Source organism: Gorilla gorilla, chromosome Y, assembly GCF_029281585.2.
Source record: "Gorilla gorilla gorilla isolate KB3781 chromosome Y, NHGRI_mGorGor1-v2.1_pri, whole genome shotgun sequence".
In the NCBI taxonomy this organism is placed as follows: domain Eukaryota; kingdom Metazoa; phylum Chordata; class Mammalia; order Primates; family Hominidae; genus Gorilla; species Gorilla gorilla.
Window position 1 is genome coordinate 35,881,742 of NC_073248.2, and position 144,179 is coordinate 36,025,920.

A 144,179-nucleotide genomic window follows, 5' to 3' on the forward strand; every position below is an offset into this window, starting at 1 on the left:
GGAATGGAATGGAATGGAACGGAACGGAAGGGAACGGAACGGAACGGAACTGAATTTACCCGAGAATAACGGAATGTAATGGAATGGAATGAAATGGAACATAATATAATGGAGGGGAATGGAATGGAATGGAATGGAATCTACCCGAGTAGAACGGAGCGGAACGGAACGGAAAGGAACGGAACGGAACGGAACGCAATGACATCTACCCGAGTAGAACGGAATGGAATGGAATGGATTGGAATGGATTGAAATGGAATCTACCAGAGTAGAACGGAACTGAGTGACATGGAATGGAGTGGAATGGAATGAAATCTACCCGAGTAGAGCGGAACGGAATGGAACAGAACGGAACGGAATGGAATCTACCCGAGTAGAACGGAAGGGAATGGAATGGAATGGAATGGACCCGAGAAGAACGGAACGGAATGGAATGGAATGGAATGGAATGGAATGGAATGGATTGGAATGCAATGGAATGGAAAGGAATGGAATGTAATGGAATGGAATTTAATGGAATGGAATGGAACGGAATGGAATGGAATGGAATGGAATCTACCCAAGTGGAAAGGAATGGAATGGAATGGAATGGAATATAAAGGAATGGAATGGAATGGAATGGAATCTACCCAAGTAGAACTGAACGGAACGGACCGGAACGGAAGGGAACGGAACGGAATCTACAGGAGAAGAACGGAATGGAATGCAATGGAATGTAATGTAATGGAATGGAATGGAATGCAAAGGAATGGAATGGTATGGAATCTACCCGGGTTGAACAGAATCGAATTGAGTGGAATGGAATGGAATAGAATGGAATGGAATGGAGTGGAATCGAATGGAATCTACCCGACTAGAACGGAATGGAATGGAATGGAATGGAATGGAATGGAATGGAATGGAACGGAATGGTACAGAATGGAATGGAAAGGAATGGAATGGAACCTAACCGTGTAGAATGGTATAGAATGGAATGGAATGGAATGGAATTTACCCGAGTAGAACAGAATGGAATGCAATGGAATGGAATGGAATGGAAAGGAACGGTATGGAATAGAATGCAATGGAATGGAACGGAATGCAATGGAATGGAATCTATCCGAGTAGAATTTAATGTAATGGAATGGAATGGAATGGAACGGAAAGGCACGGAAGAGAACGGAACGGAACGGAACGGAACGCAATGGAATGGAATCCACCTGAGAAGAACGAAACGGAATGGAACGGAACACAATGGAATGGAAGGGAACGGAACGGATTGGAACGCAATGGAATGGAATGCAATGGAATGGAAACAACCCGAGTGGAAACGAATGGAATGGAATGGAATGGAATGGTATGGAATCTACCCGAGTTGAACAGAATGGAATGGAATGCAATGGAATGGAATCTACCCGACTAGAACGGAAAGGAATGGATTGGAATGGTATGGAATCTACCAGAGTAGAACGGAATGGAATGGAATGGAATGGAACCGAATGGAATGGAATGGAATGGAATGGAATGGAATGGAATGGAATGGAATGGAATGGAATGGAATGGAATGGAATGGAATGCAAAGGAATGGAAAGGTATGGAATCTACCCGGGACGAGCAGAATCGAATTGAGTGGAATGGAATGTAATGGAATGCAATGGAATGGAAAGGAATAGAATGGAATGGAGTGGAATGGAATCAAGTGGAATCTACCCGACTAGAAAGGATTGGAATGGAATGGAATGGTATGGAATCTACCCGAGTAGAATGGAATGGAATGGAATGGAATGGAATGGAATGGAATGGAATGGAATGGAACGGGATGGAACAGAATGGAATGGAATGGAATGGAATGGAATGCAACCTACCCGAGTAGAACGGAATGGAATGCAATGGAATGGAATGGAATGGAAAGGAACGGTATGGAATAGAATGGAATGGAATGGAACGGAATGCAATGGAATGGAATCTATCCGAGTAGTATGGAACGGAATGGAATGGAATGGAATGGAACAGAAAGGTACCAAAGAGAACGGAACGGAACGGAACGGAACTCAATGGAATGGAATCCACCCGAGAAGAACGGAACGTAACGGAACGGAACGCAATGGAATGGAATCCAACCGAAAAGAACGGAACGGAATGGAACGGAATGGAACGGAAAGGAACGGAACGGAACGGATTGGAACGCAATGGAATGGAATGCAATGGAATGGAAACTACCCGAGTAGAACGGAATGGAATGGAATGGAATGGAATGGTATGGAATCTACCCGAGTTGAATAGAATGGAATGGAATGGAATGGAATGGAATGGAATGGAATCTACACGACTAGAACGGAAAGGAATGAATTGGAATGGTATGGAATCTACCAGAGTAGAACGGAATGGAATGGAATGGAAAGGAATGGAACAGAATGGAATGGAATGGAATGGAATCTACCCGAGTAGAACGGAATGGAATGGAATGGAATGGAATGGAATGGAATGGAATGGAATCTACCCGAGTAGAATGGAACGGAACGGAACGGAACGGAACGGAATGGAAAGTACCCGATTAGAACGGAATGGAATGGAATGGAATTCAATGGAATCTCCACGAATACAACGGAATGGAATGGAATGGAATGGAATGGAATAGAATGGAATGCAATGGAATGGAATGGAATGCAAAGGAATGGAATGGAATGGAATCTACCCGAGTACAATGGAATGGAACGGATCGGAACGGAATGGAATCTACATGAGAAGAACGGAATGGAATGAAATGGAATGGAATGGAATGGAATGGAATGGAATGGAAAGGAATGGAATGGAATGTGCACATGTAGAATGTAATATATTGGAATGCAATGGAATGGAATGGAATGGAATGGAATGAAATGGAATGTAATGGAAGCTACCCGAGTAGAATAGAATGGAATGGAATGGAAAGGAATGGAATGTAATGTAACGGAAAGGAATGGAACGGAATAGAATCTACCTGAAAAGAACGGCACGGAACGGAACGGAACGGAACGGAACTGAATGTAATCTACCCGAGTAGAATGGAATGGAATCGAAAGGAACGGAATGGAATGGAATGGGATGGAATGGAATGGAATGGAATTGAATGGAATGCAATGGAATGGAATGGTATGGAATGGAATCTACTCGGGTAGAATGGAATGGAATGGAATGGAATGGAATGGAATGGAATGGAATGGAATGGAATCTACCCGACTAGAACGGAATGGAATGGATTGGAATGGTATGGAATCTACCAGAGTAGAACGGGATGGAATGGAATGGAATGGAATGGAATGGAATGGAATGGAATCTACCCAAGTGGAACGGAATGGAATGGAATGGAATGGAATATAATGGAATGGAATGGTATGGAATGGAATCTACCAAAGTAGAACTGAACGGAACGGAATGGAACGGAAGGGAACGGAATGGAATATACAGGAGAAGAACGGAATGGAATGCAATGGAATGGAATGGAATGGAATGGAATGTACCCGAGTAGAATGGAATGGATTGGAATGCAATGGAATGGAATGGTATGGAATGGAATCTACCCGAGTAGAATGGAACGGAACAGAACGGAACGGAACGGAATGGAATGTACCCGATTAGAAAGGAATGTAGTGGAACGGAATTCAATGGAATCTCCACGAATGCAACGGAATGGAATGGAAAGGGATGGAATGGAATAGAATGGAATGGAATGGAATGGAATGGAATGGAATGCAATGGAATGGAATGGAATGGAATCTACCCGAGTACAACGGAATGGAATGGATCGGAACGGAATGGAATCTTCATTAGAAGAACGGAATGGAATGAAATGGAATGGAATGGAATGGAATGGAATGGAGAGGAATGGAATGGAATGTGCACATGTAGAATGTAATATATTGGAATGCAATGGAATGGAATGGAATGGAATGGAATGAAATGGAATGTAATGGAATCTACCCGAGTAGAATAGAATGGAATGGAATGGAAAGGAATGCAATGTAATGTAATGGAATGGAATGGAACGGAATATAATCTACCTGAAGAGAACGGCACGAAACGGAACGGAACGGAACGGAACTGAATGTAATCTACCGGAGTAGAATGGAATGGAATCGTAAGGAACGGAACGGAATGGAATGGAATGGAATGGAATGCAATGGAATGGAATGGTATGGAATGGAATCTACTGGAGTAGAATGGAATGGAATGGAATGGAATGGAATGCAATGGAATGGATTGGAATGGTATGGAATCTACCAGAGTAGAACGGGAAGGAATGGAATGGAATGGAATGGAATGGAATGGAATGGAATGGAATGGAACAGAATGGAATAGAATGGAATGGAATGGAATGGAATCTACCCCTGTAGAACGGAATGGAATGGAATGCAATGGAATGGAATGGAATGAACTCGAGTAGAACAGAATGGAATGGAATGGAATGGAATGGAATGGAATGGAATGGAATGGAATGGAATGGAACGGAATGGAATGGAATGGAATTGAATGGAATGGAATGGAAAGGAATCAACCCGAGTAGAACGGAATGGAACAGAATGGAATGTACCCGATTAGAACGGAATGGAATGGAATGGAACGGAATGGAATGTAATGGAATGGAATTCAATGGAATCTCCACGAATACAACGGAATGGAATGGAATGGAATGGAATGGAATGGAATGGAATAGAATGGAATGGAATGGAATAGAAAAGAATGCAATGGAATGGAATGGAATGGAATCTACCCGATTACAACGGAATGGAACGGATCGGAACGGAATGGATTCTACATGAGAAGAACGGAATGGAATGAGATGGAATGCAATGGAATGTAGTGGAAAGGAATGCAATGGAATGTGCACATGTAGAATGGAATTTATTGGAATGCAATGGAATGGAATGGAATAGAATGAAATGGAATGTAATGGAATCTACCCGAGTAGAATAGAATGGAATGGAATGGAAAGGAATGGAATGGAATGTAATGGAATGGAATGGAAGGGAATAGAATCTACCTGAAAAGAATGGCACGGAACGGAATGGAACGGAACGGAACTGAATGTAATCTACCCGAGTAGAATGGAATGGAATCAAAAGGAATGGAACGGAACGGAACGGAATTTAATGGAATGCAATGGAATGGAAAGGAATGGAATGGAATGGAATCTACTCGAGTAGAATGGAATGGAATGGAATGGAATGGAAAGGAATGGAATGGAATGGAATGGAATGGAATCTACCCGACTAGAACGGAATGGAATGGATTGGAAAGGTATGGAATCTACCAGAGTAGAACGGGATGGAATGGAATGGAATGGAATGGAATGGAATGGAATGGAATGGAATGGAACAGAAGGGAATAGAATGGAATGGAATGGAATGGAAACTACCCCAGTAGAACGGAATGGAATGGAATGGAATGGAATGCAAATGAATGGAATGGTTTGGAATCTACCCGGGTTGAACAGAATGGAATTGAGTGGAATGGAATGGAATGGAATGCAATGGAATGGAAAGGAGTAGAATGGAATGGAATGGAATGGAATCGAATGGAATCTACCCGACTAGAACGGAATGGAATGGAATGGAATGGTATGTAATCTACCCGAGTAGAACGCAATGGAATGGAATGGAATGGAATGGAATGGAATGGAATGGAACCTACCCAAGTAGAATGGAATAGAATGGAATGGAATGGTATGGAATTTACACGAGTAGAACGGAATGGAATGCAATGGAATGGAATGGAATGGAAAGGAACGGTATGGAATAGAATGGAATGGAATGGAACGGAATGCAATGGAATGGAATCTATCCGAGTAGAATGGAATGGAATGGAATGGAATGGAATGGAATGGAATGGAACGGAAAGGCACGGAAGAGAATGGAACGGAACGGAACGGAACGCAATGGAATGGAATCCACCAGAGAAGAACGGATCGGAATGGAACGGAATGCAATGGAATGGAATCCAACCGAGAAGAACGGAAAGGAATGGAACGGAACGGAACGGAATGGAAGGGAACGGAACGGTTTGGAACGCAATGGAATGGAATGCAATGGAATGGAAACTACCCGAGTAGAAACGAATGGAATGGAATGGAATGGAATGGAATGGAATGGTATGGAATCTACCCGAGTTGAACAGAATGGAATGGAATGGAATGGAATGGAATCTACCCGACTAGAATGGAAAGGAATGGATTGGAATGGTATGGAATCTACCAGAGTAGAACGGAATGGAATGGAAAGGAATGGATTGGAATGGAATGGAATGGAATGGAATGGAATGGAATGGAATGGAATGGAATGGAATGGAATGGAATGCAAAGGAATGGAAAGGTATGGAATCTACCTGGGATGAACAGAATCGAATTGAGTGGAATGGAATGGAATGGAATGCAATGGAATGGAATGGAAAGGAATAGAATGGAATGGAATGGAAGGGAATCAAATGGAATCTACCCGACTAGAACGGAATGGAATGGAATGGAATGGTATGGAATATACCCGAGTAGAACGGAATGGAATGGAATGGAATGGAATGGAATGGAATGGAATGGAATGGAATGGAACGGGATGGAACAGAATGGAATGAAAAGGAATGGAATGGAATGGAATGGAATGGAATGGAACCTACCCGAGTAGAACGGAATGGAATGCAATGGAATGAAATGGAATGGAAAGGAACGGTATGGAATAGAATGGAATGGAATGGAACGGAATGCAATGGAATGGAATCTATCCGAGTAGAATGGAATGGAATGGAATGGAATGGAATGGAATGGAATGGAATGGTATGGAATCTACCCGAGTTGAATAGAATGGAATGGAATGGAATGGAATGGAATGGAATGGAATGGAATGGAATCTACCCGACTAGAACGGAAAGGAATGAATTGGAATGGTATGGAATCTACCAGAGTAGAACGGAACGGAATGGAATGTAATGGAATGGAATGGAACCGAATGGAATGGAATGGAATGGAATCTACCCGAGTAGAATGTAATGGAATGGAATGGAATGGAATGGAATGGAATGGAATGGAATGGAATGGAATGCAAAGGAATGGAATGGTATGGAATCTACCTGGGTTGAACAGAATCGAATTGAATGGAATGGACTGGAATGGAATGCAATGGAACGGAAAGAAATAGAATGGAATGGAATGGAATGGAATTGAATGGAATCTACCCGACTAGAACGGAATGGAATGGAATGGAATGGTATGGAATCTACCCGAGTAGAATGGAATGGAATGGAATGGAATGGAATGGAATGGAATGGAATGGAATGGAATGGAATGGAATGAAATGGAAAGGAATGCAAAGGAATGGAATGGTATGGAATCTACCCGGTTTGAACAGAATCGAATGGAATGGAATGGAATGGAACGGAGTGGAATCGAATGTAAAGGAAGGGAATGAAACGGAACGGAACGGAACGGAACCGAACGGAGTGGAGTCTACACGATTACAACAGAATGGAATCTAATAGAATGGAATGGAATGGAATGGAATGGAATGGAATGGAATGGAATGGAATGGAATGGAATGGAATGGAATGGAATGGAATCTATCTGAGTTGAACAAAATCGAATGGAATGGAATGGAATGGAATGGAATGGAATGGAATCTACCCGAGTAGAACGGAATGGAAAGGAATGGAACGGGATGGAATTTACCCGACTAGAACGGAATGGAATGCAATAGAATGGAATGGAATTGAATGGTATGGAATAGAATGGAATGGAATGGAATGCAATGGAATGGTATCTATCTGTGTAGAACGGAAAGGAATGGAATGGAATGGAATGTAACGGAAAGGTACGGAAGAGAACGGAATGGAATGGAATGGAACGCAATGGAATGGAATCCACCAGAGAAAAACGGAACGGAATGGGACGGAACGGAACGGAATGGAACGGAACGGAACGGAATGTACTTCAATGGAATGGAATGCAATGGAATGGAATCTTCCCGAGTAGAAAGGAATGGAATGGAATGGAATGAAATGGAATGGAATGGAATGGAATGGAATGGAATGGAATGGAACAGAATGGAATAGAATGGAATGGAATGGAAAGGAATCTACCCGAGTAGAACGGATTGGAATGGAATGGAATGGAATGCAAACGAATGGAATGGTATGGAATCTACCCGGGTTGAACAGAATCGAATTGAATGGAATGGAAAGGAATGGAATGGAATGGAACGGAAAGGAATAGATTGGAATGGAATGGAATGGAATCGAATGGAATCTACCCGACTAGAACGGAATAGAATGGAATGGAATGGTATGGAATCTACCCTAGTAGAACGGAATGGAATGGAATGGTATGGAATCTACCTGAGTTGACCTGAATCGAATGGAATGGAAAGGAACGGAATGGAATGGAATGGAACGGAATGGGATAGAATGGAACGGAATGGAATGGAATGGAATCCACCCGAGAAGAACGGAATGGAATTGTAAGTTATGGAATGGAATGGAATGGAATGGAATGGAATGGAATGGAATGGAATGGAATGGAATGGAATCTACCCGAGTAGAACGGAATGGAATGGAATGGAAGGCAAAGGAATGGAAGGGTATGGAATCTACCCGGGTTGAACAGAATGGAATGGAATGGAATGGAATGGAACGGAAAGGAACGGAACAGAATGGAATGGAATGAAATGGAATGGAATGGAATGGAATCTAACCGAGTAGAACGAAATGGAATGGAATGGCATGGTATGGAATCTACCGGAGTAGAATGCAATGGAATGGAACGTAACGGAATGGTACGGAACAGAATGGAACAGAACGGAACGGAACCCAATGGAATGGAATCCACCTGAGAAGAAAGGAACGGAGTGGAACGGAATGGAACGGAAAAACCAGAGTAGAACGAAATGGAATGGAATGGAACGTAACGGAATGGAATGGAATCCACCCAAGAAGAACGGAATTTAACGGAAGGGAATGGAACGGAGCAGAACAGAATGGAATATAATGGAATGGAATAGAATGGAATGGAATAGATTGGAATCTACCCAAGTAGAACAGAATGGAATGGAATGGAATGGAATTTAATCCACCTGAGAAGAACGGAATGGAACGGAATGGAATGGAATGGAATGGAATGGAATGGAATCCACAAGAGAAGAACGGAATGGAATGGAACGGAATGGAATGGAATGGAATGGAATGGAATGGAAAGGAACCGAACGGAATGGAATTGCATCTACCCGAGTAGAATGGAATGGAATGGAATGGAGTGGAATGGAATGGAATGGAATGCAATGGAATGGAATGGAATGAAATGGAATGGAATGGAATCTATCTGAGTTGAACAGAATCGAATGGAATGGAATGGAAGGGAATGTAATGGAATGGAATGGAATGGAATAGAATGGAATGGAATGGAATGGAATGGAATTGAATGGAACGGAACGGAACGGAACAGAACGGAATGGAATGGAATGGAATCCACCCGAGAAGAACGGAGTGGAATGGTACATTATGGAATGGAATGGAATAGAATGGAATGTACCCGAGTAGAACAGAATGGATTGGAATGGAATGGAATGGAACGGAATGGAATGTAAAGGAATGGAATGCAATGGAATCTCCATGAATAGAACGGAATGGAATGGAATGGAATGGAATGGAATGGAAAGGAATGGAATGAAATGCAATGGAATGGAATGGAATGGAATCCAACTGAGTACAACGGAACGGAACGGAACGGAACGGAATGGAATCTACACGTGAAGAACTGAATGGAATCAAATGGAATGGAATGGAATAGAATGGAATGGAATGGAATGGAATGGAATCTATCCGAGTGGAAAGGAATGGAATGGAATGGAGGGGAATGGAATGGAATGGAACGGAATAGAATGGATTCTACCCGAGTAAAGCTGAAAGGAATGGAATGGCATTGAATGGAATGGAATGGAATGGGATGGAATGGAATGGAATGGAATGGAATGGAATGGAATGGAATGGAATGAAATGTACCCGAGTAGAACGGAATGGAATGGAATGGAATGGAATGGAATGGAACGTAAAGGAATGGAATGGAATGGAATGGAATGGAATCTACAGGGGTAGAATGGAATCGAATGGAATGGAATGGAATCTACAGGAGCAGAATGAAATGGAAAGTAATGTAATGGAATGGAATGGAATGCAATGCAATGGAATGGAGTGGAATCTACCCGAGAAGTACGGAAGGGAATGGAACGGAACGGATAAAAATGGAATGGAACGGAAGGCAACGGAATCTACCCGAGTAGAATGGAATGGAATGGAATGGAATGGAATGGAATGGAATGGAATGGAACGGAACGGAAGGGAACGGAACGGAACGGAAGGGAATGTACCCGAGTAGAACGGAATGGAATGGAATGGAATGAAATGGAACATAATATAACGGAGGGGAATGGAATGGAATGGAATGGAATCTACCCGAGTAGAACGGAGCGGAACGGAACGGAAAGGAACGGAACGGAACGGAACGCAATGGAATCTAACAGAGTAGAACGGAATGGAATGGAATGGATTGGAATGGATTGAAATGGAATCTACCAGAGGAGAACGGAACTGAGTGGCATGGAATGGAGTGGAATGGAATGAAATCTACCCGAGTAGAACGGAACGGAATGGAACAGAACGGAACGGAATGGAATCTACCCGAGTAGAACGGAAGGGAATGGAATGGAAAGAATGGACCCGAGAAGAACGGAACAGAATGGAATGGAATGGATTGGAATGGAATGGATTGGAATGCAATGGAATGGAAAGGAATGGAATGGAATGGAATGGAATGGAATGGAATGGAATGGAATGGAATGGAATGGAATGGAATGGAACGGAATGGAATGGAATGGAATGGAATGGAATGGAATCTACCCAAGTGGAAAGGAATGGAATGGAATGGAATGGAATATAATGGAATGGAATGGAATGGAATGGAATGGAATCTACCCAAGTAGAACTGAACGGAACGGAACGGAACGGAAGGGAACGGAATGGAATCTACAGGAGAAGAACGGAATGGAATGCAATGGAATGGAATGGAATGGAATGGAATGGAATGTACCCGAGTAGAATGGAATGGATTGTAATGCAATCGAATGGAATGGTATCAAATGGAATCTACCCGAGTAGAATGGAATGAAATGCAATGGAACGGAATGGAAATGAATGGAATGGAACAGAATGGAATGGAATGGAATCTTCCCCAGTAGAACGGAGTGGAATGGAATGGAATGGAATGGAATGGAATGGAATGGAATCTACCCGAGTAGAATGGAACAGAACGGAACGGAACGGAACGGAATGGAATATACCCGATTAGAACGGAATGGAATGGAATGGAACGGAATGGAATGTAATGGAATCGAATTCAATGGAATCTCCACGAATACAATGGAATGGAAAGGAATGGAATGGAATGGGATAGAATGGAATTGAATGGAATGGAATGGAATGCAATGGAATGGAAAGGAATGGAATCTACCCGAGTACAACGGAATGGAACGGATCGGAACGGAATGGAATCTACATGAGAAGAATGGAATGGATTGAAATGGAATGGAAAGGAATGGAATGGAATGGAATGGAATGGAATGGAATGGAAAGGATTGGAATGGAATGTGCCCATGTAGAATGTAATTTATTGGAATGCAATGGAATGGAATGGAATGGAATGGAATGAAATGGAATGTAATGGTATCTACAAGAGTAGAATAGAATGGAATGGAATGGAAAAGAATGGAATTGAATGTAATGTAATGGAATGGAACGGAATAGAATCTACCCGAAAAGAACGGCACGGAAGGGAGCGGAACGGAACGGAACTGAATGTAATCTACCCAAGTAGAATGGAATGGAATCGAGAGGAATGGAACGGAACGGAATGGAATGGAATGGAATGCAATGGAATGGAATGGAATGGAATGGAATCTACTCGAGTAGAATGCAATGGAATGGAATGGAATGGAATGGAATGGAATGGAATCTACCCGACTAGAACGGAATGGAATGGATTGGAATGGTATGGAATCTACCAGAGTAGAACGGAATGGAATGGAATGGAATGGAATGGAATGGAATGGAATGGAATGGAATGGAACGGAATCTACCCCAGTAGAACGGAATGGAATGGAATGGAATGGAAAGCAAAGGAATGGAATGGAATGGAATCTACTCGGGTTGAACAGAATCGAATTGAGTGGCATGGAATGGAATGGAATGCAATGGAATGGAAGGGAATAGAATGGAATGGAATGGAATGGAATCGAATGTAATCTACCCAAATAGAACGGAATGGAAAGGAATGGAATGGTAAGGAATCTACCAGAGTAGAACGGAATGGAATGGAATGGAATGGAATGGAATGGAATGGAATGGAATGGAATGGAATGGAACGGAATAGAACAGAATGAAACGGAATGGAATGGAATGGAATGGAATGGAACCTACCCGAGTAGATCGGAATGGAATGGAATGGAATGGTATGGAATTTACACGAGTAGAACGGAATGGAATGCAATGGAATGGAATGGAATGGAAAGGAACGCTATGGAATAGAATGGTATGGAACGGAAAGGAATGCAGTGGAATGGAATATATCAGAGTAGAATGGAATGGAATGGAATGGAATGGAATGGAATGGAATGGAATGGAACGGAAATGTACGGAAGAGAACGGAACGGAACAGAACGGAACGCAATGTAATGGAATCCACCCGAGAAGAACGGAACGGAACGGAACGGAACGCAATGGAATGGAGTCCAACAGAGAAGAACGGAATGGAATGGAACGGAACGGAACGGAATGGAACGGAACGGAACGGATTGGAACGCGATGGAATGGAATGCAATGGAATGGAAACTACCCGAGTAGAACGGAATGGAATGGAATTGAATGGAATGGTATGGAATGGAATGGAATGGAATGGAATGGAATGGAATGGAATGGAATGGAATGGATTCAACCCGAGTAGAACGGAATGGAATGGAATGGAATGGAATCAAATGGAATCGAATGGAATCAAATGGAATGGAATGAACAGAATGGAATCAACCAGAGTAGAACGGAATGGATTGGACTGGAAAGAATGGAATCGAATGGAATCAATCCGAGTAGAATGGAATGGAATGGAATGGAATGGAATGAAATTCAGTGAAATAGAATGGAATTGAATCAACCCGTGTGGAACGGAATGGAACGGAACGTAAAGGAACGGAACGGAATGGAACGGAATCAACCCGAGCAGAACGGAACGGAATGGGACGGTACGGGACGGGACGGGAAGTGTTGACATGGGACAGAATGGAACGGAAACGAACGGCATGGAATCAACCCGAGTAGAATGGAATGGAATGGAATGGAATGGAAAGAACCCGAGTAAAACGGAATGCAATGGAATGGAATGGAATGGAATGGAATGGAATGGAATGGAATGGAATGGAATGGAATGGAATCGAATGGAGCGGAATGGAATGGAATAGAATGGAATGGAATGGTATGGAATGGAATGGAATGGAATGGAATGGAATGGAATGGAATCAACCCGACTAGTATGGAACGGAATGGAATGGAAAGGAATGGAATGGAATGGAATGGAATGGAATGGAATGGAATGGAATGGAATGGAATCGAATGGAATGGAATGGAATGGAATGGAATGGAATGGAATGGAATGGAACGGAATGGAATGGTATCGAATGGAATCGAATGGAATGGAATGGAACAGAACGGAACGTAACGGAACGGAACAGAACGGAACGGACTGGAATGGAATGAATCCGAGTAGAACGGAATGGAATGGAAGGGAATGGAATGGAATGGAATGGAATGGAATGGAATGGATTGGAATCGAATGGAATCGAATGGCATCGAATGGAATAGAATGTAATCAACCCGAATAGAACGGAACGGAACGGAACGGAACGGAACGGAATGGAACGGAACGGAACGGAACGGAATGGAATGGAATGGAATGGAATGGAATGAAATGATCAACCCGAGTAGAATGGAATGAAATGGAAAGGAGTTGAATGGAATGTAATGTAATGTAATGTAATGGAATGGAATCGAATGCAATGGAATGGAATGGAATGGAAAAGAATGGAATCAACCCGAGTAGAACGGAATGGAATGGAATGGAATGGAATGGAATGGAATGGAATGGAATGGAACGGAACGGAACGGAACGGAACGGAATGGAACGGAAAGAACACGAGTAGAACGGAATGGAATGGAAAGGAATGGAATGGAATGGAATGGAATGGAATGGAATAGAATGGAATGAACCCGAGTAGAACGGAATGGAATGGAATGGAACGGAATGGAATGGAATGAAATGGAATGGAATGGAATGGAATGGAATGGAATGGAATGGAATGGAATGATCAACCCGAGTAGAACGGAATGGAATGGAATGGAATGGATTGGAATGGAATGGAATGGAATGGAATGGAATGGAATGGAATGGAATAGAATGGAATCAACCTGAGTAGAACGGAATGGAATGGAATGGAATGCAATGGAATGGAATGGAATGGAATGGAATGGAATGGAATGGAATGGAATGGAATGGAGTGGAATGGAATGAACCCGAGAAGAACGGAATGAAATGGAATGGAATGGAATGGAATGGAACGGAATGGAATGGAATCGAATGGAATCGAATGGAATGGAATGGAAAAGAACGGAAGGTAACGGAACGGAACGGAACGGAACGGACTGGAATGGAATGAATCCGAGTAGAACGGAATGGAATGGATAGGAATGGAATGGAATGGAATGGAATGGAATGGAATGGAATCGAATGGAGCGGAATGGAATGGAATAGAATGGAATGGAATGGTATGGAATGGTATGGAATGGAATGGAATGGAATCAACCCGACTAGTATGGAACGGAATGGAATGGAATGGAATGGAATGGAATGGAATGGAATGGAATGGAATTCAATGGAATAGAATGGAATGGAATGGAATGGAATGGAATGGAATGGAATGGAAAGGAATGGAATGGAATCGAATGGAATGGAATGGAATGGAATGGAATGGAATGGAACGGAATGGAATGGAATCGAATGGAATCGAATGGAATGGAATGGAACAGAACGGAACGTAACGGAACGGAACAGAACGGAACGGACTGGAATGGAATGAATCCGAGTAGAACGGAATGGAATGGAAGGGAATGGAATGGAATGGAATGGAATGGAATGGAATGGAATGGAATGGAATGGATTGGAATCGAATGGAATCGAATGGCATCGAATGGAATAGAATGTAATCAACCCGAATAGAACGGAACGGAACGGAACGGAAAGGAACGGAATGGAACGGAACGGAACGGAACGGAATGGAATGGAATGGAATGGAATGGAATGAAATGATCAACCCGAGTAGAATGGAATGAAATGGAAAGGAGTTGAATGGAATGTAATTTAATGTAATGGAATGGAATGGAATCGAATGCAATGGAATGGAATGGAATGGAAAAGAATGGAATCAACCCGAGTAGAACGGAATGGAATGGAATGGAATGGAATGGAATGGAATGGAATGGAACGGAACGGAACGGAACGGAACGGAATGGAACGGAAAGAACACGAGTAGAACGGAATGGAATGGAATGGAATGGAATGGAATGGAATGGAATGGAATGGAATAGAATGGAATGAACCCGAGTAGAACGGAATGGAATGGAATGGAACGGAATGGAATGGAATGGAATGGAATGGAATGGAATGGAATGGAATGGAAAGAAATGGAATGGAATGATCAACCCAAGTAGAACGGAATGGAATGGAATGGAATGGATTGGAATGGAATGGAATGGAATGGAATGGAATTGAATGGAATGGAATAGAATGGAATCAACCCGAGTAGAACGGAATGGAATGGAATGGAATGGAATGGAATGGAATGGAATGGAATGGAATGGAATGAAATGGAATGCAATGGAGTGGAATGGAATGAACCCGAGAAGAACGGAATGGAATGGAATGGAATGGAATGGAATGGAACGGAATGGTATGGAATCGAATGGAATCGAATGGAATGGAATGGAAAAGAACGGAAGGTAACGGAACGGAACGGAACGGAACGGACTGGAATGGAATGAATCCGAGTAGAACGGAATGGAATGGATAGGAATGGAATGGAATGGAATGGAATGGAATGGAATGGAATGGAATGGAATGGAATCGAATGGAATGGAATGGAACGGAACATAACGGAATGGAATGGAATGGAATCGAATGGAATGGAATGGAACGGAACAGAACGGAATGGAATGGAATGGAATAGAATGGAATCAACCCGAGTAGAACAGAACGGAACGGAACGGAACAGAACGGAACGGAATGGAATGGAATGGAATGGAATCAACCCGAGTAGAACGGAATGGAATGGAATGGAATGGAATGGAATGGAATGGATTGGAATGGAATGGAATGGAATCGAATGGAGTGGAATGGAATGGAATGGAACGGAATAGAATGGAATCAACCAGAGTAGAACGGAATGGAATGGAATGGAATGGAATGGAATGGAATGGAATGGAATGGAATCGAATAGAATGGAATGGAAAGAACCCGAGTAGAACGGAATGGAATGGAATGAAATGGAATGGAATGGAATGGAAAGAAATGGAATGGAATGGAATGGAATGGAACCTACCCGAGTAGAACGGAATGGAATGCAATGGAATGGAATGGAATGGAACAGAAAGGTACGAAAGAGAATGGAACGGAACGGAACGGAACACAATGGAATGGAATCCAACCGAAAAGAACGGAACGGAATGGAACGGAACGGAACGGAATGGAACGGAACGGAACGGATTGGAATGCAATGGAATGGAATGCAATGGAATGGAAACTACCCGAGTAGAACGGAATGAAATGGAATGGAATGGAATGGAATGGAATGGAATGGTATGGAATCTACCCGAGTTGAATAGAATGGAGTGGAATGGAATGGAATGGAATGGAATCTTCCCAACTAGAACGGAAAGGAATGAATTGGAATAGTATGGAATCTACCAGAGTAGAAAGGAATGGAATGGAATGGAATGGAACAGAATGGAATGGAATGGAATGGAATCTACCCGAGTAGAACGGAATGGAATGGAATGGAATGGAATGGAATGGAATGGAATGGAATGGAATGGAATGGAATGGAATGGAATGGAATGGAATCGAATGGAATGGAATGGAATGGAATGGAATGGAACGGAGTGGAATGGAATCGAATGGAATCGAATGGAATGGAATGGAACAGAACGGAACGTAACGGAACGGAACAGAACGGAACGGACTGGAATGGAATGAATCCGAGTAGAACGGAATGGAATGGAAGGGAATGGAATGGAATGGAATGGAATGGAATGGAATGGAATGGATCGGAATCGAATGGAATCGAATGGCATCGAATGGAATAGAATGTAATCAACCCGAATAGAACGGACCGGAACGGAACGGAACGGAACGGAATGGAACGGAACGGAATGGAACCGAATGGAATGGAATGGAATGGAATGGAATGAAATGATCAACCCGAGTAGAATGGAATGAAATGGAAAGGAGTTGAATGTAATGTAATGTAATGGAATGGAATGGAATGGAATCGAATGCAATGGAATGGAATGGAATGGAAAAGAATGGAATCAACCCGAGTAGAACGGAATGGAATGGAATGGAATGGAATGGAATGGAATGGAATGGAACGGAACGGAACGGAACGGAACGGAATGGAACGGAAAGAACACGAGTAGAACGGAATGGAATGGAATGGAATGGAATGGAATGGAATGGAATGGAATGGAATGGAATGGAATAGAATGGAATGAACCCGAGTAGAACGGAATGGAATGGAATGGAACGGAATGGAATGGAATGGAATGGAATGGAATGGAATGGAATGGAATGGAATGGAATGGAATGGAATGGAATGATCAACCCGAGTAGAACGGAAAGGAATGGAATGGAATGGATTGGAATGGAATGGAATGGAATGGAATGGAATGGAATGGAATGGAATAGAATGGAATCAACCCGAGTAGAACGGAATGGAATGGAATGGAATGGAATGGAATGGAATGGAATGGAATGGAATGGAATGGAATGGAGTGGAATGGAATGAACCCGAGAAGAACGGAATGGAATGGAATGGAATGGAATGGAATGGAACGGAATGGAATGGAATCGAATGGAATCGAATGGAATGGAATGGAAAAGAACGGAAGGTAACGGAACGGAACGGAATGGAAAGGACTGGAATGGAATGAATCCGAGTAGAACGGAATGGAATGGATAGGAATGGAATGGAATGGAATGGAATGGAATGGAATGGAATGGAATGGAATGGAATCGAATGGAATGGAATGGAACGGAACAGAACGGAATGGAATGGAATGGAATCGAATGGAATGGAATGGAACGGAACAGAACGGAATGGAATGGAATGGAATAGAATGGAATCAACCCGAGTTGAACGGAACGGAACGGAACGGAACAGAACGGAACGGAATGGAATGGAATGGAATGGAATCAACCCGAGTAGAACGGAATGGAATGGAATGGAATGGAATGGAATGGATTGGAACGGAATGGAATGGAATCGAATGGAGTGGAATGGAATGGAATGGAACGGAATAGAATGGAATCAACCAGAGTAGAACGGAATGGAATGGAATGTAATGGAATGGAATGGAATCGAATAGAATGGAATGGAAAGAACCCGAGTAGAACGGAATGGAATGGAATGAAATGGAATGGAATGGAATGGAATGGAATGGAATGGAATGCAATGGAATGGAATGGAATGGAATCAACCCGAGTAGAACGGAATGGAATGGAATGGATTGGAACGGAATGGAATGGAATGGAATGGAATGGAATGGAATGGAATGGAATGGAATAGAATGGAATCAACCCGAGTAGAACGGAATGGAATGGAATGGAATGGAATGGAATGGAATGGAATGGAATGGAATGAACCCGAGAAGAATGGAACGGAATGGAATGGAATGGAATGGAATGGAATGGAATGGAAAGGAATGGAATCAACCCGAGTAGAATGGAATGCATTGGAATGGAATGGAATGGAATGGAATGGAATGGAATCAACCCGAGTAGAATGGAATGGATTGGAATGGAATGGAATGGAATGGAATGGAATGGAATCAACCCGAGTAGAACGGAATGGAATGGAGTGGAATAGAATGGAATGCAATGGAATGGAATGGAATCGAATGGAATGGAATGGAAAGAACCCGAGTAGAACGGAATGGAATGGAATGAAATGGAATGGAATGGAATGGAATGGAATGGAATGGAATGGAATGGAATGGAATGGAATGGAATGGAATGGAATGGAATGATCAACCCGAGTAGAACGGGATGCAATGGAATGGAATGGAATGGAATGGAATGGAATGGAATGGAATGGAATGGAATGGAATGGAATGGAATAGAATGGAATAAACCCGAGTAGAACGGAATGGAATGGAATAGAATGGAATGGTATGGAATGGAATGGAATGGAATGGAATGGAATGGAATGGAATGGAATGGAATGGAAAGGAATGGAATCAACACGAGTAGAATGGAATGGATTGGAATGGAATGGAATGGAATGGAATGGAATGGAATGGAATGGAATGGAATGGAATGTAATGGAATCAACCCGAGTAGAACGGAATGGTATGGAATGGAATAGAATGGAATGGAATGGAATGGAATGGAATGGAATGGAATGGAATGGAATGGAATGGAAAGGAATGGAATGGAATGGAATAGAATGGAATCAACCCGAGTAGAACGGAATGGAATGGAATGGAATGGAATGGAGAGGAATGGAATGGAATGGAATGGAAGCAACCCGAGTAGAATGGAATGGATTGGAATGGAATGGAATGGAATGGAATGGAATGGAATGGAATCGAATGGAATCGAATGGAATCGAATGGAATGGAATGGAACAGAATGGAATCAATCTGAGTAGAACGGAATGGAATGGAATGGAACGGAATGGAACAGAACGGAACGGAATGGAATGGAACGGATCGGAACGTAATGGAATGGAATGAACCCGAGTAGAACGGAATGGAATGGAATGGAATGGAATGGAATGGAATGGAATGGAATGGAATGGAGTGGAATGGAATGGAATGGAATGGTATCGAATGGAATCGTATGGAATCGAATGGAAGAGAATGGAGTCAACCCTAGTAGAACGGAACGGAACTGAACAGAACGGAACGGAATGGAATGGAATGGAATGGAATGGAATGGAATGGAATGGAATGATCAACCCGAGTAAAATGGAATGGAATGGAATGATCAACCCGAGTGGAATGGAATGGAATGGAATGGAATGATCAACCCGAGTAGAATGGAATGGAATGGAGTGATCAACCCGAGTGGAATGGCATGGAATGGAATCAACCCGATTAGAACGGAATGGAATGGAATGGAATAGAATGGAACGCAATGGAATGGAATGGAATCGAATGGAATGGAATGGAAAGAACCCGAGTAGAACGGAATGGAATGGAATGAAATGGAATGGAATGGAATGGAATGGAATGGAATGGAGTGGAATGGAATGGAATGGAATGGAATGGAATGGAATCAACCCGAGTAGAACGGAATGGAATGGAATGGAATGGAATGGAATGGAATGGAATGGAATGGAATGATCAACCCGCGTAGAACGGGATTCAATGGAATGGAATGGAATGGAATGGAATGGAATGGAATGGAATGGAATGGAATGGAATGGAATAGAATGGAATCAACCCGAGTAGAACGGAATGGAATGGAATGGAATGGAATGGAATGGAATGGAATGGAATGGAATGGAATGGAATGGAATGGAAAGGAATGGAATCAACACGAGTAGAATGGAATGGATTGGAATGGAATGGAATGGAATGGAATGGAATGGAATGGAATGGAATGGAATCAACCCGAGTAGAACGGAATGGTATGGAATGGAATAGAATGTAATGGAATGGAATGGAATGGAATGGAATGGAATGGGATGGAATGGAAAGGAATGGAATGGAATGGAATAGAATGGAATCAACCCGAGTAGAACGGAATGGAATGGAATGGAATGGAATGGAGAGGAATGGAATGGAATGGAATGGAATGGAATGATCAACCCGAGTAGAACGGGATGGAATGGAATGGAATGGAATGGAATCGAATGGAATGGAATGGAATGGAATGGAATAGAATGGAATCAACCCGAGTAGAACGGAATGGAATGGAATGGAATGGAATGGAATGGAATGGAATGGAATGGAATGGAATGGAATGGAATGGAATGGAATGGAAAGGAATGGAATCAACCCGAGTAGAATGGAATGGATTGGAATGGAATGGAAAGGAATGGAATGGAATGGAATGGAATGGAATCAACCCGAGAAGAAAGGAATGGAATGGAATGGAATAGAATGGAATGGAATGGAATGGAATGGGATGGAAAGGAATGGAATGGAATGGAAAGGAATGGAATGGAATGGAATAGAATGGAATCAATCCGAGTAGAACGGAATGGAAAGGAATGGAATGGAATGGAGTGGAATGGAATGGAATGGAATGGAATGGAATGGAATCAACCCGAGTAGAATGGAATGGATTGGAATGGAATGGAACGGAATGGAATGGAATGGAATGGAATGGAATGGAACGGAATGGAATGGAATCGAATGGAATCGAATGGAATGGAATGGAAAAGAACGGAAGGTAACGGAACGGAACGGAACGGAACGGACTGGAATGGAATGAATCCGAGTAGAACGGAATGGAATGGATAGGAATGGAATGGAATGGAATGGAATGGAATGGAATGGAATGGAATGGAATGGAATGGAATCGAATGGAATGGAATGGAACGGAACATAACGGAATGGAATGGAATGGAATCGAATGGAATGGAATGGAACGGAACAGAACGGAATGGAATGGAATGGAATAGAATGGAATCAACCCGAGTAGAACAGAACGGAACGGAACGGAACAGAACGGAACGGAATGGAATGGAATGGAATGGAATCAACCCGAGTAGAACGGAATGGAATGGAATGGAATGGAATGGAATGGAATGGATTGGAATGGAATGGAATGGAATCGAATGGAGTGGAATGGAATGGAATGGAACGGAATAGAATGGAATCAACCAGAGTAGAACGGAATGGAATGGAATGGAATGGAATGGAATGGAATGGAATGGAATCGAATAGAATGGAATGGAAAGAACCCGAGTAGAACGGAATGGAATGGAATGAAATGGAATGGAATGGAATGGAAAGAAATGGAATGGAATGGAATGGAATGGAACCTACCCGAGTAGAACGGAATGGAATGCAATGGAATGGAATGGAATGGAACAGAAAGGTACGAAAGAGAATGGAACGGAACGGAACGGAACACAATGGAATGGAATCCAACCGAAAAGAACGGAACGGAATGGAACGGAACGGAACGGAATGGAACGGAACGGAACGGATTGGAATGCAATGGAATGGAATGCAATGGAATGGAAACTACCCGAGTAGAACGGAATGAAATGGAATGGAATGGAATGGAATGGAATGGAATGGTATGGAATCTACCCGAGTTGAATAGAATGGAGTGGAATGGAATGGAATGGAATGGAATCTTCCCAACTAGAACGGAAAGGAATGAATTGGAATAGTATGGAATCTACCAGAGTAGAAAGGAATGGAATGGAATGGAATGGAACAGAATGGAATGGAATGGAATGGAATCTACCCGAGTAGAACGGAATGGAATGGAATGGAATGGAATGGAATGGAATGGAATGGAATGGAATGGAATGGAATGGAATGGAATGGAATGGAATGGAATGGAATGGAACGGAGTGGAATGGAATCGAATGGAATCGAATGGAATGGAATGGAACAGAACGGAACGCAACGGAACGGAACAGAACGGAACGGACTGGAATGGAATGAATCCGAGTAGAACGGAATGGAATGGAAGGGAATGGAATGGAATGGAATGGAATGGAATGGAATGGAATGGAATGGATCGGAATCGAATGGAATCGAATGGCATCGAATGGAATAGAATGTAATCAACCCGAATAGAACGGACCGGAACGGAACGGAACGGAACGGAATGGAACGGAACGGAACGGAACCGAATGGAATGGAATGGAATGGAATGGAATGAAATGATCAACCCGAGTAGAATGGAATGAAATGGAAAGGAGTTGAATGTAATGTAATGTAATGGAATGGAATGGAATGGAATCGAATGCAATGGAATGGAATGGAATGGAAAAGAATGGAATCAACCCGAGTAGAACGGAATGGAATGGAATGGAATGGAATGGAATGGAATGGAATGGAACGGAACGGAACGGAACGGAACGGAATGGAACGGAAAGAACACGAGTAGAACGGAATGGAATGGAATGGAATGGAATGGAATGGAATGGAATGGAATGCAATGGAATAGAATGGAATGAACCCGAGTAGAACGGAATGGAATGGAATGGAACGGAATGGAATGGAATGGAATGGAATGGAATGGAATGGAATGGAATGGAATGGAATGGAATGGAATGATCAACCCGAGTAGAACGGAAAGGAATGGAATGGAATGGATTGGAATGGAATGGAATGGAATGGAATGGAATGGAATGGAATGGAATAGAATGGAATCAACCCGAGTAGAACGGAATGGAATGGAATGGAATGGAATGGAATGGAATGGAATGGAATGGAATGGAGTGGAATGGAATGAACCCGAGAAGAACGGAATGGAATGGAATGGAATGGAATGGAATGGAACGGAATGGAATGGAATCGAATGGAATCGAATGGAATGGAATGGAAAAGAACGGAAGGTAACGGAACGGAACGGAACGGAAAGGACTGGAATGGAATGAATCCGAGTAGAACGGAATGGAATGGATAGGAATGGAATGGAATGGAATGGAATGGAATGGAATGGAATGGAATGGAATGGAATGGAATCGAATGGAATGGAATGGAACGGAACAGAACGGAATGGAATGGAATGGAATCGAATGGAATGGAATGGAACGGAACAGAACGGAATGGAATGGAATGGAATAGAATGGAATCAACCCGAGTTGAACGGAACGGAACGGAACGGAACAGAACGGAACGGAATGGAATGGAATGGAATGGAATCAACCCGAGTAGAACGGAATGGAATGGAATGGAATGGAATGGAATGGAATGGATTGGAACGGAATGGAATGGAATCGAATGGAGTGGAATGGAATGGAATGGAACGGAATAGAATGGAATCAACCAGAGTAGAACGGAATGGAATGGAATGTAATGGAATGGAATGGAATCGAATAGAATGGAATGGAAAGAACCCGAGTAGAACGGAATGGAATGGAATGAAATGGAATGGAATGGAATGGAATGGAATGGAATGGAATGCAATGGAATGGAATGGAATGGAATCAACCCGAGTAGAACGGAATGGAATGGAATGGATTGGAACGGAATGGAATGGAATGGAATGGAATGGAATGGAATGGAATGGAATGGAATGGAATGGAATAGAATGGAATCAACCCGAGTAGAACGGAATGGAATGGAATGGAATGGAATGGAATGGAATGGAATGGAATGGAATGGAATGAACCCGAGAAGAATGGAACGGAATGGAATGGAATGGAATGGAATGGAATGGAATGGAAAGGAATGGAATCAACCCGAGTAGAATGGAATGCATTGGAATGGAATGGAATGGAATGGAATGGAATGGAATCAACCCGAGTAGAATGGAATGGATTGGAATGGAATGGAATGGAATGGAATGGAATGGAATCAACCCGAGTAGAACGGAATGGAATGGAGTGGAATAGAATGGAATGCAATGGAATGGAATGGAATCGAATGGAATGGAATGGAAAGAACCCGAGTAGAACGGAATGGAATGGAATGAAATGGAATGGAATGGAATGGAACGGAATGCAATGGAATGGAATGGAATGGAATGGAATGGAATGGAATGGAATGGAATGGAATGGAATGGAATGGAATGATCAACCCGAGTAGAACGGGATGCAATGGAATGGAATGGAATGGAATGGAATGGAATGGAATGGAATGGAATGGAATGGAATGGAATAGAATGGAATAAACCCGAGTAGAACGGAATGGAATGGAATAGAATGGAATGGAATGGAATGGAATGGAATGGAATGGAATGGAATGGAATGGAATGGAATGGAAAGGAATGGAATCAACACGAGTAGAATGGAATGGATTGGAATGGAATGGAATGGAATGGAATGGAATGGAATGGAATGGAATGGAATGGAATGGAATCAACCCGAGTAGAACGGAATGGTATGGAATGGAATAGAATGGAATGGAATGGAATGGAATGGAATGGAATGGAATGGAATGGAATGGAATGGAAAGGAATGGAATGGAATGGAATAGAATGGAATCAACCCGAGTAGAACGGAATGGAATGGAATGGAATGGAATGGAGAGGAATGGAATGGAATGGAATGGAAGTAACCCGAGTAGAATGGAATGGATTGGAATGGAATGGAATGGAATGGAATGGAATCGAATGGAATCGAATGGAATCGAATGGAATGGAATGGAACAGAATGGAATCAATCTGAGTAGAACGGAATGGAATGGAATGGAACGGAATGGAACAGAACGGAACGGAATGGAATGGAACGGATCGGAACGTAATGGAATGGAATGAACCCGAGTAGAACGGAATGGAATGGAATGGAATGGAATGGAATGGAATGGAATGGAATGGAATGGAATGGAGTGGAATGGAATGGAATGGAATGGTATCGAATGGAATCGTATGGAATCGAATGGAAGAGAATGGAGTCAACCCTAGTAGAACGGAACGGAACTGAACAGAACGGAACGGAATGGAATGGAATGGAATGGAATGGAATGGAATGGAATGGAATGGAATGATCAACCCGAGTAAAATGGAATGGAATGGAATGATCAACCCGAGTGGAATGGAATGGAATGGAATGGAATGATCAACCCGAGTAGAATGGAATGGAATGGAGTGATCAACCCGAGTGGAATGGCATGGAATGGAATCAACCCGATTAGAACGGAATGGAATGGAATGGAATAGAATGGAACGCAATGGAATGGAATGGAATCGAATGGAATGGAATGGAAAGAACCCGAGTAGAACGGAATGGAATGGAATGAAATGGAATGGAATGGAATGGAATGGAATGGAATGGAGTGGAATGGAATGGAATGGAATGGAATGGAATGGAATCAACCCGAGTAGAACGGAATGGAATGGAATGGAATGGAATGGAATGGAATGGAATGGAATGGAATGATCAACCCGAGTAGAACGGGATTCAATGGAATGGAATGGAATGGAATGGAATGGAATGGAATGGAATGGAATGGAATGGAATGGAATAGAATGGAATCAACCCGAGTAGAACGGAATGGAATGGAATGGAATGGAATGGAATGGAATGGAATGGAATGGAATGGAATGGAATGGAATGGAAAGGAATGGAATCAACACGAGTAGAATGGAATGGATTGGAATGGAATGGAATGGAATGGAATGGAATGGAATGGAATGGAATGGAATCAACCCGAGTAGAACGGAATGGTATGGAATGGAATAGAATGTAATGGAATGGAATGGAATGGAATGGAATGGAATGGAAAGGAAAGGAATGGAATGGAATGGAATAGAATGGAATCAACCCGAGTAGAACGGAATGGAATGGAATGGAATGGAATGGAGAGGAATGGAATGGAATGGAATGGAATGGAATGATCAACCCGAGTAGAACGGGATGGAATGGAATGGAATGGAATGGAATCGAATGGAATGGAATGGAATGGAATGGAATAGAATGGAATCAACCCGAGTAGAACGGAATGGAATGGAATGGAATGGAATGGAATGGAATGGAATGGAATGGAATGGAATGGAATGGAATGGAAAAGAATGGAATCAACCCGAGTAGAATGGAATGGATTGGAATGGAATGGAAAGGAATGGAATGGAATGGAATGGAATGGAATCAACCCGAGAAGAAAGGAATGGAATGGAATGGAATAGAATGGAATGGAATGGAATGGAATGGGATGGAAAGGAATGGAATGGAATGGAAAGGAATGGAATGGAATGGAATAGAATGGAATCAATCCGAGTAGAACGGAATGGAAAGGAATGGAATGGAATGGAGTGGAATGGAATGGAATGGAATGGAATGGAATCAACCCGAGTAGAATGGAATGGATTGGAATGGAATGGAACGGAATGGAATGGAATGGAATGGAATGGAATGGAATGGAATCGAATGGAATGGAATCGAATGGAATCGAATGGAATGGAATGGAACAGAATGGAATCAATCTGAGTAGAACGGAATGGAATGGAATGGAACGGAATGGAACAGAACGGAACGGAATGGAATGGAACGGATCGGAACGTAATGGAATGGAATGAACCCGAGTAGAACGGAATGGAATGGAATGGAATGGAATGGAATGGAATGGAATGGAATGGAATGGAATGGAATGGAATGGAATGGAATGGTGTCGAATGGAATCGTATGGAATCGAATGGAAGAGAATGGAGTCAACCCTAGTAGAACGGAACGGAACTGAACAGAACGGAACGGAATGGAATGGAATGGAATGGAATGGAATGGAATGGAATGGAATGGAATGGAATGATCAACCCGAGTAAAATGGAATGGAATGGAATGATCAACCCGAGTGGAATGGAATGGAATGGAATGGAATGATCAACCCGAGTAGAATGGAATGGAATGGAGTGATCAACCCGAGTGGAATGGCATGGAATGGAATCAACCCGATTAGAACGGAATGGAATGGAATGGAATAGAATGGAACGCAATGGAATGGAATGGAATCGAATGGAATGGAATGGAAAGAACCCGAGTAGAACGGAATGGAATGGAATGAAATGGAATGGAATGGAATGGAATGGAATGGAATGGAATGGAGTGGAATGGAATGGAATGGAATGGAATGGAATGGAATCAACCCGAGTAGAACGGAATGGAATGGAATGTAATGGAATGGAATGGAATGGAATGGAATGGAATGATCAACCCGAGTAGAACGGGATTCAATGGAATGGAATGGAATGGAATGGAATGGAATGGAATGGAATGGAATGGAATGGAATGGAATAGAATGGAATCAACCCGAGTAGAACGGAATGGAATGGAATGGAATGGAATGGAATGGAATGGAATGGAATGGAATGGAATGGAATGGAATGGAATGGAATGGAAAGGAATGGAATCAACACGAGTAGAATGGAATGGATTGGAATGGAATGGAATGGAATGGAATGGAATGGAATGGAATGGAATGGAATCAACCCGAGTAGAACGGAATGGTATGGAATGGAATAGAATGTAATGGAATGGAATGGAATGGAATGGAATGGAATGGAATGGAAAGGAATGGAATGGAATGGAATAGAATGGAATCAACCCGAGTAGAACGGAATGGAATGGAATGGAATGGAATGGAGAGGAATGGAATGGAATGGAATGGAATGGAATGATCAACCCGAGTAGAACGGGATGGAATGGAATGGAATGGAATGGAATCGAATGGAATGGAATGGAATGGAATGGAATAGAATGGAATCAACCCGAGTAGAACGGAATGGAATGGAATGGAATGGAATGGAATGGAATGGAATGGAATGGAATGGAATGGAATGGAAAGGAATGGAATCAACCCGAGTAGAATGGAATGGATTGGAATGGAATGGAAAGGAATGGAATGGAATGGAATGGAATGGAATCAACCCGAGAAGAAAGGAATGGAATGGAATGGAATAGAATTGAATGGAATGGAATGGAATGGGATGGAAAGGAATGGAATGGAATGGAAAGGAATGGAATGGAATGGAATAGAATGGAATCAATCCGAGTAGAACGGAATGGAAAGGAATGGAATGGAATGGAGTGGAATGGAATGGAATGGAATGGAATGGAATCAACCCGAGTAGAATGGAATGGATTGGAATGGAATGGAACGGAATGGAATGGAATGGAATGGAATGGAATCGAATGGAATCGAATGGAATGGAATGGAACAGAATGGAATCAATCTGAGTAGAACGGAATGGAATGGAATGGAACGGAATGGAACAGAACGGAACGGAATGGAATGGAACGGAACGGAACGGAATGGAATGGAATGAACCCGAGTAGAACGGAATGGAATGGAATGGAATGGAATGGAATGGAATGGAATGGAATGGAATTGAATGGAATGGAATGGAATGGTATCAAATGGAATCGTATGGAATCGAATGGAAGAGAATGGAGTCAACCCCAGTAGAACGGAACGGAACTGAACAGAACGGAACGGAATGGAATGGAATGGAATGGAATGGAATGGAATGGAATGGAATGGAATGGAATGGAATGATCAACCCGAGTAAAATGGAATGGAATGGAATGATCAACCCGAGTGGAATGGAATGGAATGGAATGGAAAGGAATGGAATGGAATAGAATGGAATCAACCCGAGTAGAACTGAGTGGAATGGAATGGAATGGAATGGAATGGAATGGAATGGAAAGGAATGGAATCAACCCGAGTAGAATGGAATGGATTGGAATGGAATGGAATGGAATGGAATGGAATGGAATGGAATGGAACGGAATGGAATCAACCCGAGAAGAACGGAATGGAATGGAATGGAATAGAATGGAATGGAATGGAATGGAATGGAATCGAATGGAAAGGAATGGAAAGAACCCGAGTAGAATGAAATGGAATGGAATGGAATGGAATGGAAAGGAATGGAATCAACCCGAGTAGAATGGAATGGATTGGAATGGAATGGAACGGAATGGAATGGAATGGAATGGAATGGAATCGAATGGAATCGAATGGAATGGAATCGAATGGAATCGAATGGAATGGAATGGAACAGAATGGAATCAATCTGAGTAGAACGGAATGGAATGGAATGGAACGGAATGGAACAGAACGGAACGGAATGGAATGGAACGGATCGGAACGTAATGGAATGGAATGAACCCGAGTAGAACGGAATGGAATGGAATGGAATGGAATGGAATGGAATGGAATGGAATGGAATGGAATGGAATGGAATGGTGTCGAATGGAATCGTATGGAATCGAATGGAAGAGAATGGAGTCAACCCTAGTAGAACGGAACGGAACTGAACAGAACGGAACGGAATGGAATGGAATGGAATGGAATGGAATGGAATGGAATGGAATGGAATGATCAACCCGAGTAAAATGGAATGGAATGGAATGATCAACCCGAGTGGAATGGAATGGAATGGAATGGAATGATCAACCCGAGTAGAATGGAATGGAATGGAGTGATCAACCCGAGTGGAATGGCATGGAATGGAATCAACCCGATTAGAACGGAATGGAATGGAATGGAATAGAATGGAACGCAATGGAATGGAATGGAATCGAATGGAATGGAATGGAAAGAACCCGAGTAGAACGGAATGGAATGGAATGAAATGGAATGGAATGGAATGGAATGGAATGGAATGGAGTGGAATGGAATGGAATGGAATGGAATGGAATGGAATCAACCCGAGTAGAACGGAATGGAATGGAATGGAATGGAATGGAATGGAATGGAATGGAATGGAATGATCAACCCGAGTAGAACGGGATTCAATGGAATGGAATGGAATGGAATGGAATGGAATGGAATGGAATGGAATGGAATGGAATGGAATGGAATAGAATGGAATCAACCCGAGTAGAACGGAATGGAATGGAATGGAATGGAATGGAATGGAATGGAATGGAATGGAAAGGAATGGAATCAACACGAGTAGAATGGAATGGATTGGAATGGAATGGAATGGAATGGAATGGAATGGAATGGAATGGAATGGAATCAACCCGAGTAGAACGGAATGGTATGGAATGGAATAGAATGTAATGGAATGGAATGGAATGGAATGGAATGGAATGGAATGGAAAGGAATGGAATGGAATGGAATAGAATGGAATCAACCCGAGTAGAACGGAATGGAATGGAATGGAATGGAATGGAGAGGAATGGAATGGAATGGAATGGAATGGAATGATCAACCCCAGTAGAACGGGATGGAATGGAATGGAATGGAATGGAATGGAATGGAATGGAATGGAATGGAATGGAATAGAATGGAATCAACCCGAGTAGAACGGAATGGAATGGAATGGAATGGAATGGAATGGAATGGAATGGAATGGAATGGAATGGAATGGAATGGAATGGAAAGGAATGGAATCAACCCGAGTAGAATGGAATGGATTGGAATGGAATGGAAAGGAATGGAATGGAATGGAATGGAATGGAATCAACCCGAGAAGAAAGGAATGGAATGGAATGGAATAGAATGGAATGGAATGGAATGGAATGGGATGGAAAGGAATGGAATGGAATGGAAAGGAATGGAATGGAATGGAATAGAATGGAATCAATCCGAGTAGAACGGAATGGAAAGGAATGGAATGGAATGGAGTGGAATGGAATGGAATGGAATGGAATGGAATCAACCCGAGTAGAATGGAATGGATTGGAATGGAATGGAACGGAATGGAATGGAATGGAATGGAATGGAATCGAATGGAATCGAATGGAATGGAATGGAACAGAATGGAATCAATCTGAGTAGAACGGAATGGAATGGAATGGAACGGAATGGAACAGAACGGAACGGAATGGAATGGAACGGAACGGAACGGAATGGAATGGAATGAACCCGAGTAGAACGGAATGGAATGGAATGGAATGGAATGGAATGGAATGGAATGGAATGGAATGGAATTGAATGGAATGGAATGGAATGGTATCAAATGGAATCGTATGGAATCGAATGGAAGAGAATGGAGTCAACCCCAGTAGAACGGAACGGAACTGAACAGAACGGAACGGAATGGAATGGAATGGAATGGAATGGAATGGAATGGAATGGAATGGAATGGAATGGAATGGAATGGAATGGAATGGAATGATCAACCCGAGTAAAATGGAATGGAATGGAATGATCAACCTGAGTGGAATGGAATGGAATGGAATGGAAAGGAATGGAATGGAATAGAATGGAATCAACCCGAGTAGAACGGAGTGGAATGGAATGGAATGGAATGGAATGGAATGGAAAGGAATGGAATCAACCCGAGTAGAATGGAATGGATTGGAATGGAATGGAATGGAATGGAATGGAATGGAATGGAATGGAACGGAATGGAATCAACCCGAGAAGAACGGAATGGAATGGAATGGAATAGAATGGAATGGAATGGAATGGAATGGAATCGAATGGAAAGGAATGGAAAGAACCCGAGTAGAATGAAATGGAATGGAATGGAATGGAATGGAATGGAATGGAATGGAATGGAATGGAATGGAATGGAATCAACCCGCGTAGAACGGAATGGAATGGAATGGAATGGAATGGAATGGGAAGGATTGGAATGGAATGGAATGATCAACCCTTGTAGAACGGGATGGAATGGAATGGAATGGAATGGAATGGAATGGAATGGAATGGAATGGAATAGAATTGAATCAACCCGATTAGAACGGAATGGAATGGAATGGAATGGAATGGAATGGAATGGAATGGAATGAACAAGAGAAGAATGGAATGGAATGGAATGGAATGGAATGGAATGGAATGGAATGGAATGGAATGGAATAGAATGGAATCAACCCGAGTAGAACGGAATGGAATGGAATGGAATGGAATGGAGTGGAATGGAATGGAATGGAATGGAATGGAATGGAATGGTATGGAATCAACCCGAGTAGAATGGAATGGATTGGAATGGAATGCAATGGAATGGAATGGAATGGAATGGAATGGAATGGAATGGAATGGAATGGAATGGAATCAACCCGAGTAGAACAGAATGGAATGGAATGGAATGGAATGGAATGGAATGGAATGGAATGGAATGGAATGGAATGGAATAGAATGGAATCAACCCGAGTGGAACGTAATGGAATGGAATGGAATGGAATGGAGTGGAATGGAATGGAATGGAATGGAATGGAATGGTATGGAATCAACCCGAGTAGAATGGAATGGATTGGAATGGAATGCAATGGAATGGAATGGAAAGGAATGGAATGGAATCGAGTGGAATCGAATGGAATGGAGTGTAACAGAATGGAATCAATCCGAATAGAACGGAATGAAATGGAATGGAATGGAATGGAACGGAGTGGAACAGAATGGAACGGAATGGAATGGAACGGAATGGAACGGAATGGAATGGAATGAACCCGAGTAGAATGGAATGGAATGGAATGGAATGGAATGGAATGGAATGGAATGGAATGGTATCGAATGGAATCGAATGGAATCGAATGGAATAGAATGGAGTCAACCCCAATAGAACGGAACGGAACTGAACAAAACGGAACGGAACGGAATGGAATGGAATGGAATGGAATGGAAAGGAAAGATAAACCCGAGTAGAATGGAATGGAATGGAATGATCAACCCGAGTGGAATGGAATGGCATGGAATGGAATGGAATGGAATGGAATGGAATAGAATGGAATCAACCCGAGTAGAACGGAATGGAATGGATTGGAATGGAATGGAATGGAATGAACCCGAGAAGAACGGAATGGAATGGAATGGAATGGATTGGAATGGAATGGAATGGAATGGAATGGAATGGAATGGAATGGAATGGAATGGAATCAACCCGAGTAGAACGGAATGGAATGGAATGGAATGGAATGGAATGGAATGGAATGGAATGGAATGGAATGGAATGGAATAGAATGGAATCAACCCGAGTAGAATGGATTGGAATGGAATGGAATGGAATGGAATGGAATGGAATCAACCCGAGTAGAATGGAATGCATTGGAACGGAATGGAATGTAATGTAACGGAATGGAATGGAATGGAATCGAATGGAATCGAATGGAATGGAATGGAACAGAATGGAATCAATGCGAGTAGAACGGAATGGAATGGAATGGAATGGAATGGAACGGAATGGAACAGAACGGAACGGAAAGGAATGGAATGAACCCGAGTAGAACGGAATGGAATGGAATGGAATGGAATGGAATTGAATGGAATGGAATGGAATGGTATCGAATGGAATCGAATGGAATCGAATGGAATCGAATGGAATGGAATGGAACAGAATGGAATCAATCCGAGTAGAACGGAATGGAATGGAATGGAATGGAATGGAATGGAATGGAACGGAATGGAACAGAACGGAACGGAATGGAATTGAACGGAACGGAACGGAATGGAATGGAATGAACCCGAGTAGAACGGAATGGAATGGAATGGAATGGAATGGAATGGAATGGAATGGAATGGAATGGAATGGAATGGTATCGAATGGAATCGAATGGAATCGAATGGAATAGAATGGAATCAACCCCAGTAGAACGGAATGGAACTGAACAGAACGGAACGGAATGGAATGGAATGTAATGGAATGGAACGGAATGATCAACCCGAGTAGAATGGAATGGAATGGAATGGAATGGAATGGAATGGAATGGAATCGAATGGAATGGAATGGAATGGAATGGAATAGAATGGAATCAACCCGAGTAGAACGGAATTGAATGGAATGGAATGGAATGGAATGGAATGGAATGGAATGGAATGGAATGGAATGGAATGGAATCAACCCGAGTAGAATGGAATGGATTGGAATGGAATGGAAAGGAATGGAATGGAATGGAATGGAATGGAATCAACCCGAGTAGAAAGGATTGGAATGGAATGGAATAGAATGGAATGGAATGGAATGGAATGGGATGGAATGGAATGGAAAGGAATGGAAAGGAATGGAATGGAATGGAATAGAATGGAATCAACCCGAGTAGAACGGAATGGAAAGGAATGGAATGGAATGGAGTGGAATGGAATGGAATGGAATGGAATGGAATCAACCCGAGTTGAATGGAATGGATTGGAATGGAATGGAATGGAATGGAATGGAATGGAATGGAATGGAATGGAATGGAATGGAATCGAATGGAATGGAATGGAACGGAACATAACGGAATGGAATGGAATGGAATCGAATGGAATGGAATGGAACGGAACAGAACGGAATGGAATGGAATGGAATAGAATGGAATCAACCCGAGTAGAACGGAACGGAACGGAACGGAACAGAACGGAACGGAATGGAATGGAATGGAATGGAATCAACCCGAGTAGAACGGAATGGAATGGAATGGAATGGAATGGAATGGAATGGATTGGAATGGAATGGAATGGAATCGAATGGAGTGGAATGGAATGGAATGGAACGGAATAGAATGGAATCAACCAGAGTAGAACGGAATGGAATGGAATGGAATGGAATGGAATGGAATCGAATAGAATGGAATGGAAAGAACCCGAGTAGAACGGAATGGAATGGAATGAAATGGAACGGAATGGAATGCAATGGAATGGAATGGAATGGAACAGAAAGGTACGAAAGAGAACGGAACGGAACGGAACGGAACACAATGGAATGGAATCCAACCGAAAAGAACGGAACGGAATGGAACGGAACGGAACGGAATGGAACGGAACGGAACGGATTGGAATGCAATGGAATGGAATGCAATGGAATGGAAACTACCCGAGTAGAACGGAATGGAATGGAATGGAATGGAATGGAATGGAATGGAATGGTATGGAATCTACCCGAGTTGAATAGAATGGAGTGGAATGGAATGGAATGGAATGGAATCTTCCCAACTAGAACGGAAAGGAATGAATTGGAATGGTATGGAATCTACCAGAGTAGAAAGGAATGGAATGGAATGGAATGGAACAGAATGGAATGGAATGGAATGGAATCTACCCGAGTAGAACGGAATGGAATGGAATGGAATGGAATGGAATGGAATGGAATGGAATGGAATGGAATGGAATGGAATGGAATGGAATGGAATGGAATCGAATGGAATGGAATGGAATGGAATGGAATGGAACGGAGTGGAATGGAACGGAACAGAACGGAATGGAATGGAATGGAATCGAATGGAATGGAATGGAACGGAACAGAACGGAATGGAATGGAATGGAATAGAATGGAATCAACCCGAGTTGAACGGAACGGAACGGAACGGAACAGAACGGAACGGAATGGAATGGAATGGAATGGAATCAACCCGAGTAGAACGGAATGGAATGGAATGGAATGGAATGGAATGGAATGGATTGGAACGGAATGGAATGGAATCGAATGGAGTGGAATGGAATGGAATGGAACGGAATAGAATGGAATCAACCAGAGTAGGACGGAATGGAATGGAATGTAATGGAATGGAATGGAATCGAATAGAATGGAATGGAAAGAACCCGAGTAGAACGGAATGGAATGGAATGAAATGGAATGGAATGGAATGGAATGGAATGGAATGGAATGCAATGGAATGGAATGGAATGGAATCAACCCGAGTAGAACGGAATGGAATGGAATGGATTGGAACGGAATGGAATGGAATGGAATGGAATGGAATGGAATGGAATGGAATGGAATGGAATGGAATGGAATAGAATGGAATCAACCCGAGTAGAACGGAATGGAATGGAATGGAATGGAATGGAATGGAATGGAATGGAATGAACCCGAGAAGAATGGAACAGAATGGAATGGAATGGAATGGAATGGAATGGAATGGAATGGAAAGGAATGGAATCAACCCGAGTAGAATGGAATGGATTGGAATGGAATGGAATGGAATGGAATGGAATGGAATCAACCCGAGTAGAATGGAATGGATTGGAATGGAATGGAATGGAATGGAATGGAATGGAATGGAATGGAATGGAATCAACCCGAGTAGAACGGAATGGAATGGAGTGGAATAGAATGGAATGCAATGGAATGGAATGGAATCGAATGGAATGGAATGGAAAGAACCCGAGTAGAACGGAATGGAATGGAATGAAATGGAATGGAATGGAATGGAATGGAATGCAATGGAATGGAATGGAATGGAATGGAATGGAATGGAATGGAATGGAATGGAATGGAATGGAATGATCAACCCGAGTAGAACGGGATGCAATGGAATGGAATGGAATGGAATGGAATGGAATGGAATGGAATGGAATGGAATGGAATGGAATGGAATAGAATGGAATAAACCCGAGTAGAACGGAATGGAATGGAATAGAATGGAATGGAATGGAATGGAATGGAATGGAATGGAATGGAATGGAATGGAATGGAATGGAAAGGAATGGAATCAACACGAGTAGAATGGAATGGATTGGAATGGAATGGAATGGAATGGAATGGAATGGAATGGAATGGAATGGAATGGAATGGAATGGAATCAACCCGAGTAGAACGGAATGGTATGGAATGGAATAGAATGGAATGGAATGGAATGGAATGGAATGGAATGGAATGGAATGGAATGGAAAGGAATGGAATGGAATGGAATAGAATGGAATCAACCCGAGTAGAACGGAATGGAATGGAATGGAATGGAATGGAGAGGAATGGAATGGAATGGAATGGAAGCAACCCGAGTAGAATGGAATGGATTGGAATGGAATGGAATGGAATGGAATGGAATGGAATGGAATGGAATCGAATGGAATCGAATGGAATCGAATGGAATGGAATGGAACAGAATGGAATCAATCTGAGTAGAACGGAATGGAATGGAATGGAACGGAATGGAACAGAACGGAACGGAATGGAATGGAACGGATCGGAACGTAATGGAATGGAATGAACCCGAGTAGAACGGAATGGAATGGAATGGAATGGAATGGAATGGAATGGAATGGAATGGAATGGAATGGAATGGAATGGTATCGAATGGAATCGTATGGAATCGAATGGAAGAGAATGGAGTCAACCCTAGTAGAACGGAACGGAACTGAACAGAACGGAACGGAATGGAATGGAATGGAATGGAATGGAATGGAATGGAATGGAATGATCAACCCGAGTAAAATGGAATGGAATGGAATGATCAACCCGAGTGGAATGGAATGGAATGGAATGGAATGATCAACCCGAGTAGAATGGAATGGAATGGAGTGATCAACCCGAGTGGAATGGCATGGAATGGAATCAACCCGATTAGAACGGAATGGAATGGAATGGAATAGAATGGAACGCAATGGAATGGAATGGAATCGAATGGAATAGAATGGAAAGAACCCGAGTAGAACGGAATGGAATGGAATGAAATGGAATGGAATGGAATGGAATGGAATGGAATGGAGTGGAATGGAATGGAATGGAATGGAATGGAATGGAATCAACCCGAGTAGAACGGAATGGAATGGAATGGAATGGAATGGAATGGAATGGAATGGAATGGAATGGAATGGAATGGAATGGAATGGAATGGAATGATCAACCCGAGTAGAACGGGATTCAATGGAATGGAATGGAATGGAATGGAATGGAATGGAATGGAATGGAATGGAATGGAATAGAATGGAATCAACCCGAGTAGAACGGAATGGAATGGAATGGAATGGAATGGAATGGAATGGAATGGAATGGAATGGAATGGAATGGAATGGAATGGAATGGAAAGGAATGGAATCAACACGAGTAGAATGGAATGGATTGGAATGGAATGGAATGGAATGGAATGGAATGGAATGGAATGGAATGGAATCAACCCGAGTAGAACGGAATGGTATGGAATGGAATAGAATGTAATGGAATGGAATGGAATGGAATGGAATGGAATGGAATGGAAAGGAATGGAATGGAATGGAATAGAATGGAATCAACCCGAGTAGAACGGAATGGAATGGAATGGAATGGAATGGAGAGGAATGGAATGGAATGGAATGGAATGGAATGATCAACCCGAGTAGAACGGGATGGAATGGAATGGAATGGAATGGAATCGAATGGAATGGAATGGAATGGAATGGAATAGAATGGAATCAACCCGAGTAGAACGGAATGGAATGGAATGGAATGGAATGGAATGGAATGGAATGGAATGGAATGGAATGGAATGGAAAGGAATGGAATCAACCCGAGTAGAATGGAATGGATTGGAATGGAATGGAAAGGAATGGAATGGAATGGAATGGAATGGAATCAACCCGAGAAGAAAGGAATGGAATGGAATGGAATAGAATGGAATGGAATGGAATGCAATGGGATGGAATGGAATGGAATGGAATGGAAAGGAATGGAATGGAATGGAATAGAATGGAATCAATCCGAGTAGAACGGAATGGAAAGGAATGGAATGGAATGGAGTGGAATGGAATGGAATGGAATGGAATGGAATCAACCCGAGTAGAATGGAATGGATTGGAATGGAATGGAACGGAATGGAATGGAATGGAATGGAATGGAATCGAATGGAATCGAATGGAATGGAATGGAACAGAATGGAATCAATCTGAGTAGAACGGAATGGAATGGAATGGAACGGAATGGAACAGAATGGAACGGAATGGAATGGAACGGAACGGAACGGAATGGAATGGAATGAACCCGAGTAGAACGGAATGGAATGGAATGGAATGGAATGGAATGGAATGGAATGGAATGGAATGGAATGGAATGGAATGGAATGGAATTGAATGGAATGGAATGGAATGGTATCGAATGGAATCGTATGGAATCGAATGGAAGAGAATGGAGTCAACCCCAGTAGAACGGAACGGAACTGAACAGAACGGAACGGAATGGAATGGAATGGAATGGAATGGAATGGAATGGAGTGGAATGGAATGGAATGATCAACCCGAGTAAAATGGAATGGAATGGAATGATCAACCCGAGTGGAATGGAATGGAATGGAATGGAAAGGAATGGAATGGAATAGAATGGAATCAACCCGAGTAGAACGGAGTGGAATGGAATGGAATGGAATGGAATGGAATGGAATGGAATGGAATGGAATGGAATGGAAAGGAATGGAATCAACCCGAGTAGAATGGAATGGATTGGAATGGAATGGAATGGAATGGAATGGAATGGAATGGAATGGAACGGAATGGAATCAACCCGAGAAGAACGGAATGGAATGGAATGGAATAGAATGGAATGGAATGGAATGGAATGGAATCGAATGGAAAGGAATGGAAAGAACCCGAGTAGAATGAAATGGAATGGAATGGAATGGAATGGAACGGAATGGAATGGAATGGAATGGAATGGAATGGAATGGAATGGAATGGAATGGAATCAACCCGCGTAGAACGGAATGGAATGGAATGGAATGGAATGGAATGGGAAGGATTGGAATGGAATGGAATGATCAACCCTTGTAGAACGGGATGGAATGGAATGGAATGGAATGGAATGGAATGGAATGGAATGGAATGGAATAGAATTGAATCAACCCGATTAGAACGGAATGGAATGGAATGGAATGGAATGGAATGGAATGGAATGGAATCGAATGGAATCGAATGGAATCGAATGGAATGGAATGGAACAGAATGGAATCAATCTGAGTAGAACGGAATGGAATGGAATGGAACGGAATGGAACAGAACGGAACGGAATGGAATGGAACGGATCGGAACGTAATGGAATGGAATGAACCCGAGTAGAACGGAATGGAATGGAATGGAATGGAATGGAATGGAATGGAATGGAATGGAATGGAATGGAATGGAATGGAATGGTATCGAATGGAATCGTATGGAATCGAATGGAAGAGAATGGAGTCAACCCTAGTAGAACGGAACGGAACTGAACAGAACGGAACGGAATGGAATGGAATGGAATGGAATGGAATGGAATGATCAACCCGAGTAAAATGGAATGGAATGGAATGATCAACCCGAGTGGAATGGAATGGAATGGAATGGAATGATCAACCCGAGTAGAATGCAATGGAATGGAGTGATCAACCCGAGTGGAATGGCATGGAATGGAATCAACCCGATTAGAACGGAATGGAATGGAATGGAATAGAATGGAACGCAATGGAATGGAATGGAATCGAATGGAATGGAATGGAAAGAACCCGAGTAGAACGGAATGGAATGGAATGAAATGGAATGGAATGGAATGGAATGGAATGGAATGGAGTGGAATGGAATGGAATGGAATGGAATGGAATGGAATCAACCCGAGTAGAACGGAATGGAATGGAATGGAATGGAATGGAATGGAATGGAATGGAATGGAATGGAATGGAATGGAATGGAATGGAATGGAATGATCAACCCGAGTAGAACGGGATTCAATGGAATGGAATGGAATGGAATGGAATGGAATGGAATGGAATGGAATGGAATGGAATGGAATGGAATAGAATGGAATCAACCCGAGTAGAACGGAATGGAATGGAATGGAATGGATTGGAATGGAATGGAATGGAAAGGAATGGAATGGAATGGAATAGAATGGAATCAACCCGAGTAGAACGGAATGGAATGGAATGGAATGGAATGGAGAGGAATGGAATGGAATGGAATGGAATGGAATGATCAACCCGAGTAGAACGGGATGGAATGGAATGGAATGGAATGGAATCGAATGGAATGGAATGGAATGGAATGGAATAGAATGGAATCAACCCGAGTAGAACGGAATGGAATGGAATGGAATGGAATGGAATGGAATGGAATGGAATGGAATGGAATGGAATGGAATGGAATGGAATGGAATGGAATGGAAAGGAATGGAATCAACCCGAGTAGAATGGAATGGATTGGAATGGAATGGAAAGGAATGGAATGGAATGGAATGGAATGGAATCAACCCGAGAAGAAAGGAATGGAATGGAATGGAATAGAATGGAATGGAATGGAATGGAATGGGATGGAATGGAATGGAATGGAATGGAAAGGAATGGAATGGAATGGAATAGAATGGAATCAATCCGAGTAGAACGGAATGGAAAGGAATGGAATGGAATGGAGTGGAATGGAATGGAATGGAATGGAATGGAATCAACCCGAGTAGAATGGAATGGATTGGAATGGAATGGAACGGAATGGAATGGAATGGAATGGAATGGAATCGAATGGAATCGAATGGAATGGAATGGAACAGAATGGAATCAATCTGAGTAGAACGGAATGGAATGGAATGGAACGGAATGGAACAGAACGGAACGGAATGGAATGGAACGGAACGGAACGGAATGGAATGGAATGAACCCGAGTAGAACGGAATGGAATGGAATGGAATGGAATGGAATGGAATGGAATGGAATGGAATGGAATGGAATGGTATCGAATGGAATCGTATGGAATCGAATGGAAGAGAATGGAGTCAACCCCAGTAGAACGGAACGGAACTGAACAGAACGGAACGGAATGGAATGGAATGGAATGGAATGGAATGGAATGGAATGGAATGGAATGGAATGGAATGGAATGGAATGGAATGGAATGATCAACCCGAGTAAAATGGAATGGAATGGAATGATCAACCCGAGTGGAATGGAATGGAATGGAATGGAAAGGAATGGAATGGAATAGAATGGAATCAACCCGAGTAGAACGGAGTGGAATGGAATGGAATGGAATGGAATGGAATGGAATGGAATGGAAAGGAATGGAATCAACCCGAGTAGAATGGAATGGATTGGAATGGAATGGAATGGAATGGAATGGAATGGAATGGAATGGAACGGAATGGAATCAACCCGAGAAGAACGGAATGGAATGGAATGGAATAGAATGGAATGGAATGGAATGGAATGGAATCGAATGGAAAGGAATGGAAAGAACCCGAGTAGAATGAAATGGAATGGAATGGAATGGAATGGAATGGAATGGAATGGAATGGAATGGAATGGAATGGAATGGAATGGAATCAACCCGCGTAGAACGGAATGGAATGGAATGGAATGGAATGGGAAGGATTGGAATGGAATGGAATGATCAACCCTTGTAGAACGGGATGGAATGGAATGGAATGGAATGGAATGGAATGGAATGGAATGGAATAGAATTGAATCAACCCGATTAGAACGGAATGGAATGGAATGGAATGGAATGGAATGGAATGGAATGGAATGAACCCGAGAAGAATGGAATGGAATGGAATGGAATGGAATGGAATGGAATGGAATGGAATGGAAAGGAATGGAATGGACCGGAGTGGAACGGAATGGAATGGAATGGAAGTAAATGGAATGGAATGGAATGGAATGGAATGGAATGGAATCAACCCGTGTAGAACGGAATGGAATGGAATGGAATGGAATGGAGTGGAATGGAATGGAATGGAATGGAATGGAATGGAATGGTATGGAATCAACCCGAGTAGAATGGAATGGATTGGAATGGAATGCAATGGAATGGAATGGAATGGAATGGAATGGAATGGAATGGAATGGAATTGAATGGAATCAACCCGAGTAGAACGGAATGGAATGGAATGGAATGGAATGGAATGGAATGGAATGGAATGGAATGGAATGGAATAGAATGGAATCAACCCGAGTGGAACGGAATGGAATGGAATGGAATGGAATGGAGTGGAATGGAATGGAATGGAATGGAATGGAATGGAATGGAATGGTATGGAATCAACCCGAGTAGAATGGAATGGATTGGAATGGAATGCAATGGAATGGAATGGAAAGGAATGGAATGGAATCGAGTGGAATAGAATGGAATGGATTGGAACAGAATGGAATCAATCCGAATAGAACGGAATGAAATGGAATGGAATGGAATGGAACGGAGTGGAACAGAATGGAACGGAATGGAATGGAACGGAATGGAACGGAATGGAATGGAATGAACCCGAGTAGAATGGAATGGAATGGAATGGAATGGAATGGAATGGAATGGAATGGAATGGTATCGAATGGAATCGAATGGAATCGAATGGAATAGAATGGAGTCAACCCCAATAGAACGGAACGGAACTGAACCAAACGGAACGGAACGGAATGGAATGGAATGGAATGGAATGGAATGGAATGGAAAGATAAACCCGAGTAGAATGGAATGGAATGGAATGATCAACCCGAGTGGAATGGAATGGCATGGAATGGAATGGAATGGAATGGAATGGAATGGAATCAACCCGAGTAGAACGGAATGGAATGGAATGGAATGGAATGGAATGGAATGGAATGGAATGGAATGGAATGGAATGGAATGGAATGGAATGGAATGATCAACCCGAGTAGAACGGGATTCAATGGAATGGAATGGAATGGAATGGAATGGAATGGAATGGAATGGAATGGAATGGAATGGAATGGAATAGAATGGAATCAACCCGAGTAGAACGGAATGGAATGGAATGGAATGGATTGGAATGGAATGGAATGGAAAGGAATGGAATGGAATGGAATAGAATGGAATCAACCCGAGTAGAACGGAATGGAATGGAATGGAATGGAATGGAGAGGAATGGAATGGAATGGAATGGAATGGAATGATCAACCCGAGTAGAACGGGATGGAATGGAATGGAATGGAATGGAATCGAATGGAATGGAATGGAATGGAATGGAATAGAATGGAATCAACCCGAGTAGAACGGAATGGAATGGAATGGAATGGAATGGAATGGAATGGAATGGAATGGAATGGAATGGAATGGAATGGAATGGAAAGGAATGGAATCAACCCGAGTAGAATGGAATGGATTGGAATGGAATGGAAAGGAATGGAATGGAATGGAATGGAATGGAATCAACCCGAGAAGAAAGGAATGGAATGGAATGGAATAGAATGGAATGGAATGGAATGGAATGGGATGGAATGGAATGGAATGGAATGGAAAGGAATGGAATGGAATGGAATGGAATGGAATCAATCCGAGTAGAACGGAATGGAAAGGAATGGAATGGAATGGAGTGGAATGGAATGGAATGGAATGGAATGGAATCAACCCGAGTAGAATGGAATGGATTGGAATGGAATGGAACGGAATGGAATGGAATGGAATGGAATGGAATCGAATGGAATCGAATGGAATGGAATGGAACAGAATGGAATCAATCTGAGTAGAACGGAATGGAATGGAATGGAACGGAATGGAACAGAACGGAACGGAATGGAATGGAACGGAACGGAACGGAATGGAATGGAATGAACCCGAGTAGAACGGAATGGAATGGAATGGAATGGAATGGAATGGAATGGAATGGAATGGAATGGAATGGAATGGAATGGTATCGAATGGAATCGTATGGAATCGAATGGAAGAGAATGGAGTCAACCCCAGTAGAACGGAACGGAACTGAACAGAACGGAACGGAATGGAATGGAATGGAATGGAATGGAATGGAATGGAATGGAATGGAATGGAATGGAATGGAATGGAATGGAATGGAATGATCAACCCGAGTAAAATGGAATGGAATGGAATGATCAACCCGAGTGGAATGGAATGGAATGGAATGGAAAGGAATGGAATGGAATAGAATGGAATCAACCCGAGTAGAACGGAGTGGAATGGAATGGAATGGAATGGAATGGAATGGAATGGAATGGAAAGGAATGGAATCAACCCGAGTAGAATGGAATGGATTGGAATGGAATGGAATGGAATGGAATGGAATGGAATGGAATGGAACGGAATGGAATCAACCCGAGAAGAACGGAATGGAATGGAATGGAATAGAATGGAATGGAATGGAATGGAATGGAATCGAATGGAAAGGAATGGAAAGAACCCGAGTAGAATGAAATGGAATGGAATGGAATGGAATGGAATGGAATGGAATGGAATGGAATGGAATGGAATGGAATGGAATCAACCCGCGTAGAACGGAATGGAATGGAATGGAATGGAATGGGAAGGATTGGAATGGAATGGAATGATCAACCCTTGTAGAACGGGATGGAATGGAATGGAATGGAATGGAATGGAATGGAATGGAATGGAATAGAATTGAATCAACCCGATTAGAACGGAATGGAATGGAATGGAATGGAATGGAATGGAATGGAATGGAATGGAATGAACCCGAGAAGAATGGAATGGAATGGAATGGAATGGAATGGAATGGAATGGAATGGAATGGAAAGGAATGGAATGGACCGGAGTGGAACGGAATGGAATGGAATGGAAGTAAATGGAATGGAATGGAATGGAATGGAATGGAATGGAATCAACCCGTGTAGAACGGAATGGAATGGAATGGAATGGAATGGAGTGGAATGGAATGGAATGGAATGGAATGGAATGGAATGGTATGGAATCAACCCGAGTAGAATGGAATGGATTGGAATGGAATGCAATGGAATGGAATGGAATGGAATGGAATGGAATGGAATGGAATGGAATTGAATGGAATCAACCCGAGTAGAACGGAATGGAATGGAATGGAATGGAATGGAATGGAATGGAATGGAATGGAATGGAATAGAATGGAATCAACCCGAGTGGAACGGAATGGAATGGAATGGAATGGAATGGAGTGGAATGGAATGGAATGGAATGGAATGGAATGGAATGGAATGGTATGGAATCAACCCGAGTAGAATGGAATGGATTGGAATGGAATGCAATGGAATGGAATGGAAAGGAATGGAATGGAATCGAGTGGAATAGAATGGAATGGATTGGAACAGAATGGAATCAATCCGAATAGAACGGAATGAAATGGAATGGAATGGAATGGAACGGAGTGGAACAGAATGGAACGGAATGGAATGGAACGGAATGGAACGGAATGGAATGGAATGAACCCGAGTAGAATGGAATGGAATGGAATGGAATGGAATGGAATGGAATGGAATGGAATGGTATCGAATGGAATCGAATGGAATCGAATGGAATAGAATGGAGTCAACCCCAATAGAACGGAACGGAACTGAACCAAACGGAACGGAACGGAATGGAATGGAATGGAATGGAATGGAATGGAATGGAAAGATAAACCCGAGTAGAATGGAATGGAATGGAATGATCAACCCGAGTGGAATGGAATGGCATGGAATGGAATGGAATGGAATGGAATGGAATAGAATGGAATCAACCCGAGTAGAACGGAATGGAATGGATTGGAATGGAATGGAATGGAATGAACCCGAGAAGAACGGAATGGAATGGAATGGAATGGATTGGAATGGAATGGAATGGAATGGAATGGAATGGAATGGAATGGAATGGAATGGAATCAACCCGAGTAGAACGGAATGGAATGGAATGGAATGGAATGGAATGGAATGGAATGGAATGGAATGGAATGGAATGGAATGGAATGGAATGGAATAGAATGGAATCAACCCGAGTAGAATGGAATGGAATGGAATGGAATGGAATGGAATGGAATGGAATGGAATGGAATCAACCCGAGTAGAATGGAATGCATTGGAACGGAATGGAATGTAATGTAACGGAATGGAATGGAATGGAATCGAATGGAATCGAATGGAATGGAATGGAACAGAATGGAATCAATGCGAGTAGAACGGAATGGAATGGAATGGAATGGAATGGAACGGAATGGAACAGAACGGAACGGAAAGGAATGGAATGAACCCGAGTAGAACGGAATGGAATGGAATGGAATGGAATGGAATGGAATGGAATTGAATGGAATGGAATGGAATGGTATCGAATGGAATCGAATGGAATCGAATGGAATCGAATGGAATGGAATGGAACAGAATGGAATCAATCCGAGTAGAACGGAATGGAATGGAATGGAATGGAATGGAACGGAATGGAACAGAACGGAACGGAATGGAATTGAACGGAACGGAACGGAATGGAATGGAATGAACCCGAGTAGAACGGAATGGAATGGAATGGAATGGAATGGAATGGAATGGAATGGAATGGAATGGAATGGAATGGTATCGAATGGAATCGAATGGAATCGAATGGAATAGAATGGAATCAACCCCAGTAGAACGGAACGGAACTGAACAGAACGGAACGGAATGGAATGGAATGTAATGGAATGGAACGGAATGATCAACCCGAGTGGAATGGAATGGAATGGAATGGAATGGAATGGAATGGAAAGGAATGGAATCAACACGAGTAGAATGGAATGGATTGGATTGGAATGGAATGGAATGGAATGGAATGGAATGGAATGGAATGGAATCAACCCGAGTAGAACGGAATGGTATGGAGTGGAATAGAATGGAATGGAATGGAATGGAATGGAATGGAATGGAATGGAAAGGAATGGAATGGAATGGAATAGAATGGAATCAACCCGAGTAGAACCGAATGGAATGGAATGGAATGGAATGGAGAGGAATGGAATGGAATGGAATGGAATGGAATGATCAACCCGAGTAGAACGGGATGGAATGGAATGGAATGGAATGGAATCGAATGGAATGGAATGGAATGGAATGGAATAGAATGGAATCAACCCGAGTAGAACGGAATGGAATGGAATGGAATGGAATGGAATGGAATGGAATGGAATGGAATGGAATCAACCCGAGTAGAATGGAATGGATTGGAATGGAATGGAAAGGAATGGAATGGAATGGAATGGAATGGAATCAACCCGAGTAGAAAGGATTGGAATGGAATGGAATAGAATGGAATGGAATGGAATGGAATGGGATGGAATGGAATGGAATGGAATGGAAAGGAATGGAATGGAATGGAATAGAATGGAATCAACCCGAGTAGAACGGAATGGAAAGGAATGGAATGGAATGGAGTGGAATGGAATGGAATGGAATGGAATGGAATCAACCCGAGTTGAATGGAATGGATTGGAATGGAATGGAATGGAATGGAATGGAATGGAATGGAATGGAATGGAATGGAATCGAATGGAATCGAATGGAACGGAATGGAATCAATCTGAGTAGAACGGAATGGAATGGAATGGAACGGAATGGAACAGAACGGAACGGAATGGAATGGAACGGAACGGAACGGAATGGAATGGAATGAACCCGAGAAGAATGGAATGGAATGGAATGGAATGGAATGGAATGGAATGGAATGGAATGGAATGGAATGGAATTGAATGGAATGGAATGGAATGGTATCGAATGGAATCGTATGGAATCGAATGGAAGAGAATGGAGTCAACCCCAGTAGAACGGAACGGAACTGAACAGAACGGAACGGAATGGAATGGAATGGAATGGAATGGAATGGAATGGAATGGAATGGAATGGAATGGAATGATCAACCCGAGTAAAATGGAATGGAATTGAATGATCAACCCGAGTGGAATGGAATGGAATTGAATGGAATGGAATGGAATGGAATAGAATGGAATCAACCCGAGTAGAACGGAGTGGAATGGAATGGAATGGAATGGAATGGAATGGAATGGAATGGAAAGGAATGGAATCAACCCGAGTAGAATGGAATGGATTGGAATGGAATGGAATGGAATGGAATGGAATGGAATGGAATGGAACGGAATGGAATCAACCCGAGAAGAACGGAATGGAATGGAATGGAATAGAATGGAATGGAATGGTATGGAATGGAATCGAATGGAAAGGAATGGAAAGAACCCGAGTAGAATGAAATGGAATGGAATGGAATGGAATGGAATGGAATGGAATGGAATGGAATGGAATGGAATGGAATGGAATGGAATCAACCCGCGTAGAACGGAATGGAATGGAATGGAATGGAATGGGAAGGATTGGAATGGAATGGAATGATCAACCCTTGTAGAACGGGATGGAATGGAATGGAATGGAATGGAATGGAATGGAATGGAATGGAATGGAATAGAATTGAATCAACCCGATTAGAACGGAATGGAATGGAATGGAATGGTATGGAATGGAATGGAATGGAATGAACCCGAGAAGAATGGAATGGAATGGAATGGAATGTAATGGAATGGAATGGAATGGAATGGAATGGAATGGAAAGGAATGGAATGGACCGGAGTGGAACTGAATGGAATGGAATGGAATCGAATGGAATGGAAAGGAATGGAATGGACCCGAGTGGAACGGAATGGAATGGAATGGAAGGGAATGGAATGGAATGGAATGGAATGGAATGGAATCAACCCGAGTAGAACGGAATGGAATGGAATGGAATGGAATGGAGTGGAATGGAATGGAATGGAATGGAATGGAGTGGAATGGAATGGAATGGAATGGAATGGAATGGAATGGTATGGAATCAACCCGAGTAGAATGGAATGGATTGGAATGGAATGCAATGGAATGGAATGGAATGGAATGGAATGGAATGGAATGGAATGGAATTGAATGGAATCAACCCGAGTAGAACGGAATGGAATGGAATGGAATGGAATGGAATGGAATGGAATGGAATGGAATGGAATAGAATGGAATCAACCCGAGTGGAACGGAATGGAATGGAATGGAATGGAATGGAGTGGAATGGAATGGAATGGAATGGAATGGAATGGTATGGAATCAACCCGAGTAGAATGGAATGGATTGGAATGGAATGCAATGGAATGGAATGGAAAGGAATGGAATGGAATCGAGTGGAATAGAATGGAATGGATTGGAACAGAATGGAATCAATCCAAATAGAACGGAATGAAATGGAATGGAATGGAATGGAACGGAGTGGAACAGAATGGAACGGAATGGAATGGAACGGAATGGAACGGAATGGAATGGAATGAACCCGAGTAGAATGGAATGGAATGGAATGGAATGGAATGGAATGGAATGGAATGGAATGGAATGGTATCGAATGGAATCGAATGGAATCGAATGGAATAGAATGGAGTCCACCCCAATAGAACGGAGCGGAACTGAACAAAACGGAACGGAACGGAATGGAATGGAATGGAATGGAATGGAATGGAAAGATAAACCCGAGTAGAATGGAATGGAATGGAATGATCAACCCGAGTGGAATGGAATGGCATGGAATGGAATGGAATGGAATGGAATGGAATAGAATGGAATCAACCCGAGTAGAACGGAATGGAATGGATTGGAATGGAATTGAATGGAATGAACCCGAGAAGAACGGAATGGAATGGAATGGAATGGATTGGAATGGAATGGAATGGAATGGAATGGAATGGAATGGAATGGAATGGAATCAACCCGAGTAGAACGGAATGGAATGGAATGGAATGGAATGGAATGGAATGGAATGGAATGGAATGGAATGGAATAGAATGGAATCAACCCGAGTAGAATGGAATGGAATGGAATGGAATGGAATGGAATGGAATGGAATCAACCCGAGTAGAATGGAATGCATTGGAACGGAATGGAATGTAATGTAATGGAATGGAATGGAATGGAATCGAATGGAATCGAATGGAATGGAATGGAACAGAATGGAATCAATGCGAGTAGAACGGAATGGAATGGAATGGAATGGAATGGAACGGAATGGAACAGAACGGAACGGAAAGGAATGGAATGAACCCTAGTAGAACGGAATGGAATGGAATGGAATGGAATGGAATGGAATTGAATGGAATGGAATGGAATGGTATCGAATGGAATCGAATGGAATCGAATGGAATCGAATGGAATGGAATGGAACAGAATGGAATCAATCCGAGTAGAACGGAATGGAATGGAATGGAATGGAATGGAACGGAATGGAACAGAACGGAACGGAATGGAATGGAACGGAACGGAACGGAATGGAATGGAATGAACCCGAGTAGAACGGAATGGAATGGAATGGAATGGAATGGAATGGAATGGAATGGAATGGAATGGTATCGAATGGAATCGAATGGAATCGAATGGAATAGAATTTAATCAACCCCAGTAGAACGGAACGGAACTGAACAGAACGGAACGGAATGGAATGGAATGTAATGGAATGGAACGGAAAGATCAACCCGAGTAGAATGGAATGGAATGGAATGGAATGGAATGGAATGGAATGGAATGGAAAGGAATGGAATCAACACGAGTAGAATGGAATGGATTGGAATGGAATGGAATGGAATGGAATGGAATGGAATGGAATGGAATGGAATCAACCCGAGTAGAACGGAATGCTATGGAATGGAATAGAATGGAATGGAATGGAATGGAATGGAATGGAATGGAAAGGAATGGAATGGAATGGAATAGAATGGAATCAACCCGAGTAGAACGGAATGGAATGGAATGGAATGGAATGGAGAGGAATGGAATGGAATGGAATGGAATGGAATGATCAACCCGAGTAGAACGGGATGGAATGGAATGGAATGGAATGGAATCGAATGGAATGGAATGGAATGGAATGGAATAGAATGGAATCAACCCGAGTAGAACGGAATGGAATGGAATGGAATGGAATGGAATGGAATGGAATGGAATGGAATGGAATGGAATGGAATGGAATGGAATGGAATCAACCCGAGTAGAATGGAATGGATTGGAATGGAATGGAAAGGAATGGAATGGAATGGAATGGAATGGAATCAACCCGAGTAGAAAGGAATGGAATGGAATGGAATAGAATGGAATGGAATGGAATGGAATGGAATGGAATGGAATGGAATGGAAAGGAATGGAATCAACACGAGTAGAATGGAATGGATTGGAATGGAATGGAATGGAATGGAATGGAATGGAATGGAATGGAATGGAATGGAATGGAATCAACCCGAGTAGAACGGAATGGTATGGAATGGAATAGAATGGAATGGAATGGAATGGAATGGAATGGAATGGAATGGAAAGGAATGGAATGGAATGGAATAGAATGGAATCAACCCGAGTAGAACGGAATGGAATGGAATGGAATGGAATGGAGAGGAATGGAATGGAATGGAATGGAATGGAATGATCAACCCGAGTAGAACGGGAGGGAATGGAATGGAATGGAATGGAATCGAATGGAATGGAATGGAATGGAATGGAATAGAATGGAATCAACCCGAGTAGAACGGAATGGAATGGAATGGAATGGAATGGAATGGAATGGAATGGAATGGAATGGAATGGAATCAACCCGAGTAGAATGGAATGGATTGGAATGGAATGGAAAGGAATGGAATGGAATGGAATGGAATGGAATCAACCCGAGTAGAAAGGAATGGAATGGAATGGAATAGAATGGAATGGAATGGAATGGAATGGGATGGAATGGAATGGAATGGAATGGAAAGGAATGGAATGGATTGGAATAGAATGGAATCAACCCGAGTAGAACGGAATGGAAAGGAATGGAATGGAATGGAGTGGAATGGAATGGAATGGAATGGAATGGAATCAAGCAGAGTAGAATGGAATGGATTGGAATGGAATGGAATGGAATGGAATGGAATGGAATGGAATGGAATCGAATGGAATCGAATGGAATGGAATGGAACAGAATGGAATCAATCTGAGTAGAACGGAATGGAATGGAATGGAACGGAATGGAACAGAACGGAACGGAATGGAATGGAACGGAACGGAACAGAATGGAATGGAATGAACCCGAGAAGAACGGAATGGAATGGAATGGAATGGAATGGAATGGAATGGAATGTAGTGGAATGGAATTGAATGGAATGGAATGGAATGGTATCGAATGGAATCGTATGGAATCGAACGGAAGAGAATGGAGTCAACCCCAGTAGAACGGAACGGAACTGAACAGAACGGAACGGAATGGAATGGAATGGAATGGAATGGAATGGAATGGAATGGAATGGAATGGAATGATCAACCCGAGTAAAATGGAATGGAATGGAATGATCAACCCGGGTGGAATGGAATGGAATGGAATGGAAAGGAATGGAATGGAATAGAATGGAATCAACCCGAGTAGAACGGAGTGGAATGGAATGGAATGGAATGGAATGGAATGGAATGGAATGGAAAGGAATGGAATCAACCCGAGTAGAATGGAATGGATTGGAATGGAATGGAATGGAATGGAATGGAATGGAATGGAATGGAACGGAATGGAATCAACCCGAGAAGAACGGAATGGAATGGAATGGAATAGAATGGAATGGAATGGAATGGAATGGAATCGAATGGAAAGGAATGGAAAGAACCCGAGTAGAATGAAATGGAATGGAATGGAATGGAATGGAATGGAATGGAATGGAATGGAATGGAATGAACCCGAGAAGAACGGAATGGAATGGAATGGAATGGAATGGAATGGAATGGAATGGAATGGAATGGAATGGAATGGAATGGAATGGAATAGAATGGAATCAACCCGAGTAGAACGGAATGGAATGGAATGGAATGGAATGGAGTGGAATGGAATGGAATGGAATGGAATGGAATGGAATGGAATGGAATGGAATGGAATGGAATGGAATGGTATGGAATCAACCCGAGTAGAATGGAATGGATTGGAATGGAATGCAATGGAATGGAATGGAATGGAATGGAATGGAATGGAATGGAATGGAATTGAATGGAATCAACCCGAGTAGAACGGAATGGAATGGAATGGAATGGAATGGAATGGAATGGAATGGAATGGAATGGAATGGAATGGAATGGAATGGAATAGAATGGAATCAACCCGAGTGGAACGGAATGGAATGGAATGGAATGGAATGGAGTGGAATGGAATGGAATGGAATGGAATGGAATGGTATGGAATCAACCCGAGTAGAATGGAATGGATTGGAATGGAATGCAATGGAATGGAATGGAAAGGAATGGAATGGAATCGAGTGGAATCGAATGGAATGGAGTGGAACAGAATGGAATCAATCCGAATAGAACGGAATGAAATGGAATGGAATGGAATGGAACGGAGTGGAACAGAATGGAACGGAATGGAATGGAACGGAATGGAACGGAATGGAATGGAATGAACCCGAGTAGAATGGAATGGAATGGAATGGAATGGAATGGAATGGAATGGAAGGGTATCGAATGGAATCGAATGGAATCGAATGGAATAGAATGGAGTCAACCCCAATAGAACGGAACGGAACTGAACAAAACGGAACGGAACGGAATGGAATGGAATGGAATGGAATGGAATGGAAAGATAAACCCGAGTAGAATGGAATGGAATGGAATGATCAACCCGAGTGGAATGGAATGGCATGGAATGGAATGGAATGGAATGGAATGGAATAGAATGGAATCAACCCGAGTAGAACGGAATGGAATGGATTGGAATGGAATGGAATGGAATGAACCCGAGAAGAACGGAATGGAATGGAATGGAATGGATTGGAATGGAATGGAATGGAATGGAATGGAATGGAATGGAATGGAATGGAATGGAATGGAATCAACCCGAGTAGAACGGAATGGAATGGAATGGAATGGAATGGAATGGAATGGAATGGAATGGAATGGAATGGAATGGAATGGAATGGAATAGAATGGAATCAACCCGAGTAGAATGGAATGGAATGGAATGGAATGGAATGGAATGGAATGGAATGGAATCAACCCGAGTAGAATGGAATGCATTGGAACGGAATGGAATGTAATGTAATGGAATGGAATGGAATGGAATCGAATGGAATCGAATGGAATGGAATGGAACAGAATGGAATCAATGCGAGTAGAACGGAATGGAATGGAATGGAATGGAATGGAACGGAATGGAACAGAACGGAACGGAAAGGAATGGAATGAACCCGAGTAGAACGGAATGGAATGGAATGGAATGGAATGGAATGGAATGGAATTGAATGGAATGGAATGGAATGGTATCGAATGGAATCGAATGGAATCGAATGGAATCGAATGGAATGGAATGGAATAGAATGGAATCAATCCGAGTAGAACGGAATGGAATGGAATGGAATGGAATGGAACGGAATGGAACAGAACGGAACGGAATGGAATGGAACGGAACGGAACGGAATGGAATGGAATGAACCCGAGTAGAACGGAATGGAATGGAATGGAATGGAATGGAATGGAATGGAATGGAATGGAATGGAATTGAATGGAATGGAATGGTATCGAATGGAATCGAATGGAATCGAATGGAATAGAATGGAATCAACCCCAGTAGAACGGAACGGAACTGAACAGAACGGAACGGAATGGAATGGAATGTAATGGAATGGAACGGAATGATCAACCCGAGTAGAATGGAATGGAATGGACTGGAATGGAATGGAATGGAAAGGAATGGAATCAACACGAGTAGAATGGAATGGATTGGAATGGAATGGAATGGAATGGAATGGAATGGAATGGAATGGAATGGAATGGAATCAACCCGAGTAGAACGGAATGGTATGGAATGGAATAGAATGGAATGGAATGGAATGGAATGGAATGGAATGGAATGGATAGGAATGGAATGGAATGGAATAGAATGGAATCAACCCGAGTAGAACGGAATGGAATGGAATGGAATGGAATGGAGAGGAATGGAATGGAATGGAATGGAATGGAATGATCAACCCGAGTAGAACGGGATGGAATGGAATGGAATGGAATGGAATCGAATGGAATGGAATGGAATGGAATGGAATAGAATGGAATCAACCCGAGTAGAACGGAATGGAATGGAATGGAATGGAATGGAATGGAATGGAATGGAATGGAATGGAATGGAATGGAAAGGAATGGAATCAACCCGAGTAGAATGGAATGGATTGGAATGGAATGGAAAGGAATGGAATGGAATGGAATGGAATGGAATCAACCTGAGTAGAAAGGAATGGAATGGAATGGAATAGAATGGAATGGAATGGAATGGAATGGGATGGAATGGAATGGAATGGAATGGAAAGGAATGGAATGGAATGGAATAGAATGGAATCAACCCGAGTAGAACGGAATGGAATGGAATGGAATGGAATGGAGAGGAATGGAATGGAATGGAATGGAATGGAATGATCAACCCGAGTAGAACGGGAGGGAATGGAATGGAATGGAATGGAATCGAATGGAATGGAATGGAATGGAATGGAATAGAATGGAATCAACCCGAGTAGAACGGAATGGAATGGAATGGAATGGAATGGAATGGAATGGAATGGAATGGAATGGAATGGAATCAACCCGAGTAGAATGGAATGGATTGGAATGGAATGGAAAGGAATGGAATGGAATGGAATGGAATGGAATCAACCCGAGTAGAAAGGAATGGAATGGAATGGAATAGAATGGAATGGAATGGAATGGAATGGGATGGAATGGAATGGAATGGAATGGAAAGGAATGGAATGGAATGGAATAGAATGGAATCAACCCGAGTAGAACGGAATGGAAAGGAATGGAATGGAATGGAGTGGAATGGAATGGAATGGAATGGAATGGAATCAAGCAGAGTAGAATGGAATGGATTGGAATGGAATGGAATGGAATGGAATGGAATGGAATGGAGTGGAATGGAATGGAATGGAATGGAATGGAATGGTATGGAATCAACCCGAGTAGAATGGAATGGATTGGAATGGAATGCAATGGAATGGAATGGAAAGGAATGGAATGGAATCGAGTGGAATCGAATGGAATGGAGTGGAACAGAATGGAATCAATCCGAATAGAACGGAATGAAATGGAATGGAATGGATTGGAACGGAGTGGAACAGAATGGAACGGAATGGAATGGAACGGAATGGAACGGAATGGAATGGAATGAACCCGAGTAGAATGGAATGGAATGGAATGGAATGGAATGGAATGGAATGGAATGGAATGGAATGGAATGGAATGGAATGGAATGGAGTGAAATGGAATGGAATGGAATGGTATCGAATGGAATCGAATGGAATAGAATGGAATAGAATGGAGTCAACCCCAATAGAACGGAACGGAACTGAACAAAACGGAACGGAACGGAATGGAATGGAATGGAATGGAATGGAATGGAAAGATAAACCCGAGTAGAATGGAATGGAATGGAATGATCAACCCGAGTGGAATGGAATGGCATGGAATGGAATGGAATGGAATGGAATGGAATAGAATGGAATCAACCCGAGTAGAACGGAATGGAATGGATTGGAATGGAATGGAATGGAATGAACCCGAGAAGAACGGAATGGAATGGAATGGAATGGATTGGAATGGAATGGAATGGAATGGAATGGAATGGAATGGAATGGAATGGAATCAACCCGAGTAGAACGGAATGGAATGGAATGTAATGGAATGGAATGGAATGGAATGGAATGGAATGGAATGGAATGGAATGGAATAGATTGGAATCAACCCGAGTAGAATGGAATGGAATGGAATGGAATGGAATGGAATGGAATGGAATCAACCCGAGTAGAATGGAATGCATTGGAACGGAATGGAATGTAATGTAATGGAATGGAATGGAATGGAATCGAATGGAATCGAATGGAATGGAATGGAACAGAATGGAATCAATGCGAGTAGAACGGAATGGAATGGAATGGAATGGAATGGAACGGAATGGAACAGAACGGAACGGAATGGAATGGAATGAACCCGAGTAGAACGGAATGGAATGGAATGGAATGGAATGGAATGGAATGGAACGGAATGGAACAGAACGGAACGGAATGGAATGGAACGGAACGGAACGGAATGGAATGGAATGAACCCGAGTAGAACGGAATGGAATGGAATGGAATGGAATGGAATGGAATGGAATGGAATGGAATGGAATGGAATGGAATGGAATGGTATCGAATGGAATCGTATGGAATCGAATGGAAGAGAATGGAGTCAACCCCAGTAGAACGGAACGGAACTGAACAGAACGGAACGGAATGGAATGGAATGGAATGGAATGGAATGGAATGGAATGGAATGGAATGGAATGATCAACCCGAGTAAAATGGAATGGAATGGAATGATCAACCCGAGTGGAATGGAATGGAATGGAATGGAAAGGAATGGAATGGAATAGAATGGAATCAACCCGAGTAGAACGGAGTGGAATGGAATGGAATGGAATGGAATGGAATGGAATGAAATGGAATGGAAAGGAATGGAATCAACCCGAGTAGAATGGAATGGATTGGAATGGAATGGAATGGAATGGAATGGAATGGAATGGAATGGAACGGAATGGAATCAACCCGAGAAGAACGGAATGGAATGGAATGGAATAGAATGGAATGGAATGGAATGGAATGGAATCGAATGGAAAGGAATGGAAAGAACCCGAGTAGAATGAAATGGAATGGAATGGAATGGAATGGAATGGAATGGAATGGAATGGAATGGAATGGAATGGAATGGAATGGAATCAACCCGCGTAGAACGGAATGGAATGGAATGGAATGGAATGGGAAGGATTGGAATGGAATGGAATGATCAACCCTTGTAGAACGGGATGGAATGGAATGGAATAGAATGGAATGGAATGGAATGGAATGGAATAGAATTGAATCAACCCGATTAGAACGGAATGGAATGGAATGGATTGGAATGGAATGGAATGGAATGGAATGAACCCGAGAAGAATGGAATGGAATGGAATGGAATGGAATGGAATGGAATGGAATGGAATGGAATGGAATGGAATAGAATGGAATCAACCCGAATAGAACGGAATGGAATGGAATGGAATGGAATGGAGTGGAATGGAATGGAATGGAATGGAATGGAATGGAATGGTATGGAATCAACCCGAGTAGAATGGAATGGATTGGAATGGAATGCAATGGAATGGAATGGAATGGAATGGAATGGAATGGAATGGAATGGAATGGAATGGAATTGAATGGAATCCACCCGAGAAGAACGGAACGGAATGGAATGGAATGGAATGGAATGGAATGGAATGGAATGGAATGGAATGGAATGGAATGGAATAGAATGGAATCAACCCGAGTGGAACGGAATGGAATGGAATGGAATGGAATGGAGTGGAATGGAATGGAATGGAATGTAATGGAATGGTATGGAATCAACCCGAGTAGAATGGAATGGATCGGAATGGAATGCAATGGAATGGAATGGAAAGGAATGGAATGGAATCGACTGGAATCGAATGGAATGGAGTGGAACAGAATGGAATCAATCCGAATAGAATGGAATGAAATGGAATGGAATGGAATGGAACGGAGTGGAACAGAATGGAACGGAATGGAATGGAACGGAATGGAACGGAATGGAATGGAATGAACCCGAGTAGAATGGAATGGAATGGAATGGAATGGAATGGAATGGAATGGAATGGAATGGAATGGTATCGAATAGAATCGAATGGAATCGAATGGAATAGAATGGAGTCAACCCCAATAGAACGGAACGGAACTGAACAAAACGGAACGGAACGGAATGGAATAGAATGGAATGGAAAGATAAACCCGAGTAGAATGGAATGGAATGGAATGATCAACCCGAGTGGAATGGAATGGCATGGAATAGAATGGAATGGAATGGAATGGAATAGAATGGAATCAACCCGAGTAGAACGGAATGGAATGGATTGGAATGGAATGGAATGGAATGAACCCGAGAAGAACGGAATGGAATGGAATGGAATGGATTGGAATGGAATGGAATGGAATGGAATGGAATGGAATGGAATGGAATGGAATGGAATCAACCCGAGTAGAACGGAATGGAATGGAATGGAATGGAATGGAATGGAATGGAATGGAATGGAATGGAATGGAATGGAATGGAATAGAATGGAATCAACCCGAGTAGAATGGAATGGAATGGAATGGAATGGAATGGAATGGAATGGAATCAACCCGAGTAGAATGGAATGCATTGGAACGGAATGAAATGTAATGTAATGGAATGGAATGGAATGGAATCGAATGGAATCGAATGAAATGGAATGGAACAGAATGGAATCAATGCGAGTAGAACGGAATGGAATGGAATGGAATGGAATGGAACGGAATGGAACAGAACGGAACGGAAAGGAATGGAATTAACCCGAGTAGAACGGAATGGAATGGAATGGAATGGAATGGAATGGAATGGAATGGAATTGAATGGAATGGAATGGAATGGTATCGAATGGAATCGAATGGAATCGAATGGAATCGAATGGAATGGAATGGAACAGAATGGAATCAATCCGAGTAGAACGGAATGGAATGGAATGGAATGGAATGGAACGGAATGGAACAGAACGGAACGGAATGGAATGGAACGGAACGGAACGGAATGGAATGGAATGAACCCGAGTAGAACGGAATGGAATGGAATGGAATGGAATGGAATGGAATGGAATGGAATGGAATGGTATCGAATGGAATCGAATGGAATCGAATGGAATAGAATGGAATCAACCCCAGTAGAACGGAACGGAACTGAACAGAACGGAACGGAATGGAATGGAATGTAATGGAATGGAACGGAATGATCAACCCGAGTAGAATGGAATGGAATGGAATGGAATGGAATCGAATGGAATGGAATGGAATGGAATGGAATGGAATGGAATGGAATGGAATGGAATGGAATGGAATGGAATGGAATCAACCCGAGTAGAATGGAATGGATTGGAATGGAATGGAATGGAATGGAATGGAATGGACTGGAATGGAATGGAATGGAATCAAATGGAATCGAATGGAAAGGAATGGAACAGAATTGAATCAACCCGAGTAGAACGGAAAGGAATGGAATGGAATGGAATGGATTGGAATGGAATGGAATGGAATGAACCCGAGTAGAACGGAATGGAATGGAATGGAATGGAATGGAATGGAATGGAATGGAATGGAACGGAATGGAATGGAATGGTATCGAATGGAATCGAATGGAATCCAATGGAATAGAATGAAATCAACCCCAGTAGAATGGAACGGAACTGAACAGAACGGAACGGAACGGAATGGAGTGGAATGGAATGGAATGGAATGGAATAATCAACCCGAGTGGAATGGAATGGAATGGAATGGAATGGAATGGAATGGAATGGAATGGAATGGAATGGAAAAGAATGGTATCAACCCGAGTAGAACGGAATGGAATGTAATGGAATGGAATGGAATGGAATGGAATGGAATGGAATGGAATGGAATGGAATGGAATAGAATGGAATCATCCCGAGTAGAACGGAATGGAATGGAATGGAATGGAATGGAATGGAATGGAACGGAACGGAATGGAACGGAATGGAACGGAATGGAATGGAATCAACCCGAGTAGAACGGGATGGAATGGAATGGTATGGAATGGAAGGGAATGGAATGGAATGGAATGGAATAGAATGGAATCAACCCGAGTAGAACGGAATGGAATGGAATGGAATGGAATGGAATGGAATGGAATGGAACGGAATGATCAAACCGAGTAGAACGGAATGGAATGGAATGGAATGGAATGGAATGGAATGGAATGGAATGGAATGGAATGGAATTTAATGGAATCGAATGGAATAGAATGGAATCAACCCGAGTAGAACGGAATGGAATGGAATGGAATGGAATGGAATGGAATGGAATGGAATGGAATGGAATGGAATGAAATGGAATGGAATTCAATGGAATGGAATGGAAAGGAATAGAATGGAATCAACCGGAGTAGAACGGAATGGAATGGAATGGAATGGAATGGAACGGGTCGCAAGGAACGGAACGGAACGGAATGGAATGGAATGAACCCGAGTAGAACTGAACGGAATTGTATGGAATGGAATAGAATGGAATGGAATGGAATGGAAAGGAATGGAAGGGAACGGAAAGGAACGGAACGGAATAGAATGGAAAGAACCCGAGTAGAACGGAATGGAATGGAATGGAATAGAATGGAATGGAATGGAATGGAATGGAATGGAATGGAATAGAATGGAATCAACCCGGGTAGAACGGAATGGAATGGAATGGAATGGAATGGAATGGAATGGAATGGAATGGAATGGAATGGAATGGAATGGAATGAACCCGAGTAGAACGGAATGGAATGGAATGGAATGGAATGGAATGGAATGGAATGGAATGGAATGGATTCGAATGGAATGGAATGGAATGGAATGGAATGGAATCGAATAGAATGTAATGGAATGGAGTGGAATGGAATGGAATGGAATGGAATGGAATGGAATGGAATGGAATGGAATGGAATGGGAAGGAATGGAATGGAATCAACCCGAGTAGAACGGAATGGAATGGAATGGAACAGAATGGAATCAACCCGAGTAGAACGGAACGGAATGGAACGGAAAGTAACGGAATGGAATGGAATGGAATGGAATCAACCCGAGTAGAACGGAATGGAACGGAACAGAACGGAATGGAATGGAATGGAATGGAATGGAATGAACCCGAGAAGAATGGAATGGAATGGAATGGAATGGAATGGAATGGAATGGAATGCAATCGAATGGAATGGAATGGAATGGAATGGAGTGGAATGGAATGGAAGGGAATGGAATGGAATCGAATGGAATCGAATGGAATGGAATTTAATCGAATGGTATCAACCCGAGTAGAACGGAATGGAATGGAATGGAACAGAATGGAACGGAAAGGAACGGAACGGAATTGAATGGAAAGTACCCGAGTAGAACGGAATGGAATGTAATGGAATGGATTGGAATGGAATGGAATGATCAAACCGAGTGGAATGGAATGGAATGGAATGGAATGGAATGGAATAGAATGGAATCAACCCGAGTAGAACGGAACGGAACGGAACAGAACGGAATGGAACGGAATGGAATGGAATGGAATGGAATCAACCAGAGTAGAAAGGAATGTAATGGAATGGAATGGAATGGAATGGAATGGAATGGAATGGAATAGAATGGAAAGGAATGGGATGAATTGAAATGGAATGGAATGGAATGGTATGGAATGGAATGGAATGGAATGGAATAGAATGGAATCAACCCGAGTAGAACGGAATGGAATGGAATGGAATGGAATGGAATGGAATGGAATGGAATGGAATGGAATGGAATGGAATCAACCCGAGTAGAATGGAATGGATTGGAATGGAATGGAATGGAATGGAATGGAATGGAATGGAATGGAATGGAATGGAATGGAATCAACCCGAGTAGAACGGAATGGAATGGAATGGAATAGAATGGAATGGAATGGAATGGAATGGAATGGAATGGAATGGAATGGAATGGAATGGAATGGAATGGAATGGAAAGAGAATGGAATGGAATGGAATGGAATGGAATGGAATGGAATGGAATGGAATGGAATGGAATGGAATGGAATAGAGTGGAATGGAATGGAATGGAATGGAATGGAATCAACCCGAGTAGAATGGAATGGATTGGAATGGAATGGAATGGAATGGAATGGAATGGAATGGAATGGAATGGAATGGAATCGAATGGAATCGAATGGAATGGAATGGAACATAATGGAATCAATCTGAGTAGAACGGAATGGAATGGAATGGAACAGAATGGAACTGAATGGAACGGAATGGAATGGAACGGAACGGAACGGAATGGAATGGAATGAACCCGAGTAGAACCGAATGGAATGGAATGGAATGGAATGGAATGGAATGGAATAATCAACCCGAGTGGAATGGAATGGAATGGAATGGAATGGAATGGAATGGAATGGAATGGAATGGAATGGAAGAGAATGGAGTCAACCCCAGTAGAACGGAACGGAACTGAACAAAACGGAACGGAATGGAATGGAATGGAATGGAATGGAATGGAATGGAATGGAATGGAATGGAATCATCCCGAGTGGAATGGAATGGAATGGAATGGAATGGAATGGAATGGAATGGAATGGAATGGAATGGAATGGAATGGAATGGAATGGAATGGAATGGAATCAACCCGAGTAGAACGGAATGGAATGGAATGGAATGGAATGGAATGGAATGGAATGGAATGGAATGGAATGGAATGGAAGAATGGAATGGAATGGAATGGAATGGAATGGAATGGAATGGAATGGAATGGAATGGAATGGAATCAACCCGAGTAGAATGGAATGGAATGGAATGGAATGGAATGGAATGGAATGGAATGGAATGGAATGGAATGGAATGGAATGGAATCAATGGAATAGAATGGAACAACCCGAGTAGAACGGAATGGAACGGAATGGAATGGAATGGAATGGAATCAATGGAGTAGAATGGAATGGAATGGAATGGAATGGAATGGAATGGAATGGAATGGAATGGAATGGAATGGAATGGAATTAACCCGAGTAGAACGGAATGGAATGGAATGGAATGGAATGGAATGGAATGGAATGGAATTGAATGGAATGGAATGGAATGGTATCGAATGGAATCGAATGGAATCGAATGGAATCGAATGGAATGGAATGGAACTGAATGGAATCAATCCGAGTAGAATGGAATGGAATGGAATGGAATGGAATGGAACGGAATGGAATGGAACGGAACGAATGGAATGGAACGGAACGGAACGGAATGGAATGGAATGAACCCGAGTAGAATGGAATGGAATGGAATGGAATGGAATGGAATGGAATGGAATGGAATGGAATGGTATCGAATGGAATCGGAATGGAATCGAATGGAATAGAATGGAATCAACCCCAGTAGAACGGAACGGAACTGAACAGAACGGAACGGAATGGAATGGAATGGAATGGAATGGAACGGAATGATCAACCCGAGTAGAATGGAATGGAATGGAATGGAATGGAATCGAATGGAATGGAATGGAATGGAATGGAATGGAATGGAATGGAATGGAATGGAATGGAATGGAATGGAATGGAATCAACCCGAGTAGAATGGAATGGATTGGAATGGAATGGAATGGAATGGAATGGAATGGACTGGAATGGAATGGAATGGAATCAAATGGAATCGAATGGAAAGGAATGGAACAGAATTGAATCAACCCGAGTAGAACGGAAAGGAATGGAATGGAATGGAATGGATTGGAATGGAATGGAATGGAATGAACCCGAGTAGAACGGAATGGAATGGAATGGAATGGAATGGAATGGAATGGAATGGAATGGAACGGAATGGAATGGAATGGTATCGAATGGAATCGAATGGAATCCAATGGAATAGAATGAAATCAACCCCAGTAGAATGGAACGGAACTGAACAGAACGGAACGGAACGGAATGGAGTGGAATGGAATGGAATGGAATGGAATAATCAACCCGAGTGGAATGGAATGGAATGGAATGGAATGGAATGGAATGGAATGGAATGGAATGGAATGGAAAAGAATGGTATCAACCCGAGTAGAACGGAATGGAATGTAATGGAATGGAATGGAATGGAATGGAATGGAATGGAATGGAATGGAATGGAATGGAATAGAATGGAATCATCCCGAGTAGAACGGAATGGAATGGAATGGAATGGAATGGAATGGAATGGAACGGAACGGAATGGAACGGAATGGAACGGAATGGAATGGAATCAACCCGAGTAGAACGGGATGGAATGGAATGGTATGGAATGGAAGGGAATGGAATGGAATGGAATGGAATAGAATGGAATCAACCCGAGTAGAACGGAATGGAATGGAATGGAATGGAATGGAATGGAATGGAATGGAACGGAATGATCAAACCGAGTAGAACGGAATGGAATGGAATGGAATGGAATGGAATGGAATGGAATGGAATGGAATGGAATGGAATTTAATGGAATCGAATGGAATAGAATGGAATCAACCCGAGTAGAACGGAATGGAATGGAATGGAATGGAATGGAATGGAATGGAATGGAATGGAATGGAATGGAATGAAATGGAATGGAATTCAATGGAATGGAATGGAAAGGAATAGAATGGAATCAACCGGAGTAGAACGGAATGGAATGGAATGGAATGGAATGGAACGGGTCGCAAGGAACGGAACGGAACGGAATGGAATGGAATGAACCCGAGTAGAACTGAACGGAATTGTATGGAATGGAATAGAATGGAATGGAATGGAATGGAAAGGAATGGAAGGGAACGGAAAGGAACGGAACGGAATAGAATGGAAAGAACCCGAGTAGAACGGAATGGAATGGAATGGAATAGAATGGAATGGAATGGAATGGAATGGAATGGAATGGAATAGAATGGAATCAACCCGGGTAGAACGGAATGGAATGGAATGGAATGGAATGGAATGGAATGGAATGGAATGGAATGGAATGGAATGGAATGGAATGAACCCGAGTAGAACGGAATGGAATGGAATGGAATGGAATGGAATGGAATGGAATGGAATGGAATGGATTCGAATGGAATGGAATGGAATGGAATGGAATGGAATCGAATAGAATGTAATGGAATGGAGTGGAATGGAATGGAATGGAATGGAATGGAATGGAATGGAATGGAATGGAATGGAATGGGAAGGAATGGAATGGAATCAACCCGAGTAGAACGGAATGGAATGGAATGGAACAGAATGGAATCAACCCGAGTAGAACGGAACGGAATGGAACGGAAAGTAACGGAATGGAATGGAATGGAATGGAATCAACCCGAGTAGAACGGAATGGAACGGAACAGAACGGAATGGAATGGAATGGAATGGAATGGAATGAACCCGAGAAGAATGGAATGGAATGGAATGGAATGGAATGGAATGGAATGGAATGCAATCGAATGGAATGGAATGGAATGGAATGGAGTGGAATGGAATGGAAGGGAATGGAATGGAATCGAATGGAATCGAATGGAATGGAATTTAATCGAATGGTATCAACCCGAGTAGAACGGAATGGAATGGAATGGAACAGAATGGAACGGAAAGGAACGGAACGGAATTGAATGGAAAGTACCCGAGTAGAACGGAATGGAATGTAATGGAATGGATTGGAATGGAATGGAATGATCAAACCGAGTGGAATGGAATGGAATGGAATGGAATGGAATGGAATAGAATGGAATCAACCCGAGTAGAACGGAACGGAACGGAACAGAACGGAATGGAACGGAATGGAATGGAATGGAATGGAATCAACCAGAGTAGAAAGGAATGTAATGGAATGGAATGGAATGGAATGGAATGGAATGGAATGGAATAGAATGGAAAGGAATGGGATGAATTGAAATGGAATGGAATGGAATGGTATGGAATGGAATGGAATGGAATGGAATAGAATGGAATCAACCCGAGTAGAACGGAATGGAATGGAATGGAATGGAATGGAATGGAATGGAATGGAATGGAATGGAATGGAATGGAATCAACCCGAGTAGAATGGAATGGATTGGAATGGAATGGAATGGAATGGAATGGAATGGAATGGAATGGAATGGAATGGAATGGAATCAACCCGAGTAGAACGGAATGGAATGGAATGGAATAGAATGGAATGGAATGGAATGGAATGGAATGGAATGGAATGGAATGGAATGGAATGGAATGGAATGGAATGGAAAGGAATGGAATGGAATGGAATAGAATGGAATCAACCCGAGTAGAACGGAATGGAATGGAATGGAATGGAATAGAGTGGAATGGAATGGAATGGAATGGAATGGAATCAACCCGAGTAGAATGGAATGGATTGGAATGGAATGGAATGGAATGGAATGGAATGGAATGGAATGGAATGGAATGGAATCGAATGGAATCGAATGGAATGGAATGGAACATAATGGAATCAATCTGAGTAGAACGGAATGGAATGGAATGGAACAGAATGGAACTGAACGGAACGGAATGGAATGGAACGGAACGGAACGGAATGGAATGGAATGAACCCGAGTAGAACCGAATGGAATGGAATGGAATGGAATGGAATGGAATGGAATGGAATGGAATGGAATGGAATGGAATGGAATGGTATCGAATGGAATCGTATGGAATCGAATGGAAGAGAATGGAGTCAACCCCAGTAGAATGGAACGGAACTGAATAGAACGGAACGGAATGGAATGGAATGGAATGGAATGGAATGGAATGGAATGATCAACCCGAGTAAAATGGAATGGAATGGAATGATCAACCCGAGTGGAATGGAATGGAATGGAATGGAATGGAATGGAATGGAATAGAATGGAATCAACCCGAGTAGAACGGAGTGGAATGGAATGGAATGGAATGGAATGGAATGGAATGGAATGGAATGAACCCGAGAAGAATGGAATGGAATGGAATGGAATGGAATGGAATGGAATGGAATGGAATGGAATGGAATGGAATCAACCCGAGTAGAATGGAATGTATTGGAATGGAATGGAATGGAATGGAATGGAATGGAATGGAATGGAATGGAACGGAATGGAATCAACCCGAGTAGAACGGAACGGAACGAAACAGAACGGAATGGAACGGAATGGAATGGAATGGAATTGAATCAACCAGAGTAGAAAGGAATGGAATGGAATGGAATGGAATGGAATGGAATGGAATGGAATGGAATGGAATGGAATAGAATGGAAAGGAATGGAATGAATTGGAATGGAATGGAATGGAATGGTATGGAATGGAATGGAATAGAATGGAATCAACCCGAGTAGAACGGAACGGAACGGAACAGAACGGAATGGAACGGAATGGAATGGAATGGAATGGAATCAACCAGAGTAGAAAGGAATGGAATGGAATGGAATGGAATGGAATGGAACGGAATAGAATGGAAAGGAATGGAATGAATTGGAATGGAATGGAATGGAATGGTATGGAATGGAATGGAATGGAATGGAATAGAATGGAATCAACCCGAGTAGAACGGAATGGAAGGGAATGGAATGGAATGGAATGGAATGGAATGGAATGGAATGGAATGGAATCAACCCGAGTAGAATGGAATGGATTGGAATGCAATGGAATGGAATGGAATGGAATGGAATTGAATGGAATCAACCCGAGTAGAACGGAATGGAATGGAATGGAATAGAATGGAATGGAATGGAATGGAATGGAATGGAATGGAATGGAATGGAATGGAAAGGAATGTTATGGAATGGAATAGAATGGAATCAACCCGAGTAGAACGGAATGGAATGGAATGGAATGGAATGGAATGGAGTGGAATGGAATGGAATGGAATGGAATGGAATCAACTCGAGTAGAATGGAATGGATTGGAATGGAATGGAATAGAATGGAATGGAATGGAATGGAATGGAATGGAATCGAATGGAATCGAATGGAATGGAATGGAACATAATGGAATCAATCTGAGTAGAACGGAATGGAATGGAATGGAACGGAATGGAACAGAACGGAAAGGAATGGAATGGAACGGAACGGAACGGAACGGAATGGAATGGAATGAACCCGAGTAGAACAGAATGGAATGGAATGGAATGGAACGGAATGGAATGGAATGGAATGGAACGGAACGGAATGGAATGGAATGGAATGGAATGGAATGGAATGGAATGGAATGGAATGGAATAAACCCGAGTAGAACGGAATGGAATGGAATGGAATGGAATGGAAAGGAATGGAATGGAATGGAATGATCAATCCGAGTAGAACGGGATGGAATGGAATGGAGTGGAATGGAATGGAATGGAATCGAATGGAATGGAATGGAATGGAATGGAATAGAATTGAATCAACCCGAGTAGAACGGAATGGAATGGAATGGAATGGAATGGAATGGAATGGAATGGAATGGAATGAACCCGAGAAGAACGGAATTTAATGGAATGGAATGGAATGGAATGGAATGGAATGGAATGGAATGGAATGGAATGGAATGGAATGGAATGGAATGGAATGGAATAGAATGGAATCAACCCGAGTAGAACGGAATGGAATGGAATGGAATGGAGTGGAATGGAATGGAATGGAATGGTATGGAATCAACCCGAGTAGAATGGAATGGATTGGAATGGAATGCAATGCAATGGAATGGAATGGAATGGAATGGAATGGAATGGAATGGAATGGAATGGAATCAACCAGAGTAGAACGGAATGGAATGGAATGGAATGGAATGGAATGGAATGGAATGGAATGGAATGGAGTGGAATGGAATAGAATGGAATCAACCCGAGTAGAACGGAATGGAATGGAATGGAATGGAGTGGAATGGAATGGAATGGAATGGTATGGAATCAACCCGAGTAGAATGGAATGGATTGGAATGGAATGCAATGCAATGGAATGGAATGGAATGGAATGGAATGGAATGGAATGGAATGGAATGGAATCAACCAGAGTAGAACGGAATGGAATGGAATGGAATGGAATGGAATGGAATGGAATGGAATGGAGTGGAATGGAATAGAATGGAATCAACCCGAGTAGAACGGAATGGAATGGAATGGAATGGAATGGAGTGGAATGGAATGGAATGGAATGGAATGGAATGGTATGGAATCAACCCGAGTAGAATGGAATGGATTGGAATGGAATGCAATGGAATGGAATGGAATGGAATGGAATGGAATGGAATGGAATGGAATCGAGTGGAATCGAATGGAATGGAATGGAACAGAATGGAATCAATCCGAGTAGAACGGAATGGAATGGAATGGAATGGAATGGAACGGAATGGAACAGAACGGAACGGAATGGAATGGAACGGAACGGAACGGAATGGAATGGAATGAACCCGAGTAGAACGGAATGGAATGGAATGGAATGGAATGGAATGGAATGGAATGGAATTGAATGGAATGGAATGGAATGGTATCGAATGGAATCGAATGGAATCGAATGGAATAGAATGGAATCAACCCCAGTAGAACGGAACGGAACTGAACAGAACGGAAATGAATGGAATGGAATGGAATGGAATGGAATGGAATGATCAACCCGAGTAGAATGGAATGGAATGGAATGGAATGGATTCGAATGGAATGGAATGGAATGGAATGGAATGGAATGGAATGGAATGGAATGGAATGGAATGGAATCAACCCGAGTAGAATGGAATGGATTGGAATGGAATGGAATGGAATGGAATGGAATGGAATGGAATGGAATGGAATGGAATCAAATGGAATCGAATGGAAAGGAATGGAACAGAATGGAATCAATCCGAGTAGAACGGAATGGAATGGAATGGAATGGAATGGAACGGAATGGAACAGAACTGAATGAAATGGAATGAACCCGAGTAGAACGGAATGGAATCGAATGGAATGGAATGGAATGGAATGCAACGGAATGGAATGGAATGGTATCGAATGGAATCGAATGGAATCGAATGGAATAGAATGGAATCAACCCCAGTAGAATGGAACGGAACTGAACAGAACGGAACGGAACAGAATGGAGTGAAATGGAATGGAATGGAATGGAACAATCAACCCGAGTAGAATGGAATGGAATGGAATGGAATGGAATGGAATGGAACGGAATGGAATGTAATGGAAAAGAATGGAATCAACCCGAGTAGAACGGAATGGAATGGAATGGAATGGAATGGAATGGAATGGAATGGAATGGAATGGAATGGAATGGAATGGAATAGAATGGAATCAACCCGAGTAGAACGGAATGGAATGGAATGGAATGGAATGTAATGGAATGGAACGGAACGGAATGGAACGGAATGGAACGGAAAGGAATGGAATCAACCCTAGTAGAACGGGATGGAATGGAATGGAATGGAATGGAAGGGAATGGAATGGAATGGAATGGAATAGAATGGAATCAACCCGAGTAGAACGGAATGGAATGGAATGGAATGGAATGGAATGGAATGGAATGGAATGCAATGGAATGGAATGATCTAACCGAGTAGAACGGAATGGAATGGAATGGAATGGAATGGAATGGAATTTAATGGAATTGAATGGAATAGAAAGGAATCAACCCGAGTAGAACGGAATGGAACGGAATGGAATGGAATGGAATGGAATGGAATGGAATGAAATGGAATGGAATGGAATGGAATGGAAAGGAATAGAATGGAATCAACCGGAGTAGAACGGAATGGAATGGAATGGAATGGAATGGAACGGGTCGCAAGGAACGGAACGGAACGGAATGGAATGGAATGAACCCGAGTAGAACTGAATGGAATTGAATGGAATGGAATGGAAAGGAATGGAATGGAATGGAATGGAATGGAATGGAATCGAATGGAATCGAATGGAATCGAATGGAATTGAATGGAATCAACCCGAGTAGAACGGAATGGAATGGAATGGAATGGAATGGAATGGAAGGGAACGGAAAGGAACGGAACGGAATAGAATGGAAAGAACCCGAGTAGAACGGAATGGAATGGAATGGAAAAGAATGGAATGGAATGGAATGGAATGGAATGGAATAGAATGGAATCAACCCGGGTAGAACGGAATGGAATGGAATGGAATGGAATGGAATGGAATGGAATGGAATGGAATGGAGTGGAATGGAATGGAATGGAATGGAATGATCAACCCGAGCAGAACGGAATGGAATGGAATGGAATTGAATGGAATGGAATGGAATGGAATGGAATGAACCCGAGTAGAACGGAATGGAATGGAATGGAATGGAATGGAATGGAATGGAATGGATTCGAATGGAATGGAATGGAATGGAATGGAATCGAATAGAATGGAATGGAATGGAATGGAATGGAATGGAATGGAATGGAATGGAATGGAATGGAATCGATTAGAATGGAATGGAATCAACCCGAGTAGAATGGAATGGAATGGAATGCAACAGAATGGAATCAACCCGAGTAGAACGGAACGGAATGGAACGGAAAGTAACGGAATGGAATGGAATGGAATGGAATCAACCCGAGTAGAACGGAATGGAATGGAATCTAATGGAATGGAATGGAATGGAATGGAGTGGAATGGAATGGAAGGGAATGGAATGGAATCGAATGGAATCGAATGGAATGGAATGTAATAGAATGGTATCAACCCGAGTAGAATGGAATGGAACAGAATGGAACGGAAAGGAACGGAACGGAATGGAATGGAAAGTACCCGAGTAGAACGGAATGGAATGGAATGGAATGGATTGGAATGGAATGGAATGGAATGGAATGATCAACCCGAGTGGAATGGAATGGAATGGAATGGAATGGAATGGAATGGAATGGAATGGAATAGAATGGAATCAACCCGAGTAGAACGGAACGGAACGGAACAGAACGGAATGGAACGGAATGGAATGGAATGGAATGGAATCAACCAGAGTAGAAAGGAATGGAATGGAATGGAATGGAATGGAATGGAATGGAATGGAATAGAATGGAAAGGAATGGAATGAATTGGAATGGAATGGAATGGAATGGTATGGAATGGAATGGAATGGAATGGAATAGAATGGAGTCAACCCGAGTAGAACGTAATGGAATGGAATGGAATGGAATGGAACGGAACGGAATGGAACGGAACTTAACGGAATGAACCCGAGTAGAACGGAATGGAATGGAATGGAATGGATTGGAATGGAATGGAATGGAATGGAATGGAATGCAATGGAATGCAATGGAATGGAATGGAATGCAATGGAATGCAACGGAATGGAATGGAATCGAATAGAATGGAATGGAATGGAATGGAATGGAAAGGAATGGATTGGAATGGAATGGAACGGAATTGAATGGAATCGAATAGAATGGAATTGAATGGAATGGAATGGAATGGAATGGAATGGAATGGGAAGGAATGGAATGGAATCAACCCGAGTAGAACGGAATGGAATGGAATGGAATGGAGTGGAATGGAATGGAATGGAATTCAATGGAATAGAATGGAATGGAATGGAATGGAATCGATTGGAATCGGATGTCATCGAATGGAATTGAATGGAATAGAATGGAATCAACCACAGTAGAACGGAATGGAATGGAATGGAATGGAATGGAATCGAATGGAGTGGAATGGAATGGAATGGAATGGAATGGAATGGAATGGAATGGAATGGAATGGAATGGAATGGAATGGAATGGAATTTAATGGAATGGAGTGGAGTGGAATGGAGTGTAATGGAATGGAATGGAATGGAATCAAACCGAGTATAATGGAATGGATTGGAATGGAATGGAATGGAATGGAATGGAATCGAATGGAATGGAATGGAATGATCAACCCGAGTAGAACGGAATGGAATGGAATGGAATGGAATGGACTGGAATGGAATGGAATAGAATGGAATCAACCCGAGTAGAACGGAACGGAACGGAATGGAATGGAATCAACCCGAGTAGAATGGAATGGAATGGAATGGAATGGAATGGAATCGAATCGAATCAACCCGAGTAGAACGGAATGGAATGGAATGGAATGGAGTGGAGTGGAATGGAATGGAATGGAATGGAATGGAATGGAATCGAATGGAATGGAATGGAATGGAATGGAATGGAATGGAATGGAATGGAATGGAATGGAATGGAATGGAATGGAATGGAATGGATTCAACCCGAGTAGAATTTAATGGATTGGAATGGAATGGAATGGAATGGAATGGAATCGAATGGAACGGAATGGAATGGAATGGAATGGAATGGAATGGAATGGAATGGAATGGAATGGAATGGAATGGAATGGAATGGAATGGAATGGAATGGAATGGAATCAACCCGAGTAGAATGGCATGGATTGGAATGGACTGGAATGGAATGGAATTGAGTGGAATAAATCTGAGTAGAATGGAATGGAATGGAATGGAATTAAATGTAATAGAATGGAATTGAATCAACCCGCGTGGAACGGAATGGAACGGAACAGAAAGGAACGGAACGGAATGGAACGGAAACCACCCGAGCAGAACGGAACGGGATGGGACGGGATGGAACGGGACGGGACGGGTGGAGATGGGACGGAATGGAACGAAACGGAAAGGCATGGAATCAACCCGAGTAGAATGGAATGGAATGGAATGGAATGGAATGGAATGGAATAGAATAGAATGGAATTGAATCAACCCGCGTGGAACGGAATTAAACGGAACGGAACGGAATGAACCAGAGTAGAACGGAATGGAATGGACTGGAATGGAATGGAATGCAATGGAATGGAATGGAATGGAATGGAATGGAGTCGAATGGAAGAGAATGGAATCAACCCGAGTAGAACGGAATGGAATGGAATGGAATGGAATGGAATGGAATGGAATGGAATGGAATGGAATGTAATAGAATGGAATCAACTAGAGTAGTACGGAATGGAATGGAATGGAATGGAATGGAATGGAATGGAATGGAATGGAATGAAACGGAATGGAACGGAATGGAACGGAACGGAATGGAATGGAATGAACCCGAGTAGAACGGAATGGAATGGAATGGAATGGAATGGAATGGAATGGAATGGAATGGAATGGAATGGAATCTACCCGAGTAGAACGGAATGGAATGGATTGGAATGGTATGGAATCTACCAGAGTAGAACGGGATGGAATGGAATGGAATGGAATGGAATGGAATGGAATGGAATGGAATGGAATGGAATGGAACAGAACGGAATAGAATGGAATGGAATGGAATGGAATCTACCCCAGTAGAACGGAATGGAATGGAAAAAAATGGAATGGAATGGAATGGAATGCAAAGGAATGGAAAGGTATGGAATCTAACCGGGTTGAACAGAATCGAATTGAGTTGAATGGAATGGAATGGAATGCAATGGAATGGAAAGGAATGGATTAGAATGGAATGGAATGGAATTGAATGGAATCGAATAGAATGGAATGGAATGGAATGGAATGGAATGGAATGGGAAGGAATGGAACGGAATCAACCCGAGTAGAACGGAATGGAATGGAATGGAATGGAGTGGAATGGAATGGAATGGAATGGAATGGAATTCAATGGAATAGAATGGAATGGAATGGAATGGAATCGATTGGAATCGAATGTCATCGAATGGAATTGAATGGAATAGAATGGAATCAACCCCAGTATAACGGAATGGAATGGAATGGAATGGAATGGAATGGAATGGAATGGAATGGAATGGAATGGAATGGAATGGAATGGAATGGAATGGAATGGAGAGGAATGGAGTGTAATGGAATGGAATGGAATGGAATCAACCCGAGTATAATGGAATGTATTGGAATGGAATGGAATGGAATGCAATCGAATGGAATGGAATGGAATGATCAACCCGAGTAGAACGGAATGGAATGGAATGGAATGGAATGCAATGGAATGGAATGGAATGGAATAGAATGGAATCAACCCGAGTAGAACGGAACGGAACGGAACGGAATGGAATGGAATCAACCCGAGTAGAATGGAATGGAATGGAATGGAATGGAATGGAATGGAATGGAATCGAATGGAATCAACCCGAGTAGAACGGAACGGAACGGAACGGAACGGAATGGAATGGAATGGAATCAACCCGAGTAGAACGGAATGGAATGGAATGGAATGGAGTGGAATGGAATGGAATGGAATGGAGTGGAATGGAATGGAATGGAATGGAATGGAATGGAATGGAATGGAATGGAATCAACCCGAGTAGAATTTAATGGATTGTAATGGACTGGAATGGAATGGAATGGAATGGAATGGAATAAATCCGAGTAGAATGGAATGGAATGGAATGGAATTAAATGTAATAGAATGGAATTGAATCAACCCGCGTGGAACGGAATGGAATGGAACGGAAAGGAACGGAACGGAATGGAATGGAAACCACCCGAGCAGAACGGAACGGGATGGGACGGGATGGGACGGGACGGGACGGGTCGAGATGGGACGGAATGGAACGAAACGGAAAGGCATGGAATCAACCCGAGTAGAATGGAATGATATGGAATGGAATGGAATGGAATAGAATAGAATGGAATTGAATCAACCCGCGTGGAACGGAATTAAACAGAACGGAACGGAATGAACCAGAGTAGAACGGAATGGAGTGGACTGGAATGGAATGGAATGCAATGGAATGGAATGGAATGGAATGGAATGGAATGGAATGGAATGGAGTCGAATGGAATAGAATGGAATCAACCCGAGTAGAACGGAATGGAATGGAATGGAATGGAATGGAATGGAATGGAATGGAATGGAATGGAATGGAATGGAATAGAATGGAATCAACTCGAGTAGAACGGAATGGAATGGAATGGAATGGAATGGAATGGAATGGAATGGAATGGAATGGAATGGAACGGAACGGGACGGAATGAAACGGAACGGAATGGAATGGAATGAACCCGAGTAGAACGGAAAGGAATGGAATGGAATGTAATGGAATGGAATGGAATGGAATGGAATGGAATGGAATGGAATGGAATGGAATCTACCCGACAAGAACGGAATGGAATGGATTGGAATGGTATGGAATCTACCAGAGTAGAACGGGATGGAATGGAATGGAATGGAATGGAATGGAATGGAATGGAATGGAATGGAATGGAACAGAACGGAATAGAATGGAATGGAATGGAATGGAATCTACCCCAGTAGAACGGAATGGAATGGAATGGAATGGAATGGAATGGAATGGAATGGAATGGAATGGAACGGAATGGAATGGAATGCAAAGGAATGGAAACGTATGGAATCTACCCGGGTTGAACAGAATCGAATTGAGTGGAATGGAATGGAATGGAATGCAATGGAATGGAAAGCAATAGAATGGAATGGAATGGAATGGAATCGAATGGAATCTACCCGAATAGAACGGAATGGAATGGAATGGAATGGTATGGAGTCTACCCGAGTAGAACGGAATGGAATGGAATGGAATGGAATGGAATGGAATGGAATGGAATGGAATGGAATGGAATGGAATGGAATGGAATGGAATGGAATGGAATGGAATGGAAAGGAATGTACCCAAGTAGAACTGAACGGAACGGAAAGGAATGGAAGGGAACGGAATGGAATCTACAGGAGAAGAACGGAATGGAATGCAATGGAATGGAATGGACTGGAATGGAATGGAATGGAATGGAATGGAATGGAATGGAATGAAATGGGATGTACCCGAGTAGAATGGAATGGATTGGAATGCAATGGAATGGAATGGTATGGAATGGAATGGAATGGAATGAAATGGAATGGAATGGAATCTACCCGAGTAGAATGGAATGAAATGGAATGGAACGGAATGGAAATGAATGGAATGGAACAGAATGGAATGGAATGGAATGGAATGGAATCTACCCGAGTAGAACGGAACGGAATGGAATGGAATGGAATGGTATGGAAAGGACCCGAGAAGAACGGAACGGAATGGAATGGAATGGAATGGATTGTAATGGAATGGAATGGAATGGAATGGAATGGAATGGAATGGAATGGAGTGAACTCGAGTAGAACGGAATGGAATGGAATGGAATGGAATGGAATGGAATGGAATGGAATGGAATGGAATGGAATGGAATGGAATGGAATGGAATGGAATGGAATGGAATGGAATCAACCCGAGTAGAACGGAACGGAACGGAACGGAATGGAATGTACCTGATTAGAGCGGAATGGAATGGAATGGAACAGAATGTAATGTAATAGAATGGAATTCAATGGAATCTCCACGAATACAACGGAATGGAATGGAATGGAATGGAATGGAATGGAATGGAATGGAATGGAATGCAATGGAATGGAATGGAATGGAATCTACCCGAGTACAATGGAATGGAACTGATCGGAACGGAATGGAATCTACATGAGAAGAACGGAATGGAATGAGATGGAATGGAATGGAATGGAATGGAATGGAATGTGCACATGTAGAATGTAATTTATTGGAATGCAATGGAATGGAATGGAATAGAATGAAATGGAATGTAATGGAATCTACCCGAGTGGAATAGAATGGAATGGAATGGAAAGGAATGGAATGGAATGTAATGGAATGGAATGGAACGGAATAGAATCTACCCGAAAAGAACGGCAGGGAACGGAACGGAATGGAACGGAACTGAATGTAATCTACCCGAGTAGAATGGAATGGAATCGAAAGGAATGGAACGGAACGGAATGGAATGGAATGGAATGCAATGGAATGGAATGGAATGGAATGGAATCTACTCGAGTAGAATGGAATGGAATGGAATGGAATGGAATGGAATCTGCCCGACTAGAACGGAATGGAATGGATTGGGATGGTATGGAATCTGCCATAGTAGAACGGGACGGAATGGAATGGAATGGAATGGAATGGAATGGAGTGGAAAGGAATGGAACAGAGAGGAATAGAATGGAATGGAATGGAATGGAATCTACCCCAGTAGAACGGAATGGAATGGAATGGAATGGAATGGAATGGAATGGAATGCAAAGGAATGGAATGGTATGGAATCTACCCGGGTTGAACAGAATCGAATTGAGTGGAATGGAATGGAATGGAATGCAATGGAATGGAAAGGAATAGAATGGAATGGAATGGAATGGAATGGAATCGAATGGAATCTACCCGACTACAACGGAATGGAATGGAATGGAATGGTATGGAATCTACCCGAGTAGAACGGAATGGAATGGAATGGAATGGAATGGAATGGAATGGAATGGAATGGAACCTACCCGAGTAGAATGGAATAGAATGGAATGGAATGGTATGGAATTTACACGAGTAGAACGGAATGGTATGCAATGGAATGGAATGGAATGGAAAGGAACGGTATGGAATAGAATGGAATGGAATGGAACAGAATGCAATGGAATGGAATCTATCCGAGTAGAATGGAACGGAATTTAATGGAATGGAATGGAACGGAAAGGCACGGAAGAGAACGGAACGGAACGGAACGGAACGCAATGGAATGGAATCCACCCGAGAAGAACGGAACGGAACGGAACGGAACGCAATGGAATGGAATCCAACCGAGAAGAACGGAACGGAATGGAACGGATTGGAACGCAATGGAAGGGAATGCAATGGAATGGAAACTACCCGAGTAGAAACGAATGGAATGGAATGGAATGGAATGGAATGGTATGGAATCTACCTGACTTGAACAGAATGGAATGGAATGGAATGGAATGGAATCTACCCAACTTGAATGGAAAGGAATGGATTGGAATGGTATGGAATCTACCAGAGTAGAACGGAATGGAATGGAATGGAATGGAACCGAATGGAATGGAATGGAATGGAATGGAATGGAATGGAATGCAAGGGAAAGGAATGGAATGGAATCTACCCGAGTACAATGGAATGGAACGGATCGGAACGGAAATGAATCTACATGAGAAGAACGGAATGGATTGAAATGGAATGGAATGGAATGGAATGGAAAGGAATGGAATGGAATGGAATGGAATGGAACGGAACGGAAGAGAATGGAATGGAATGGAATGGAACGGAATAGAATATACCCGAAAAGAACGGCACGGAACGGAAAGGAACGGAAGAGAAATGAATGTAATCTAAACGAGTAGAATGGAATGGAATCGAAAGGAATGGAACGGAACGGAATGTAATGGAATGGAATGCAATGGAATGGAATGGAATGGAATGGAATCTACTCGAGTAGAATGGAATGGAATGGAATGGAATGGAATGGAATGGAATGGAATGGAATCTACCCGACTAGAACGGAATGGAATGGATTGGAATGGTATGGAATCTACCAGAGTAGAATGGGATGGAATGGAATGGAATGGAATGGAATGGAATGGAATGGAATGGAATGGAATGGAATGGAACAGAAAGGAATAGAATGGAATGGAATGGAATGGAATCTACCCCAGTAGAATGGAATGGAATGGAATGGAATGGAATTGAATTGAATGGAATGGAATGGAATGGAAACTACCCGAGTAGAAACGAATGGAATGGAATGGAATGGAATGGAATGGAATCTACCCGACTAGAATGGAAAGGAATGGATTGGAATGGTATGGAATCTACCAGAGTAGAACGGATTGGATTGGAATGGAATGGAACCGAATGGAATGGAATGGAATGGAGTCTACCCGAGTAGAACAGAATGGAATGGAATGGAATGGTACCGAATGGAATGGAATAGAATGGAATGGAATGAAAAGGAATGGAATGGTGTGGAATCTACCCGGGTTGAACAGAATCGATTTGAAAGGAATGGAATGGAATGGAATGCAATGGAACGGAAAGGAATAGAATGGAATGGAATGGAATGGAATTGAATGGAATCTACCCGAGTAGAATGGAATGGAATGGAATGGAATGGAATGGTATGGAATCTACCCGAGTAGAATGGAATGGAATGGAATGGAATGGAATGGAATGGAATGGAACGGAATGGAATGGAATGGAACGGAATGGAATAGAATGGAATGGAATGGAATAGAATGCAATGGAATGGAATGGAATGGAATGCAATGGAAAGGAATGGAATGGAATCTTCCCGAGTACAACGGATTGGAACGGATCGGAACGGAAAGGAATCTACATGAGAAGAACGGAATGGAATGAAATGGAATGGAATGGAATGGAATGGAAAGGAATGGAATGGAATGTGCACATGTAGAATGTAATTTATTGGAATGCAATGGAATGGAATGAAATGGAATGTAATGGAATCTACCCGAGTAGAATAGAATGGAATGGAATGGAAAGGAATGGAATGTAAAGTAATGGAATGGAATGGAACGGAATAGAATCTACCCGAAAAGAACGGCACGGAACGGAACGGAACGGAAGAGAACTGAATGTAATCTAAACGAGTAGAATGGAATGGAATCGAAAGGAATGGAACGGAACGGAATGGAATGGAATGGAATGCAATGGAATGGAATGGAATGGAATGGAATCTACTCGAGTAGAATGGAATGGAATGGAATGGAATGGATTGGAAAGGAATCTACACGACTGGAACGGAATGGAATGGATTGGAATGGTATGGAATCTACCAGAGTAGAACGGGATGGAATGGAATGGAATGGAATGGAACAGAACGGAATAGAATGGAATGGAATGGAATGGGATCTACCCCAGTAGAACGGAATGGAATGTAATGGAATGGAATGGAATGGAATGCAAAGGAATGGAAAGGTATGGAATCTACCCGGGTTGAACAGAATCGAATTGAGTGGAATGGAATGGAATGGAATGCAATGGAATGGAAAGGAATAGAATGGAATGGAATGGAATGGAATGGAATCGCATGGAATCTACCCGACTAGAACGGAATGGAATGGAATGGAATGGTATGGAATCTACCCGAGTAGAACGGAATGGAATGGAATGGAATGGAATGGAATGGAATGGAATGGAATGGAATGGAATGGAATGGAATGGAATGGAATGCAAAGGAATGGAAAGGTATGGAATCTACCCGGGTTGAACAGAATCGAATTGAGTGGAATGGAATGGAATGGAATGCAATGGAATGGAAAGGAATAGAATGGAATGGAATGGAATGGAGTCGAATGGAATCTACCCGACTAGAACGGAATGGAATGGAATGGTGTGGTATGGAATCTACCCGAGTAGAACGGAATGGAATGGAATGGAATGGAATGGAATGGAATGGAATGGAACGGAAGAGAATGGAATGGAATGGAATGGAACCTACCCGAGTAGAACGGAATGGAATGCAATGGAATGGTATGAAATCTACACGAGTAGAATGGAATGGAATGCAATGGAAAGGAAAGGAACGGTATGGAATAGAATGGAATGGAATGGAACGGAATGCAATGGAATGGAATCTATCCGAGTAGAATGGAATGGAAGGGAATGGAATGGAATGGAACGGAAAGTTACGGAGGAGAACGGAACGGAACGGAACGGAACGCAATGGAATGGAATCCACCCGAGAAGAACGGAACGGAACTTAACGGAACGCAATGGAATGGAATCCAACCGAGAAGAACGGAACGGAACGGAACGGAACGGAACGGAATGGAATGGAACGGAACGGATTGGAACGCAATGGAATGGAATGCAATGGAATGGAAACTACCCGAGTAGAAACGAATGGAATGGAATGGAATGGAATGGTATGGAATCTACCCGACTTGAACAGAATGAAATGGAATGGAATGGAATGGAATCTACCCGACTAGAATGGAAAGGAATGGATTGGAATGGTATTGAATCTACCAGAGTAGAACGGAATGGATTGGAATGGAATGGAACCGAATGGAATGGAATGGAATGGAATGGAATGGAGTCTACCCGAGTAGAACGGAATGGAATGGAATGGAATGGAACCGAATGGAATGGAATAGAATGGAATGGAATGAAAAGGAATGGAATGGTGTGGAATCTACCCGGGTTGAACAGAATCGAATTGAAAGGAATGGAATGGAATGGAATGCAATGGAACGGAAAGGAATAGAATGGAATGGAATGGAATGGAATTGAATGCAATCTACCCGAGTAGAATGGAATGGAATGGAATGGCATGGTATGGAATCTACCCGAGTAGAATGGAATGGAATGGAATGGAATGGAATGGAACGGAATGGAGTAGAATGGAATTGAATGGAATAGAATGCAATGGAATGAAATGCAATGGAAAGGAATGGAAAGGAATCTTCCCGAGTACAACGGATTGGAACGGATCGGAACGGAAAGGAATCTACATGAGAAGAACGGAATGGAATGAAATGGAATGGAATGGAATGGAATGGAAAGGAATGGAATGGAATGTGCACATGTAGAATGTAATTTATTGGAATGCAATGGAATGGAATGGAATGGAATGAAATGGAATGTAATGGAATCTACCCGAGTAGAATAGAATGGAATGGAATGGAAAGGAATGGAATGTAAAGTAATGGAATGGAATGGAACGGAATAGAATCTACCCGAAAAGAACGGCACGGAACGGAACGGAACGGAAGAGAACTGAATGTAATCTAAACGAGTAGAATGGAATGGAATCGAAAGGAATGGAACGGAACGGAATGGAATGGAATGGAATGCAATGGAATGGAATGGAATGGAATGGAATCTACTCGAGTAGAATGGAATGGAATGGAATGGAATGGATTGGAAAGGAATCTACACGACTGGAACGGAATGGAATGGATTGGAATGGTATGGAATCTACCAGAGTAGAACGGGATGGAATGGAATGGAATGGAATGGAACAGAACGGAATAGAATGGAATGGAATGGAATGGGATCTACCCCAGTAGAACGGAATGGAATGTAATGGAATGGAATGGAATGGAATGCAAAGGAATGGAAAGGTATGGAATCTACCCGGGTTGAACAGAATCGAATTGAGTGGAATGGAATGGAATGCAATGCAATGGAATGGAAAGGAATAGAATGGAATGGAATGGAATGGAATGGAATCGCATGGAATCTACCCGACTAGAACGGAATGGAATGGAATGGAATGGTATGGAATCTACCCGAGTAGAACAGAATGGAATGGAATGGAATGGAATGGAATGGAATGGAATGGAATGGAATGGAATGGAATGGAATGGAATGGAATGGAATGCAAAGGAATGGAAAGGTATGGAATCTACCCGGGTTGAACAGAATCGAATTGAGTGGAATGGAATGGAATGGAATGCAATGGAATGGAAAGGAATAGAATGGAATGGAATGGAATGGAGTCGAATGGAATCTACCCGACTAGAACGGAATGGAATGGAATGGTGTGGTATGGAATCTACCCGAGTAGAACGGAATGGAATGGAATGGAATGGAATGGAATGGAATGGAATGGAATGGAATGGAACGGAAGAGAATGGAATGAAATGGAATGGAACCTACCCGAGTAGAACGGAATGGAATGCAATGGAATGGTATGAAATCTACACGAGTAGAATGGAATGGAATGCAATGGAAAGGAAAGGAACGGTATGGAATAGAATGGAATGGAATGGAACGGAATGCAATGGAATGGAATCTATCCGAGTAGAATGGAATGGAAGGGAATGGAATGGAATGGAACGGAAAGCTACGGAGGAGAACGGAACGGAACGGAACGGAACGCAATGGAATGGAATCCACCCGAGAAGAACGGAACGGAACTTAACGGAACGCAATGGAATGGAATCCAACCGAGAAGAACGGAACGGAACGGAACGGAACGGAACGGAATGGAACGGAACGGAACGGATTGGAACGCAATGGAATGGAATGCAATGGAATGGAAACTACCCGAGTAGAAACGAATGGAATGGAATGGAATGGAATGGTATGGAATCTACCCGACTTGAACAGAATGGAATGGAATGGAATGGAATGGAATCTACCCGACTAGAATGGAAAGGAATGGATTGGAATGGTATGGAATCTACCAGAGTAGAACGGAATGGATTGGAATGGAATGGAACCGAATGGAATGGAATGGAATGGAGTCTACCCGAGTAGAACGGAATGGAATGGAATGGAATGGAACCGAATGGAATGGAATAGAATGGAATGGAATGAAAAGGAATGGAATGGTGTGGAATCTACCCGGGTTGAACAGAATCGAATTGAAAGGAATGGAATGGAATGGAATGCAATGGAACGGAAAGGAATAGAATGGAATGGAATGGAATGGAATTGAATGCAATCTACCCGAGTAGAATGGAATGGAATGGAATGGCATGGTATGGAATCTACCCGAGTAGAATGGAATGGAATGGAATGGAATGGAATGGAACGGAATGGAGTAGAATGGAATTGAATGGAATAGAATGCAATGGAATGAAATGCAATGGAAAGGAATGGAATGGAATCTTCCCGAGTACAACGGATTGGAACGGATCGGAACGGAAAGGAATCTACATGAGAAGAACGGAATGGAATGAAATGGAATGGAATGGAATGGAATGGAAAGGAATGGAATGGAATGTGCACATGTAGAATGTAATTTATTGGAATGCAATGGAATGGAATGGAATGGAATGAAATGGAATGTAATGGAATCTACCCGAGTAGAATAGAATGGAATGGAATGGAAAGGAATGGAATGCAAAGTAATGGAATGGAATGGAACGGAATAGAATCTACCCGAAAAGAACGGCACGGAACGGAACGGAACGGAAGAGAACTGAATGTAATCTAAACGAGTAGAATGGAATGGAATCAAAAGGAATGGAACGGAACGGAATGGAATGGAATGGAATGCAATGGAATGGAATGGAATGGAATGGAATCTACTCGAGTAGAATTGAATGGAATGGAATGGAATGGAATGGAATGGAATGGAATGGAATGGAATCTTCCCGACTAGAACGGAATGGAAAGGATTGGAATGGTATGGAATCTACCAGAGTCGAACGGGATGGAATGGAATGGAATGGAATGGAATGGAATGGAACAGAACGGAATAGAATGGAATGGAATGGAATGGGATCTACCCCAGTAGAACGGAATGGAATGGAATGGAATGGAATTGAATGGAATGGAATGGAATGGAATGGAATTCAAAGGAATGGAAAGGTATGGATTCTACCCGGGTTGAACAGAATCGAATTGAGTGGAATGGAATGGAATGGAATGCAATGGAATGGAAAGGAATAGAATGGAATGGAATGGAATGGAATCGCATGGAATCTACCCGACTAGAACGGAATGGAATGGAATGGAATGGTATGGAATCTACCCGAGTAGAACGGAATGGAATGGAATGGAATGGAATGGAATGGAATGGAATGGAATGGAATGGAATGGAACGGAAGAGAATGGAATGGAATATAATGGAACCTACCCGAGTAGAACGGAATGGAATGGAATGGAATGGTATGAAATCTACACGAGTAGAACGGAATGCAATGCAATGGAATGGAAAGGAACGGTATGGAATAGAATGGAATGGAATGGAACGGAATGCAATGGAATGGAATCTATCCGAGTAGAATGGAATGGAAGAGAATGGAATGGAATGGAACGGAAAGTTACGGAAGAGAACGGAACGGAACGGAACGGAACGCAATGGAATGGAATCCACCCGAGCAGAACGGAATGGAACGGAACGGAACGCAATGGAATGGAATCCAACCGAGAAGAACGGAACGGAATGGAACGGAACGGAACGGAATGGAATGGAATGGAACGGATTGGAACGCAATGGAATGGAATGCAATGGAATGGAAACTACCCGAGTAGAACGGAATGGAATGGAATGGAATGGAATGGAATGGAATGGAATGGAATGGAATGGAATGGAATGGAATGGAATGGTATGGAATCTACCCGAGTTGAACAGAAAGAATGGAATGGAATCTACCCGACTAGAACGGAAAGGAATGGATTGGAATGGAATGGAAACTACCAGAGTAGAACTGAATGGAATGGAATGGAGTGGATTGGAATGGAATGGTATGGAACAGAATGGAATGGAATGGAATGGAATCTACCCGAGTAGAACAGAATGGAATTGAATGGAATGGAATGGAATGGAATGCAAAGGAATGGAATGGTATGGAATCTACCCGGGTTGAACAGAATCGAATTGAATGGAATGGACAGGAATGGAATGCAATGGAACGGAAAGGAGTAGAATGGAATGGAATGGAATGGTATTGAATGGAATCGGCCCGACTAGAACGGAATGGAATGGAATGGAATGGTATAGAATCTACCCGAGAAGAATGGAATGGAATGGAATGGAATGGAATGGAATGGAATGGAATGGAATGGAATGGAATAGAATGGAATGGAATGGAATGGAATGGAATGGAATGGAATGGAATGCAAAGGAATGGAATGGAATGGAATCTACCCGAGTAGAACGGAAAGGAACGGATCGGAACGGAATGGAATCTACATGAGAAGAACGTAATGGAATGAAATGGAATGGAATGGAATGGAATGGAAAGGAATGGAATGGAATGTGCACATGTAGAATGTAATTTATTGGAATACAGTGGAATGGAATGGAATGGAAAGAAATGGAATGTAATGGAATCTACCCGAGTAGAATAGAATGGAATGGAATGGAAAGGAATGGAATGTAATGTAATGGAATGGAGTGGAACAGAATAGAATCTACCCGAAAAGAACGGCACGGAACGGAACGGAACGGAAGGGAACTGAAGGTAATCTACCCGAGTAGACTGGAATGGAATCGAAAGGAATGGAACGGAACGGAATGGAATGGAATGGAATGCAATGGAATGGAATGGAATGGAATGGAATCTACTCGAGTAGAATGAAATGGAATGGAATGGAATGGAATGGAATCTATCCGAGTAGAATGGAATGGAATGGAACGGAACGGAATGGTACGGAACAGAATGGAACAGAACGGAACGGAACCCAATGGAATGGAATCCACCTGAGAAGAACGGAACGGAATGGAACGGAATGGAACGGATCGGAATGGAACGGAACGGAATGCAAAGGAATGGAATGGAATGAACCCGAGTAGAACGGAGTGGAATGGAATGGAACGTAAGGGAATGGAATGGAATCCACCCGAGAAGAACGGAATTTAATGGAAAGGAATGGATCGGAACAGAACAGAATAGAATGGAATGGAATGGAATAGAATGGAATGGAATAGAATGGAATCTACCCAAGTAGAACAGAATGGAATGGAATGGAATGGAATTTAATCCACCTGAGAAAAACGGAATGGAATGGAACGGAATGGAATGAAATGGAATGGAACAGAACGGAATGGAATGGAATGGAATGGAATGGGATCCACAAGAAAAGAACGGAATGGAATGGAATGGAATGGAATGGAATGGAATGGAATGGAATGGAATGGAACGGAACGGAATAGAAAGGAATGGAATTGAATCTACCTGAGTAGAACGGAATGGAATGGAATGGAATGGAATGGAATGGAATGGAATGGAATGGAATGGAATGGAATGGAATGAAATGGAATGGAATGCAATGGAATGGAGTGGAATGAAATGGAATGGTATGGAATCTACCTGATTTGAACAGAATCGAATGGAATGGAATGGAAGGGAATGTAATGGAATGGAACGGAATGGAATTGAATGGAATGGAACGGAACGGAACGGAATGGAATTGAATCTACCCGTGTAGAATGGAATGGAATGGAATGGAATGGAATCTACCCGACTAGAACGGAAAGGAATGGATTAGAATGGTATGGAATCTACCAGAGTAGAACGGAATGGAATGGAATGGAATGCATTGGAATGGAATGGAATGGAATGGAATGGAATGGAATGGAATGGAATGGAATGGAATGCAAAGGAATGGAAAGGTGTGGAATCTACCCGGGACGAACAGAATCGAATTGAGTGGAATGGAATGGAATGGAATGCAATGGAATGGAAAGGAATAGAATGGAATGGAATGGAATGGAATCAAATGGAATCTACCCGACTAGAACGGAATGGAATGGAATGGAATGGAATGGTATGGAATCTACCCGAGTAGAACGGAATGGAATGGAATGGAATGGAATGCAATGGAATGGATTGGAACGGAACGGAATGGAACAGAATGGAATGGAATGGAATGGAATGGAACCTACCCAAGTAGAATGGAATAGAATGGAATGGAATGGTATGGAATTTACACGAGTAGAACGGAATGGAATGCAATGGAATGGAATGGAATGGAAAGGAACGGTATGGAATAGAATGGAATGGAATGGAACGGAATGCAATGGAATGGAATCTATCCGAGTAGAATGGAATGGAAAGGAATGGAATGGAATGGAATGGAATGGAACGGAAAGGCACGGAAGAGAATGGAACGGAACGGAACGGAACGCAATGGAATGGAATCCACCCGAGAAGAACGGAACGGAATGGAATGGAACGCAATGGAATGGAATCTATCCGAGTAGTATGGAACGGAATGGAATGGAATGGAATGGAACAGAAAGGTACGAAAGAGAACGGAACGGAACGGAACGGAACGCAATGGAATGGAATCCAACCGAAAAGAACGGAACGGAATGGAACGGAACGGAACGGATTGGAACGCAATGGAATGGAATGCAATGGAATGGAAACTACCCGAGTAGAAACGAATGGAATGGAATGGAATGGAATGGAATGGTGTGGAATCTACCCGAGTTGAACAGAATGGAATGGAATGGAATGGAATGGAATCTACCCGACTAGAACGGAAAGGAATGGATTAGAATGGTATGGAATCTACCAGAGTAGAACGGAATGGAATGGAATGGAATGCATTGGAATGGAATGGAATGGAATGGAATGGAATGGAATGGAATGGAAAGGAATTTAAAGGTATGGAATCTACCCGGGACGAACAGAATCGAATTGAGTGGAATGGAATGGAATGGAATGCAATGGAATGGAAAGGAATAGAATGGAATGGAATGGAATGGAATCAAATGGAATCTACCCGACTAGAACGGAATGGAATGGAATGGAATGGTATGGAATCTACCCGAGTAGAACGGAATGGAATGGAATGGAATGGAATGGAATGGAATGGAACGGGATGGAACAGAATAGAATGGAATGGAATGGAATGGAATGGAATGGAATGGAACCTACCCGAGTAGAACGGAATGGAATGAAATGGAATGGAATGGAATGGAATTGAACGGTATGGAATAGAATGGAATGGAATGGAACGGAATGCAATGGAATGGAATCTATCCGAGTAGTATGGAACGGAATGGAATGGAATTGAATGGAACAGAAAGGTACGAAAGAGAATGGAACGGAACGGAACGGAACGCAATGGAATGGAATCCAACCGAAAAGAACGGAACGGAATGGAACGGAACGGAACGGAATGGAACGGAACGGAACGGATTGGAACGCAATGGAATGGAATGCAATGGAATGGAAACTACCCGAGTAGAACGGAATGGAATGGAATGGAATGGAATGGAATGGAATGGAATGGAATGGAATGGTATGGAATCTACCCGAGTTGAATAGAATGGAATGGAATGGAATGGAGTCTACCCGACTAGAACGGAAAGGAATGAATTGGAATGGTATGGAATCTACTAGAGTAGAACGGAATGGAATGGAATGGAATGGAATGGAATAGAACAGAATGGAATGGAATGGAATGGAATCTACCCGAGTAGAACGGAATGGAATGGAATGGAAGGCAAAGGAATGGAAGGGTATGGCATCTACCCGGGTTGAACAGAATGGAATGGAATGGAATGGAATGGAACGGAACGGAACGGAACGGAACAGAATGGAATGGAATGAAATGGAATGGAATGGAATAGAATCTAACCGAGTAGAACGAAATGGAATGGAATGGCATGGTATGGAATCTACCGGAGTAGAATGGAATGGAATGGAATGTAACGGAATGGTACGGAACAGAATGGAACAGAACGGAACGGAACCCAATGGAATGGAATCCACCTGAGAAGAACGGAGTGGAATGGAACGGAATGGAACGGAAAAACCAGAGTAGAACGGAATGGAATGGAATGGAACGTAACGGAATGGAATGGAATCCACCCAAGAAGAACGGAATTTAACGGAAGGGAATGGAACGGAGCAGAACAGAATGGAATATAATGGAATGGAATAGAATGGAAAGGAATAGATTGGAATCTACCCAAGTAGAACAGAATGGAATGGAATGGAATGGAATTTAATCCACCTGAGAAGAACGGAATGGAACGGAACGGAATGGAATGGAATGGAATGGAATCCACAAGAGAAGAACGGAATGGAATGGAACGGAATGGAATGGAATGGAATGGAATGGAATGGAACGGAACCGAACGGAATGGAATTGAATCTACCCGAGTAGTATGGAATGGAATGGAATGGAATGGAATGGAATGGAATGGAATGGAATGGAATGCAATGGAATGGAATGGAATGAAATGGAATGGAATGGAATCTAGCTGAGTTGAACAGAATCGAATGGAATGGAATGGAAGGGAATATAATGGAATGGAACGGAATGGAATAGAATGGAATGGAATGGAATGGAATGGAACGGAACGGAACGGAACAGAACGGAATGGAATGGAATGGAATCCACCCGAGGAGAACGGAGTGGAATGGTACATTATGGAATGGAATGGAATAGAATGGAATGGATTTGAATCGCATGGAATGGAATGGAATGGAAACTACCCGAGTAGAACGGAATGGAATGGAATGGAATGGAATACAATGGAATGGAATGGTATGGAATCTATCCGGGTTGAACAGAATCGAATGGAATGGAAATGAATGGAATGGAATGGAATGGAACGGAACGGAATAGAATGCAAAGGAATGGAAAGGAATGGAATGGAATGGAATGGAATGGAATGGAATGGAATCTACCCGAGTAGAACACAACGGAATGGAATGGAATGGAATGGAATGGAATGGAATGGAATGGACCCAAGAAGAACGGATCGGAATGGAATGGAATGGAATGGAGTGTAACGGAACGGAATGGAATGGAATGGAATGGAATTTAATAAACTCGAGTAGAACGGAATGGAATGGAATAGAATGGAATGGAACGGAATGGAATGGAATGGAATCTACTCGAGTAGAATGGAACGGAACGGAACGGAATGGAACGGAATGGAATGTACCCGAGTAGAACGGAATGGATTGGAATGGAATGGAATGGAACGGAATGGAATGTAAAGGAATGGAATGCAATGGAATCTCCACGAATAGAACGGAATGGAATGGAATGGAATGGAATGGAATGGAATGGAATGGAATGCAATGGAATGGAATGGAATGGAATCCAACTGAGTACAACGGAACGGAACGGAAGGGAACGGAATGGAATCTACAGGAGAAGAACGGAATGGAATGCAATGGAATGGAATGGAATGGAATGGAATGGAATGGAATGGAATGTACCCGAGAAGAATGGAATGGATTGGAATGCAATGGAATGGAATGGTATGGAATGGAATCTACCCGAGTAGAATGGAATGAAATGGAATGGAACGGAATGGAAATGAATGAAATGGAACGGAATGGAATGGAATGGAATGGAATGGAATCTACTCGCGTAGAACGGAACGGAATGGAATGGAACGTAATGGAATGGAAAGGACCCGAGAAGAACGGAATGGAATGGAATGGAATGGAATGGAGTGTAATGGAAGGGAAAGGAATGAAAAGGAATGGAGTGGAATGGAATGGAATGGAATGGAATTGAATGGAATGGAATGGAATGGAATGGAATCTACCCCAGTAGAATGGAACGGAACAGAACGGAACGGAACGGAATGTAATGTACCCGATTAGAAAGGAATGTAGTGGAATGGAATTCAATGGAATCTCCACGAATACAACGGAATGGAATGGAAAGGAATGGAATGGAATAGAATGGAATGGAATGGAATGGAATGGAATGCAATGGAATGGAATGGAATGGAATGTACCCGAGTACAACGGAATGGAACGGATCGGAACGGAATGGAATCTACATGAGAAGAACGGAATGGAATGAAATGGAATGGAACGGAATGGAATGGAATGGAAAGGAATGGAATGGAATGTGCACATGTAGAATGTAATATATTGGAATGCAATGGAATGGAATGGAATGGAATGGAATGTAATGGATTCTACCCGAGTAGAATAGAATGGAATGGAATGGAAAGGAATGTAATGTAATGTAATGGAATGGAATGGAACGGAATATAATCTAACTGAAGAGAACGGCACGGAACGGAACGGAACGGAACGGAACTGAATGTAATCTACCCGAGTAGGATGGAATGGAATCGAAAGGAACGGAACGGAATGGAATGGAATGGAATGGAATGCAAAGAATGGAATGGTATGGAATGGAATCTACTGGAGTAGAATGGAATGGAATGGAATGGAATGGAATGGAATGTAACGGAATGGAATGGAATGGAATCTTCCCGACTAGAACCGAATGGAATGGATTGGAATGGTATGGAATCTACCAGAGTAGAACGGGATGGAATGGAATGGAATGGAATGGAATGGAATGGAATGGAATGGAATGGAATGGAACAGAATGGAATAGAATGGAATGGAATGGAATGGAATCTACCCCAGTAGAACGGAATGGAACGGAATGGAATGGAATGGAATGAACTCGAGTAGAACGGAATGGAATGGAATGGAATGGAATGGAATGGAATGAAATGGAATGGAATGGAATGGAACGGAACGGAATGGTATGGTATGGAATGGAATGGAATGGAATGGAACGGAATCAACCGGAGTAGAACGGAATGGAACAGAATGGAATGTACCCGATTAGAACGGAATGGAATGGAATGGAACGGAACGGAATGTAATGGAATGGAATTCAATGGAATCTCCATGAATACAACGGAATGGAATGGAATGGAATGGAGTGGAATGGAATGGAATGGAATAGAATGGAATGGAATGGAATAGAAAGGAATGCAATGGAATGGAATGGAATGGAATCTACCCGATTACAACGGAATGGAACGGATCGGAACGGAATGGAATCTACATGAGAAGAACGGAATGGAATGAGATGGAATGCAATGGAATGGAGTGGAAAGGAATGGAATGGAATGTGCACATGCAGAATGGAATTTATTGGAATGCAATGGAATGGAATGGAATAGAATGAAATGGAATGTAATGGAATCTACCCGAGTAGAATAGAATGGAATGGAAAGGAAAGGAATGGAATGGAATGTAATGGAATGGAATGGAACGGAATAGAATCTACCTGAAAAGAACGGCACGGAACGGAATGGAACGGAACGGAACTGAATGTAATCTACCCGAGTAGAATGGAATGGAATCGAAAGGAATGGAACGGAACGGAACGGAATGAAATGGAATGCAATGGAATGGAAAGGAATGGAATGGAATGGAATCTACTCGAGTAGAATGGAGTGGAATGGTATGGAATGGAATGGAATCTACCCGACTAGAACGGAATGGAATGGATTGGAAAGGTATGGAATCTACCAGAGAAGAACGGGATGGAATGGAATGGAATGGAATGGAATGGAATGGAATGGAACGGAATAGAATCTACCCGAAAAGAACGGCACGGAACGGAACGGAACGGAAGGGAACTGAAGGTAATCTACCCGAGTAGACTGGAATGGAATCGAAAGGAATGGAACGGAACGGAATGGAATGGAATGGAATGCAATGGAATGGAATGGAATGGAATGGAATCTACTCGAGTAGAATGAAATGGAATGGAATGGAATGGAATGGAATCTATCCGAGTAGAATGGAATGGAATGGAACGGAACGGAATGGTACGGAACAGAATGGAACAGAACGGAACGGAACCCAATGAAATGGAATCCACCTGAGAAGAACGGAACGGAATGGAACGGAATGGAACGGATCGGAATGGAACGGAACGGAATGCAAAGGAATGGAATGGAATGAACCCGAGTAGAACGGAATGGAATGGAATGGAACGTAAGGGAATGGAATGGAATCCACCCGAGAAGAACGGAATTTAATGGAAATGAATGGATCGGAACAGAACAGAATAGAATGGAATGGAATGGAATGGAATGGAATGGAATAGAATGGAATCTACCCAAGTAGAACAGAATGGAATGGAATGGAATGGAATTTAATCCACCTGAGAAAAACGGAATGGAATGGAACGGAATGGAATGAAATGGAATGGAATGGAATGGAACAGAACGGAATGGAATGGAATGGAATGGAATGGGATCCACAAGAAAAGAACGGAATGGAATGGAATGGAATGGAATGGAATGGAATGGAATGGAATGGAACGGAACGGAATAGAAAGGAATGGAATTGAATCTACCTGAGTAGAACGGAATGGAATGGAATGGAATGGAATGGAATGAAATGGAATGGAATGCAATGGAATGGAGTGGAATGAAATGGAATGGTATGGAATCTACCTGATTTGAACAGAATCGAATGGAATGGAATGGAAGGGAATGTAATGGAATGGAACGGAATGGAATTGAATGGAAAGGAATGGAATTGAATGGAATGGAACGGAACGGAACGGAATGGAATTGAATCTACCCGTGTAGAATGGAATGGAATGGAATGGAATGGAATCTACCCGACTAGAACGGAAAGGAATGGATTAGAATGGTATGGAATCTACCAGAGTAGAACGGAATGGAATGGAATGGAATGCATTGGAATGGAATGGAATGGAATGGAATGGAATGGAATGGAATGGAATGGAATGGAATGGAATGGAATGGAATGCAAAGGAATGGAAAGGTGTGGAATCTACCCGGGACGAACAGAATCGAATTGAGTGGAATGGAATGGAATGGAATGCAATGGAATGGAAAGGAATAGAATGGAATGGAATGGAATGGAATCAAATGGAATCTACCCGACTAGAACGGAATGGAATGGAATGGAATGGAATGGTATGGAATCTACCCGAGTAGAACGGAATGGAATGGAATGGAATGGAATGCAATGGAATGGATTGGAACGGAACGGAATGGAACAGAATGGAATGGAATGGAATGGAATGGAACCTACCCAAGTAGAATGGAATAGAATGGAATGGAATGGTATGGAATTTACACGAGTAGAACGGAATGGAATGCAATGGAATGGAATGGAATGGAAAGGAACGGTATGGAATAGAATGGAATGGAATGGAACGGAATGCAATGGAATGGAATCTATCCGAGTAGAATGGAATGGAAAGGAATGAAATGGAATGGAATGGAATGGAACGGAAAGGCACGGAAGAGAATGGAACGGAACGGAACGGAACGCAATGGAATGGAATCCACCCGAGAAGAACGGAACGGAATGGAATGGAACGCAATGGAATGTAATCTATCCGAGTAGTATGGAACGGAATGGAATGGAATGGAATGGAACAGAAAGGTACGAAAGAGAACGGAACGGAACGGAACGGAACGCAATGGAATGGAATCCAACCGAAAAGAACGGAACGGAATGGAACGGAACGGAACGGATTGGAACGCAATGGAATGGAATGCAATGGAATGGAAACTACCCGAGTAGAAACGAATGGAATGGAATGGAATGGAATGGAATGGTGTGGAATCTACCCGAGTTGAACAGAATGGAATGGAATGGAATGGAATGGAATCTACCCGACTAGAACGGAAAGGAATGGATTAGAATGGTATGGAATCTACCAGAGTAGAACGGAATGGAATGGAATGGAATGCATTGGAATGGAATGGAATGGAATGGAATGGAATGGAAAGGAATTTAAAGGTATGGAATCTACCCGGGACGAACAGAATCGAATTGAGTGGAATGGAATGGAATGGAATGCAATGGAATGGAAAGGAATAGAATGGAATGGAATGGAATGGAATCAAATGGAATCTACCCGACTAGAACGGAATGGAATGGAATGGAATGGTATGGAATCTACCCGAGTAGAACGGAATGGAATGGAATGGAATGGAATGGAATGGAATGGAACGGGATGGAACAGAATAGAATGGAATGGAATGGAATGGAATGGAATGGAATGGAATGGAACCTACCCAAGTAGAACGGAATGGAATGAAATGGAATGGAATGGAATGGAATTGAACGGTATGGAATAGAATGGAATGGAATGGAACGGAATGCAATGGAATGGAATCTATCCGAGTAGTATGGAACGGAATGGAATGGAATTGAATGGAACAGAAAGGTACGAAAGAGAATGGAACGGAACGGAACGGAACGCAATGGAATGGAATCCAACCGAAAAGAACGGAACGGAATGGAACGGAACGGAACGGAATGGAACGGAACGGAACGGATTGGAACGCAATGGAATGGAATGCAATGGAATGGAAACTACCCGAGTAGAACGGAATGGAATGGAATGGAATGGAATGGAATGGAATGGAATGGAATGGAATGGAATGGTATGGAATCTACCCGAGTTGAATAGAATGGAATGGAATGGAATGGAGTCTACCCGACTAGAACGGAAAGGAATGAATTGGAATGGTATGGAATCTACTAGAGTAGAACGGAATGGAATGGAATGGAATGGAATGGAATGGAATGGAACAGAATGGAATGGAATGGAATGGAATCTACCCGAGTAGAACGGAATGGAATGGAATGGAAGGCAAAGGAATGGAAGGGTATGGAATCTACCCGGGTTGAACAGAATGGAATGGAATGGAATGGAATGGAACGGAACGGAACGGAACAGAATGGAATGGAATGAAATGGAATGGAATGGAATAGAATCTAACCGAGTAGAACGAAATGGAATGGAATGGCATGGTATGGAATCTACCGGAGTAGAATGGAATGGAATGGAACGTAACGGAATGGTACGGAACAGAACGGAACAGAACGGAACAGAACCCAATGGAATGGAATCCACCTGAGAAGAACGGAGTGGAATGGAACGGAATGGAACGGAAAAACCAGAGTAGAACGGAATGGAATGGAATGGAACGTAACGGAATGGAATGGAATCCACCCAAGAAGAACGGAATTTAACGGAAGGGAATGGAACGGAGCAGAACAGAATGGAATATAATGGAATGGAATAGAATGGAATGGAATAGATTGGAATCTACCCAAGTAGAACAGAATGGAATGGAATGGAATGGAATTTAATCCACCTGAGAAGAACGGAATGGAACGGAACGGAATGGAATGGAATGGAATGGAATCCACAAGAGAAGAACGGAATGGAATGGAACGGAATGGAATGGAATGGAATGGAATGGAATGGAACGGAACCGAACGGAATGGAATTGAATCTACCCGAGTAGTATGGAATGGAATGGAATGGAATGGAATGGAATGGAATGGAATGGAATGGAATGGAATGCAATGGAATGGAATGGAATGAAATGGAATGGAATGGAATCTAGCTGAGTTGAACAGAATCGAATGGAATGGAATGGAAGGGAATATAATGGAATGGAACGGAATGGAATAGAATGGAATGGAATGGAATGGAATGGAATGGAATGGAATGGAACGGAACGGAACAGAACGGAATGGAATGGAATGGAATCCACCCGAGGAGAACGGAGTGGAATGGTACATTATGGAATGGAATGGAATAGAATGGAATGGATTTGAATCGCATGGAATGGAATGGAATGGAAACTACCCGAGTAGAACGGAATGGAATGGAATGGAATGGAATACAATGGAATGGAATGGTATGGAATCTATCCGGGTTGAACAGAATCGAATGGAATGGAAATGAATGGAATGGAATGGAATGGAACGGAACGGAATAGAATGCAAAGGAATGGAAAGGAATGGAATGGAATGGAATCTACCCGAGTAGAACACAACGGAATGGAATGGAATGGAATGGAATGGAATGGACCCAAGAAGAACGGATCGGAATGGAATGGAATGGAATGGAGTGTAACGGAACGGAATGGAATGGAATGGAATGGAATTTAATAAACTCGAGTAGAACGGAATGGAATGGAATAGAATGGAATGGAACGGAATGGAATGGAATGGAATCTACTCGAGTAGAATGGAACGGAACGGAACGGAATGGAACGGAATGGAATGTACCCGAGTAGAACGGAATGGATTGGAATGGAATGGAATGGAACGGAATGGAATGTAAAGGAATGGAATGCAATGGAATCTCCACGAATAGAACGGAATGGAATGGAATGGAATGGAATGGAATGGAATGGAATGGAATGCAATGGAATGGAATGGAATGGAATCCAACTGAGTACAACGGAACGGAACGGAAGGGAACGGAATGGAATCTACAGGAGAAGAACGGAATGGAATGCAATGGAATGGAATGGAATGGAATGGAATGGAATGGAATGGAATGTACCCGAGAAGAATGGAATGGATTGGAATGCAATGGAATGGAATGGTATGGAATGGAATCTACCCGAGTAGAATGGAATGAAATGGAATGGAACGGAATGGAAATGAATGAAATGGAACGGAATGGAATGGAATGGAATGGAATGGAATCTACCCGCGTAGAACGGAACGGAATGGAATGGAACGTAATGGAATGGAAAGGACCCGAGAAGAACGGAATGGAATGGAATGGAATGGAATGGAGTGTAATGGAAGGGAAAGGAATGAAAAGGAATGGAGTGGAATGGAATGGAATGGAATGGAATTGAATGGAATGGAATGGAATGGAATGGAATCTACCCCAGTAGAATGGAACGGAACAGAACGGAACGGAACGGAATGTAATGTACCCGATTAGAAAGGAATGTAGTGGAATGGAATTCAATGGAATCTCCACGAATACAACGGAATGGAATGGAAAGGAATGGAATGGAATAGAATGGAATGGAATGGAATGGAATGGAATGCAATGGAATGGAATGGAATGGAATGTACCCGAGTACAACGGAATGGAACGGATCGGAACGGAATGGAATCTACATGAGAAGAACGGAATGGAATGAAATGGAATGGAACGGAATGGAATGGAATGGAAAGGAATGGAATGGAATGTGCACATGTAGAATGTAATATATTGGAATGCAATGGAATGGAATGGAATGGAATGGAATGAAATGGAATGTAATGGATTCTACCCGAGTAGAATAGAATGGAATGGAATGGAAAGGAATGTAATGTAATGTAATGGAATGGAATGGAACGGAATATAATCTACCTGAAGAGAACGGCACGGAACGGAACGGAACGGAACGGAACTGAATGTAATCTACCCGAGTAGGATGGAATGGAATCGAAAGGAACGGAACGGAATGGAATGGAATGGAATGGAATGCAAAGAATGGAATGGTATGGAATGGAATCTACTGGAGTAGAATGGAATGGAATGGAATGGAATGGAATGGAATGTAACGGAATGGAATGGAATGGAATCTTCCCGACTAGAACGGAATGGAATGGATTGGAATGGTATGGAATCTACCAGAGTAGAACGGGATGGAATGGAATGGAATGGAATGGAATGGAATGGAATGGAATGGAATGGAACAGAATGGAATAGAATGGAATGGAATGGAATGGAATCTACCCCAGTAGAACGGAATGGAATGGAATGGAATGGAATGGAATGAACTCGAGTAGAACGGAATGGAATGGAATGGAATGGAATGGAATGGAATGAAATGGAATGGAATGGAATGGAATGGAACGGAATGGAATGGTATGGAATGGAATGGAATGGAATGGAACGGAATCAACCGGAGTAGAACGGAATGGAACAGAATGGAATGTACCCGATTAGAACGGAATGGAATGGAATGGAACGGAACGGAATGTAATGGAATGGAATTCAATGGAATCTCCATGAATACAACGGAATGGAATGGAATGGAATGGAGTGGAATGGAATGGAATGGAATAGAATGGAATGGAATGGAATAGAAAGGAATGCAATGGAATGGAATGGAATGGAATCTACCCGATTACAACGGAATGGAACGGATCGGAACGGAATGGAATCTACATGAGAAGAACGGAATGGAATGAGATGGAATGCAATGGAATGGAGTGGAAAGGAATGGAATGGAATGTGCACATGCAGAATGGAATTTATTGGAATGCAATGGAATGGAATGGAATAGAATGAAATGGAATGTAATGGAATCTACCCGAGTAGAATAGAATGGAATGGAAAGGAAAGGAATGGAATGGAATGTAATGGAATGGAATGGAACGGAATAGAATCTACCTGAAAAGAACGGCACGGAACGGAATGGAACGGAACGGAACTGAATGTAATCTACCCGAGTAGAATGGAATGGAATCGAAAGGAATGGAACGGAACGGAACGGAATGAAATGGAATGCAATGGAATGGAAAGGAATGGAATGGAATGGAATCTACTCGAGTAGAATGGAATGGAATGGTATGGAATGGAATGGAATCTACCCGACTAGAACGGAATGGAATGGATTGGAAAGGTATGGAATCTACCAGAGAAGAACGGGATGGAATGGAATGGAATGGAATGGAATGGAATGGAATGGAATGGAACAGAATGGAATAGAATGGAATGGAATGGAATGGAAATTACCCCAGTAGAACGGAATGGAATGGAATGGAATGGAATGGAATGGAATGCAAAGGAATGGAATGGTATGGAATCTACCCGGGTTGAACAGAATCGAATTGAGTGGAATTGAATGGAATGGAATGCAATGGAATGGAAAGGAATAGAATGGAATGGAATGGAATGGAATCGAAAGGAATCTACCCGACTAGAACGGAATGGAACAGAATTGAATGGAATGGAATGGAATGGAACCTACCCAAGTAGAATGGAATAGAATGGAATGGAATGGTATGGAATTTACATGAGTAGAACGGAATGGAATGCAATGGAATGGAATGGAATGGAAAGTAACGGTATGGAATAGAATGGAATGGAATGGAACGGAATGCAATGGAATGGAATCTATCCGAGTAGAATGGAATGGAATGGAATGGAATGGAATGGAATGGAACGGAAAGGCACGGAAGAGAATGGAACGGAACGGAACGGAACGCAATGGAATGGAATCCACCCGAGAAGAACGGATCGGAATGGAACGGAATGCAATGGAATGGAATCCAACCGAGAAGAACGGAAAGGAATGGAACGGAACGGAAAGGAATGGAAGGGAACGGAACGGTTTGGAACGCAATGGAATGGAATGCAATGGAATGGAAACTACCCGAGTAGAAACGAATGGAATGGAATGGAATGGTATGGAATCTACCCGAGTTGAACAGAATGGAATGGAATGGAATGGAATCTACCCGACTAGAACGGAAAGGAATGGATTGGAATGGTATGGAATCTACCAGAGTAGAACGGAATGGAATGGAATGGAATGGAATGGAATGGAATGGAATGGAATGGAATGGAATGCAAAGGAATGGAAAGGTATGGAATCTACCCGGGATGAACAGAATCGAATTGAGTGGAATGGAATGGAATGGAATGCAATGGAATGGAAAGGAATAGAATGGAATGGAATGGAAGGGAATCAAATGGAATCTACCCGACTAGAACGGAATGGAATGGAATGGAATGGTATGGAATATACCCGAGTAGAACGGAATTTAATGGAATGGAATGGAATGGAATGGAATGGAATGGAATGGAATGGAATGGAACTGGATGGAACAGAATGGAATGGAATGGAATGGAATGGAATGAAATGGAATGGAATAGAATGGAATGGAACCTACCCGAGTAGAACGGAATGGAATGCAATGGAATGAAATGGAATGGAAAGGAACGGTATGGAATAGAATGGAATGGAATGGAACGGAATGCAATGGAATGGAATCTATCCGAGTAGAATGGAATGGAATGGAATGGAATGGAATGGTATGGAATCTACCCGAGTTGAATAGAATGGAATGGAATGGAATGGAATGCAATGGAATGGAATGGAATGGAATGGAATGGAATGGAATGGAATCTACCCGACTAGAACGGAAAGGAATGAATTGGAATGGTATGGAATCTACCAGAGTAGAACGGAACGGAATGGGATGGAATGGAATGGAATGGAACAGAATGGAATGGAGTGGAATGGAATCTACCCGAGTAGAACGGAATGGAATGGAATTTAATGGAATGGAATGGAATGGAATGGAATGGAATGCAAAGGAATGGAATGGTATGGAATCTACCTGGGTTGAACAGAATCGAATTGAATGGAATGGACTGGAATGGAATGCAATGGAACGGAAAGAAATATAATGGAATGGAATGGAATGGAATTGAATGGAATCTACCCGACTAGAACGGATTGGAATGGAATGGAATGGAATGGAGTGGAATGGAATGGAATGGAATGGAATGGAATCAACCCGAGTAGAATGGAATGGATTGGAATGGAATGGAATGGAATGGAATGGAATGGAATGGAATGGAATCAACCCGAGTAGAACGGAATGGAATGGAATGGAATAGAGTGGAATGGAATGGAATGGAATGGAATGGAATGGAATGGAATGGAAAGGAATGGAATGGAATGGAATAGAATGGAATCAACCCTAGTAGAACGGAATGGAATGGAATGGAATGGAATGGAGTGGAATGGAATCTACCCGAGTAGAACGGAATGGAATGGAATTTAATGGAATGGAATGGAATGGAATGGAATGGAATGCAAAGGAATGGAATGGTATGGAATCTACCTGGGTTGAACAGAATCGAATTGAATGGAATGGACTGGAATGGAATGCAATGGAACGGAAAGAAATATAATGGAATGGAATGGAATGGAATGGAATGGAATCTACCCGACTAGAACGGAATGGAATGGAATGGAATGGTATGGAATCTACCCGAGTAGAATGGAATGGAATGGAATGGAATGGAAGGGAATGGAATGAAATGGAAAGGAATGCAAAGGAATGGAATGGTATGGAATCTGCCCGGTTTGAACAGAATCGAATGGAATGGAATGGAATGGAACGGAATGGAATGGAATGTAAAGGAAGGGAATGAAACGGAACGGAACGGAACGGAGCCGAACGGAGTGGAGTCTACACGAGTATAACAGAATGGAATCTAATGGAATGGAATGGAATGGAATGGAATGGAATGGAATGGAATGGAATGGAATCTATCTGAGTTGAACAAAATGGAATGGAATGGAATGGAATGGAATGGAATGGAATCTACCCGAGTAGAACGGAATGGAAAGGAATGGAATGGGATGGAATTTACCCGACTAGAACGGAATGGAATGCAATAGAATGGAATGGAATGGAACGGTATGGAATAGAATGGAATGGAATGGAATGCAATGGAATGGTATCTATCCGAGTAGAACGGAAAGGAATGGAATGGAATGGAATGTAACGGAAAGGTACGGAAGAGAACGGAATGGAATGGAACGGAATGCAATGGAATGGAATCCAACAGAGAAAAACGGAACGGAATGGGATGGAACGGAACGGATTGGAACGGAACGGAACGGAATGTACTTCAATGGAATGGAATGCAATGGAATGGAATCTTCCCGAGTAGAAAAGAATGGAATGGAATGGAATGAAATGGAATGGAATGGAATGGAACAGAATGGAATAGAATGGAATGGAATGGAAAGGAATCTACCCAAGTAGAACGGAATGGAATGGAATGGAATGGAATTGAAACGAATGGAATGGTTTGGAATCTACCCGGGTTGAACAGAATCGAATTGAATGGAATGGAAAGGAATGGAATGGAATGGAACGGAAAGGAATAGATTGGAATGGAATGGAATGGAATCGAATGGATTCTACCCGACTGGAACGGAATAGAATGGAATGGAATGGCATGGAATCTACCCTAGTAGAACGGAATGGAATGCAATGGAATGGAATGGTATGGAATCTACCTGAGTTGAACTGAATCGAATGGAATGGAAAGGAACGGAATGGAATGGAATGGAACGGAATGGGATAGAATGGAACGGAATGGAATGGAATGGAATCCACCCGAGAAGAACGGAATGGAATTGTAAGTTATGGAATGGAATGGAATGGAATGGAATGGAATGGAATGGAATGGAATGGAATGGAATCTACCCGAGTAGAACGGAAAGGAATGGAATGGAAGGCAAAGGAATGGAAGGGTATGGAATCTACCCGGGTTGAACAGAATGGAATGGAATGGAATGGAATGATCAACCCGAGTAGAACGGGATGGAATGGAATGGAATGGAATGGAATGGAATGGAATCGAATGGAATGGAATAGAATGGAATGGAATAGAATTGAATCAACCCGAGTAGAACTGAATGGAATGGAATGGAATGGAATGGAATGGAATGGAATGGAATGGAATGGAATGGAATGGAATGGAATGGAATGGAATCTACCCGAGTAGAACGGAAAGGAATGGAATGGAAGGCAAAGGAATGGAAGGGTATGGAATCTACCCGGGTTGAACAGAATGGAATGGAATGGAATGGAATGGTACGGAACGGAACGGAACAGAATGGAATGGAATGAAATGGAATGGAATGGAATGGAATCTAACCGAGTAGAACGAAATGGAATGGAATGGCATGGTATGGAATCTACCGGAGTAGAATGGAAAGGAATGGAACGTAACGGAATGGTACGGAACAGAATGGAACAGAACGGAACGGAACCCAATGGAATGGAATCCACCTGAGAAGAACGGAACGGAATGGAACGGAATGGAACGGAAAAACCAGAGTAGAACGGAATGGAATGGAATGGAAAGTAACGGAATGGAATGGAATCCACCCATGAAGAACGGAATTTAACGGAAGGGAATGGAACGGAGCAGAACAGAATGGAATATAATGGAATGGAATAGAATGGAATGGAATAGATTGGAATCTACCCAAGTAGAACAGAATGGAATGGAATGGAATGGAATTTAATCCACCTGAGAAGAACGGAATGGAACGGAACGGAATGGAATGGAATGGAATGGAATGGAATCCACAAGAGAAGAACGGAATGGAATGGAACGGAATGGAATGGAATGGAATGGAATGGAATGGAACGGAACCGAACGAAATGGAATTGAATCTACACGAGTAGAATGGAATGGAATGGAATGGAATGGAATGGAATGGAATGGAATAGAATGGAATGCAATGGAATGGAATGGAATGAAATGGAATGGAATGGAATCTATCTGAGTTGAACAGAATCGAATGGAATGGAATGGAAGGGAATGTAATGGAATGGAACGGAATGGAATAGAATGGAATGGAATGGAATTGAATGGAACGGAACGGAACGGAACAGAACGGAATGGAATGGAATGGAATCCACCCGAGAAGAACGGAGTGGAATGGTACATTATGGAATGGAATGGAATAGAATGGAATGGATTTGAATCGCATGAAATGGAATGGAATGGAACCTACCCGAGTAGAGCGGAATGGAATGGAATGGAATGGAATACAATGGAATGGAATGGTATGGAATCTATCCGGGTTGAACAGAATCGAATGGAATGGAAATGAATAGAATTGAATGGAATGGAACGGAACGGAATAGAATGCAAAGGAATGGAAAGGAATGGAATGGAATGGAATGGAATGGAATGGAATGGAATGGAATGGAATGGAATGGAATGGAATGGAATGGAATGGAATCTACCCGAGTAGAACACAATTTAATGGAATGGAATGGAATGGAATGGAATGGACCCAAGAAGAACGGAACGGAATGCAATGGAATGGAATGGAGTGTAACGGAACGGAATGGAATGGAATGGAATGGAATGGAATAAACTCGAGTAGAACGGAATGGAATGGAATGGAATGGAATGGAACGGAATGGAATGGAATGGAATCTACTCGAGTAGAATGGAACGGAATGGAACGGAATGGAACGGAATGGAATGTACCCGAGTAGAACGGAATGGATTGGAATGGAATGGAATGGAACGGAATGGAATGTAAAGGAATGGAATGCAATGGAATCTCCACGAATAGAACGGAATGGAATGGAATGGAATGGAATGGAATGGAATGGAATGGAATGGAATGGAATGCAATGGAATGCAATGGAATGGAATCCAACTGAGTAGAACGGAACGGAACGGAACGGAAAGGAATGGAATCTACACGGGAAGAACAGAATGGAATCAAATGGAATGGAATGGAATAGAATGGAATGGAATGGAATGGAATGGAATCTATCCGAGTGGAAAGGAATGGAATGGAATGGAGGGGAATGGAATGGAGTGGAACGGAATAGAATGGATTCTACCCGAGTAAAGCTGAAAGGAATGGAATGGCATTGAATGGAATGGAATGGAATGGGATGGAATGGAATGGAATGGAATGGAATGGAATGGAATGGAATGGAATGGAATGAAATGTACCCGAGTAGAACGGAATGGAATGGAATGGAATGGAATGGAATGGAACGGAAAGGGATGGAATGGAATGGAACGGAATGGAATCTACAGGGGTAGAATGGAATCGAATCAAATGGAATGGAATCTACAGGAGCAGAATGAAATGGAATGTAATGTAATGGAATGGAATGGAATGCAATGCAATGGAATGGAGTGGAATCTACCCGAGAAGTACGGAATGGAACGGAACGGAACGGATAAAAATGGAATGGAACGGAAGGGAACGGAATCTACCCGAGTAGAGTGGAATGGAATGGAATGGAATGGAATGGAATGGAATGGAATGGAATGGAATGGAACGGAACGGAAGGGAATGGAACGGAACGGAAGGGAATGTACCCGAGTAGAACGGAATGGAATGGAATGGAATGAAATGGAACATAATATAACGGAGGGGAATGGAATGGAATGGAATGGAATCTACCCGAGTAGAACAGAGCGGAACGGAACGGAAAGGAACGGAACGGAACGGAACGCAATGGAATCTACCAGAGTAGAACGGAATGGAATGGAATGGATTGGAATGGATTGAAATGGAATCTACCAGAGGAGAACGGAACTGAGTGGCATGGAATGGAGTGGAATGGAATGAAATCTACCCGAGTAGAACGGAACGGAATGGAACAGAACGGAACGGAATGGAATCTACCCGAGTAGAACGGAAGGGAATGGAATGGAATGGAATGGACCCGAGAAGAACGGAACAGAATGGAATGGAATGGAATGGAATGGAATGGACGGGAATGCAATGGAATGGAAAGGAATGGAATGGAATGGAATGGAATGGAAAGGAATGGAATGGAATGGAATGGAATGGAACGGAATGGAATGGAATGGAATGGAATCTACCCAAGTGGAAAGGAATGGAATGGAATGGAATGGAATATAATGGAATGGAATGGAATGGAATGGAATCTACCCAAGTAGAACTGAACGGAACGGAACGGAACGGAAGGGAACGGAATGGAATCTAGAGGAGAAGAACGGAATGGAATGCAATGGAATGGAATGGAATGGAATGGAATGGAATGGAATGGAATGGAATGGAATGGAATGGAATGTACCCGAGTAGAATGGAATGGATTGTAATGCAATCGAATGGAATGGTATCAAATAGAATCTACCCGAGTAGAATGGAATGAAATGCAATGGAACGGAATGGAAATGAATGGAATGGAACAGAATGGAATGGAATGGAATCTACTCCAGTAGAACAGAGTGGAATGGAATGGAATGGAGTGGAATGGAATGGAAAGGACCCGAGAAGAACGGAACGGAATGGAATGGAATGGAATGGAGTGTTATGGAATGGAATGGAATGGAATGGAATGGAATGGAATGGAATGGAATGGAACGGAAAGGAATGGAATCTACCCGAGTAGAATGGAACGGAACGGAACGGAACGGAACAGAATGGAATGTACCCGATTAGAACGGAATGGAATGGAATGGAACGGAATGGAATGTAATGGAATGGAATTCAATGGAATCTCCACGAATACAACGGAATGGAATGGAATGGAATGGAATGGGATAGAATGGAATGGAATGGAATGGAATGGAATGCAATGGAATGGAATGGAATGGAATCTACCCGAGTACAACGGAATGGAACGGATCGGAACGGAATGGGAACGGAATCTACATGAGAAGAATGGAATGGATTGAAATGGAATGGAATGGAATGGAATGGAATGGAATGGAATGGAATGGAAAGGATTGGAATGGAATGTGCACATGTAGAATGTAATTTATTGGAATGCAATGGAATGGAATGGAATGGAATGGAATGAAATGGAATGTTATGGAATCTACCCGAGTAGAATAGAATGGAATGGAATGGAAAAGAATGGAATGGAATGTAATGTAATGGAATGGAACGGAACAGAATCTACCCGAAAAGAACGGCACGGAAGGGAGCGGAACGGAACGGAACTGAATGTAATCTACCCAAGTAGAATGGAATGGAATCGAAAGGAATGGAACGGAACGGAATGGAATGGAATGGAATGCAATGGAAAGGAATGGAATGGAATGGAATCTACTCGAGTAGAATGCAATGGAATGGAATGGAATGGAATGGAATGGAATGGAATGGAATGGAATCTTCCCGACTAGAACGGAATGGAATGGATTGGAATGGTATGGAATCTACCAGAGTAGAACGGGATTGAATGGAATGGAATGGAATGGAATGGAATGGAATGGAATGGAACAGAATGGAATAGAATGGAATGGAATGGAATGGAATCTACCCCAGTAGAACGGAATGGAATGGAATGGAATGGAATGGAATGAACTCGAGTAGAACAGAATGGAATGGAATGGAATGGAATGGAATGGAATGAAATGGAATGGAATGGAATGGAATGGAACGGAATGGAATGGAATGGAATGGAATGGAATGGAATGGAACGGAATCAACCGGAGTAGAACGGAATGGAACAGAATGGAATGTACCCGATTAGAACGGAATGGAATGGAATGGAACGGAACGGAATGTAATGGAATGGAATTCAATGGAATCTCCATGAATACAACGGAATGGAATGGAATGGAATGGAGTGGAATGGAATGGAATGGAATAGAATGGAATGGAATGGAATAGAAAGGAATGCAATGGAATGGAATGGAATGGAATCTACCCGATTACAACGGAATGGAACGGATCGGAACGGAATGGAATCTACATGAGAAGAACGGAATGGAATGAGATGGAATGCAATGGAATGGAGTGGAAAGGAATGGAATGGAATGTGCACATGCAGAATGGAATTTATTGGAATGCAATGGAATGGAATGGAATAGAATGAAATGGAATGTAATGGAATCTACCCGAGTAGAATAGAATGGAATGGAAAGGAAAGGAATGGAATGGAATGTAATGGAATGGAATGGAACGGAATAGAATCTACCTGAAAAGAACGGCACGGAACGGAATGGAACGGAACGGAACTGAATGTAATCTACCCGAGTAGAATGGAATGGAATCGAAAGGAATGGAACGGAACGGAACGGAATGAAATGGAATGCAATGGAATGGAAAGGAATGGAATGGAATGGAATCTACTCGAGTAGAATGGAATGGAATGGTATGGAATGGAATGGAATCTACCCGACTAGAACGGAATGGAATGGATTGGAAAGGTATGGAATCTACCAGAGAAGAACGGGATGGAATGGAATGGAATGGAATGGAATGGAATGGAATGGAATGGAACAGAATGGAATAGAATGGAATGGAATGGAATGGAAATTACCCCAGTAGAACGGAATGGAATGGAATGGAATGGAATGGAATGGAATGGAATGCAAAGGAATGGAATGGTATGGAATCTACCCGGGTTGAACAGAATCGAATTGAGTGGAATTGAATGGAATGGAATGCAATGGAATGGAAAGGAATAGAATGGAATGGAATGGAATGGAATCGAATGGAATCTACCCGACTAGAACGGAATGGAACAGAATGGAATGGAATGGAATGGAATGGAACCTACCCAAGTAGAATGGAATAGAATGGAATGGAATGGTATGGAATTTACATGAGTAGAACGGAATGGAATGCAATGGAATGGAATGGAATGGAAAGGAACGGTATGGAATAGAATGGAATGGAATGGAACGGAATGCAATGGAATGGAATCTATCCGAGTAGAATGGAATGGAATGGAATGGAATGGAATGGAATGGAACGGAAAGGCACGGAAGAGAATGGAACGGAACGGAACGGAACGCAATGGAATGGAATCCACCCGAGAAGATCGGATCGGAATGGAACGGAATGCAATGGAATGGAATCCAACCGAGAAGAACGGAAAGGAATGGAACGGAACGGAAAGGAATGGAAGGGAACGGAACGGTTTGGAACGCAATGGAATGGAATGCAATGGAATGGAAACTACCCGAGTAGAAACGAATGGAATGGAATGGAATGGAATGGAATGGTATGGAATCTACCCGAGTTGAACAGAATGGAATGGAATGGAATGGAATCTACCCGACTAGAACGGAAAGGAATGGATTGGAATGGTATGGAATCTACCAGAGTAGAACGGAATGGAATGGAATGGAATGGAATGGAATGGAATGGAATGGAATGGAATGGAATGGAATGGAATGGAATGGAATGGAATGCAAAGGAATGGAAAGGTATGGAATCTACCCGGGATGAACAGAATCGAATTGAGTGGAATGGAATGGAATGGAATGCAATGGAATGGAAAGTAATAGAATGGAATGGAATGGAAGGGAATCAAATGGAATCTACCCGACTAGAACGGAATGGAATGGAATGGAATGGTATGGAATATACCCGAGTAGAACGGAATTTAATGGAATGGAATGGAATGGAATGGAATGGAATGGAATGGAATGGAACTGGATGGAACAGAATGGAATGGAATGGAATGGAATGGAATGAAATGGAATGGAATGGAATGGAATGGAATGGAATGGAATGGAATGGAATGGAACCTACCCGAGTAGAACGGAATGGAATGCAATGGAATGAAATGGAATGGAAAGGAACGGTATGGAATAGAATGGAATGGAATGGAACGGAATGCAATGGAATGGAATCTATCCGAGTAGAATGGAATGGAATGGAATGGAATGGAATGGTATGGAATCTACCCGAGTTGAATAGAATGGAATGGAATGGAATGGAATGGAATGGAATGGAATGGAATGGAATGGAATGGAATCTACCCGACTAGAACGGAAAGGAATGAATTGGAATGGTATGGAATCTACCAGAGTAGAACGGAACGGAATGGGATGGAATGGAATGGAATGGAACAGAATGGAATGGAGTGGAATGGAATCTACCCGAGTAGAACGGAATGGAATGGAATTTAATGGAATGGAATGGAATGGAATGGAATGGAATGCAAAGGAATGGAATGGTATGGAATCTACCTGGGTTGAACAGAATCGAATTGAATGGAACGGACTGGAATGGAATGCAATGGAACGGAAAGAAATATAATGGAATGGAATGGAATGGAATTGAATGGAATCTACCCGACTAGAACGGAATGGAATGGAATGGAATGGTATGGAATCTACCCGAGTAGAATGGAATGGAATGGAATGGAATGGAAGGGAATGGAATGAAATGGAAAGGAATGCAAAGGAATGGAATGGTATGGAATCTACCCGGTTTGAACAGAATCGAATGGAATGGAATGGAATGGAACGGAATGGAATGGAATGTAAAGGAAGGGAATGAAACGGAACGGAACGGAACGGAGCCGAACGGAGTGGAGTCTACACGAGTATAACAGAATGGAATCTAATGGAATGGAATGGAATGGAATGGAATGGAATGGAATGGAATGGAATGGAATCTATCTGAGTTGAACAAAATGGAATGGAATGGAATGGAATGGAATGGAATGGAATCTACCCGAGTAGAACGGAATGGAAAGGAATGGAATGGGATGGAATTTACCCGACTAGAACGGAATGGAATGCAATAGAATGGAATGGAATGGAACGGTATGGAATAGAATGGAATGGAATGGAATGCAATGGAATGGTATCTATCCGAGTAGAACGGAAAGGAATGGAATGGAATGGAATGTAACGGAAAGGTACGGAAGAGAACGGAATGGAATGGAACGGAATGCAATGGAATGGAATCCAACAGAGAAAAACGGAACGGAATGGGATGGAACGGAACGGATTGGAATGGAACGGAACGGAATGTACTTCAATGGAATGGAATGCAATGGAATGGAATCTTCCCGAGTAGAAAAGAATGGAATGGAATGGAATGAAATGGAATGGAATGGAATGGAACAGAATGGAATAGAATGGAATGGAATGGAAAGGAATCTACCCAAGTAGAACGGAATGGAATGGAATGGAATGGAATTGAAACGAATGGAATGGTTTGGAATCTACCCGGGTTGAACAGAATCGAATTGAATGGAATGGAAAGGAATGGAATGGAATGGAACGGAAAGGAATAGATTGGAATGGAATGGAATGGAATCGAATGGATTCTACCCGACTGGAACGGAATAGAATGGAATGGAATGGCATGGAATCTACCCTAGTAGAACGGAATGGAATGCAATGGAATGGAATGGTATGGAATCTACCTGAGTTGAACTGAATCGAATGGAATGGAAAGGAACGGAATGGAATGGAATGGAACGGAATGGGATAGAATGGAACGGAATGGAATGGAATGGAATCCACCCGAGAAGAACGGAATGGAATTGTAAGTTATGGAATGGAATGGAATGGAATGGAATGGAATGGAATGGAATGGAATGGAATGGAATCTACCCGAGTAGAACGGAAAGGAATGGAATGGAAGGCAAAGGAATGGAAGGGTATGGAATCTACCCGGGTTGAACAGAATGGAATGGAATGGAATGGAATGATCAACCCGAGTAGAACGGGATGTAATGGAATGGAATGGAATGGAATGGAATGGAATGGAATCGAATGGAATGGAATAGAATGGAATGGAATAGAATTGAATCAACCCGAGTAGAACTGAATGGAATGGAATGGAATGGAATGGAATGGAATGGAATGGAATGGAATGGAATGGAATGGAATGGAATGGAATCTACCCGAGTAGAACGGAAAGGAATGGAATGGAAGGCAAAGGAATGGAAGGGTATGGAATCTACCCGGGTTGAACAGAATGGAATGGAATGGAATGGAATCGTACGGAACGGAACGGAACAGAATGGAATGGAATGAAATGGAATGGAATGGAATGGAATCTAACCGAGTAGAACGAAATGGAATGGAATGGCATGGTATGGAATCTACCGGAGTAGAATGGAATGGAATGGAACGTAACGGAATGGTACGGAACAGAATGGAACAGAACGGAACGGAACCCAATGGAATGGAATCCACCTGAGAAGAACGGAACGGAATGGAACGGAATGGAACGGAAAAACCAGAGTAGAACGGAATGGAATGGAATGGAAAGTAACGGAATGGAATGGAATCCACCCAAGAAGAACGGAATTTAACGGAAGGGAATGGAACGGAGCAGAACAGAATGGAATATAATGGAATGGAATAGAATGGAATGGAATAGATTGGAATCTACCCAAGTAGAACAGAATGGAATGGAATGGAATGGAATTTAATCCACCTGAGAAGAACGGAATGGAACGGAACGGAATGGAATGGAATGGAATGGAATGGAATGGAATCCACAAGAGAAGAACGGAATGGAATGGAACGGAATGGAATGGAATGGAATGGAATGGAATGGAACGGAACCGAACGGAATGGAATTGAATCTACCCGAGTAGAATGGAATGGAATGGAATGGAATGGAATGGAATGGAATGGAATAGAATGGAATGCAATGGAATGGAATGGAATGAAATGGAATGGAATGGAATCTATCTGAGTTGAACAGAATCGAATGGAATGGAATGGAAGGGAATGTAATGGAATGGAACGGAATGGAATAGAATGGAATGGAATGGAATGGAATGGAATTGAATGGAACGGAACGGAACGGAACAGAACGGAATGGAATGGAATGGAATCCACCCGAGAAGAACGGAGTGGAATGGTACATTATGGAATGGAATGGAATAGAATGGAATGGATTTGAATCGCATGAAATGGAATGGAATGGAACCTACCCGAGTAGAACGGAATGGAATGGAATGGAATGGAATACAATGGAATGGAATGGTATGGAATCTATCCGGGTTGAACAGAATCGAATGGAATGGAAATGAATAGAATGGAATGGAATGGAACGGAACGGAATAGAATGCAAAGGAATGGAAAGGAATGGAATGGAATGGAATGGAATGGAATGGAATGGAATGGAATGGAATGGAATGGAATGGAATGGAATGGAATCTACCCGAGTAGAACACAATTTAATGGAATGGAATGGAATGGAATGGAATGGAATGGACCCAAGAAGAACGGAACGGAATGGAATGGAATGGAATGGAGTGTAACGGAACGGAATGGAATGGAATGGAATAAACTCGAGTAGAACGGAATGGAATGGAATGGAATGGAATGGAACGGAATGGAATGGAACGGAATCTACTCGAGTAGAATGGAACGGATTGGAACGGAATGGAACGGAATGGAATGTACCCGAGTAGAACGGAATGGATTGGAATGGAATGGAATGGAACGGAATGGAATGTAAAGGAATGGAATGCAATGGAATCTCCACGAATAGAACGGAATGGAATGGAAAGGAATGGAATGGAATGGAATGGAATGGAATGGAATGGAATGGAATGGAATGCAATGGAATGCAATGGAATGGAATCCAACTGAGTAGAACGGAACGGAACGGAACGGAAAGGAATGGAATCTACACGTGAAGAACAGAATGGAATCAAATGGAATGGAATGGAATAGAATGGAATGGAATGGAATGGAATGGAATCTATCCGAGTGGAAAGGAATGGAATGGAATGGAGGGGAATGGAATGGAGTGGAACGGAATAGAATGGATTCTACCCGAGTAAAGCTGAAAGGAATGGAATGGCATTGAATGGAATGGAATGGAATGGAATGGAATGGAATGGAATGGAATGGAATGGAATGGAATGGAATGGAATGGAATGGAATGAAATGTACCCGAGTAGAACGGAATGGAATGGAATGGAGTGGAATGGAATGGAACGGAAAGGAATGGAATGGAATGGAACGGAATGGAATCTACAGGGGTAGAATGGAATCGAATCAAATGGAATGGAATCTACAGGAGCAGAATGAAATGGAATGTAATGTAATGGAATGGAATGGAATGCAATGCAATGGAATGGAGTGGAATCTACCCGAGAAGTACGGAATGGAACGGAACGGAACGGATAAAAATGGAATGGAACGGAAGGGAACGGAATCTACCCGAGTAGAATGGAATGGAATGGAATGGAATGGAATGGAATGGAATGGAATGGAACGGAACGGAAGGGAATGGAACGGAACGGAAGGGAATGTACCCGAGTAGAACGGAATGGAATGGAATGGAATGAAATGGAACATAATATAACGGAGGGGAATGGAATGGAATGGAATGGAATCTACCCGAGTAGAACAGAGCGGAACGGAACGGAAAGGAACGGAACGGAACGGAACGCAATGGAATCTACCAGAGTAGAACGGAATGGAATGGAATGGATTGGAATGGATTGAAATGGAATCTACCAGAGGAGAACGGAACTGAGTGGCATGGAATGGAGTGGAATGGAATGAAATCTACCCGAGTAGAACGGAACGGAATGGAACAGAACGGAACGGAATGGAATCTACCCGAGTAGAACGGAAGGGAATGTAATGGAATGGAATGGACCCGAGAAGAACGGAACAGAATGGAATGGAATGGAATGGAATGGAATGGACTGGAATGCAATGGAATGGAAAGGAATGGAATGGAATGGAATGGAATGGAATGGAATGGAATGGAATGGAACGGAATGGAATGGAATGGAATGGAATCTACCCAAGTGGAAAGGAATGGAATGGAATGGAATGGAATATAATGGAATGGAATGGAATGGAATGGAATCTACACAAGTAGAACTGAACGGAACGGAACGGAACGGAAGGGAACGGAATGGAATCTAGAGGAGAAGAACGGAATGGAATGCAATGGAATGGAATGGAATGGAATGGAATGGAATGGAATGGAATGGAATGGAATGGAATGTACCCGAGTAGAATGGAATGGATTGTAATGCAATCGAATGGAATGGTATCAAATAGAATCTACCCGAGTAGAATGGAATGAAATGCAATGGAACGGAATGGAAATGAATGGAATGGAACAGAATGGAATGGAATGGAATCTACCCCAGTAGAACAGAGTGGAATGGAATGGAATGGAGTGGAATGGAATGGAAAGGACCCGAGAAGAACGGAACGGAATGGAATGGAATGGAATGGAGTGTTATGGAATGGAATGGAATGGAATGGAATGGAATGGAATGGAATGGAATGGAATGGAACGGAATGGAATGGAATCTACCCGAGTAGAATGGAACGGAACGGAACGGAACGGAACAGAATGGAATGTACCCGATTAGAACGGAATGGAATGGAATGGAACGGAATGGAATGTAATGGAATGGAATTCAATGGAATCTCCACGAATACAACGGAATGGAATGGAATGGAATGGAATGGGATAGAATGGAATGGAATGGAATGGAATGGAATGCAATGGAATGGAATGGAATGGAATCTACCCGAGTACAACGGAATGGAACGGATCGGAACGGAATGGGAACGGAATCTACATGAGAAGAATGGAATGGATTGAAATGGAATGGAATGGAATGGAATGGAATGGAAAGGATTGGAATGGAATGTGCACATGTAGAATGTAATTTATTGGAATGCAATGGAATGGAATGGAATGGAATGGAATGAAATGGAATGTTATGGAATCTACCCGAGTAGAATAAAATGGAATGGAATGGAAAAGAATGGAATGGAATGGAATGTAATGGAATGGAACGGAACAGAATCTACCCGAAAAGAACGGCACGGAAGGGAGCGGAACGGAACGGAACTGAATGTAATCTACCCAAGTAGAATGGAATGGAATCGAAAGGAATGGAACGGAACGGAATGGAATGGAATGGAATGCAATGGAATGGAATGGAATCTACTCGAGTAGATTGCAATGGAATGGAATGGAATGGAATGGAATGGAATCTACCTGACTAGAACGGAATGGAATGGATTGGAATGGTATGGAATCTACCAGAGTAGAACGGAATGGAATGGAATGGAATGGAATGGAATGGAATGGAATGGAATGGAATGGAATGGAATGGAACAGAGTGGAATAGAATGGAATGGAATGGAATGGAATTGAATCTACCCCAGTAGAACGGAATGGAATGGAATGGAATGGAATGGAATGGAAAGCAAAGGAATGGAATGGTATGGAATCTACTCGGGTTGAACAGAATCGAATTGAGTGGCATGGAATGGAATGGAATGCAATGGAATTGAAAGGAATAGAATGGAATGGAATGGAATGGAATCGAATGTAATCTACCCGACTAGAACGGAATGGAAAGGAATGGAATGGTATGGAATCTACCCGAGTAGAATGGAATGGAATGGAATGGAATGGAATGGAATTGAATGGAATGGAATGGAACGGAATAGAACAGAGTGAAACGGAATGGAATGGAATGGAATGGAATGGAACCTACCCGAGTAGAACGGAATGGAATGGAATCGAATGGTATGGAATTTACACGAGTAGAACGGAATGGAATGCAATGGAATGGAATGGAATGGAAAGGAACGGTATGGAATAGAATGGAATGGAATGCAATGGAATGGAATGGAATGGAATCGAATGGAATGGAATGGAATGGAATGGAAAAGAATGGAATCAACCCGAGTAGAACGGAATGGAATGGAATGGAATGGAATGGAATGGAATGGAATGGAATGGAATGGAATGGAACGGAACGGAACGGAACGGAACGGAATGGAATGGAAAGAACACGAGTAGAACGGAATGGAATGGAATGGAATAGAATGGAATGGAATGGAATGGAATAGAATGGAATCAACCCGAGTAGAACGGAATGGAATGGAATGGAACGGAATGGAATGGAATGGAATGGAATGGAATGGAATGGAATGGAATGGAATGGAATGGAATGGAATGGAATGGAATGATCAACCCGAGTAGAACGGAATGGAATGGAATGGAATGGAATGGAGTGGAATGGAATGAACCCGAGAAGAACGGAATGGAATGGAATGGAATGGAATGGAATGGAATGGAATGGAATGGAATGGAAAGGAATGGAATCAACCCGAGTAGAATGGAATGGATTGGAAAGGAATGGAATGGAATGGAATGGAATGGAATGGAATGGAATGGAATGGAATGGAATGGAGTCAACACTAGTAGAACGGAATGGAATGGAATGGAATGGAATGGAATGGAATGGAATGGATTGGAATGGAATGGAATCGAATCGAATGGAATGGAATGGAACGGAACGGAACGGAATGGAATGGAATGGAATGGAATGGAATAGAATAGAATCAACCGGAGTAGAACGGAATTGATTGGAATGGAAAGGAATTGAATGGAATGGAATGGAATGAAACGGAATGGAATGGAATGGATCGCAACGGAACGGAACGGAATGGAACGGAATGGAATGGAGTGAACCCGAGTAGAACGGAACGGAATGGAGTGGAATGGAATGGAATGGAATAGAATGGAATCAACCCGAGTAGAAAGGAACGGAACGGAACGGAACAGAACGGAATGGAATGGAATGGAATGGAATGGAATCAACCCGAGTAGAAAGGAATGGAATGGAATGGAATAGAATGGAATGGAATGGATTGGATTGGAATGGAATGGAATCGAATGGAATGGAATGTAATGGAACGGAATAGAATGGAATCAACCAGAGTAGAACGGAATGGAATGGAATGGAATGGAATGGAATGGAATGGAATGGAATGGAATGGAATGGAATCGAATAGAATGGAATGGAAAGAACCCGAGTAGAACGGAATGGAATGGAATGAAACGGAATGGAATGGAATGGAATGGAATAGAATGGAATGGAATGTAATGGAATGGAATGGAACCAACCCGAGTAGAACCGAATGGAATGGAATGGAATGGAATGGAATGGAACGGAATGGAATCGAATGGAATGGAATGGAATGGAATGGAATGGAATAGAATGGAATCAACCCGAGTAGAACGGAATGGAATGGAATGGAATGGAATGGAATGGAATGGAATGGAATGGAATGGAATGGAATGGAATGAACCCGGGAAGAACGGAATGGAATGGAATGGAATGGAATGGAATTGAATGGAAAGGAATGGAATCAACCCGAGTAGAATGGAATGGATTGGAATGGAATGGAATGGAATGGAATGGAATGGAATGGAATGGAATGGAATGGAATGGAATCAACCCGAGTGGAACTGAATGGAATGGAATGGAATATAATGGAATGGAATGGAATGGAATGGAATGGAATGGAATGGAATGGAATGGAATGGAATGATCAACCCGAGTAGAACGGGATGGAATGGAATGGAATGGAATGGAATGGAATGGAATGGAATGGAATAGAATGTTATCAACCCGAGTAGAACGGAATGGAATGGAATGGAATGGAATGGAAAGGAATGGAATGGAATGGAATGATCAACCCGAGTAGAACGGGATGGAATGGAATGGAATGGAATGGAATGGAATCGAATGGAATGGAATAGAATGGAATGGAATAGAATAGAATCAACCCGAGTAGAACTGAATGGAATGGAATGGAATGGAATGGAATGGAATGGAATGGAATGGAATGAACCCGAGAAGAACTGAATGGAATGGAATGGAATGGAATGGAATGGAAAGGAATGGAATCATCCCACGTAGAATGGAATGTATTGGAATGGAATGGATTGGAATGGAATGGAATGGAATGGAATGGAATGGAATGGAATCAACGCGAGTAGAACGGAATGGAATGGAATGGAATAGAATGGAATGGAATGGAATGGAATGGAATGGAATGGAATGGAATGGAATGGAATGGAATGGAATGGAATGGAATGGAATGGAAAGAACCCGAGTAAAACGGAATGCAATGGAATGGAATGGAATGGAATGGAATGGAATGGAATGGAATGGAATGGAATGGAATGGAATCGAATGGAATGGAATGCTATGGAATGGAATGGAATGTAATGGAATGGAATGGAATGGAATCAACCCGACTAGTATGGAACGGAATGGAATGGAATGGAATGGAATGGAATGGAATGGAATGGAATGGAATGGAATGAAATGGAATTCAATGGAATAGAATGGAATGGAATGGAATGGAATGGAATGGAACGGAATGGAATGGAATGGAATGGAATGGAATGGAATCGAATGGAATGGAATGGAATGGAATGGAATGGAATGGAACGGAATGGAATGGAATGGAATGGGATGGAACGGAATGGAATGGAATCGAATGGAATCGAATGGAATGGAATGGAAAAGAACGGAACGTAATGGAACGGAACGGAACGGAACGGACTGGAATGGAATGAATTCGAGTAGAACGGAATGGAATGGAAGGGAATGGAATGGAATGGAATGGAATGGAATGGAATGGAATGGAATGATTGGAATCGAATGGAATCGAATGGAATCGAATGGAATAGAATGTAATCAACCCGAATAGAACAGAACGGAACGGAACGGAACGGAACGGAATGGAACGGAACGGAACGAAACGGAATGGAATGGAATGGAATGGAATGGAATGGAATGAAATGATCAACCCGAGTAGAATGGAATGGAATGGAATGGAGTTGAATGGAATGGAATGGAATGGAATGGAATGGAAAAGAATGGAATCAACCCGAGTAGAACGGAATGGAATGGAATGGAATGGAATGGAACGGAACGGAAAGGAACGGAACGGAATGGAACGGAAAGAACACGAAGTAGAACGGAATGGAATGGAATGGAATGGAATGGAATGGAATAGAAAGGAATCAACCCGAGTAGAAAGGAATGGAATGGAATGGAACGGAATGGAATTGAATGGAATGGAATGGAATGGAATGGAATGGAATGGAATGGAATGGAATGGAATGGAATGGGATCAACCCGAGTAGAACGGAATGGAATTGAATGGAATGGAATGGAATGGAACGGAATGGAATCGAATGGAATGGAATGGAATGGAATTGAATAGAATGGAATCAACCCAAGTAGAACGGAATGGAATGGAATGGAATGGAATGGAATGGAATGGAATGGAATGGAATGGAATAGAATGGAATGGAATGGAATCAACCCGAGTGGAACGGAATGGAATGGAATGGAATAGAATGGAATGGAATGGAATGGAATGGAATCGAATGGAATGGAATGGAAAGAACCCGAGTAGAATGGAATGGAATGGAATGAAATGGAATGGAATGGAATGGAATGGAATCAACCCGAGTAGAATGGAATGGAATGGAATGGAATGGAATGGAATGGAATGGAATGGAATGGAATGGAATGGAATGGAATGATCAACCCGAGTAGAACGGGATGGAATGGAATGGAATGGAATGGAATGGAATAGAATGGAATCAACCCGAGTAGAACGGAATGGAATGGAATGGAATGGAATGGAAAGGAATGGAATCAACCCGAGTAGAATGGAATGGATTGGAATGGAATGGAATGGAATGGAATGGAATGGAATGGAATGGAATCGAATGGAATCGAATGGAATAGAATGGAACAGAATGGAATCAATCTGAGTAGAACGGAAAGGAATGGAAAGGAACGGAATGGAACAGAACGGAACGGAATGGAATGGAACGGAACGGAACGGAATGGAATGGAATGAACCCGAGTAGAACGGAATGGAATGGAACGGAACGGAATAGAATGGAAAGGAATGGAATGGTATTGAATGGAATCGAATGGAATCGAATGGAAGAGAATGGAGTCAACCCCAGGAGAACGGAACGGAACTGAACAGAACGGAACGGAATGGAATGGAATGGAATGGAATGGAATGGAATGGAATGATCAACCCGAGTAAAATGGAATGGAATGGAATGATCAACCCGAGTGGAATGGAATGGAATGGAATGGAATGGAATGGAATGGAATGGAATAGAATGGAATCAACACGAGTAGAACGGAGTGGAATGGAATGGAATGGAATGGAATGGAATGGAATGGAATGGAATGGAATGAACCCGAGAAGAATGGAATGGAATGGAATGGAATGGAATGGAATGGAATGGAATGGAATGGAATGGAAAGGAATGGAATCAACCCGAGTAGAATGGAATGGATTGGAATGGAATGGAATGGAATGGAATGGAATGGAATGGAATGGAATGGAATGGAATGGAATGGAACGGAATGGAATCAACCCGAGAAGAACGGAATGGAATGGAATGGAATAGAATGGAATGGAATGGAATGGAATGGAATGGAATGGAATCGAATGGGATGGAATGGAAAGAACCCGAGTAGAACGGAATGGAATGGAATGAAATGGAATGGAGTGGAATGGAATGGAATGGAATGGAATGGAATCAACCCGAGTAGAACGGAATAGAATGGAATGGAATGGAATGGAATGGAAAGGAATGGAATGGAATGGAATGATCAACCCGAGTAGAACGGGATGGAATGGAATGGAATGGAATGGAATGGAATCGAATGGAATGGAATAGAATGGAATGGAATAGAATAGAATCAACCCGAGTAGAACTGAATGGAATGGAATGGAATGGAATGGAATGGAATGGAATGGAATGGAATGGAATGGAATGAACCCGAGAAGAACGGAATGGAATGGAATGGAATGGAATGGAATGGAAAGGAATGGAATCATCCCGCGTAGAATGGAATGGATTGGAATGGAATGGATTGGAATGGAATGGAATGGAATGGAATGGAATCAACCCGAGTAGAACGGAATGGAATGGAATGGAATAGAATGGAATGGAATGGAATGGAATGGAATGGAATGGAATGGAATGGAATGGAATGGAATGGAATGGAATGGAAAGAACCCGAGTAAAACGGAATGCAATGGAATGGAATGGAATGGAATGGAATGGAATGGAATGGAATGGAATGGAATGGAATGGAATGGAATCGAATGGAATGGAATGGAATGGAATGGAATGGAATGGAATGGAATGGAATGGAATCGAATGGAGCGGAATGGAATGGAATAGAATGGAATGGAATGGTATGGAATGGAATGGAGTGGAATGGAATGGAATGGAATGGAATCAACCCGACTAGTATGGAACGGAATGGAATGGAATGGAATGGAATGGAATGGAATGGAATGGAATGGAATGGAATGAAATGGAATTCAATGGAATAGAATGGAATGGAATGGAATGGAATGGAATGGAATGGAATGGAATGGAATGGAATGGAATGGAATGGAACGGAATGGAATGGAATTGAATGGGATGGAACGGAATGGAATGGAATCGAATGGAATCGAATGGAATGGAATGGAAAAGAACGGAACGTAATGGAACGGAACGGAACGGAACGGACTGGAATGGAATGAATTCGAGTAGAACGGAATGGAATGGAAGGGAATGGAATGGAATGGAATGGAATGGAATGGAATGGAATGGAATGGAATGATTGGAATCGAATGGAATCGAATGGAATCGAATGGAATAGAATGTAATCAACCCGAATAGAACAGAACGGAACGGAACGGAACGGAACGGAATGGAACGGAACGGAACGAAACGGAATGGAATGGAATGGAATGGAATGGAATGGAATGAAATGATCAACCCGAGTAGAATGGAATGGAATGGAATGGAGTTGAATGGAATGGAATGGAATGGAATGGAATGGAAAAGAATGGAATCAACCCGAGTAGAACGGAATGGAATGGAATGGAATGGAATGGAACGGAACGGAACGGAACGGAACGGAATGGAACGGAAAGAACACGAAGTAGAACGGAATGGAATGGAATGGAATGGAATGGAATAGAAAGGAATCAACCCGAGTAGAAAGGAATGGAATGGAATGGAACGGAATGGAATTGAATGGAATGGAATGGAATGGAATGGAATGGAATGGAATGGAATGGAATGGGATCAACCCGAGTAGAACGGAATGGAATTGAATGGAATGGAATGGAAAGGAACGGAATGGAATCGAATGGAATGGAATGGAATGGAATTGAATAGATTGGAATCAACCCAAGTAGAACGGAATGGAATGGAATGGAATGGAATGGAATGGAATGGAATGAACCCGAGAAGAACGGAATGGAATAGAATGGAATGGAATGGAATGGAATGGAATGGAATGGAATGGAAAGGAATGGAATCAACCCGAGTAGAATGGAATGGATTGGAATGGAATGGAATGGAATGGAATGGAATGGAATGGAATGGAATCAACCCGAGTAGAATGGAATGGAATGGAATGGAATGGAATGGAATGGAATGGAATGGAATGGAATGGAATGGAATGATCAACCCGAGTAGAACGGGATGGAATGGAATGGAATGGAATGGAATGGAATGGAATGGAATGGAATGGAATAGAATGGAATCAACCCGAGTAGAACGGAATGGAATGGAATGGAATGGAATGGAAAGGAATGGAATCAACCAGAGTAGAATGGAATGGATTGGAATGGAATGGAATGGAATGGAATGGAATGGAATGGAATGGAATCGAATGGAATCGAATGGAATAGAATGGAACAGAATGGAATCAATCTGAGTAGAACGGAAAGGAATGGAAAGGAACGGAATGGAACAGAACGGAACGGAATGGAATGGAACGGAACGGAACGGAATGGAATGGAATGAACCCGAGTAGAACGGAATGGAATGGAACGGAACGGAATAGAATGGAAAGGAATGGAATGGTATTGAATGGAATCGAATGGAATCGAATGGAAGAGAATGGAGTCAACCCCAGGAGAACGGAACGGAACTGAACAGAACGGAACGGAATGGAATGGAATGGAATGGAATGGAATGGAATGATCAACCCGAGTAAAATGGAATGGAATGGAATGATCAACCCGAGTGGAATGGAATGGAATGGAATGGAATGGAATGGAATGGAATGGAATGGAATAGAATGGAATCAACACGAGTAGAACGGAGTGGAATGGAATGGAATGGAATGGAATGGAATGGAATGGAATGGAATGGAATGGAATGAACCCGAGAAGAATGGAATGGAATGGAATGGAATGGAATGGAATGGAATGGAATGGAAAGGAATGGAATCAACCCGAGTAGAATGGAATGGATTGGAATGGAATGGAATGGAATGGAATGGAATGGAATGGAATGGAATGGAATGGAATGGAACGGAATGGAATCAACCCGAGAAGAACGGAATGGAATGGAATGGAATAGAATGGAATGGAATGGAATGGAATGGAATGGAATCGAATGGGATGGAATGGAAAGAACCCGAGTAGAACGGAATGGAATGGAATGAAATGGAATGGAGTGGAATGGAATGGAATGGAATGGAATGGAATCAACCCGAGTAGAACGGAATAGAATGGAATGGAATGGAATGGAATGGAAAGGAATGGAATGGAATGGAATGATCAACCCGAGTAGAAGGGGATGGAATGGAATGGAATGGAATGGAATGGAATCGAATGGAATGGAATAGAATGGAATGGAATAGAATAGAATCAACCCGAGTAGAACTGAATGGAATGGAATGGAATGGAATGGAATGGAATGGAATGGAATGGAATGGAATGGAATGGAATGAACCCGAGAAGAACGGAATGGAATGGAATGGAATGGAATGGAATGGAAAGGAATGGAATCATCCCGCGTAGAATGGAATGGATTGGAATGGAATGGATTGGAATGGAATGGAATGGAATGGAATGGAATGGAATGGAATCAACCCGAGTAGAACGGAATGGAATGGAATGGAATAGAATGGAATGGAGTGGAATGGAATGGAATGGAATGGAATGGAATGGAATGGAATGGAATGGAATGGAATGGAAAGAACCCGAGTAAAACGGAATGCAATGGAATGGAATGGAATGGAATGGAATGGAATGGAATGGAATGGAATGGAATGGAATGGAATGGAATGGAATCGAATGGAATGGAATGGAATGGAATGGAATGGAATGGAATGGAATGGAATGGAATGGAATGGAATCGAATGGAGCGGAATGGAATGGAATAGAATGGAATGGAATGGTATGGAATGGAATGGAGTGGAATGGAATGGAATGGAATGGAATCAACCCGACTAGTATGGAACGGAATGGAATGGAATGGAATGGAATGGAATGGAATGGAATGGAATGGAATGGAATGAAATGGAATTCAATGGAATAGAATGGAATGGAATGGAATGGAATGGAATGGAATGGAATGGAATGGAATGGAATGGAATGGAATGGAATGGAACGGAATGGAATGGAATGGAATGGGATGGAACGGAATGGAATGGAATCGAATGGAATCGAATGGAATGGAATGGAAAAGAACGGAACGTAATGGAACGGAACGGAACGGAACGGACTGGAATGGAATGAATTCGAGTAGAACGGAATGGAATGGAAGGGAATGGAATGGAATGGAATGGAATGGAATGGAATGGAATGGAATGATTGGAATCGAATGGAATCGAATGGAATCGAATGGAATAGAATGTAATCAACCCGAATAGAACAGAACGGAACGGAACGGAACGGAACGGAATGGAACGGAACGGAACAAAACGGAATGGAATGGAATGGAATGGAATGGAATGGAATGAAATGATCAACCCGAGTAGAATGGAATGGAATGGAATGGAGTTGAATGGAATGGAATGGAATGGAATGGAATGGAAAAGAATGGAATCAACCCGAGTAGAACGGAATGGAATGGAATGGAATGGAATGGAACGGAACGGAACGGAACGGAACGGAATGGAACGGAAAGAACACGAAGTAGAACGGAATGGAATGGAATGGAATGGAATGGAATGGAATAGAAAGGGATCAACCCGAGTAGAAAGGAATGGAATGGAATGGAACGGAATGGAATTGAATGGAATGGAATGGAATGGAATGGAATGGAATGGAATGGAATGGGATCAACCCGAGTAGAACGGAATGGAATTGAATGGAATGGAATGGAATGGAACGGAATGGAATCGAATGGAATGGAATGGAATGGAATTGAATAGATTGGAATCAACCCAAGTAGAACGGAATGGAATGGAATGGAATGGAATGGAATGGAATGGAATGGAATGGAATGGAATGAACCCGAGAAGAACGGAATGGAATAGAATGGAATGGAATGGAATGGAATGGAATGGAATGGAATGGAAAGGAATGGAATCAACCCGAGTGGAATGGAATGGATTGGAATGGAATGGAATGGAATGGAATGGAATGGAATGGAATGGAATGGAATGGAATGGAATGGCAAAGAATGGAATGATCAACCTGAGCAGAACGGTATGGAATGGAAAGGAATGGAATGGAATGGAATGGAATGGAATGGAATGGAATGGAATAGAATGGAATCAACCCGAGTAGAAAGGAATGGAATGGAATGGAATGGAATTGAATGGAATGGAATGGAATGGAATGGAATGGAATGGAATGGAAAGGAATGGAATCAACCCGAGTAGAATGGAATGGATTGGAATGGAATGGAATGGAATGGAATGGAATGGAATGGAATGGAATGGAATCAACCCGAGTAGAACGGAATGGAATGGAACGGAATAGAATGGAATGGAATGGAATGGAATGGAATAGAATGGAAAGGAATGGAATGGAATGGAATAGAATGGAATCAACCCAAGTAGAACGGAATGGAATGGAATGGAATGGAATGGAGTGGAATGGAATGGAATGGAATGGAATGGAATCAACCCGAGTAGAATGGAATGGATTGGAATGGAATGGAATGGAATGGAATGGAATGGAATGGAATGGAATGGAATCGAATGGAATCGAATGGAATGGAATGGAACAGAATGGAATCAATCTGAGTAGAATAGAATGGAATGGAATGGAACGGAATGGAACAGAACGGAACGGAATGGAATGGAACGGAACGGAACGGAATGGAATGGAATGAACCCGAGTAGAATGGAATGGAATGGAATGAAATGGAATGGAATGGAATGGAATGGAATGGAATGGAATGGTATCGAATGGAATCGTATGGAATCGAATGGAAGAGAATGGAGTCAACCCCAGTAGAACGGAACAGAACTGAACAGAACGGAACGGAATGGAATGGAATGGAATGGAATGGAATGGAATGATCAACCCGAGTAAAATGGAATGGAATGGAATGATGAAACCGAGTGGAATGGAATGGAATGGAATGGAATGCAATGAAATGGAATAGAATGGAATCAACCCGAGTAGAACGGAGTGGAATGGAATGGAATGGAATGGAATGGAATGGAATGGAATGAACCCGAGAAGAATGGAATGGAATGGAATGGAATGGAATGGAATGGAATGGAATGGAATGGAATGGAATGGAATGGAATGGAATCAACCCGAGTAGAATGGAATGGATTGGAATGGAATGGAATGGAATGGAATGGAATGGAATGGAATGGAATGGAAAGGAATGGAATCAACCCTAGTAGAATGGAATGAATTGGAATGGAATGGAATGGAATGGAATGGAATGGAACGGAATGGAATCAACCCGAGAAGAACGGAATGGAATGGAATGGAATAGAATGGAAAGAATGGAATGGAATGGAATAGAATGGAATGGAATGGAAAGAACCCGAGTGGAACGGAATGGAATGGAATGAAATGGAATGGAATGGAATGGAATAGAATGGAATGGAATGGAATGGAATGGAATGGAATGGAATGGAATGGAATCAACCCGAGTAGAACGGAATGGAATGGAATGGAATGGAATGGAATGGAAAGGAATGGAATGGAATGGAATGATCAAACCGAGTAGAACGGGATGGAATGGAATGGAATGGAATGGAATGGAATGGAATGGAATGGAATGGAAAGGAATGGAATCATCCCGAGTTGAATGGAATGGATTGGAATGGAATGGATTGGAATGGAATTGAATGGAATGGAATGGAATGGAATGGAATGGAATCAACCCGAGTAGAACGGAATGGAATGGAATGGAATGGAATGAAATGGAATGGAATGGAACGGAATAGAATGGAATCAACCCGAGTAGAACGGAATGGAATGGAATGGAATGGAATGGAGTGGAATGGAATGGAATGGAATGGAATGGAATGGTATGGATTCAACACGAGTAGAATGGAATGGATTGGAATGGAATGCAATGGAATGGAATGGAATGGAATGGAATGGAATGGAATCGAGTGGAATCGAATGGAATGGAGTGGAACAGAATGGAATCAATCCGAATAGAACGGAATGGAATGGAATGGAATCGAAGGGAACGGAATGGAACAGAATGGAACGGAATTTAATGGAACGGAACGGAACGGAATGGAATGGAATGAACCGGAGAAGAACGGAATGGAATGGAATGGAATGGAATGGAATGGAATGGAATGGAATGGAATGGAATGGTATCGCATGGAATCGAATGGAATCGAATGGAATAGAATGGAGTCAACCCCTATAGAACGGAACGGAACTGAACAAAACGGAACGGAACGGAATGAAATGGAATGGAATGGAATGGAATGGAATGATCAACCCGAGTAGAATGGAATGGAATGGAATGATCAACACGAGTGGAATGGAATGGAATGGAATCAACCCGAGTAGAACGGAATGGAATGGAATGGAATAGAATGGAATGCAATGGAATGGAATGGAATCGAATGGAATGGAATGGAAAGAACCCGAGTAGAACGGAATGGAATGGAATGAAATGGAATGGAATGGAATGGAATGGAATGGAATGGAATGGAATCAACCCGAGTAGAATGGAATGGATTGGAATGGAATGGAATGGAATGGAATGGAATGGAATGGAATGGAATGGAACGGAATGGAATCGAATGGAATCGAATGGAATGGAATGGAACAGAATGGAATCAATCTGAGTAGAACGGAATGGAATGGAATGGAACGGAATGGAACAGAACGGAACGGAATGGAATGGAACGGAATGGAATGGAACGGAATGGAATGGAATGAACCCGAGTAGAACGGAATGGAATGGAATGCAATGGAATGGAATGGAATGGAATGGAATGGAATGGTATCGAATGGAATCGAATGGAATCGAATGGAAGAGAATGGAGTCAACCCCAGTAGAACGGAACGGAACTGAACAGAACGGAACGGAATGGAATGGAATGGAATGGAATGGAATGGAATGGAATGGAATGATCAACCCGAGTAAAATGGAATGGAATGGAATGATCAACCCGAGTGGAATGGAATGGAATGGAATGGAATGGAATGGAATGAAATGGAATAGAATGGAATCAACCCGAGCAGAACGGAGTGGAATGGAATGGAATGGAATGGAATGGAATGGAATGGAATGGAATGGAATGGAATGGAATCAACCAGAGTAGAACGGAATGGAATGGAATGGAATAGAGTGGAATGGAATGGAATGGAATGGAATGGAATGGAATGGAATGGAATGGAATGGAATGGAATGGAAAGGAATGGAATGGAATGGAATCAACTCGATTAGAACGGAATGGAATGGAATGGAATGGAATGGAATGCAAAGGAATGGAATGGTATGGAATCTACCTGGGTTGAACAGAATCGAATTGAATGGAATGGACTGGAATGGAATGCAATGGAACGGAAAGAAATATAATGGAATGGAATGGAATGGAATTGAATGGAATCTACCCGACTAGAACGGAATGGAATGGAATGGAATGGTATGGAATCTACCCGAGTAGAATGGAATGGAATGGAATGGAATGGAAGGGAATGGAATGAAATGGAAAGGAATGCAAAGGAATGGAATGGTATGGAATCTACCCGGTTTGAACAGAATCGAATGGAATGGAATGGAATGGAATGGAATGGTATGGATTCAACACGAGTAGAATGGAATGGATTGGAATGGAATGCAATGGAATGGAATGGAATGGAATGGAATGGAATGGAATCGAGTGGAATCGAATGGAATGGAGTGGAACAGAATGGAATCAATCCGAATAGAACGGAATGGAATGGAATGGAATCGAAGGGAACGGAATGGAACAGAATGGAACGGAATTTAATGGAACGGAACGGAACGGAATGGAATGGAATGAACCGGAGAAGAACGGAATGGAATGGAATGGAATGGAATGGAATGGAATGGAATGGATTGGAATGGAATGGTATCGCATGGAATCGAATGGAATCGAATGGAATAGAATGGAGTCAACCCCTATAGAACGGAACGGAACTGAACAAAACGGAACGGAACGGAATGAAATGGAATGGAATGGAATGGAATGGAATGATCAACCCGAGTAGAATGGAATGGAATGGAATGATCAACCCGAGTGGAATGGAATGGAATGGAATCAACCCGAGTAGAACGGAATGGAATGGAATGGAATAGAATGGAATGCAATGGAATGGAATGGAATCGAATGGAATGGAATGGAAAGAACCCGAGTAGAACGGAATGGAATGGAATGAAATGGAATGGAATGGAATGGAATGGAATGGAATGGAATCAACCCGAGTAGAATGGAATGGATTGGAATGGAATGGAATGGAATGGAATGGAATGGAATGGAATGGAATGGAACGGAATGGAATCGAATGGAATCGAATGGAATGGAATGGAACAGAATGGAATCAATCTGAGTAGAACGGAATGGAATGGAATGGAACGGAATGGAACAGAACGGAACGGAATGGAATGGAACGGAATGGAATGGAACGGAATGGAATGGAATGAACCCGAGTAGAACGGAATGGAATGGAATGCAATGGAATGGAATGGAATGGAATGGAATGGAATGGAATGGTATCGAATGGAATCGAATGGAATCGAATGGAAGAGAATGGAGTCAACCCCAGTAGAACGGAACGGAACTGAACAGAACGGAACGGAATGGAATGGAATGGAATGGAATGGAATGGAATGGAATGGAATGATCAACCCGAGTAAAATGGAATGGAATGGAATGATCAACCCGAGTGAAATGGAATGGAATGGAATGGAATGGAATGGAATGAAATGGAATAGAATGGAATCAACCCGAGCAGAACGGAGTGGAATGGAATGGAATGGAATGGAATGGAATGGAATGGAATGGAATGGAATGGAATGGAATGGAATGGAATCAACCAGAGTAGAACGGAATGGAATGGAATGGAATAGAGTGGAATGGAATGGAATGGAATGGAATGGAATGGAATGGAATGGAATGGAATGGAATGGAATGGAATGGAATGGAATGGAAAGGAATGGAATGGAATGGAATAGAATGGAATCAACTCGATTAGAACGGAATGGAATGGAATGGAATGGAATGGAGTGGAATGGAATGGAATGGAATGGAATGGAATCAACCCGAGTAGAATGGAATGGATTGGAATGGAATGGAATGGAATGGAATGGAATGGAATGGAATGGAATCAACCCGAGTAGAACGGAATGGAATGGAATGGAATAGAGTGGAATGGAATGGAATGGAATGGAATGGAATGGAATTGAATGGAAAGGAATGGAATGGAATGGAATAGAATGGAATCAACCCTAGTAGAACGGAATGGAATGGAATGGAATGGAATGGAGTGGAATGGAATCTACCCGAGTAGAACGGAATGGAATGGAATTTAATGGAATGGAATGGAATGGAATGGAATGGAATGCAAAGGAATGGAATGGTATGGAATCTACCTGGGTTGAACAGAATCGAATTGAATGGAATGGACTGGAATGGAATGCAATGGAACGGAAAGAAATATAATGGAATGGAATGGAATGGAATTGAATGGAATCTACCCGACTAGAACGGAATGGAATGGAATGGAATGGTATGGAATCTACCCGAGTAGAATGGAATGGAATGGAATGGAATGGAAGGGAATGGAATGAAATGGAAAGGAATGCAAAGGAATGGAATGGTATGGAATCTACCCGGTTTGAACAGAATCGAATGGAATGGAATGGAATGGAACGGAATGGAATGGAATGTAAAGGAAGGGAATGAAACGGAACGGAACGGAACGGAGCCGAACGGAGTGGAGTCTACACGAGTATAACAGAATGGAATCTAATGGAATGGAATGGAATGGAATGGAATGGAATGGAATGGAATCTATCTGAGTTGAACAAAATGGAATGGAATGGAATGGAATGGAATGGAATGGAATGGAATCTACCCGAGTAGAACGGAATGGAAAGGAATGGAATGGGATGGAATTTACCCGACTAGAACGGAATGGAATGCAATAGAATGGAATGGAATGGAACGGTATGGAATAGAATGGAATGGAATGGAATGCAATGGAATGGTATCTATCCGAGTAGAACGGAAAGGAATGGAATGGAATGGAATGTAACGGAAAGGTACGGAAGAGAACGGAATGGAATGGAACGGAATGCAATGGAATGGAATCCAACAGAGAAAAACGGAACGGAATGGGATGGAACGGAACGGATTGGAACGGAACGGAACGGAATGTACTTCAATGGAATGGAATGCAATGGAATGGAATCTTCCCGAGTAGAAAAGAATGGAATGGAATGGAATGAAATGGAATGGAATGGAATGGAACAGAATGGAATAGAATGGAATGGAATGGAAAGGAATCTACCCAAGTAGAACGGAATGGAATGGAATGGAATGGAATTGAAACGAATGGAATGGTTTGGAATCTACCCGGGTTGAACAGAATCGAATTGAATGGAATGGAAAGGAATGGAATGGAATGGAACGGAAAGGAATAGATTGGAATGGAATGGAATGGAATCGAATGGATTCTACCCGACTGGAACGGAATAGAATGGAATGGAATGGCATGGAATCTACCCTAGTAGAACGGAATGGAATGCAATGGAATGGAATGGTATGGAATCTACCTGAGTTGAACTGAATCGAATGGAATGGAAAGGAACGGAATGGAATGGAATGGAACGGAATGGGATAGAATGGAACGGAATGGAATGGAATGGAATCCACCCGAGAAGAACGGAATGGAATTGTAAGTTATGGAATGGAATGGAATGGAATGGAATGGAATCTACCCGAGTAGAACGGAAAGGAATGGAATGGAAGGCAAAGGAATGGAAGGGTATGGAATCTACCCGGGTTGAACAGAATGGAATGGAATGGAATGGAATGATCAACCCGAGTAGAACGGGATGGAATGGAATGGAATGGAATGGAATGGAATGGAATGGAATCGAATGGAATGGAATAGAATGGAATGGAATAGAATTGAATCAACCCGAGTAGAACTGAATGGAATGGAATGGAATGGAATGGAATGGAATGGAATGGAATGGAATGGAATGGAATGGAATGGAATCTACCCGAGTAGAACGGAAAGGAATGGAATGGAAGGCAAAGGAATGGAAGGGTATGGAATCTACCCGGGTTGAACAGAATGGAATGGAATGGAATGGAATGGTACGGAACGGAACGGAACAGAATGGAATGGAATGAAATGGAATGGAATGGAATGGAATCTAACCGAGTAGAACGAAATGGAATGGAATGGCATGGTATGGAATCTACCGGAGTAGAATGGAATGGAATAGAACGTAACGGAATGGTACGGAACAGAATGGAACAGAACGGAACGGAACCCAATGGAATGGAATCCACCTGAGAAGAACGGAACGGAATGGAACGGAATGGAACGGAAAAACCAGAGTAGAACGGAATGGAATGGAATGGAAAGTAACGGAATGGAATGGAATCCACCCATGAAGAACGGAATTTAACGGAAGGGAATGGAACGGAGCAGAACAGAATGGAATATAATGGAATGGAATAGAATGGAATGGAATAGATTGGAATCTACCCAAGTAGAACAGAATGGAATGGAATGGAATGGAATTTAATCCACATGAGAAGAACGGAATGGAACGGAACGGAACGGAATGGAATGGAATGGAATGGAATGGAATGGAATGGAATGGAATGATCAACCCGAGTAAAATGGAATGGAATGGAATGATCAACCCGAGTGGAATGGAATGGAATGGAATGGAATGGAATGGAATGGAATGAAATGGAATAGAATGGAATCAACCCGAGCAGAACGGAGTGGAATGGAATGGAATGGAATGGAATGGAATGGAATGGAATGGAATGGAATGGAATGGAATCAACCAGAGTAGAACGGAATGGAATGGAATGGAATAGAGTGGAATGGAATGGAATGGAATGGAATGGAATGGAATGGAATGGAATGGAATGGAATGGAATGGAATGGAAAGGAATGGAATGGAATGGAAAAGAATGGAATCAACTCGATTAGAACGGAATGGAATGGAATGGAATGGATTGGAGTGGAATGGAATGGAATGGAATGGAATGGAATCAACCCGAGTAGAATGGAATGGATTGGAATGGAATGGAATGGAATGGAATGGAATGGAATGGAATGGAATCAACCCGAGTAGAACGGAATGGAATGGAATGGAATAGAGTGGAATGGAATGGAATGGAATGGAATGGAATGGAATGGAATGGAATGGAAAGGAATGGAATGGAATGGAATAGAATGGAATCAACCCTAGTAGAACGGAATGGAATGGAATGGAATGGAATGGAGTGGAATGGAATCTACCCGAGTAGAACGGAATGGAATGGAATTTAACGGAATGGAATGGAATGGAATGGAATGGAATGCAAAGGAATGGAATGGTATGGAATCTACCTGGGTTGAACAGAATCGAATTGAATGGAATGGACTGGAATGGAATGCAATGGAACGGAAAGAAATATAATGGAATGGAATGGAATGGAATTGAATGGAATCTACCCGACTAGAACGGAATGGAATGGAATGGAATGGTATGGAATCTACCCGAGTAGAATGGAATGGAATGGAATGGAATGGAAGGGAATGGAATGAAATGGAAAGGAATGCAAAGGAATGGAATGGTATGGAATCTACCCGGTTTGAACAGAATCGAATGGAATGGAATGGAATGGAACGGAATGGAATGGAATGTAAAGGAAGGGAATGAAACGGAACGGAACGGAACGGAGCCGAACGGAGTGGAGTCTACACGAGTATAACAGAATGGAATCTAATGGAATGGAATGGAATGGAATGGAATGGAATGGAATGGAATGGAATGGAATGGAATCTATCTGAGTTGAACAAAATGGAATGGAATGGAATGGAATGGAATGGAATGGAATCTACCCGAGTAGAACGGAATGGAAAGGAATGGAATGGGATGGAATTTACCCGACTAGAACGGAATGGAATGCAATAGAATGGAATGGAATGGAACGGTATGGAATAGAATGGAATGGAATGGAATGCAATGGAATGGTATCTATCCGAGTAGAACGGAAAGGAATGGAATGGAATGGAATGTAACGGAAAGGTACGGAAGAGAACGGAATGGAATGGAACGGAATGCAATGGAATGGAATCCAACAGAGAAAAACGGAACGGAATGGGATGGAACGGAACGGATTGGAACGGAACGGAACGGAATGTACTTCAATGGAATGGAATGCAATGGAATGGAATCTTCCCGAGTAGAAAAGAATGGAATGGAATGGAATGAAATGGAATGGAATGGAATGGAACAGAATGGAATAGAATGGAATGGAATGGAAAGGAATCTACCCAAGTAGAACGGAATGGAATGGAATGGAATGGAATTGAAACGAATGGAATGGTTTGGAATCTACCCGGGTTGAACAGAATCGAATTGAATGGAATGGAAAGGAATGGAATGGAATGGAACGGAAAGGAATAGATTGGAATGGAATGGAATGGAATCGAATGGATTCTACCCGACTGGAACGGAATAGAATGGAATGGAATGGCATGGAATCTACCCTAGTAGAACGGAATGGAATGCAATGGAATGGAATGGTATGGAATCTACCTGAGTTGAACTGAATCGAATGGAATGGAAAGGAACGGAATGGAATGGAATGGAACGGAATGGGATAGAATGGAACGGAATGGAATGGAATGGAATCCACCCGAGAAGAACGGAATGGAATTGTAAGTTATGGAATGGAATGGAATGGAATGGAATGGAATCTACCCGAGTAGAACGGAAAGGAATGGAATGGAAGGCAAAGGAATGGAAGGGTATGGAATCTACCCGGGTTGAACAGAATGGAATGGAATGGAATGGAATGATCAACCCGAGTAGAACGGGATGGAATGGAATGGAATGGAATGGAATGGAATGGAATCGAATGGAATGGAATAGAATGGAATGGAATAGAATTGAATCAACCCGAGTAGAACTGAATGGAATGGAATGGAATGGAATGGAATGGAATGGAATGGAATGGAATCTACCCGAGTAGAACGGAAAGGAATGGAATGGAAGGCAAAGGAATGGAAGGGTATGGAATCTACCCGGGTTGAACAGAATGGAATGGAATGGAATGGAATGGTACGGAACGGAACGGAACAGAATGGAATGGAATGAAATGGAATGGAATGGAATGGAATCTAACCGAGTAGAACGAAATGGAATGGAATGGCATGGTATGGAATCTACCGGAGTAGAATGGAATGGAATAGAATGTAACGGAATGGTACGGAACAGAATGGAACAGAACGGAACGGAACCCAATGGAATGGAATCCACCTGAGAAGAACGGAACGGAATGGAACGGAATGGAACGAAAAAACCAGAGTAGAACGGAATGGAATGGAATGGAAAGTAACGGAATGGAATGGAATCCACCCATGAAGAACGGAATTTAACGGAAGGGAATGGAACGGAGCAGAACAGAATGGAATATAATGGAATGGAATAGAATGGAATGGAATAGATTGGAATCTACCCAAGTAGAACAGAATGGAATGGAATGGAATGGAATTTAATCCACATGAGAAGAACGGAATGGAACGGAACGGAACGGAATGGAATGGAATGGAATGGAATGGAATGGAATGGAATGGAATGATCAACCCGAGTAAAATGGAATGGAATGGAATGATCAACCCGAGTGGAATGGAATGGAATGGAATGGAATGGAATGGAATGAAATGGAATAGAATGGAATCAACCCGAGCAGAACGGAGTGGAATGGAATGGAATGGAATGGAATGGAATGGAATGGAATGGAATGGAATGGAATGGAATGGAATGGAATCAACCAGAGTAGAACGGAATGGAATGGAATGGAATAGAGTGGAATGGAATGGAATGGAATGGAATGGAATGGAATGGAATGGAATGGAATGGAATGGAATGGAATGGAATGGAAAGGAATGGAATGGAATGGAAAAGAATGGAATCAACTCGATTAGAACGGAATGGAATGGAATGGAATGGATTGGAGTGGAATGGAATGGAATGGAATGGAATGGAATCAACCCGAGTAGAATGGAATGGATTGGAATGGAATGGAATGGAATGGAATGGAATGGAATGGAATGGAATCAACCCGAGTAGAACGGAATGGAATGGAATGGAATAGAGTGGAATGGAATGGAATGGAATGGAATGGAATGGAATGGAATGGAATGGAAAGGAATGGAATGGAATGGAATAGAATGGAATCAACCCTAGTAGAACGGAATGGAATGGAATGGAATGGAATGGAGTGGAATGGAATCTACCCGAGTAGAACGGAATGGAATGGAATTTAACGGAATGGAATGGAATGGAATGGAATGGAATGCAAAGGAATGGAATGGTATGGAATCTACGTGGGTTGAACAGAATCGAATTGAATGGAATGGACTGGAATGGAATGCAATGGAACGGAAAGAAATATAATGGAATGGAATGGAATGGAATTGAATGGAATCTACCCGACTAGAACGGAATGGAATGGAATGGAATGGTATGGAATCTACCCGAGTAGAATGGAATGGAATGGAATGGAATGGAAGGGAATGGAATGAAATGGAAAGGAATGCAAAGGAATGGAATGGTATGGAATCTACCCGGTTTGAACAGAATCGAATGGAATGGAATGGAATGGAACGGAATGGAATGGAATGTAAAGGAAGGGAATGAAACGGAACGGAACGGAACGGAGCCGAACGGAGTGGAGTCTACACGAGTATAACAGAATGGAATCTAATGGAATGGAATGGAATGGAATGGAATGGAATGGAATGGAATGGAATGGAATCTATCTGAGTTGAACAAAATGGAATGGAATGGAATGGAATGGAATGGAATGGAATCTACCCGAGTAGAACGGAATGGAAAGGAATGGAATGGGATGGAATTTACCCGACTAGAACGGAATGGAATGCAATAGAATGGAATGGAATGGAACGGTATGGAATAGAATGGAATGGAATGGAATGCAATGGAATGGTATCTATCCGAGTAGAACGGAAAGGAATGGAATGGAATGGAATGTAACGGAAAGGTACGGAAGAGAACGGAATGGAATGGAACGGAATGCAATGGAATGGAATCCAACAGAGAAAAACGGAACGGAATGGGATGGAACGGAACGGATTGGAACGGAACGGAACGGAATGTACTTCAATGGAATGGAATGCAATGGAATGGAATCTTCCCGAGTAGAAAAGAATGGAATGGAATGGAATGAAATGGAATGGAATGGAATGGAACAGAATGGAATAGAATGGAATGGAATGGAAAGGAATCTACCCAAGTAGAACGGAATGGAATGGAATGGAATGGAATTGAAACGAATGGAATGGTTTGGAATCTACCCGGGTTGAACAGAATCGAATTGAATGGAATGGAAAGGAATGGAATGGAATGGAACGGAAAGGAATAGATTGGAATGGAATGGAATGGAATCGAATGGATTCTACCCGACTGGAACGGAATAGAATGGAATGGAATGGCATGGAATCTACCCTAGTAGAACGGAATGGAATGCAATGGAATGGAATGGTATGGAATCTACCTGAGTTGAACTGAATCGAATGGAATGGAAAGGAACGGAATGGAATGGAATGGAACGGAATGGGATAGAATGGAACGGAATGGAATGGAATGGAATCCACCCGAGAAGAACGGAATGGAATTGTAAGTTATGGAATGGAATGGAATGGAATGGAATGGAATCTACCCGAGTAGAACGGAAAGGAATGGAATGGAAGGCAAAGGAATGGAAGGGTATGGAATCTACCCGGGTTGAACAGAATGGAATGGAATGGAATGGAATGATCAACCCGAGTAGAACGGGATGGAATGGAATGGAATGGAATGGAATGGAATGGAATCGAATGGAATGGAATAGAATGGAATGGAATAGAATTGAATCAACCCGAGTAGAACTGAATGGAATGGAATGGAATGGAATGGAATGGAATGGAATGGAATGGAATGGAATGGAATGGAATCTACCCGAGTAGAACGGAAAGGAATGGAATGGAAGGCAAAGGAATGGAAGGGTATGGAATCTACCCGGGTTGAACAGAATGGAATGGAATGGAATGGAATGGTACGGAACGGAACGGAACAGAATGGAATGGAATGAAATGGAATGGAATGGAATGGAATCTAACCGAGTAGAACGAAATGGAATGGAATGGCATGGTATGGAATCTACCGGAGTAGAATGGAATGGAATAGAACGTAACGGAATGGTACGGAACAGAATGGAACAGAACGGAACGGAACCCAATGGAATGGAATCCACCTGAGAAGAACGGAACGGAATGGAACGGAATGGAACGAAAAAACCAGAGTAGAACGGAATGGAATGGAATGGAAAGTAACGGAATGGAATGGAATCCACCCATGAAGAACGGAATTTAACGGAAGGGAATGGAACGGAGCAGAACAGAATGGAATATAATGGAATGGAATAGAATGGAATGGAATAGATTGGAATCTACCCAAGTAGAACAGAATGGAATGGAATGGAATGGAATTTAATCCACATGAGAAGAACGGAATGGAACGGAACGGAACGGAATGGAATGGAATGGAATGGAATGGAATGGAATGGAATGGAATGGAATGATCAACCCGAGTAAAATGGAATGGAATGGAATGATCAACCCGAGTGGAATGGAATGGAATGGAATGGAATGGAATGGAATGAAATGGAATAGAATGGAATCAACCCGAGCAGAACGGAGTGGAATGGAATGGAATGGAATGGAATGGAATGGAATGGAATGGAATGGAATGGAATGGAATGGAATGGAATGGAATGGAATGGAATCAACCAGAGTAGAACGGAATGGAATGGAATGGAATAGAGTGGAATGGAATGGAATGGAATGGAATGGAATGGAATGGAATGGAATGGAATGGAATGGAATGGAATGGAATGGAATGGAAAGGAATGGAATGGAATGGAAAAGAATGGAATCAACTCGATTAGAACGGAATGGAATGGAATGGAATGGATTGGAGTGGAATGGAATGGAATGGAATGGAATGGAATCAACCCGAGTAGAATGGAATGGATTGGAATGGAATGGAATGGAATGGAATGGAATGGAATGGAATGGAATCAACCCGAGTAGAACGGAATGGAATGGAATGGAATAGAGTGGAATGGAATGGAATGGAATGGAATGGAATGGAATGGAATGGAATGGAATGGAAAGGAATGGAATGGAATGGAATAGAATGGAATCAACCCTAGTAGAACGGAATGGAATGGAATGGAATGGAATGGAGTGGAATGGAATCTACCCGAGTAGAACGGAATGGAATGGAATTTAACGGAATGGAATGGAATGGAATGGAATGGAATGCAAAGGAATGGAATGGTATGGAATCTACGTGGGTTGAACAGAATCGAATTGAATGGAATGGACTGGAATGGAATGCAATGGAACGGAAAGAAATATAATGGAATGGAATGGAATGGAATTGAATGGAATCTACCCGACTAGAACGGAATGGAATGGAATGGAATGGTATGGAATCTACCCGAGTAGAATGGAATGGAATGGAATGGAATGGAAGGGAATGGAATGAAATGGAAAGGAATGCAAAGGAATGGAATGGTATGGAATCTACCCGGTTTGAACAGAATCGAATGGAATGGAATGGAATGGAACGGAATGGAATGGAATGTAAAGGAAGGGAATGAAACGGAACGGAACGGAACGGAGCCGAACGGAGTGGAGTCTACACGAGTATAACAGAATGGAATCTAATGGAATGGAATGGAATGGAATGGAATGGAATGGAATGGAATGGAATGGAATCTATCTGAGTTGAACAAAATGGAATGGAATGGAATGGAATGGAATGGAATGGAATCTACCCGAGTAGAACGGAATGGAAAGGAATGGAATGGGATGGAATTTACCCGACTAGAACGGAATGGAATGCAATAGAATGGAATGGAATGGAACGGTATGGAATAGAATGGAATGGAATGGAATGCAATGGAATGGTATCTATCCGAGTAGAACGGAAAGGAATGGAATGGAATGGAATGTAACGGAAAGGTACGGAAGAGAACGGAATGGAATGGAACGGAATGCAATGGAATGGAATCCAACAGAGAAAAACGGAACGGAATGGGATGGAACGGAACGGATTGGAA